Source organism: Elgaria multicarinata, chromosome 4, assembly GCF_023053635.1.
Source record: "Elgaria multicarinata webbii isolate HBS135686 ecotype San Diego chromosome 4, rElgMul1.1.pri, whole genome shotgun sequence".
NCBI classification, from domain to species: Eukaryota; Metazoa; Chordata; class Lepidosauria; order Squamata; family Anguidae; genus Elgaria; species Elgaria multicarinata.
This window is the reverse complement of record NC_086174.1, coordinates 61,525,971-61,661,513: the sequence shown is the minus strand read 5'-3', so window position 1 is coordinate 61,661,513 and position 135,543 is coordinate 61,525,971. Positions and strand designations below refer to the sequence as shown.

The 135,543-nt window shown below is 43.2% G+C and overlaps 1 protein-coding gene across 1 annotated transcript; it reads left to right on the top strand.

The window, feature by feature from the left end:
* The first annotated feature begins 49,932 nt into the window (after positions 1–49,932).
* Positions 49,933–117,356, top strand: PGBD5 (piggyBac transposable element derived 5). The gene is made up of 7 exons (XM_063125654.1): positions 49,933–50,504; positions 94,313–94,740; positions 102,458–102,592; positions 108,577–108,757; positions 109,665–109,862; positions 111,004–111,109; positions 116,860–117,356. The coding sequence occupies exons 1-7, from the start codon at positions 50,075–50,077 to the stop codon at positions 117,053–117,055; spliced, it is 1,674 nt and encodes a 557-aa protein (XP_062981724.1). The 5' UTR covers positions 49,933–50,074; the 3' UTR covers positions 117,056–117,356.
* Positions 117,357–135,543: the final 18,187 nt, after the last annotated feature.

Genomic DNA, 135,543 nt, shown 5'->3' with positions numbered 1-135,543 from the left:
ACCACAATGGCTATAAATTAAGCACAGGCAAGCAAGTTGTACACGTCCTAAACCCGGGGAAAGTTTCTGCCCACCACTACCACGATATGTGTGGTGAATGTGGGAGAAAGAAAGAAAAATGCATGAATGACAAGTCTCTGTTAATTTATTTGAATTTAATTTAAAATTAATTTTACACTACCATTAAGGACGGAAGCATCTTGAAGTTAAGGTTTACATTTTATTAGGCTGTTTGTTTTAGGAAGGGATAATATAGAAATCTAATGACTGTCTCACTCTGGGGATGTGGTGGGAAAAGAGCACCAGTCATGCTCTAAAGAGTCATAATGGCGATGGTGATAAATTAATTGTTACTATTGAATATTTCTTTGGAATTTTTAGTTAGCAAATTTGCAGCCAAATTTCTGTTGTAGGGCTCCATCACACAAGCGATTTATTGCACACTCCCCATGCCTAGTATGCAGTTTTGCATCCACGTCCTGCACTCATTTAGGCTCTTATCCTCCATGTTTCATTTCTTTTTGGAGCGCAGAAAGTCTGGATTATTTTCCCTCCCTGCGCAATAAATGCTCTCCTTCCTCCTGTGTATTTCTGTGGTTGCGTTCTATCGACCATCCTGTTCTTTGTTGGGGGCTGTCTCGCTAACAAAAGAGGAAGGTGGTGCGATTCTCCACTCAACTGTGAAGGGGGAGGGAGAGAGGTCCCATTTAACTCTGTGTTCTTACTCCTGAGTAGGCATGACCAGGGGTACATTTTCACCTTAAAAGAAATGTGGAAAATGCACCCTCCTTGCCCACAGCTCCCTCATTTTTTAAGATAAAGAGATCAAAATTGGCACAGTGATCTCTTAAGTAGAGTTTTCAGCATGCCAAGTTTGAATGAGATCGGACTATCCCTTGAATTTTTAGGATTTTTAAAATTTCACCCCCTTAAACCCTTTTCCTGGTAGTCTACAAGTGCAAAGGATCAATCCTTTGATCATACTAAACTGTGTATTTCCAAGTTTATAAAACAGATCTGCTGGTTCCCTTACTCAAGAGTAAATCCCATTGATTTCAACTGCATTTACATCCAATTCATAAAATCCCATGCATGCTTACCTTTGAGTAAACCCCATTTTAGTAAGTCTGTCTCTGTTCAATGGGGTTTACTCAAGGTAAGCATGCATGGGATTTTAGTATGAATTGGATGTAAATGCAGTTGAAATCAATGGGATTTACACAACCCTGCAACCCTCTCCAGTTCACGCGCCAAAGCCTCCAGGCAGGGTGAAGGGAACAGGCATAGCCTAGGCAACAGGGAATAACCAAAAGTACATAGGAGAGAGACAGAGTTTTCCTGAAGTGAGTGCAGTAACAAGATAAGCTACTTCCTTGGAAAAAGCAGTGCAAGACCAGGAGTGCCCCATGTCGATTTCTAGGGAGGGTGAGGTGTCCATCTACCACCAACCAATGAACTCTAGGAGAAGGTACAAACGAGATCTGAGAGTGCATCTCAACGGAACAACAGTGATACCCTGGTGCGTAGGAGAGGAGAGGTGTTTTTTTTTTTTTTTAATTTTTATTCATTTTCAACACTATATAAACATAGATAAACATTACCAAAATATAACTGAAACAAAACACAATAAGAAAAAAAAAACATCAAATATCTGCTGCATACATATTGAATGATTGTTGAGTACAAATATCAAAAACTATTACATATACCTTATCATACTACAACATCTTCGTTCTTAACATAAAAGTGCACCCCCCACCTCGGGATCATTCTTGAGTCCAAAATCTAATCGTTTCTTCTGCTGGTGGTTTCCCACTTCCCTTAGTAAACACAAACACTAGGAACTGTTTCCAAATTCCTTCGAACTCATTTATTTTAGTTACGCCTTTTCTCCACTTAATATTACATGTCAGTTTATCATTAATGGCTATGTCCCAGACTTCTTTATACCATTCCTCAATAGAGTATTCCCCTTGGATCTTCCAGTTCCTAGCTACCATCAGTAGGAGAGGAGAGGTGTAAAGATGAATGAAATGTAAAAGTGGAAAGGTGTAAGTGCTCAAGCTTTCATACTCTATGGAAATGAAGGTGGATAATTCGAGGGCAAACTAGGGCAAACGTGTAGGTGTGATGGAGCTTGTAGTCATGCTCATCTGCCCTACTGGAAACAGAGAGTACTTGAAAGAGAACAAAACATGTCACACAAGACAACACACATCAGGAAGTAGATTTAGGTGTACGATTAAAAGATAGCAAACTGTCAATAATTTAAGTTATATTTTCACCACCATGGGATGTGTGTGTGTGGAAACCAGGAAAAGAAGGACACAAAAGGCACTCAAGATTTTCTGCCTTAGGGCATCTCTCCCTACAAGGAATATTGCAGAGAAGCCAAATTAAGTTTATTACATCACACATTATTACATTGATAAGCTATCCACTCTATTATGTATATTTTATACAATTTGTAGACCTCTTATATATAATATAATTCCAATGATGTATCTTTTGTCATAGCTCTTTGTCTAACCAGTGCATAAATGCAAATAAATGTCCAGGCATCTCACGTGTCATCCATTAAAAATATTAATAAAACTCAACATCTCATCAAGGTTCCTTGTCACCTTCCTGGTGGCCAACTCACTCTGTCTGCCCTGGTCAGACTCTACCATGCCTCCCTAACTCTAAACTGAGTCTAACCACCAACTACCACTGAGACATATCTCCCGCCACTCAAAGTCAGTAGGGAAACTGTCCTGGTGGCCCAACTCACTCGGTCTGGCCCGGCTAGACTCTACCGAGGCCCTGGTTCCTGCCTGGGGAGCCATGCCTCCCCAACCCTAACCATAACCTGAGGCACAGCTCCGCAGGTAGGAACCAGGCCTCGGTAGAGTCTAGCTGGGCCAGACAATGGGTCACCAGGATGGCTTCCTACTGACTTTGAGTGGATATTACTATTTCTTCTTTTATAAACTACTAGCTGTACCCTGCCACGCGTTGCTGTGGCTCAGTCTGGTTAAATTGAAAAGAAAGAAAAGACAAAGCGGATGTTTCTAATATGTTTAATTTCACAATGCTTGTGGATATACAATATTTTTAGTTGTTCCATTGTCTGTGTAGATATAGAGATTGTCTGGTTTGCCGACTCTAGAACACACAACATATAATTGTCCATGTGAGAACCAATCTGTGTCTAGATCTAAACCGCACAATTCTAAAGATTGGCCCTGAGCTTTGTTGATGGTGATTGCAAACGCCAATCGAATTGGGAATTGCAATCTCTTAAATTGAAATGGCATATCTGTTGGAATCATAGGAATGCGAGGAATGAGGACATCTTCACCTTTGAAAGGTCTTGTCAAGATTGTTCCTTCTATGACGTTGCTCAGTAATTTTTTTACTCCAAGCCGCATGCCGTTGCAAAGTTTTGGCTGGTTGATATTTTGCAACATGATAATTGGCAGGCCGATTTTCAATTGCAGTACGTGCGGTGGCATCCCTGGCAGATCGAGTGAATTCAAAAATTCTGTTGGATAATTAACCACTTCATCTGCTTCCACAACAGTGTCGATGGACTTGTATGTGACTGCCTCGCTTTGAATGTTAGATTGAATAATATTGTTAAGTTCGTAGACGTTTTTGTTCTTGGCCGCAAAAATAGCTCGTTCACTCAGCCAATCGTGATTCTTATAATTGGTTTGAATATTTGGAAATACTTTTTCAACCAATTCTTCTTTTGATGTCACTAAATTACAGAAGTTATGAGGTAATAAAATTCGTCCTGAGGTCAGATCAACCGGCACCTTTCCGTTCCCAATTTCCAGCAATTGACGTGAGAATATCTCAGCTGATCGATCGTTTTGCAGCTGGACATGCATATTTGTAGTTAATTTTAACGTCTTGACGTGTCACCATAAAGTAGAGTATTTCAGGCAAGCATTTATTTCATCTGCTGGTGTTGATCTAGGAATTATAGGTAATGTTTGCCTGAAATCTCCTGCAAGCAATATTAATGCGTTCCCAAATGGTCTGATGTTTCCATGCAAATCTTGCAATGATCTATCAAGAGCCTTGAGTGGTTTTTGTGTGCCATTGTGCATTCATCCCAAATAATAAGTTTGCATTTTTGTAATATTTTTCCCATGCCGGATGCTTTGGAAATGTTGCACGTGGGAGTTTCAATGAATTGTATGTTTAATGGCAATTTCAAAGCGGAATGAGCAGTTCTTCCACCAGGTAGCAATGTCGCAGCTATTCCGGACGATGCAAGAGCTAAGGCTATGTCATTTTAGGATCGAATTGCTGCCAGAATCAATCTAATTAGGAACGTTTTACCAGTTCCTCCTGGCGCATTAAGAAGATTTCTCCAATCCCGTTATTGATGGTTTTCATTATTTGATCGTAAATGCGTTTTTGCTCAAGCGATAGCTTAGGAATATTTGATTGCACATACGACAAAAGATCATCCGTGTTGTAATTTTGTTCATGACGCAATTCTACATCGAACAAAGCAGCAACAGTTCGATTCGGTGATGGCATTCCCAATTGATTGAGAACTTTGTTTGCGATTTCTAAGCACAAATCTTCAATCATTATCAACGCTTCGTTGTAGATTTCTGGTGTGAAATCCATGTTCATATTTGAATTTTCTTTGTGTATTCGACGGAGAATATCTTCAGCCATGTCCGATTTATATTTCTCCCATAACTCTGTTGGAGATGAAGGAGAGCAGGCGGTCAATATGATTGCAAACAATGCACGAATTTGATTTGGATGTGACGTGTTGCACGCATCATTAATGCATACATCCCAGTGTCGGTCGTTCTCCAATAAATTCAGAGCTTGACATGCACTGCGGAAAGTGGCATGTGTAACGCCGTTGACAATTCTCAATTGATGGAAAGACGTTGGACCGGACACATTTACCAACAGCATGCGAAGAAAGAAGCATTCATCTTGATTGGGATGCACGGTGTACAGTCTGCATATCGTTGTTTCTTTGAATATGCCAGGTTGTCCGTCGACTCGCTGTCCTCGTTTGCGTCGTTGAAATGATTTTCTACTTGCATTCCATGTGTAATACGTAGGCACTTCCGAATACAGCAGTGTTTTTGCAAATGCATCATTTTGACATAACGTGAAGAAACCAGTTAACGTTGTAGCCGGTGGATTCAGGGCTATTTTTTCCACATTTGCAGCTGTGAAATAAGATAAGATAAAAATAAGATAAGCTGTCCTTATCTGGACAGTGATAGCCTAGCTACAGTTATCCATGCTCTGATAACCTCTCGTTTGGATTACTGCAATGCGTTATACGTGGGGCTGCCTTTGAAAACGGTCCGGAAGCTTCAGCTGGTACAAAACAGGGCAGCCCGTTTACTAACAGGGACTGGCTGGCGAGATCACATTACGCCAGTCCTTTTACAACTTCATTGGCTGCCAGTCCAGGTCTGGGCCTGATTCAAAGTGCTGGTATTGACATTTAAAGCCCTAAACGGTTTGGGGCCAGGTTATCTGAAGGAACGCCTCCTCCCATATGTACCTACCCGGACCTTATGATCATCTACAGGGGCCCTTCTCCATGAGCCCCTGCCAAAGGAAGTGAGGCGGGTGGCTACTAGGAGGAGGGCTTTCTCCGCTGTGGCACCCCGGTTGTGGAATGAGCTCCCCAGAGAGGTCCGCCTGGCGCCTACACTGTACTCCTTTCGTTGCCAGCTGAAGACCTTTTTATTCACTCAGTATTTTAACACTTAATTTTAACTTAAATTTAAATTTTACTGTTTTAACTCTGTATTTTAAGCTTATATCAATTTTGCTGCGTGGTTTTATCCTGGTTGTGCTTTTTATACTGTATTTTGTATTTGTGTTTTTAATCTGTTGGTTGTTTTATGATGGTTTTAATTTTTGTGAACCGCCCAGAGAGCTTCAGCTATTGGGCGGTATAAAAATGTAATAAATAAAAATAAATAAATAAATGAAATAAACGTGTTGTCCATTTTCTAGATGTACTGCTAAGTGAACAACAGCTGGACTTCGTTCATGTATGGGAAATGATAGAATTCGCCATACAGCTTCATTGCTGCTTATGTATCTTCCAGCCTGATACTGTGCTATTTCATCGATATGTATGACCGCATTCCTATCACTTATTTCTGGTTGCACGCCAAAAACTGCCATGTCGCTGCCTTTATTCACGTAGTTACAAATTATTTTATTGATTTTACGGAGTTACAGTATTCCACGTTTATGTGCGCTTTGTATGTTTTTGATAGCTAAGGCGAATATGGAACAACCCACCGGTTATCTACTTCGATGTCACCGTTTCGCATTTTTATGGTTGCTAATTTTTCACCACCTTCTGCTGATCTTCGTCTGTATAAAGGATATCCATCGTTTCCTGTAACTGTGTTGGATACTAATGCTCGAGGATATCGCTTAGAACATTTTCCGTCTATCATGCATGGTGAATTTGGATTCAGTGTACCGCAAGGTCCATGTATCATATTTTTCGTCACAACTTCATGCAAATCCTTATCGACGTCGGCATCTGGTATTTCAGCGCATATTACATTGTCAATTTCATGTGAAGTGATTTTGTTTTTGAGCCAGATTAGCTTGATTGATAACTGGCAAATAGAGGGAGAAAACGTGGAGGCAGTGACAAACTTTGTATTTCTGGGCGCAAAGATTACTGCAGACGCTGACTGCAGCCAGGAAATCAGAAGACGTTTACTTCTTGGGAGGAGAGCAATGACAAATCTTGATAAAATAGTTAAGAGCAGAGACACCACACTGACAACAAAGGTCCGTATAGTTAAAGCAATGGTATTCCATGCAGTAACTTATGGCTGCGAGAGCTGGACCATAAGGAAAGCTGAGCGAAGGAAGATAGATGCTTTTGAACTGTGGTGTTGGAGGAAAATCCTGAGAGTGCCTTGGACTGCAAGAAGATCAAACCAGTCCATACTCCAGGAAATAAAGCCAGACTGCTCACTTGAGGGAATGGTATTAAAGGCAAAACTGAAGTACTTTGGCCACATAATGAGAAGACAGGATACCCTGAAGAAGAGGCTGATGCTAGGGAAAGTGGAAGGCAAAAGGAAAAGGGGCCGACCAAGGGCAAGATGGATGGATGATATTCTGGAGGTGACAGGCTTGACCTTGGGGGAGCTGGGGGTGGCGACAGCCGACAGAAAGCTCTGGTGTGGGCTGGTCCATGAAGTCACGAAGAGTTGGAAGTGACTGAACGAATAAACAACAAAAAGTATATGTGCGTGTGGCAATCCTCTCTTTTGCCATTCCACTGAGTACATCCAGCAGCGCACAGACCCAAACACTTCATGTTTTACCATGAAATCCATCAGCGATTTCAGCTTCTGTCTGAAAACACGTGCTGTGATGTCATGCCTATCCACCGGCGATTGGCCAGGAAGTAAGAGCTGTTGTATATCGTCCCAAGCTGGATTGCATGTGAATGTAATGAATAGGTCTGGACGGCCGTAGTGACGAACATACACAATTGCATCTTGAGCGTACTCATGCATATGACGTGGACTGCCTGTATATGAAGATGGCAAAATCGTTAGTCTTCCAACGTTAGTTGTATTACCGTCATTTACAACTGCATCTCGCAAATGAACGTATTCTTCTGAGCGAAGCTTGGTCTGATTTAAACGGATGAATATCAAACGTTCTGTTTCTATTTTTGCATACATATCTACGATGTATTGGTGAAACAATTGACGTCATTTCAAAATGTGATTGTCTTCATTTTCTCAAATCATTAATCGGTATGAATAATAGTTCATTGCGCTGCATTTCATATCTGTTTCTTTGCCACTGACTGGATTTATCATCTTAATGTTGAAGTGATATCCATCGGCACCATCCCAAAAAATGATTGGATATTGCAGGGCATCGTAGCATCGATAAGTTTCTGCAATTTTTTTCAATTGATTGTTTTTCCGATGAATAACAATATCTCTAGGTTGAAATTGATCGACTATAACAATTGCCGCTTCGTCTATAGTTGGAGCATTGAATCTTCGCACATGTTCTCCAGCAGGCGTTTTGTCAGCATGAATAACAATCTTGTGTGTATCAGATGGCATCATGTCAATTGCTGTTTTGAACAAATGTACTAAATTGTTTTTTTCGTGAAGTAGCTGTTGCAGTTTTGAAACGACGGACCTTTTTATGCCGGTATAAATTCCACAGCGTGCATTCAATTCATCATTGCCATCACCAATGAAATACATTTGTAGGAATTTATGTTGACTATCTTGAAACGGAAGGAAGGAGCCGGCTTTATGATAAATTTGTCCTTTGACTTTGAAAGTTGGCATAAATGGAGCTGTGATGATTTCTTCGCCGAACGACGTCATTTGGAAGCATGAGTTGTATTTCCTGATGTTAGATAGGAAATACTTTGATTCTGCGGTATATCCAGCAAGCAAAGTTTGTAATGGCTCTAGTGGTTCTCCAAGTTGAGGCAGTTTAATTTTTCCAGCAGCGCAACACATTCCTTTTGTTTCTCCATTAAATTTAAGAGCCTTGCAATAAGGACACACTTCAGTCATAGTGCCAATGAGAACATGCCGCCTCAAACTATAATCATCAGCTGGGTTGTACCAAAATGCAAGGCGGTTGTAATCGTGTGATTGTTTACCACGGAGTCGTGTTTGACGCTGATGTGCTGTTTCTCGTTGACGTCTTTCAGCCACTCTCAGCCTGTCGCGTTCATTCTGTTGAGAACAAAGCAGATCTGAAGCTGTAGAACGCGATTGCCGTGCTCACAACCGTGCATCCTCAAGTCTGGTTGAACGTTGCTTGGCTGGTTCCTTGGCACGTATTTGAGGCATTCTTTTTCTTTTTTTCTCATTTGCTGATGCCCGTTCTTCCTCAGTCTGATTTGCAATTTCTCATCGCAGTGCTTCCGCTCTGCGAGTACGACGACCTAAGTGTGATCTTCTGTGAGGCATTATTTGGATGAAGTAAAGCAGATTGTTTGGTTTTTTAAAAAGGATGTTTTTACGGTGAGGAGGTTAGTGGAAACTCCTGGCAGTTACCTTTCTTCAGAACGTGTAACTGTCACAGGTGTGACATCTATATTCACTCAGCCAATTGTGAGAGAACATGCAAATAGGAGAGGAGGCAGAGGCAGTGGATTGGCCTACTGTTTGGTTTTTTTTAAAAAATGATGTTTTTACGGTGAGGAGGTTAATGGAAACTCCTGGCAGTTACCTTTCTTCAGAACATGTAACTGTCACAGGTGTGACATCGATATTCACTCAGCCAATTGTGAGAGAACATGCAAATAGGAGAGGAGGCAGAGGCAGTGGATTGGCCTACTGTTTGGTTTTTTAAAAATGATGTTTTTATGGTGAGGAGGTTAGTGGAAACTCCTGGCAGTTACCTTTCTTCAGAATGTGTAACTGTCACAGGTGTGACATCTATATTCACTCAGCCAATTGTGAGAGAACATGCAAATAGGAGAGGAGGCAGAGGCAGTGGATTGGCCTACTGGTTGGCGATGTCACAATGACCTATAAGAGCAAATAGGAGAGAACATGCAAATAGGAGAGAAGGCAGAGGCAGTGGATTGGCCTACTGGTTGGCGATGTCACAATGACCTATAAGAGCAAATAGGAGAGAACATGCAAATAGGAGAGGAGGCAGAGGCAGTGGATTGGCCTACTGGTTGGCGATGTCACAATGATCAGCAGGACTGGTTTTGAGGAGGCCTATTTCTTCGATTTTAAGACAAACTTTTGTCCCTATATAGAACATAGTTACATAACAACGCTCGTGTATTCGAATGCAACGTTGTGTCAAAATTTCAAAGCAATTGGTGAAGAACCTTCGGAGATATAACGTCTGTTTCGAACGAACATTTACATTTTTATTTATATAGATAGTTTCTTTGTAAGTGAAAGGAGATATCCAAAAGTACATTTTTCTTTTGAGATAAGAAATCTGAAAAATGATCAGAAATTAAACTGTCAGCTGAATGATATATAACCAACCATTTCATATATAACTTTCCCATCTGCTCTGTCTCTTTACCTAAGCCCTTTGCCAGATACTTCTGCCCTTTACTTAGGGATCAGAACAAGTTCACACATACATACCTATCACTTGTCACTGAGGCCTTAGCTAGTTGTACCTGTTGTTCCGGGGGGGGGGGAAAGGAGGGGAGACCTCATGTTATGAATAACGTGAAACCTCACCCTCATTTATATGTAAGGCGTGATGACCTCAAGAAGAGAGGCGTTGCGCCCGCCATGTTTTTATTTTTGAAGAGGCAGGAGCAGTCCACCGATCCTGCGCAAAGGTAAGTTTTTTTTAATTTTACCAACTTCCCCCGCTTCCCCCACCCTAGCCCCGATAGGCACAGTGCTCCTGGCAAGTAATAGCGCGGAGCCAGGAAAAGCCGCGGAAATGGGCCACATGCTCGCAGTCTCGGGCCTGAGACCGCATGAAAAAACGGGCCCAAAGTGTAGGGCTACATCCCGGGGGCCAGGGAGGGGTGATCCCTGGATACCCTGTGCGTCATCTGGATGCACAGGGGTGATCCTGGGTATCAGCCCGGGATAATCACTGGTCTAGCTAAGGCCTGAGGCTACCATCCTAAATATATCAGGGAGTAAACCCCACTGAAAACAGTATGACTTACTTCTGAGTAAAGATGGATAGGGTGGCAGTGTTGATGCACAGTCATTGAAAACGACTTTGACAGTTCTAAGCATGTCTGCTCAGAAGGAAGTCCAACTGAATTCAATTGGACTTATCCCAGGTAAATGAATGTAAGTTTACAGCCTTAATTACTCATTTCAGACATCATATTCCAATCCTCCAAACCAATGTTTGATGGATTAGAAATATGCTGCGAGCTCAAATTCTTCTTTCCCAGATTTCTGCCTCTAATATACCAATTCCTCTTTTAGTTCCTAGTTTCCTTTAACCATAGTTTGTAGTGACATCCAAAATGGATAAACTATACTTAGGACTAACCTTAAACCAGGATTTAAAACCAGGATTTGAAATGAGTTTGCAAACCATGTTTTGGAGATGAGTGCTAACTATAGTTGGCTGATTCAGACATCACAGCATACTATGTTGTGAGAGGAAACCAGAAGAATCCGTGTAAGAATGGAGCCAGTGGCACATTCCCATGGTTTGTAGGATTGACTGAATTGATCCAGTGACTTTGCTGAACAGTATAAGTAAGGGCAAGTCCTATACATGTTTAGACAGAAAAGTCTCCTACAACTTCTAGCATTCCACAGCCAACCTGATTTTTTCTGTATAAACATGCGTAAGATTGCACCTTAAATAAAATTAGAGGATGGAGATAATGACATATTAAAATATCCTACTATAAAAATAGGTTGCATCAACCTTTTTCTCTCAAGTTGTATTCTGCCCAACCATGACAGATGATCTGCCTCCTGACTCTGCATTGTCACAATTTATCACATTTGTCAATGTCCTTTCAACCAAGTTTGTGGTGCCACAAGAGGATTGGCAAATGGAATATCCAAGCTATACCCACCGAATCTATATCCATTCTTTCATGTCCCACTACTACCTAGCCTGTCTACCCCAGCATCCCCTTTGTTAACTGTGAATTATATATTTCATTCAGTAATTTTACATTCTGACTGGACATTTCTTTGTCACCGTATATTTCTGATTTTCCTTTATGGACAAGCCCTGCGTACATTGATCATTACTGTTGTTTATGTTCTCATCTGCAGGCTCAGCTGCATTCTGTAGAGAGAGATCTCTTTCACACAATCCTTTCAAATCTGTGGGAAAATTTGTGTTTTAATTGCCTCTTAAGGGACCTTCCAAATATTTAATCTGCAGTCCTTGGGTGACACTGGATTAATAGGTACCCGTCCTTCAGGAAGCCCTTGGGAAGACCACAGGTGGAGTTCCTAGAAAGTCATTAAAAATGATTTTCTTCTAGCAGAACTGTTACCAAATTTAGGTGAAAGCCAGGCATGATTGGCAAACAATCTGCAGAATACTAGTTTGTAAAGACTGAAATTGTTCTCCTACCTGAACGGAATATCTAAATACATCTACCTTGATGTAATAAAGTCACTCTTATGGTAATCAGAGAGTCATTTTTCTCCCCCTGACTAATCTGCTATCTTGGAAAAGCTTTAATTCCAAAAGACATTAGTTAAATCAGACTACAAATAACCATTTTTACCTCTTGCCTCATAAACCTTCTTTTGACATGTCTGCTTTCCTCAAGAGCATTTTGAGATTTAAACGGCAGGCCAACAATACACCACCACCTTCATCAAGACGGCAGGCACCATTCCTTCACACAAAAGCAGTCAAAAGAGTGTTGTTAGTATCTGCAAATTCAAATTCAGATGGAAATAGTGATGCTTTCTAATTTATCTGGAATAAGAGAAAATAATTTTAGTATACTTCTCTAGGTTCTAATTCCAATTCAGTTAAGATAACTTGTGGGTGGGGGGGGGGAGTAACTTATCATTATCGGTGCAATGAACTGTACTATAATAAACTTTATGTTTGTCATTATCTTTCATAGTGTTAATGATTCTTTTCCTTTTTTTATGCTTAAACCAAGCCAAGTTCCCCTCTTAACAGGGAGCAGTTAAATGCTGGAAGTGCACTATCCAGCAGTGAAGGGAGAAAGGCTGTTGAAGAGCGGTTACAGCTGCTGCTGCAGCATCTCCTTCCCAGGAAGGGGCTGTCGAGTCAACTGGTGCTTTGATGGGATGGGGCCAAAAAGGCAGACCCAGAAGAGTGAGGTCTCTGCTTTGTTCTGCCTCCAGTTCAACCTGAGGCTCCCGAAGGCAGACCCTCACATGTGGCTCTAGTATTGTACTTGCTTTCCCCAGAAGAAAATCCATGGGGTGGGGGGAAGAGGTCACTGGCTTACAAAAGAGTTCCAAGATGGGCTTGACAAGGAGCAAGCCTCCCTGCCTGCCCACAAAGCAGGAGAAGGCAAAAGACCGCAAAAAACCAAGCAGGGAAGAGCAGCAATGCCTCCACTGCCATCAAAACAGGGAGCATGCCTCCTTGAGCCCGTCTACACTTGTCTAGATGAAACGTAACAAGTTGGCAGAGATGACGTCAGCAGTCACGTGATGCTGTTGTTGTTACGTTTCTTCTGACTTTTAAAACCGTTCCACTTTCTGTTAAAATCGTTTTAAAACTAACAATGTGTCCCAACCTTTCGTTGTTTTCAATGCCGTCTTTCAAAGTCATGTCTCGTGACCATGGTCTTTGCTTCCTGATTAGGACAAGTGAGGGCTTTTCTAGACGAGGGGAGGGAGAGCTGGCACAACGCGACGAGGGGGAGGGGGAGGGGGAGGGAGGGCGGTGAAAGAGGGGACAGAGGCTTAATTTTTTTTAAAAACCGCTTATCTTTCGGGGCGCACGTGGCCCCTTTAAGACGCTGCAGGGCTTCCCTCGTCCCTACGCGTCGCCCCGCCTCCCTGCCGGCTTATCCCGGCAGGTCTAGCTCAGAGTCACCGGAAGAAGGAGGTTTGCTTCAGAGCCGGTATGAGCATAATGAAGAACGTTCTAAAGAAGAGTGTGCCCGGGTAAAACGATAGAAGAAAAGGTATTTCGATTGACTGGGCTCAAGTTGCATTTTGTAACGTAGCAAGGGAGGACGCAACAATGCACTTAAACAACGGTGTAATGAATAGTGTAGATCCTGCCCTTGAAGGAAGAGGAGCAAACTCGCCTGTTTGCTGGGAGGTTTGGAGATCAAGGAGCAGAGCGGGGGGGGGGGGGGAGGTGGTCCTGGGGCAGGGGGAAGCAAAAGCCAGGGGAAGGAAGGAAGCCATTTTGTCCAAAATTATCTTTAAACTGAGATAAGTAAATGAAGTTACTACTGAGATTAGAGTTTTTTCTGATCATGGAGAGGGAAAGTAATAATAAACACCAGCTGGTGAAAATGGTGTTGCTTTCTTAGAAACTGGAGATAAAAATGTTGTCCTTCCTGTTTCCCAGACTGGCAGTTTAGTCCAGATAACACAGTTAATGTAAGTGTCTGAAAGTGAAACAGAAGTCAGAAACACATTTAGAACAATATCTAATAAAAGATTATTAAAGACACAAAGTCTAGACTACTCAGGCAGTAGTAGAACTGCTATGGGTTTGAAAACATAAAAGATACAGGCTCTATGTACCGTTTAAATTTATGGGAAACAAAAGGGTACTTTTAAACGCACCAACTTTGCTATTATATCCCTGTGGAGGGAAGAAGTCAGAGAGGACGGAAGCAGTAATGCAATACCTGCAGTTACATTTGTCACAGCAACACCAGGCTAAGAGGAACAACCAGCTGGTGTGAAACTAGGTCAGATCAGCCAGGCAAAATGAGCTAGAGTTTCTGATCCAACTCAGAAAGACTGATTAGATAAATGAATATAAACAGTCAGTTGTGTTGAAGCAATATGTGGTGGTAGCCACTGCTGCCTCAAAAATGGTTGGCCCTTGTTTTACTGATGAGGGCAGTAGGGTTCCCCCCCACACACACACCTCATGTGTAGTGCTACTTTTATTACTCTCTTAGTCCCTACTTTGCAGTCTGGTCATGATGTTCACAGCATTGCAACTAACGAGGACTTAATGAAGAATAAGGCGTTAATGTTCAACATGCTTTCTTGCAGAGTTTCTAGATTTGGGCACCTAGTCTGCTGAACATTGATCACACATACATGGAACCTTGTTTCATATTCGTAATATTTCCTCTGCCATTGAGCCCCAGAGGTGGAGTATTTACTCAAGTTTCCATGCCCCAATAGATTCTGCTCTCAAGTCTCAGCAATCACAGGTAAGATGATAAACAGTGTCCTCATTTTGTATTTTGTTATTAAGACAACACATTGAAACATAACTTTCTGGTGGTAAAGCAAGGGCGGTCTATATACGGGGAAAGCCGCACAGCCACTGTGGACCTGCACGGTGTCAGTTAGACGCTGCAATTGGTCGCCTTCCACCAGGAAGATTGTGGGGGTGGCTCTGGGACCCAAATGGCCACCCAGAAACCCTGCGTTCCTTCCTCAGCATCGGGATTAGTGCCACCCCAGGAGAGGGAAAGCACAGGAATTCCAGTAGCAGGGAAGTTCAAGCCCCCACACCAGGAGCCTTCCTAAACACAACACATTTATTGTGCACCTGTGATTCCTCATGGTAGTTTGCAGGTCTTTTATATGACTTTATTTATTTATTTATTTATTACATTTTTATACCACCCAATAGCTGAAGCTCTCTGGGCAGTTCATCTTCCAGGGCCTCTCCCGTGTTTTGCAACCCTTTTATCGGGGGTGGGGGTTTCCTAACAAAGATAAAGCCTAGTATAGTTACGCAATTCCTCTATACTACAGCCCCACCTAGTACTTATGTAATGGAACATAAAGAAAGGAAGAGAAAGAACCACCCCACCCAGAAAAAAACACGTGTAAAAGAGCCAATCTTAATCTTGCAGAGAATCTGGAAACAGAAGCCTCAGTAAAGTGGCGGATTAAGGCTGTAGTAGAGATATACCCAAGGTGTGTGTTTACAGGCTGTGAGTTCACAGGAAGCAGAAACCAAGAAGCTGAAGGAGGCTTGGAAATTACACTTTTGTGATCAGAAGAGCTTCCTACTGACTGGGAATCCTGCTTTAATTATATCATAAGCAATCAATCCTAGTTGATTCCAGTTATGCTAGAGTGACCAACTGTCAGGATTTTCCCGGATTTGTCCTGGTTTTTGTTCTTTCCATGATGTCAGGGGGGATTTTCTATAATTTTCAATAATGTCCTGGAATGACACACCTTCCTCTTTAAGGCTGCCATTAGCATGGCAGGAGGGAATGACATGCTTTCTTGAGGCACATCATTCCCCCACCCCGAGCTCCAATTGAGGTCTTAAAGGGGAAAGTGGGTCATTCATGGACATTATAGAAAAGGCCCCAATTGGAGTGGATGGTGGTGGTGCAGAATGAAATCCTTTCCCCCTCCTCCACTCCAATCGGGTTCTTTAAGGTGGCGGAGGAATAACGTACTTTCTGCAGGACTCAGAAAGCTGCTTCCCCCCACACACACTAGGTGTCCTCTTTTTTGGTTTCCCAGATATGGTCATCCTAAGTTATGCAGACTGTGCATTCTTGACTACCCTGTTTAATCCTCTTGCCTCAATACAAGAAGGCTCTGGCTAGATGCCGTTCTAACACCTGTATGACAAGGGGACCTCATTCAATGGCAGTGGAATTACTAGGCACTAAAAGAGTCAGGGCCCAGATAGTAATATATATATATATATATATATATATATATATATATATATATATACATACACACACACAAATTAAGAAATAATTACTAGGATTAGATTAGATTTCAAGATAAGGCACTTCATGCAATTAAATTGACCCCACCTCATGCAATTAAGTTTAGAACAAAAATGTCCATAAACATGAAAAGATGTTCTTTTCTCTAAGTTTAATTGCCATGTTGGGGGCCGTAGTGGGGGATATTCCATCATGTGGGGAGGGGGTGGTTAACCCTCCTGTCCCCCACTGCATTCCTCCTTGAAAATTGCCCCTTGTATTGCATTAAGCTGAGAGGAAAACTTTCCATTGGCAGCAAGGGACACTCAAGGCTTTGTGGAATAGATTTGGGGCCCTAGGAAATAAATTTGGGGCTGGGGACCCAAGTGGCAAGGCCTAGCAACGTCCCCGTTTGATGGCCTGTTTTCCCCTTCTCCTCCTCCTTTTTCTTCTTCAGAATGCCTTTAACTTTCCCACTGATCACCTGCTGAGTTTCAATTTGCTCTCACCAATTAAAAATGGCTTTCAACAATTAATCAACAAAAGCTTTAGTTGATTAATTTCCCACTTAGCAGCCTCAGTGGAAACACACGCAGCAATATTGCTCCTTTTGGAGGAGAAGATGATCAAAAGAACATTGGCAAAGGCAGGGAAAGACAGAATATTTCTTGTTCCAGCTGACAGAACAGATCTGTCTTGATGTGTGAGCTGGCACTCTTTTAAAGAAAGAAAAAGCATTGTACTCTAGAAATCTTATCTGAAACCCATTTGGTTTCAGCTCCTGATGATAAGAGAGGTAGCAGCTCTTTTTCTTCCATTCTTTTAATATTTGTGATTTTGACAAAGAAGTATGTAATGCGGAAAGGTTAGGAGCATCATGTTCTACCGATATTGATTAGAAACTAGAATGTCAAGTATTACATACTGCATGGAGAATTTCTTCTATCTCCTCTCTTCTATGGGCGTAATTGACAAAAGCAGTAGTGAGTGACTCATTTTGACCAGTGTGTTTTCTTATCAGCCTCTTAATCTGGTGACTGATAACCTATTAATTTGGGGCGCCACTGGGAAAAAATGTAAAAACGGCAAGTCTTGCAGGACCTAAAAGACATAGAGTAATTGTGGCATGAGCTTTTGTGGAATAGTCTTTGAGGATCATCAGATGGGATTGGGGGATATCACGTTTCCCTACAAACGCTTTGCCTCCTGCTTCTTTCCACAATAGGGAAACGTGGAAGGAAGAGGAAGCAAGCAACAACCGTGCAGCCAATTCAGTGGGCATTTTTTTTTATCATGCAGCCTCTCCTGCACACAGCAGGAAATGGCACAAGTTTTGTTACAGCAAAAAAAAAATAATAATAAAAAAAAATGGATTTGATGAGGCTCATTTTGTGACGGAAAAAAGAGCAGAAGGAGCGGGAGACATGCAGGAGGAACTCTGCATCATCAAAATGCCCCGTGAAGAACCGTGAGTGGCCAGTTGCAAGCATGCAATAAAACGATAAAATGCCCGTCTGAAGAAGCTCTTCTTCATCAGATCCTTATGAAAGTGTATACTACACAAAACGTATACTACACAAAAAGTATCACAACACTCATTGTGATATTTGCTAGGACAGACTAACATAACCCTCTGGAATTTGACAATACTGTGAGAGTGAGATTCCAGGCCCTGCTCTCCTGCTGCTCCACATAATTATTTATCACCTGAATTAAATGCCCACAAAGGGCTAGAGAAGAGATAGGGGTTGGTACATGCTTACAATGATCAGATAATCAAAGAGCTTCTCTAAATGAGCAATTTATAGCATGCTCATGATTGGCCACCCATGGAAGTTTGTGGGTGCATTACATGATGTTGTTAACAGCCAGGATGCCTCCCACACTATTCCCTGGAAATCACACATCTGGAGAAATCACGAATGGTAATATCCAGAAAAAGTGGGAACTCTGCCACTAGATGGCACTGTCTCATTAAAACACAATGGGGCCTTTCTGAGAAGGAAAAAAATCACATAGTCACATGTGAAGGAGCGCATCACAGTGATGGGATTATGGCGAGGAAAGACACAATAAGGCATGGGATTTTTCCTATGTGTAGAGAAACTCAATGGATCCAAGCCACAACATATTAATTAATTAAATAGTTTAATTAAAACATTTCTATACCACTTATCCCCCCAAAGGAGTTATACAGCCAAAACAACAGCAGCAGCCCAAAAGAAAAATAATGTTTCAGACCACAACATTACCCAACAATTAAATGGAAGCAGCCCAGAAAATATAGTCTACTCCAGGCTTCTCCAACCTGGTGCTCTCCAGATGTGTTGGACTGCAACTCTTATAATTCCCATCCAACTCTTATGCAACCTTTCTGATAGGACAATAGAGAGAATGCTTTCCTTTCTTCTGAAAAGTGGTTCCAAAGCTTTGGAGCTACTGCTGAAAAAGCTTGACCCCTTATAACCACTACTCTGAGCCAGATGTTTGGATGCCTCCGAAAGCAGAGCTGATTGCCACAAAGAGTGGATTCCTATGGGCAAAACCAGGTTAACTTCTTCCATTTGCTTCTCTCCAAGCCGCCAGTTAAAATCCATGAAAAAAACTATTTTGTTTTGAACTGGATTAAGCCACTCAAATGGAATTTGTTCAGTTCATAAAAGCTGAACTGGCTTCTCATGCTTTGTAACCTTCTTATTTGCCTGGCAAAAGCAGAATACATTCACATATCTTCCCCTCTGGACCTGATAACCCATCCCCTAGAATGTGTTGATGATTTAGGGCCCAATTCTACTCAAGTTTAGACAGAAAAAGTCTTGCAACTTTTTTTCTTTCTAAACATGCATAGGATTGCACCCTCAGACAGTCATTCCCAACAGCAGAGTTTTTGCAATTCTGTTCACCCTATGAGATGATGATGATGATTATCCCGCCCTTCCCTTTGGATCGAGGTGGGGAACAACATTAGTACAATAAGACAATATAAATCAAATACATAAAATTAATTAAAAGAGTATATAAAACCAATACAATATTAAAATAACAAACAGGACAACTTAAAATTCTTAGGTTTAAAATTCATCTGAGTAGGCTTGCTGGAAGAGACTAGTTTTTATAGCTGTCTTAAACTTGGAGAGAGAGTTAAGTCGATGAATCTCCTCCTGTAGGCCATTCCACAGTCTGGGGCGGGAGAAGAAATGGTCCTCTGAGTAACAGTTGTCAGCCTAGTTTTGGATGACTGAAATAAGTTCTCCCCAGAGGACCTGAATATGTGGGACATATTGTATGGGAGAAGGCAATCCCGCAGGTAACCTGGACCCAAACTATGTAGGGCTTTAAAGCTAATGACCAACATTTTGTACTTCGCCTGGAAACTAATTGATGCTTCAGTTTCCATCGTGTTCTCCAGCGGTCATGCAGAAGAGGTGCAGTAGTACATGTGCAACAAAGCTGAGGCCCTGCTGTCCTGCTGACAGAGACTGGTGACAGGGTAAGAACAGAAGGGATGCCTCTTTAGCAGCAAGGCTGTATCTTGGCATCTCTCTGCCAAATTGCCCCTGGTTGTCAAAAACCCCAGTTGCATTTGCATTCCCATCAGCATTGAAAAACACACACATAACTCAAAGTAGCTTACAGTTACCAGGGATTAATAAAATGTATTTATTGGGAGTTGACATGGCTGTTTGGTATACAAGCGCCATAAGCGTGACTGATTAAAATGATTCATTACTGTTTTCTCACTCCTTAATTTTTAATAAAGCAGTTGGGAAAAGTTCTTGCAATTAACTAGTATTCTATCCCCCCCCCTTCATGATGGCTTAACTATTATTTCCCCCTATAGTATCCTTACATTAAAGATGAACATAAATCACCAGTGATGTAGTACTGCATTGAAAACCCATCCTTCAAAGCATTAAAGGGCGGCCAATTATAGGAAAGTTTATGGCGACTCATGGAAAGCCATCCCTGCATGCCAATGTTAGGTTTCCTGACAAGTGATTAATATTGTGACAGCAACAATCACAGCCTTTCCCCCCCTTTTAATTTCCTTTCAGAAATAAATTAGAGTGTTTATTGGTTTTTGCAAAATGTTTCCTCCTTCTAGGACAGCCGTGCATCCTAATTTACAGAGGACAGTCCTCTATTTGAAAGGCTGCCCAGTACAAGTCCAGTTTAAAAATCAATGAACCTTAAGAAGGAGAAGCAGGAAGCAGAGAGGAAGCTGGGGGCAGGGGTTGAATTTGCCCATCAAGAGTTTACACTCGGACAACAGATTGAGCACCCACACAGGTCATGTGATCAGTGTCTTCCCCACCTTGGAGAGATGCACTGTATTTCTATTTGAATTATAGTCAGCATTTTCCTATTTGACACTAATGCTAATGCCAACTAAATTGCATGAGCAAAATCAACCTCTAGTACAACACCAAATCCATTCTATATTTTTTTTTCATGGATCATAGAATCATAGAATAGTAGAGTTGGAAGGGGCCAATAAGGCCATCGAGTCCAACCCCCTGTTCAGTGCAGGAATCCAGGTGTCAGGTGTCTTTTGTTCTGTCATCCATTCATCGACAGAATCGGAATTTTTAGACTAGAATTGTTCTGCTTGCGTGAATTTGCATTAGCCCAAGTATTATTATTATTATTATTATTATTATTATTATTATTATTTATTTATTTATATAGCACCATCAATGTACATGGTGCTGTACAGAGTAAAACAGTAAATAGTTGATGTAACACTAGTGTGTGTTAGCTGTAATGTGATTTAGCACAAATTACCCCCCCGAAAGTGAAAAACCAGTCCACAAGTGTGTAGAATCTGCTGTGACTTGGAAAAACCAGTCCACTGTGGAAACGGCAGGTTAGATTCATAGAAAACTGGGCTCATTTTAATTTGTCGCACACTTCGCTGAGATCCCAAGGTGGTGCAATGGGTTTTCCATGGAAATTGCAAAAATTCCATGAAGACATGTGAATTAGCATGTAAACATTGTTTGCAAATCAGTGCCCACTTTTGTACTCTTTTGGGGGGTGTATGTGATGCATTTTCTTCCTCTTTATGTAGAGCTTCAGAAGCAGGAGCATGAGGAACATAAAGTCTAAAATAGTACAAACAGAAAATAGTAAAAAAAAGAAGTATAAATAGAAATGTAAAGCACAAACGTGTGAGTATTCAGCATAAAAACCAGCCCAAAATGTTTTCTCCTCTTGTTGCTTCAAAGGGGAGATTAAATGCAGTAACAACAAAACAAAAGTGGTCCTTAACAGGATATGGTCTAATGAAATGGAAAATGGTGGATGATTTGGGTGGAAATTTGGAAGCTCTATTATCTTTCAATTTGAGCAGAGTTCTCCTTTAGACCAGCATCTACTTGGTTCTTCATATTTCTCTAGCTCAGTTGATGCCAGCAATCCTTCTCCCAACATATTAGCCAGCCTCAGAAACAAACCATGTGATGCTGTGTATTTAAAGTGCTTCGATTTTATTTATAGCTCCTCTGAAATCAGCATCAGCTCATCATTTCAGCACGGAATAGAATATTTGATCACTGAAGCTAGTTTAAAAATTTCCACTGTGTTTCTATCTTACTCAAGAATATGCAGAAATACATATTAGGCATATATATATATATGTGTGTGTGTGTGTGTGTGTGTGTCCGCACACACGCGCGCACACACACACACACACACTCGGCCTTATTGGATGGATATATTTGAGATTTGCTATTTTAAAAATAAATTATAAGAACATAAGAAGGGTCATGCTGGATCAGACCAAGAGTCCATCTAGTCCAGCACTCTGTTCACACAGTGGCCAACCAGGTATCAACGAGGGAGCTATAAGCAGGACACGGTGCAACAGCATCCTCCCAACCATGTTCCCCAGCAACTTGTATATACAGCTTTACTGCCTTTGATCCTGGGTAGCACATGGCCACCAGGACTAGTAGCCATAGATAGCCTTCCCTTCCAGGAATTAATTCAACCCCGTTTCAAAACCATCCAAATTGATGGTGCCAATTATTCACAGTGGCCATCACTACATTTTGTGGGAGAGAATTCCATAATTTAATTATGTGCAGCATGAAGAAGTACTTCCTTTTATCTGTCCTGAATCTCCCATCAATCAACTTCTTTCGGTTTCATCGCAGAATTGAGATCCGAGCACTACATGGGGAGAGTTTGCTTTCCTGCTTTTCCACTATATAACTGTGATACAGTGTCACTGTGGTACAGTGGAGTAGCGCAAATACATAAGAGGAAATCACACTTTCTTTTGCTTTCACAGTTAAATATAGGCAGGGCTGAGATTTGGTGAAACAGGGTGCTTTGAGGATGCTGGGCCTGTCTTGCGGGATCTGATATGAGCAGCCTTCTAAAACCTAGTGCACTCCAGATTTATTGGATTCCCATCCTCCCCAACCAGCATTGACCACTGTTGTTGGGAGTTGTAGTCCAACACATCTGGAAGTTTGGTAGTGGAAATGCTGCCTGGTAACAGTGAATGCTGTTTGACTTCACTTGCATACTACTAAGCCAAGCCTTCCATGACAGCAACATGTCTGGGTGAGGCGAATCACACGAGTGTTTCACATAAAATTATTGATGATTTCATGTGAAAGATCCATGCAACTGCCCGGCCTACATGGTTGAAGATCTTTCCATGTTGCAGCCACGCCATGGAATAAGCTCACAGAGAAGCGGCTCCTATGATGTGGGTGTAAAGTTTAAAAGATATCAATCTCTTCTTAAACTGAAGGGATTTGCAAGATAGCATTTGGAGGGCAGTGACGTGTAGAGGAAAATGTGATTGGGGGCATATTTTGGGGAAACAGGTTAAATCCTAGCATTAACGTATTACACATGGAAAAAATGACATTTTGCTAGTTCAAGGAACTGCATCGGGTCACTTAGATAGAATTTATACTGCTCATAAAAGCAGATCCTCATGTTTTTGATAGAAAAGAGCCTGTCTGTTCTTACTTGTTTGGCATAAAATTGCAATGCAAAATTTCCCCTCTCCCTTTAGTCTGACCCCTGGGTGTGTTGATGATCCAGTCAGTCAACCCAGGCAGCAGATTTCATGTTATTGTCTTCATACTGTGATATGATACATCTCATGTCATGCTTCATTTTGTATCATGTTTTCCTACCATCAAGCAAAAAGAGTGTGGTTGATTTGAGATGCAGCAGAATAATATATTGTCACTGAATGAACTCTCTAGATATGTGTACAAATGTACACATATTCTGAAACATGTATTTATTAAGGCATCTTTTAAATTTGGCAATAGCGTGTCTTGCCAGGGATAAACCAATGAATTTAAAATGTATAACATGGGAAATTTTGTACTTCGGGGAATGTCAGAGAACTCCTTGCAACATGCCAAAATGGTGCTTATTAATTCATATAATATAAAAATGAGCATGCCACTGAACACAATGAAGGAAGAGATAATGTGAAGATATGTGCTTTGAGTTCAAATGTTGAGGAAATTTGCTCAACGATCTTCTCTGTGGCTAAACTAAGGGTGGCGTTGCATGGACTAGGCTGCAGACATGTGCGAATAGTGTCATGTGTTACCTTATTATTATTATTATTATTATTTATTTATATAGCACCATCAATGTACATGGTGCTGTACAGAGTAAAACAGTAAATAGCAAGACCCTGCCGCATAGGCTTACAATCTAATAAAATCATAGTAAAACAATAAGGAGGGGAAGAGAATGCAAACAGGTACAGGGAAGGGTAAGCAGGCACAGGGTAGGGAAAAACTAACAGTAGAAAGTAACAGTAGAAGTCTGCACAACATCAAGTTTTAAAAGCTTTAGGAAAAAGAAAAGTTTTTAGCTGAGCTTTAAAAGCTGCGGTTGAACTTGTAGTTCTCAAATGTTCTGGAAGAGCGTTCCAGGCGTAAGGGGCAGCAGACGAAAATGGACGAAGCCGAGCAAGGGAAGTAGAGGCCCTTGGGCAGGCGAGAAACATGGCATCAGAGGAGCGAAGAGCACGAGCAGGGCAATAGTGTGAGATGAGAGAGGAGAGATAGGAAGGAGCTAGACCGTGAAAAGCTTTGAAGGTTAACAGGAGAAGTTTATAATGGATTCTGAAGTGAATTGGAAGCCAATGAAGAGATTTCAGAAGCGGAGTAACATGGTCGGAGCGGCGAGCCAAGAAGATGATCTTTGCGGCAGAGTGGTGAACAGAAACCAACGGACTGATGTGAGAAGAAGGAAGGCCAGAGAGAAGAAGGTTGCAGTAGTCCAACCGTGAAATAACCAGTGCATGAACAAGCGTCTTGGCAGAAGAGACAGACAAAAATGATCGAATCCTGGCAATATTATACAGGAAAAATCGACAAGATTTAGCTACTGCCTCAATATGAGGAATAAAGGAGAGCGAGGAGTCGAAGATAAAGCCAAGGCTACGAGCTTCCTTGACCGGAGTAAGCGTAACATCATTGACAGTAAGAGAGAATGAGAGATGAGGAGAAGGTTTAGGAGGAAAAACAAGCAATTCAGTCTTTGCCATGTTAAGCTTCAAGCGACGATGAAGCAGCCAAGCTGAGATATCTGAAAGACATGCCGAGATACGATCGTGAACATCAGGAGAAAGTTCCGGAGATGACAGATATAGTTGTGTATCATCGGCGTACAGATGATATTGGAGGCCATGAGATTGAATAAGCTTGCCCAAGGGCAACATGTATAAGGAAAACAACAACGGGCCAAGCACCGAGCCTTGCGGAACCCCTACTGAAAGGGGAAAGGAGGGAGACGAGCTGCCATTAGTCAACACGCTGAAAGAGCGACCCGCTAGATAGGAGGCAAACCAGTTATACCTGGAGGAAGATTCGTCAGATGAGGAAGAGGAGGGGAAGAGCCAGCACGGCAAGCCCCAACCAGAGCCAGGCAGAGAACTGGAGGCTCCAGCTGACAGCACTCCCCTGGAACCATTAGAAGAGCAGCCTGGCCCCTCCAGTGTCATTCATGGACTCCTCCCCAAATGCAGAAGGCAGAGCTGGAGATGATTCATCCCTCCAAATGATGTAGGCTTAGACACGAGCAGCAGAGAAGCAAGAAGAGACCACCCTATGGGGCCTTCCTTAAAAGCAACACACTGACCTAATTAGCCAGCTGTGCTGTTTAACAACCAGCTATAAATCAGCACATCTGGAGCCAGATATTGGCTGTAGTGAACCTCAGTGTGTTACCTTGCTGATTCCTGGACCCTCAATGACCCACCTGGACACCTCCTGACTAGCTTTGATGCTTGGTACAACTAACTTCTGTGGATCAACCTCTGGACTGCTTTTGACCTCGCCCCATCCTGGACAGCTTCAGAACTCTTATGCTCTGGGAAGCAAGTATGGAATCCTGCCAGGGGTGTGAAGGCCAGAAGTCAAAGTGATATCAGAGGAGTTGAGGTAGTGTGGGGGTCTTGGAACCGACAGTAACGCAGGCAAAATTGAAACCAATTGGGAAAACCAAAACCAAGTGATCTGCCTCGGGTGGCCAGGTTTTTAACGATTTCAACAGCAGAGTGGGACAAGCTGGAAGTTATATCGGAACACAGATGGCTTTAAGCCTAGAGTTCTTATAGAGTAAAAACGAAGGCTTCACAGGGACCATAAGTCTGAGACTGGACATAACGAAAGAGCGAGGGGAAACTTCTGCAAGCCGAGTCCATAGTAGTTTTGGGTTGTCACAAGAGGTGAGGATGATTCACTGCAAGGGCCTTCCTGAATGTGAAAATGGGAAACTGAGGTGATGTTTGTGCCCAAAATTGTTCAAACTGTGGACACTTCCAAAGATTGAGAAGCTCCCAGTTTGTCACAGGACCTGCGATTTGATCCTACCTGGGGAGACCATTTCAGAGCTGAAATGTGCATGCAAATCTGGTAATCCAATTATAGCCCACTCTACTTGGAACTCCTGATTGCCTGCCGTTCTGATTTGAGTGGTGTCACTAAATATAGCCTTGCCTATGGTTGTTTGTTTTGATCTGTTTTTCCTGCCTTTGCCTTGCTTGTTTCTGTCTGCATTTCTTAAAGTGACATACCAAAAGGTTGCCAAGTACCACAGGAAATGACCGTGCCTCCAGCTAGCCAACAACACTCATATTTAAATCATACAAGTGAACTTGACTTTGCAGCAGGAATTAGTGGAAACGATAACCCCGATTACCCAGTTCCATGTAGCAAGTACAACACAAAGGCTGTCCTAAGTGTAAATTAAATCCAGTGAACTGGAGCCTCACCCCCATATCTCTGTTGAAATGGGTGACCATGAGCCCTACTTCCAGAGACCATTTGAAAGGCTGTCTAGTCCCAAGTCCAATTTAAAGATCAAGACCCATCAGGAGGGAGAGCAGGTGGACCTTGAAGTTGCCCATCAAAGGTTAGCATTAGGACAGCAGACTCAGCAGTCACATGGGCCACCTCATCACATTGGTGCAGCTGCTGTAAAACAAGGCAAACTTCATATTAGGCATAGGAACTGAAAATAAAACTGCCAATGTCATAATGTCCTGATACAAATCTGTGGTGCCATCACACATTGAATACTGTGTACTTTGGTCCTTGCACTTAAAAACAACAACAAGATATTGCAGAGCTGGAGAAAGTGCAGAAAAGGACTACTAAAATGATAAAGGGCCTGGAGTATACTTTCCTAGGAAGGAAGGTTACAACAGCTGGGATTATTTAGCTTGGAAAAAAGGTGAGTAAGGGAAGACGTGATGGAGGTGTACAAAATTATGCATGGTGTGGAGAAAGTGGATAGGGAGACATTTTTCTCAAAATACTTGAACTGGGTTCATCCCGTGAAGCTGATTCATGGGTGATTCAGGGCAGATAAAAGGAAGTACTTTTTCACATAGTGCATAGTTAAACTATGGCATTCACTACCATAAGAGAGCCAGTGTGGTGTAGTGGCTAAAGTGTTGGATTGGGAGTTGGGTGATCTGGGTTCTAGTCCCCACTCAGCTGTGGAAACCCACTGGATGACTTTGGGCCAGTCACAGACTCTGAGCCCAACCTACCTCACAGGTTTGTTGTTGTGAGGATAAAATGGAGAGAAGGAGGATTATGTATGCCGCCTTGGGTTCCTTAAGAGGAAAAAAGGCGGGATATAAATGCAATAATAAAAATAAATGAATAAAATAAGAGGAGTGATGGCCCCCAAATTAGATGGCTTTAAAAGGGGGTTGGATAAATTGATACCTTCAATATCAGAGGCAGGATGCCTGTGTACACCAGTTCCTGGGGAACATGGGTGGGAGGGTGCTGTTGCCCTCATGTCCTACTTGTGGGATTCCCATGGGTAGCTGGTTGGCCACTGTGTGAATAGAATGTGGACTAGATGGACTAGATGAGCAGTACGACAATGGAACCAGTTTCCTAGGGAGGTTGTGGGCTCTCCCACACTAGAGGCCTTCAAGAGGCAGCTGGACAACCATCTGTCAGGGATGCTTTAGGGTGGATTCCTGCATTGAGCAGGGGGTTGGACTCGATGGCCTTGTAGGCCCCTTCCTACTCTGCTATTCTATGATTTTATTACTCTTGGGCTGATCTAGCATGGCTCTTCTTACGTTCTTATCTATGGTGAGATGTGTTGTATTTTTGGCCCTGTCTACACGCTGTGCTGAAGGTACATGTATGCGCCCCCAGTACGACCCCAAAACGATGGTGTAGACGGTAGCCCAGAAGAGACGGAGGAGGAGGCAGCTGGGGAACCGGCCGCGTCCTTGCTGCCGCCGCCGCCTCCCCGCCGGCCTCCTGCTGCAGCGACCCGGGTAGGAGAGCTTGGCGGAAGCGGAAGCCGAGCTCTCAGACCCGGGTCGCTCTTACTCCGGCAGCAGGAGGCCGGCGGGGAGGCGGCGGCGGCAGCAAAGACACGGCCGGTTCCCCAGCCTCCTCCTCCTCCGTCTCGTCTGGGCTACCGTCTACACCATCGCTTTGGGGTCATACTGGGGGCGCATGCATGCGCCTTCAGTATGGCGTGTAGACAGGGCCTTGCTCACCAATGCAAATACATGTTTTTTGGTCTTTCTGGTCCTTCTTCTTTGTTTCCTACAGGCAGCCACTAGGTAAATGATGACACTGAAGACCAAGGACCTCCATTTCCCTGAAAACTTTTTGTCCAATCCATCTCAATATCCTCTTAACTATGACTATATTGATTCTCCTTCTGCTTTCATGTATTTAATTTCCACCAGATTGAAGAATGCCGCATACCTATTTCTTAAAAGGATGATCTATACATCTTCAACGTTTATCTACACTCTCCCCAGCTAGATGGAGGATCAATGATAGAAGTCCTTCTTCCCTCCTTCTCTTTTCCTTAGTATAATTTGCTTCTGTCCTTTGCTACTTAGTAGTGAATTTTGTAGCTAAAGCTGCTTCGTTCCAGTTTTAATAATGCAGCCAAGCTGCTTTCCGGCATAATCTCAATATAATCACCATAATACCTTCAGCTTCCTATGTAGGTCATGTTATGCCTGATTCAATAAAATATCGCTCAGAAGCCTTTATTAATCTGATAGTACATTAGGCAGTTTCATTTTGATAGTGGGCTCCTGTTATATTGTTGGCTTTTATACACTGGTTGCTTCCAGTATTGAATTCTAGTAAAAGCCAAATTCTCATGTCATGAAAATCACTTCATAAAAGATGTTGCCTAGTGACAACATTCTTTGCATGGATTCTTTTGGCATACGATTCTCATATAGGTATTTCCATTTAAAGAAAGACACATTTCCTCACTAGGCCAGAGGAATGGCCCATTTTAGCTCTCTCATATTAGGTGGCTCCCTTGGAAGGGAGCCACCTAATGCTTGGAAGCATTGGAAGCTATAGAGGAAGTGCAAAAGAGAAAATGCTAATGAGGCATTACTTCATTTCCTGTCACTCCACCCAGCTTCTAGAACTCTGAAGTTTGGAGCCACCCTCATAAGGTGGCCATGTGTCCTACTTTACAGAGTAAAGAGCCCTCAGAAGGCAGTCCTCTATTTGGAGGTATCCTTTATTTACCTGGTCCAGGCCTGACATAAGATCAAGAACCATCAGAAGGGAATGCTGGGAACTTGAAGTTGCCCATTTAGCATCTGGGGAACGGGGGGGGAGGCAGAACAAGGATCCCAGGATGATATTCATATAGGCTGCTGGGACTCTGCCCAAACCACTGGAAAATAAAGCAGAGTAGAGTGCAGTGTGACTCCGGTAACCACCTGGTTTGGGAGAGGCATAGTCCATTTTTTTCAGCTCCATCGGACCCTGTTGGATCAGAGCTGAAATCAGAATTAAGCAGAGAAAAGGTGGAAGTGACTGTCACAGTCTTCCCCGTTATAAGATGTATTTCTATAGGAATGATCATCATTATTTCTAAATTTGCATCTCTACATTATAAATTAGCATATGCATATCCATATTCCCTGTTGTCCTTTTTGGGCATTTCCTCTTTCTTTGCCAGTGCCCCAGTGGCCACCTGACACAATAAACCAGCGACAGCCTTAGCTTGCAATCTGAAGCACAGTTAGGCCTGGTTCACTGATGCGTGTATAACACTAGATCATTCTACACTTGAGTAGACATGAGCCCTGTTCAGAACTGCTTCCAATGAACAGAAGGAAGGTGGTAGGATCGCACGTGTTATCCCTGCCGCCTCTGCTTGTTTATTTGAAGGTCAGAACACAGTGTACATGTGTAGAGTTGAATACATGGAGGGCTCTTTCTGTGCAGACAGGAACCGTGCTTTTTCAGGATTTGGGGTCAGGTGGAGAGAGCCTTACACATGCACAGTTGTACTCATGCAGGCCTGCTTCCTTGGTCCCCCCCCCCTTTAACTTGCTCTCCTGGGAGGACGGGGCTGATCTTGGCTCTCCTGGGAGGAAGAGGCCCAGTGGCCAAGAGAGAGTGAGGAGTTTGCCACAGGAGGGGAGGGAGGAGCCACCTCTCCCTTGTCCTGTCTATTACCCCATCCATTATTATTTTTTACATTTTTGTGCAAAGGCACAGAGGCAGCCCAGTGGTCAGTCAACTTGCTTGGCCATTCCCTCCCACCTGTCCGCACCTGCTGTGCTTGGCTCTACTTTGTGTTTTTGGTGGGTTTTTTTCTTTAACTGCGCTGCTCCATGGGCCTGTGGAGGTACTGGCTTGCTGCACCGCCCCCTTCCCCATTGCTGCCGATGGTGACCCAATCAGGGTTCTCCAGTGGCTGGGGATATGCCTCCGGCACAAAGCCAGAGGAGGGGGATAGATGGGAGATGCTGGGTCTGCTCCTCCCTTTCCTGAAAAAGTCGTGTTAAGTCCCCGACTTTTTATAAGCGTAGCTTCAGGGGTTGCCCCTGGATGGCTTCGAGATGGTGGCTGTGTCATAGAGCTGACCTGCCGCCTCTCCGAATCCACTCCGGGGCAAACCTCTCGTCTAGACAGGCCCTGTGTGCAGGAAAAGCCGCATGATAAAAATGCCCATGCGGTCTTTGTTTACTTCCTCTTCAGCGTGTGAAAGACAGAGGAAGCTGCCATCCCAGAAGCATGATTTGCTTTGCAGCTGGATGTGGGGGATGAACCAGGAGGCTGCACTGCTCCCTTGGGAAGGTCCTTGCTTGTTGAAGGTAGCTGAGGAGAGGGGGAGGAACTCGTGCGAGAGAAGGTGGAAAGGAAATGCCTTTCCCTTCCTCTAGTTTCCCACCCCACCCCCATACTGTCCTTTTCCATTGCCAACGGTGACCCAGGAATGAATATTATATTCAGCTCATTTCTTGCCCACTGATACTGCCCCTGCCATTCTTTCCCCCCTTTTGCTATGAGTGGGGCCAGCTTTGGTAGCTTTGACAGTGGAGCACATTTTTTCCTCTTTCTTCTCCATGATCATCATCCGTATGAAGGAAGAGGAAGTATTGTGGAACAGCAGTGGGGGGCAGGGGGGGAGGAAGCGTCTGTAGGGAAACATACATTCGTCCCATCTGATGATCCCCAGAGTCGGGTACCAGTTCTCAAAATCACAAAGTTCTTATAACAACCAGCTTGAATGGAAAACAGTTGAGGGAGAGGAGGAAACACATCTCTTGCCATGATTTACCAGAGCCAGAAACAAAAATGAAAATATAGGGTGGTTGTTATTTTTCTATTTTTTATTATTTAAAAAGAAGTATAATTGCTAGTATAATTGCATATGTTGAAAGTTTCATTCCGAAAGAACAGAAAGTACTCTGCAGCAGGAATGTTTTCAAAAATTCCTAATTTTTAGAGGGTCTTCTTTTGTCTCACATGGCCTGAATGTCTGGGACCAGTTTCTACCAGTTTCTGACCTTTAAGTAACTCTTGGCTACTGTGGATTGTATAATTCCAAATTCAACCAGAAGGTGGGGCGTGGAGGAATATAATCATGATGTTGCTGATGCTCTAACCTCCACTATTGAAAAGATGTATTGAGAAGAGAAGACTGAGGGAGACATGATAGCACTCTTCAAGTACTTGAAAGGTTGCCACACAGAAGAGGGACAGGATCTCTTCTCAGTCATCCCAGACTGCAGGACACGGAATAATAGGCTCAAGTTACAGGAAGCCAGATTCCAGCTGGGCATCAGGAAAAACTTCCTGACTGTTAGAACAGTATGACAATGAAACCAATTACCCAGGGAGGTTGTGGGCTCTCCCAGACTAGAGGCCTTCAAAAGGCAGCTGGACAGCCATCTGTCCTGCACTGAGCAGGGGGTTGGACTCGATAGCCTTATAGGCCCCTTCCAGCTCAACTATTCTATGATTGATTCTGTTTTTAGTATCCAACACATGCCAGAAATTAAAGTAAGTTTTTTCCATCCATCCAGTCCCAAGAAACCTGTTTAGAAATTGGAGGTATAAGTCATTGCCTGCTCCCATTTATTTATTTATTTATTTATTTGTGGATCATAAAAACAGCATCCTAGCTTAATACAGTTTTCAAACTTTATGGAGGAATTCTTTGCTTGCCTCTTTGATTAAAAAATTGCTCCTGTATACTAATATTATTTTGGGACCACATAAAGGATTCGGGGTGGTGGTGTAAGAGGAATCACCAGCTTTGTAGAGGAATCCTTCTACCATGCAACATTATAGTCAGCCCTTTCTTAAGCAAAGCATTTGTATGTTCAAAGAAAATAGTGTATTTTGGGGCTTTCAAAAAGTTACTCTGTCACTCTCTATTCAGGGCTTTTCTACATTATGCTTGAAAGATAGCATAGAAATACACTGTCACTGCAGGGGCATAGCCAGTGGGTTACCAGAGGGATTGGGCTTTTTCTTCAATTTTCCATAATCATTTAAAAAAGAAAAAAAGCACACACACACACCCTCTTGTCCTTTTACTTCCCAGAATATAAAGGAAAGCATACAGGTAGCATACTGTTCAGTAAGAAAAACTGCTCTTTTCATTGTTCTAACAAAATAATAGTAGTTTAGGGTGCCATGTTTAGACAGAAAAAAGTCCTACAACTCTGGATGGGGAATTCTAGGAGTTGTGGAATTTTTTATTTATTTTTTGTCTCAACATGCATAGGATTGCACCCTAAAACATTTTACTCTGCTCTTCAGCCAAAAGTCTCCCAGAGTGGCTTACATAAGAGCAATCAAATAAGGCAATCCTTGCTTGCAGACCCAACACAAAAGGAAAAAAGGGATGAGAGGGGAAGACTAAAATGAGCAAACCCAGGAACCAATTCTTAAAGTTAAACGGCACTTTATTTATTTATTTATTTATTTATAACATTTGTGATAATTTTTGTGAACTGCCCAGAGAGCTTCGGCTATTGGGCAGTATAAAAATGTAATAAACAAACAAACAAACATTTGTATCCTGCTCCTATCTATACAGATACTAGAGCTGTGAACATAAAAGGTACAATAGTACAAAGGTAAAAAGGTTAAAACACCACATTAGGATGATTAAAAACAGAATGGTCATTTAAGGAATGCTTCCTGGAACAGAAATGTTTTTAGGAGGTGATGGAAGCAATACAACATTGCTGCCTGCCTGGTTTCCAAAGGCAGGAAATCCTTAGGAAGGGGGCCACCACACTGAAGGCTCTTCTCTTGGTGGACTCCAGTCGGGCCATAGGTCCATATAGAACCACCAGGAGCATGCCCTCTGATGATCTCAGTGACTGGGCAGGTTGTTAAGGGAGACGGCGTTCTCTTGGCCATCTTATAACATCCAGCTGAAAGGGGAAAAGTTCATGGAGAGGAGGAACTAAATGTCTCTCAGCAGAGCTGATGGAAGGGCCCTACTTCCCATTTTTCCTTTTGCTGCAGCCAGGTGGAATGGCTGATGACAGTTGAAAGGGTGGAAGAGCCAAAGGGAGTTAGCTGGTCTTCAAGCAAGATAAAATAGGATTTATGAAATGAGATGAAAAACAATCCCTCTTTTTCTATTTCTTAAATGTAACCAACTAGCTAATTTTTGTAACAGAACTCTAGTTAGATTTTACTTGTTTTGCATTGCTGTTACATAGCCCCTCCCTGCCTCCCTGCATGCCATTAAGCCTCCAGTGAATGAAATTTCTGGCTACAGGCCCCTTAGCTTTCCATCTGGTTCTACTTGGCCCATGTTGGGTTTTGGAGTAAAAGAAAATGATGTGCTCTGAAGCTGCCAGAGCTTACTGACTGCCAAGGGAAATTAATAGAACCACTGTCTGATAGGATATTTCTATTTTAGTTGGCCATGATGGGTTTATGTCACTGTGGAACAAAGAAACAAGTTGATGCCATTTCTTATGCAGGTGCATCTTTGGGCTTGATTTATTCAGTGACCTGTTAAGAAGGTAATAACTCCATGGTATTCATGGGCTGCTGTTTCAAAGTTCATCCATGAGAAAAGACGTTTCCAAAACAGTACTAGTAGACACTACATTTGAGGCACCTCCAAATTCCAATCAAAGCAAACGATTTAAATGAATTGGTCAGGACTGCAGTTCTAGCAGCCAGCGAAGCAGAAACGAAGTTGAATCACATGTTTTGGAGGAGTTTGGTTCTGATCTCTTTGCTTCGGGAGCCGAATCGCTGTCAGCTAAAATGTCTGCAAGGAGTGAAGAATCCTTGTCATCCTAATACAATCTCTGATCACAGGGGATTTGGAGTGGCAAACAGCAAAGATGTGCTGCAGATGTCCGCCCAGCTGAGCAGCTAGTGGTGTAGAAAATAGAAGCTCTTTCAGGCAGACATTTTGAAAGAAATAAAAGCCAGTGTGGGGGTGTATGTAGAAGTACATAGAGCAGCCTTCCCCAACCTGGTGCCCTCCAGATGTGTGGGCTACAACAATTCCCATCAGCCAGCTTGGTCAAGGATGGTGACGGTGGGAGTTGTAGTCTAAAGGGTGTCAGGATGGGAAAGTTGGCATAGGGCATTGGATATGGAAAGGTGAAAGGGGCTAATCTAAACAAGTCCCCCCCACATCGTTGTAATGTCTGGCTCACTAGTGTGGCACGAGATTCAATCCATTTTTCTCATGTAATTCCAGTCCTTATATCTTGGCATTACCAATACTGCTTTATATTTATTGATTTGATTTGTAGCCTGCCTTTCTACCAAGAAAAATGGCACTCCAGGCTGCTTACAATCATAAATAATGATTAAAACAATGACAAAACATCCTCCAATAAAGGCATGATACCCTGAACCATTGACATTAGGAAGGCATTTTCAGTCTTGGTCTTTAGAGGTCTGCTTAAGACTGACCTCTTCCTGCAGTGTTTCCCTGAGTGGTGACTCAGCTAGTATAGCTATAGTTGACCAGTGAGTGTTTTATTGTACTTCTATGGTTATATTTATGGTTTTATCATTTTTGCTAAGTGCTTTGATAGCTCACTGGAAACTGGTATATCAATCTGTGTAGTAAATCAAAGAAATAAAAGGAAAGGGGCAATTCCAGTGGACAAGTCCAGTGCAACTTCAAAGGATTGTGCCTTCTTTTTGTGTCAAGTGATGCTGCTGGTTGCGCATGAGTACCTGGCCTGCTTCTGATTGATGCCTACATGCAGGGATGTATGAGGATTTCAAGTTTGCTTGCAAAATATCCAAATGAGCCCTGTTTGAAGCTCTGAATGCCAGTATGAACAACAACATGTGTCCACTGAAAATGTTTGTAAATTGCCAGACATGTGCTCACATTTGAGTTGCGCAACTTTCCCAGTTCGATTTTGCGCACATTTCCTAATTGGCACAAATTTCCCTGTTGACTGACTCAGCCTCACTTTATGGGGGAAGTTGGGCCAATTAGGAAATTTGCGCAAATTTCATGTTTGGTTGCTGCTTGATTTGCACAACTTTTCCGTTCATGCAGAGCGAGCAGTGATCCCAAACGCAAACAGCAATCGGGCACAAGACGAGCAGTGAGACAATGTTTAAAGAATCCTGGCAATCTCAAACATTGCTTCTTTGTCCATCCTTACCTAATGGGCTAATTTATTACTTTCAGAAATTCTGTCTGAAAGGCATTTCACCTGGCCGCTTTGAGGAGCCGAAAGTGCAAAGATGCCCACATCGTCTGCGCTCAAGTCATTATTCACTTCCATGGCTCTTTTCAGACAGAGATGGGAAACGGGTTGCCCTCTAGATATTTATTTATTTATGTATTTATTTATTTAATTACTTTTTTATTACCTCTCAATAGCCGAAGCTCTCTGGGCAGTTCACAAAAATTGTTGGACTGATAGTTATGTGCTACCTCCAGCCCTGATGGTTATGTACTGCGGAACATGGGTGGGAGGGTGCTGTTGCACTGTGTCCTGCTTTGTTGGCCCCTGGCCTACAGCTGGTTGGCCACTATGTGAACAGAGTGCTGGATGAGATGGACCCTCAGTCTGATCCAGCATGGCATTTCTTATGTTCTTAGAACTCCCAACTCCCATCAGCCCTAGCCAGCATGGCCAATGGTCAGGGATAATGGGCATTATAGTCCAGCAACTCTGGAGGGCTGCATGTCCCCCACTCCTTGGTTTGCACTGTAACACTAAAGGTCCCCGTTGATATATATTTTATTTTTCTGGTTTTGTTGTGGATGGAGGGGGAATCACCTAGAATGTTTCCCATTTAGCCTAGGATCTTGATGGTGTATCAGTCTATTTCTCAGACACTGATATAGTATCCGACTTGTTTTTTTCATTCAGTATGTATTCAAGTTCAACAGTTATATAAGTTGTGGGTTTTTTCCTCAAGCGATCCTTATTTACAGATAGGCTCTGGCACAAGCTCTTTTAATTTATTTGCTGCCTTTAGCTGTTCTTCTCCACAGTGGAATCAATGACTCTTTATTTAAACTCCACAGATGTGAGGTTCTCTGTGCTGGGCAGAACAGTTTAAGAAGCTTTGCCACATAAATCTTGCAAGAAATATATTTGGAAAGACATTTCAGAGACAGATAAACATTCAGGATTTTTCTCTCTCATTTAACTTTCACTCTACCTTTGTGTGGATTTCAAGATCAGAAAGATTTATGGGATTTGAGTTCACTCAACTGACAAAGGAAAAAAAGGGGGGGAAGGAAGGCATTATTAAAGTCAGCAGAAAGGATTTGAACTCTGTTCACTCTCACATCATAACAGTCTAGAAAATTGAGTTGAAATGTTCGAAGTCTTACTTTAGAATATATCACTGATAATAATGCATTGCAATTGGTAGCTGGAAAATGATTGGAAATCTAACCCGAAAACGGTCGTCATCATCATCATCATCATCATCATCATCATTCCCAAAGAACATTAACGTCAAATTATTAATCTATAGAAAAGAAATTGGTTTGCTGTTGATGTGGTTAATTGCTTATTTTGCCAGGACATTAACCATTCCAGAGAAATGTAATTGACAAATTGATCTTTAAATAGAGGTAGGTGTGAATCTATTTGGAAGAGAAATATGCAGGGAGCTGCCTAGGTTTCCTTGCAAAAATCCATTTATTTTTTTAAAAAAAGCAGGTTTTGCAAAAAGCTACATGCTAAATATACATGTTGCTGTTGCTGTTGTCCCTAATCCTTAAAACACACACTCGCTCACACACTCATAGAAGAAATAGGAAGTGTAGCAGACAATGGAGGAAATAGTCCTTTGAGTAATATCTTTAACTAGGGTACAGCCCATGTCGCCATGGGCACTAGTAGTCCTGCTCCTTTCCCTCTTTTTTGCCCCACAGTCCCCTCACCACAAAGGGGCTCATGAACACTGCAAATGTGGCGTATGCATAGTGAATCCCCCCTCCTTCGTGCACCCCAATCGACCACCTCAGTCCCCTTCTTCCTCTGCTGGCAGTGACAGCCTAATTGCACAGGTGCACCTGGGGCCCACCTTCACACCACAATGATTGGCCAAGCAGGGCTGTCCATCATCCTGATGGCAGAGGGGCTGCCCTGCCTGTTTGTCATGGAGGAAATTAATTGCTATTAAAGCTTGAGCTTTGAACTTTTTCAAACTTTCAAAAAAACTTGCATGCCAACACTCCTCAAGTTTCTGTTTAAAACAAAAATGAACAAAATCAATCTGACAGATCTCTAGTAATAAGTCTTACACTACCGTATTCTTATATAAGAAGATTACAGTTTGGCTATTAAACTTGAATGATTTGATGGACACTTGCTCTTATTTATTTAATCATAAAAAATGGCCCTACTGGTTTAAAGGCCATCTCATGTTGGGTCAAGCTCCACACAGCCAGGAAATTGGAAGCTAAGGCTGATGTCTTAACAGATGTGCCCCATGATGTTGAACAGCATGGGGGACAAAACTGACCCCTGCGGAACCCCATACCGGAGACTCCACAGTCTCCGGAGCAATGTTCCCCCCGCACCACCTTCTGGAGCTGACCCACCAAGTAGGAGCGGAACCACTGCAATGCAGTGCCTCCCACTTCCAACTCAGCCAGACGTTCCAGAAGGATACCATTGTTGATGGTATTGAAAGCCGCTGCGAGATCAAGGAGAATCAACAGAGTCACACTCCCCCTGTCTTCCTCCTGACATAAGTCATCATGCAGGGTAACCAAGGCTGTCTCCGTGCTAAAATCAGGCCTGAAACCCGACTGAAATGGATCCAGATAATCAGTCTCATCCAAGAGTGTCTGGAGCTGGCCCACAACCACCCACTCAAGGACCTTGCCCAGGAATGTTCAAATGCAGAGAGAGCAGTACAATCCTCAGCCCAAAAAAGGATTGCTGGTGGATGTTTATCCTTCTAGGCTTGCAGTATAGGTCTCTTTGCAACCATAAGGACTCTCAAAATCCCTGGGGTTAGTCCCCAAGTCACAGGAATATAATTTAAAAGTGCACGGGCATTTGTAATTATCAAAGATTTTTCTAAAACAATAATAATAATAATAATAATAATAATAATAATAATAATAATAATAATAATAATAATAATAATCCATCCTGGGGCACACCCACATCAACGAACCGGGGCTGCTTTGGGGCTCCGAGCCGGCCTCCGAGCCAGATCACGGGGTGGGTGCACAGCCCTACTTTTCACCAACATTCCCCTTTCAATTAAATCACAAGGTTGCTGTTCGGTGGTGTCTGAAGTAGCCCATTTTGAATGCAAAATGATCTGAGACCTAGTAAGAATGTGAAAAAAAAAATTCCCCCTAATGTAGAGAACCTCTGGGATGCAGGAGATCTGGGTTTTCGTCCCCACTCTGCCATGAAACTCATTGGGTGATTTTGGGCCAGTCCCTAACTGAACCTAACCTACCTTAGAGGGCTGTTGTGAGGAGAACCATGTAAGCCACCTTAGGTTCCTTGAAAGCCAAATTTAAAGGTGGGATATAAATGCAATGATAACGATGATGTACACACACTCAGCTTGCAGTTTGTAAATAAAACAAATATTACAAGGAAAGCAGACTTCTCCAGTTCTCTAGAGCCTTCCCCCTGGAACTTCTTGCTGCTCAGACCCATGGGCAGAATCTAAAAATATGTAGCCAAAGATATATTGGATCAAATCCTTTCTCACTCAAGTGAAACTCAGCCCTGGAGCCTAGCCCTTGGAATGTCTCACTGCTCAGAAAAGTGGTGGAAATGTAAAACTATGTAGCCAAAGATATATCGGATAGCAATGGAGAACTGGACAGAAATGTGCAGTGTAATGGAATTAGATTAATGTAATTTATTACACTGTTACTGTGTTAACTTAAAACAGAATATTAGCTTATGCTCTAATTCAGTGAGAAAATGGAAAAGATGCACCCAGCAGATTCCCACACCCATTTCCCCTGTTTCCCCCTCCTTCACCAAAAGGATAAAAAAGTAACTAGGGGAAAATGTTCCCCCCCACCACCACATTTTTCTGGTCCACCTCTAACCACCACCTCCCAATACACATTTTTGTTTCTTTTCCAAGGCCTTTACATCTCTGGACACTCCTGCACTAGGTGCACACAACTCAAGCGGTGACTGGTGCTGTCAACTCTGACTGATAATGATGATGATGATGATGATGATGATGATGATGATGATGATGATGATTTATTACATTTATATACCGTCTCATAGCCAAATCTCTCTAGGTGGTTTATAAAAGTAAACATGATCACATGTTATGTCGGAAAAGGTGATGGAGAAAAGTAAATCTCCATGTGCTCTGCCAAGTTCGCCCCTTTCTGTCCGAGGCTGATCTTACCATTGCAGTCCAGGCCCTGGTTCTTTCCAGACTGGACTATTGCAACCTGTTGTATACAAGGCTTCCCTTGAAGCAAATCCAACGCCTACAGGCTGTACAAAATGCATCAGCCAGGTTGGTCAAGGGGCTCCCAAAGTGGTCTTCTATCACTTTGGTGCTTCAAGAGCTCCATTGGCTGCCGGTGGCTGCTAGGGCGCGCTACAAGGTCTTGTTGACTATGTATAAAGCCCTGCATTGCTTGGGTCCTGGATACCTGAGCACTCGCCTTTCTCCTGTGTCTCACCATTGGCAGACTCGCTCTCAGGAGCAGGGTGCCCTGATGGTCCCCCACTACAAATTGGAATGTGCGGGGGCCAGGGCTTTTTCAGTGGCTGGCCCCCGGTTATGGAATAATGTGCCCCTGGAGATTAGACAGGCTCCCACTCTCAATTGCTTCAAATGCTTTTGTAAGGCGTTTTTATTTTCACAAGAGTTTGGGGAGGGGGTGGTTTAAATTGGGGTTGAGGGCTTTTAATGGTTTGAGGGTGAGGGTTTTAATGGAATTGTCTTAATGTGGGTTGAGAGTTTTAATGGAATTGTTTTATATGTTATTGTAAAGTGCCTCAATGCCATAAATGGTGAGGCGCGCTATAAAAATGCTTTAAATAAATAAAAAAATAAAAAACGTTCCTCCTTAATTCAATCAGTAATATAAGCCTTTAGGAAGTGTTTCATTATTAAGTAATTAAAATATTTAAGAGTGGGTAAATTTAAATATAATTTCCAAACTTAGAAAGAATCCATTGCCTTCATTTTCTCAGCAGTTTTCTCATTTCCTTTCTGAAATTATGCATATTGGCAAATAAATCACGATGTCAGCTTTACAGTGATAGTGAGGCATTAGTTTTTCCTCTATACATTCCTATTCTCAAAGGACATCCCAGACAGATAACCAAATATATTTTTAAAGAAGTAAATCCCCCTTTCTCTTTTTAAAAAAAGGGAAAGGAAAGCAGAGGTACGGAAGAGCAATGAGATATTCATTATTGCAAAGAGTTGAGAGTGAATAATTTAGAGAGCTGGTTACATTCATACTTAGGTTATGTTCATATCTTATTCCAGCCTTCCCCAACCTGGTGCCCTCCAGATGTGTTAGGTAACAACTCCCAGCATCCCCAGCCAGAATCACTTTTGAGGATGCTGGAACTTGTAGTCCAACCTGTCTGGAGGGCACCATGTTGGGGAAGGCTGTTTATTCAGTTATAATATGATGACATGATGGATGTGCGAAACTTCTGTAATTATCTCTTTCCAAGCATATCATCAGTTAGCCACTAACCAGAGACAAACCAGGAGGTGGCAAACTGTAAAGCAAAAATGTAATGGGTGCTAGTCATCGTCAGCCAAGCTCTGGGGTTGGCAAGGCAGGCCAAAATGTAAGACATGCCAAACTTGGCATCAACCTCTGAGAAAAGCAGACAATGGGAATGAAGTTCTTTTGCCTTCTGGGCAGATGTTCAGACAGACATACCCCAAAACCTCCTGTTCCCCAGCACCTCTTCAACAAACAGCCATTTTGCAGGAGGCTGCCTTCAAAAAAACCCATGGTCCTGTTGATGGTTGTTGGGACCAGCTATGTATGTGGTGAATCCTTGGTAGGATCTACACTACTACTGCTTTAAAATGGTTTATAACAGTTTTGACAACTGTTTGGGCCCAGGACACATTCCATATACCGTTTTCAAACCGCTTTCAAAGTGTTATGTCCTGCTTGGTGTAGATGTGGCTGTTGTCACTTCATGAGAATATATATATATATATATATATATATATATATATATATTGAATATCAACAAACAAAATAGAAATACATAATGAAAACAGGAGGAAAAAACCCACCATAGATTTATCATCATTTCCATCATATAAACTGGAGGAGAAAAAAAAGGGGGGAGAGAGTTATACAAAGGTTTCAAGAAAAGCAGACCAAATATCCGTATATTTATCCTCTTGCAAATTGCATCTATATAACACTCGTTCAAAAGTTGATAATGTTATTAAGTCCTTGATCCATTGCATTATAGGAGGTGTGAATTTGTCCTTCCAATGTAATAGTACAAGTCTTTTGGCTGTCACAAGGGCTCGGAAGATCCATCTGTGCTGACCATGGGTTAATTTCCAAGAAACTGGTAGGTAACTTAGAAGGACATGCACGTTCTTCCATATTATAGATTGTTTCAGTACAAAATTCATCCTTATTATAACCTCCTCCCAAAAGGGGGCAACTACTAGGCATTGCCAAAGCATATGACTTAAAGAAGCATTAGATGTATTACATCTCCAGCAATTATGCAAGTTAGACAAACCCTTATTGAAAAGACGTTGTGGAGTCCAATAAACCCAAAATATTAATATTCATGAGAATATTAACAAATGTTAACAATAAAAGCAGTCAACTAATACATGAAGCAAAATTTAAAATTCTTCACTATGAATTTAAAATGGATGAAACTTAGTTTCCTTCTGAATCAACTGCGACTTGTATGTGCTTCTCTACAAACAAACATTTAAAATCATTAAAATTAATTATACATTTACCTATGATAATTTACCCTCAAAACGTGTTATATTCTCCATCTTAATTTTAGCTCCTAGCTTAGCAAAGATAGCAACCATCTTAATTACTTGTGGCTTTTTGGTATTTAAAAAAACCTATTTTTTGTACAAGGTAAACAGCTTCTGTTTCAAACACACACACACACACTTGTGTGCGCGCGTGCACACACACCTACCTCCTGAATGTTTATTTGTTACAACACCAACCCTGTGAGGTAGGTTAGGTTGAGAGACAGTGACTGGCCAAGGTCACCAAATGAGTTTCTTGGCTGTGGGGCAAGGGATTTGAACCCAGGACTCCCCAGCTCAAGACTGACATTTTAATCACTGTATCAAACTGGCTCTCCACAATGCTGATTAAAGCTGCAATTCTACGCAAACTCACTTCAGAGTATGTCTTTTGAGTGCATGTGCATAGGATGTCTGTGGGTTATGATGGAGTTTTTTTTAAAAGGTATCCAAACATTTAAGATGAAGTTTTATTTAATTTAAGATACTGCTTAGCTGTAAACATTAAAAAATAATAATACATATCATCATATACCTATACATATACAATATGTCTGTATATGTATTACATATACCTATATTATACATTATATATACAATACATGTGTGACAATAAATTAACCAAAGTGTAGGCTTCTTTGCGTATAAATAAATAAAAGCAGGATCTATCTATCTATCTATCTATCTATCTATCTATCTATCTATCTATCTATCTATCTATCTATCTATCTATCTAATCTAATCTAATCTAATCTAATCTATCCATCCATCCATCCACCCACCTACCCACCCATCCATCCATCTGTCCGTCTATCCACCAATCATGGGTGTGTGGCTATGGATCATGCTTGCAGATGTGGCTATGGGGTGCTCCTTCACTTCAACATTTATCACTACCCCACACCCAGTAGCTCCTGCAGCATGCTTGATCTCCCTCTGCCTTGCCCCTCCCTTTGAAATGGCAAGCATTTTAGCCGGTCTAAGATAAAGCATGAAAAATGCCCTGTGCAGGCATCATAAGGAATGGGGAAGGGTTGTTACACCGTAAACAGACTATAAATTACTGACCGCTTTGCTAACTTAACCAGAAACATGTGAGCAATGTGTAGTTTGGGGTTTCCCCCCTGCCCCTCCTGATCTTTCTGAATGTTATGCAAAGACACTTAATGTTTCCACAGATCTAATACACACACCCCACTGTGCATACAATGCATTATTTTTTTCAAAAGCTCTTGACTCAGACAAAAAAAAAAAGCAATTGTCTCTGAAAGGCTCAAAGATGGTGCCTTTTAAAAATTCTCACTTGTTTTCTCCTGCTGTTTCCCCACTAGAACTGTTAAAAAAAAATTCAAAACAATTTGCTTTTGAAGTAAGAGAGTACTTTTTAACATCTCTCGGATTGACAACTTCCTTCTTTATTCACCGCCTGTCTCTGAGGTGACCATTGTAATGAGTGCAGGGCTGACACATGTCTGAATATATATATATGGTGACTCTTGGAACCAGGCTACCTGAAAGACCACTTTCTCCCATACAAACCTGCCTGGTCATTAAGATCTTCTGGAGAGGCCCTTCTTTTGAGATGGCTGCCATCAGAGGTATGCTTGGTTGTAACCTGAGTTTTATTTAATTTAATAAATATTAAATAATTTGGTGGCTGTTCCCAGGTTGTGGAACTCCTTGTTGAGGGAGGCCGGGTTCGTTTCTTCTCCGCTGTCCTTCCACTGGCAAACGATGACCACTTTATTCAAGCAGGCCTTTGGCCTCTATGTGGCTCTGTTGGTTTGGATGCTGTTTTTATTCTGTAACTGTAATGTTTTTATTGCATTTTAATGTGTCTTATTGTTTAATGTGCCTTATCGAACCAAAGGGATAGGCAGGTAAGAGATTATTATTGTTGTTGTGGTTGTTTTGTAAACAACCTATATATTTTAAATGGTATTTGTAAGCCACCTTGACTGCCATTTTTGTGTAGGAAGATGAAGGTATAAATAAACAAACAGTCCAAGGTTACAGTGCACGTATTTACAGTGGGTGTCTCACCTGCACTTGTGATAGTGTTTGCTGGGACGCCACAATGGTCAATATCTGAGAGAGGCACCAGGCAAAAGGATGAGCAGAGACTCTGACCACAGTATCACCCCAGTAGAGGAGGACATGTGGAACCAGCTCATGCCATCCCATTCTTGGAAGATCATACCAAGTAATCACATTTTTGAGGGGAACTAATAAATGCAGGATCCTGATAGGTGGGCTAAACTGGAAGGTTTGGGATGTCTGGTTCAATCACACCCTATTTCTACTCTTTACAACTTCATCTACCTTGGTTGGATATTGATATTTGCAATGTGATCATTAGCTGTTTCTTGCCAAAATGAAAAGCTGTAGGCTAACACATCCCTTGATCCATAAAATCCATCTGGCATCCTATTTGATCTAAGGTGAAGAATAAATCCTAGTTGATCCAAGAGGAAGATGCTTTATGTTTGGGAAAGTTAACAGCTGTACTTCATGTTGCCATGGATACAATATTCTATTTACTGTTTCAGGTCTTGTCTCTCTGTTCAAACGTAATTATCATGAAGCAGGATGTGATCTGAAGTCATCTATTAGATTACGACAGATTTAGGCTTAGCTGGATTGCAGTAGTACGATTACTTGCCTTTCTAGTACTGGCCAGTAATTTTGCTCAGCAATATTTTGTATACGGCAGACTCCATTTTTTCTAGAGGCTCAAGATGCACCAAACTCAGCCAGGTGCAAAAGATATATGCTTAGAATTAAAGAATGGACCTCACAGACCTTCCACTCAATAATCCATTCCAGGCTAATCCAAGCTTTCTGCATTTCAGCACTGTTAGGATGGGAGTGTGGTTGGCATTGCTACTGTTAAACAGCTGGGACAAAGAAATCCTTGGCTATCTACTTCAGATCAGCCAGAGTTCTACCAGTACACCCCAAACTATCTCCTGTCCACACCTGGTATATGACAGTTTACCTCTACCTGGTGTCCTCCAAATGTTTGGACTACAATTCTCATCATACTCATCCAGTTGCCATGCTGGCTGGGTATGATGGGAACTGCAGTTCAACACATCCAGAGGGTACCAAGTTGAGGAAAGCTGGTATGTGATATTGCTTTGTAAACTCATAGATACCCACTTTTCCTTATAAAGAAACAAACACAAATAAGTTGTTTGAGGGCTACTAAGCTATCATTATGTTCACAGTTTTGAACAACAATCTCGAATATACTTATCATCCTTGTCCTAAAAGTAATTAGCTTTCTTTCAATGGAATTTATGTACAAATAATTCCCCCAAACCAGCCAAGAGATGCCAAATTGTCGGTCTTTCATTTGCACTGCTGATGTGAAGGCACATCTGCCTGCACTTTCTTATCTGCCTGCATCATTATTTGTTATTATTTATTTAAATATTTCATTTTAGGATACCAGAAGTAAATACTTAAAATAGACAGCTCACACCAACCAGCTTAGGATTGGTGGGTATGAGCTTAAAATGGTTGGGCAAACAAAAATGTTTTGACGTGGCAACGAAAAGGATATAAGGTTGCACTGGTTGCACCTCTGTGAGTAGCATGTTCCCCAACCAGGGTAGAAGACACTCTCCCTTGCTGCACATAACATATCAATGGTACTTGGAGAAGAGTCTCTCCGGATGATCTTAAAGTATGGGCAGGCTGATGTGAACCGGGACGTGCATCAATACCTCAAGTCATGAATTGTTACCTAAGAAGAGCCCTGCTGGATCAGACCAAGGATCCATCTAGTTCAGCATTCTGTTCACACAGTGGCCAACCAGCTGCCCAAGGGAAACCCACAAGTGCAACAACACACTCCTGCCCATGTTCCCCAACAACTGGTGTATGTAGGCATAATGGCTCTGATACTGGAGGTAGCATATAGTCATCAGGACTAATAGCCATTGATAGTAGGGCTGTGCACTGCCTCAGCCTGAATCCCCGGATCCACAGTGGTACTATGTCATCCAAGTGGCCTGAGGCCAAGGCAGACCAGCTCTAAAGCCTCGGGGTTGCCTTGGGGCAATTCAGAGCGGTGCTGGGCCCTCCCCGCAGTGCAAGGACAACCGTGAGCCCAGATGAGTGGTGTAGTGGTTAAAGTGTTGGACTGGGAGTCGGGAGATCCGGGCTTTAGTCCTCACTCAGCCATGGAAACCCACCAAGTGTCTTTGGGCCAGTCACAGACTCTCAGCCCAACCTACCTCACAGGGTTGGTGTTGTGAGGATAACATGGATTGGAGGATTAAGTACGCCACCTTGGGTTCCTTGGAGGAAAAAAGGCGGGATATAAATGCAAAAATAAATAAATAAATAAATAAATAAATAAATAAATAAATAGGACTCACTGGACTTGCTTCTCTCTCCCTCTCCAGCTTCCCGCTACCACCACCAGGACTTACCTGGAAATGCATTCCCCTCCTGAGAGCCAAGCCACAATTTAAAGTTATCATGGGGGCTCTCTATTTAAGTATATCTATGACCATGCAAACTACAGTGGTTGGAAAGGGGGAAAGGGGTAGTTTGCGGCCATAGGTATACTAAAAACAGAGAGCCCCCTCGATAACTTTAAATCTCAGCCTGGGTCTCAGAAGGAGGACGCATTTCCAGCTAAGTCTTGGTGGCGGTGGTGGCAGCGGCTCTAGGTTGGAGTGGCGAGGGGGCAGAGTGGGGGCGGTGAGGGGGGAGGGGGGAATTGGAAGTCAATGGACTCCCAGTTGGTCTTACTCCCAGCTTTCATGGGTGTCGGTCGCATGGCTGGCACCCAGGGACCTGCAAGGCCAACCCACTTGGGGGGACGGACCTCATTTTGGCTTCAGTGCTGAGGCAAGGCGGGCACCCATGAAGCCCTCTGAATTGTATCAGTGCCATTTTGGAGGCTCTGAAATGGCCTCCAAGGCAAAGTGGGGGGCTGTACATAGCCTTAATTGATATTTTTCACCTCCAGCGATTTATCCAACCCCCTTTTAAAGCCATCTGAATTAGTGGCCATGACTACATCTTGTGGCAGTGAATTCCCTAGTTTAACTGTGCACTGTGCGAAGAAGTGCTTCCTTTTTATCTGTCCTGAATGAGGCTGAATCTCCCACCAATCAGCTTCACTGGATGACCCTTGGTTCTAGTATTATGAGAGAGGGAGAAAAATGCCTCCCTATCCATTTTCTTCATGCCATGCATGATTTTGTACACTTCTGTCATGTCGTCCCTTACTCGCCTTTTCCCAAGCTAAACAATCCCAGCTGTTGTAACCTTTCCTCATATTGCTAATTGCATGTGATTGCAGCTGAATAAGAGATGGTGTAGGTCTGGGGAAAAGCTGGAGACAAGACTGCAGTAAGTTTTTAAAAAAAATCAGTTCGATCACTCAATTCTCTAAAAAATACACCAGTTAAAGAAACCCTTCTCAGTGGCCTGGCCTAGGGCCTGTGATTTTCATAATATGGAACTGGTTTTGATGATGATGACAGCACTGAAGAACATATGAGCTTTAATTTATAGAACAACAAATAGTTTGTTGAGTTGTCCGTGGAGGTCTATTGAAAAAGAAGAAGAAAGTTTGAGAACTACGGCCCATAGCAGTGTCAAGGCAACGTTGGACAGGGCCCCCTCTGAAACGCAGTTTAAAGAACATGTGCACTTTTAGTGTAACTTTTCTTGCATGGAATTATTTAATTATGTGTTAATACAGGCAAGCATTTTGAGATCATTGGGCACTGTGCACATTTGCATCGATCTGAACTGGCCACTGGTTGGCCACTGTGTGAACAGAGTGCTGGACTAGATGGACCCTTGGTCTGATCCAGCATGGCTCTTCTTATGTTCTTAATAATATCTGAAATTGAAGGGCATCAAGTCTGTAGAAAAATTCAGAGAAATTTGAAATGGAAGTGATGGAATTTGTTTTAGACAGGTAATTGTGCCATTAATTTTAGTTAAATATTTTATTCTTCTATTTTTATTTATTTTTTATTTATTTAAGGATTTTTATGCCGCCATTCAGCCAAAAAAGGCTCTCATGGTGGCTTACAAAAGTAGATGTTATTCTAGATGTTATTGAGTACTACTGGTATTGTGTATATCGGATATAGGCTGTTATATGACATGACCATTTATTTCAAAAACGGTGTTGACTTTTTCATACTTTGGTACCCATAACCTCAGCAACTTCCAGAGTTGGAGAGAAATAGCAACACTGCCTCTCTTTGCAGCCTTTCCCAGTTGATGTGAAGTGCCCTCTCTCTTTCTCTCTCTCAGTGATGCATTAGTGCAACTCCAATTTACTCCAACATGAAAGTGACTTGAAGGCCTTAATCACCGCTGAGTGCAACACGCGTGGCTGCAGATGCTATTTTCGATGAAGCGGATGTGACAGGATGGTTATTATTGCCAGGAGGTTGTCATACACCACCGTTTGTGCAGAAAGGCGTGCAGGTTTTTCGAGTGTGTTGCGGCTCCTCCTGGCACTGGTCCTGCTGGGTCCTGCTGCCGGTCTTCTTCCTGTGCCGACCATGTGCCAAATAATCAGGAGTGACTCAGCCTCTTGTCATGATAAAAAAAATTCACATGCCTTGCTCCTTGAACACTCAAGGCATTTGGGAGTTGGTGGGTTTCAGCACCTGAGCTGGCGGACAGCTCCACCCGAGCAGAGCCAAAGGCAAGAAAAGAAAACCGGATTAACTCAGCCTTCCCCAAGGGTAAGGGGATGCTGGGACCTGTCGTCCAACACATCCAGAGGGTCCCCAGTTGGGGAAGGCTGGAATAACTCGGTCCTCTAGGGGAAGGCTGGGAGTTGTAGTCCAACACATCCGGAGTCGAGGAAAGGTGGGATAACGCTATTCCCTTAGGGGATTCTGGGAGTTGTAGTCCAACACATCCGGCGGGCTCCCGGTTGCTGAAGGCTGGGATAACTCTATCTTGCCAGATATCTCCCCCCATGAAACTGTGAAAGGCGCCTGGGCGTGTCTGCGCCCCACATGCAGGTACTCAGCCGCTGCCGGACACTTTCTCTCGCCGGGCGCCGCCGCAATTTCGCCCTTTCTCCAAGCGGGGCCTGTGCTTTTAAAGGGCGGAGACCCTCCCACTTGGAGTGGGGGTGGGGTGGGCGGTGGGGTGGGCGGGCTCAGGGCGTCGGGAGCGCCCATAAAACCCCACCTCCCGCTTTCAGGACTGCAGCTATAATTGGCTCGATGAGGCATCGGGAGCGATGTTGAGCTGGCTGCTTCCACCCATGGCTCTGCACACACACAGGGGCGGGTTGTGCCGGGGAGAGCGGGAGGCTGGGCTCCGAGGCGGCGGAGGCGGCGGCGGCGGCGGCGGCGGAGGAGGGGAAAGAGAAAGGGAAAGCGGTGGCGCTTCCCCAGCCTGCTTGCCTCCCTCGGTGACCGAGCCGCTGCTGCTGCTGGGCTGCTGCCTGCGCCCGGAGGACCCGGCCGAGCGTGGACTCTTGCTGACGCCGCCGTCGCCGGGCGAGATGATGGCGGAGGGCGGCGGCCAGCGGCTCAAGGCGCTGTCCCTGCTGGAGGCGGCCCGCTGCCGCTACGAGAGCCTGCAGATCTCCGACGACGTCTTCGGCGAGTCGGGCCAGGACAGTAGCGGCGGCAACCCCTTTTACAGCACCACGGCCGAGTCCCGCTCGGCCTCGGAGGAGGAGGACGACGACGGCGAGGCGGCGGCGGCGGCGCGCCGGACTCCGGCCGAGGGGGGACGCAACCACCGGAGCAGGACCGGGGGACGCGGCGGCTCCAAGGCGGAGCAGCAGGAGCAAGTGCAGGGCGGCTCGGAGGCGACTTGTCCCGGCCCCCTCGAGCCCCTGCAGAAGGAGGAGGAGGAGGAGGAGGACAAGAGGGGCTGGAGCCCCAGTCTGAGGAACACGCCGACTCCTTCTTTCCAGGATAGCAGCGGTAAATGAGCTCGGTGTGTGTGTGTGTGTCTCAAAATGTGTGGGTCTCCATGTTGGGCGAGGAAGTGGGGATTAGTGAGCGGGGGGGCACAGCCCTCTTGCCTTTCCTCCCCCCACCCCCGCACCTAAGCAGTGGAGGCTGCTAGCTCCGATGTCAGCGGGGCTATGAATCCACTCTGGGGTTCAGTCCGAACTCTTAAGGGGCTCTCCGAGGTGCTGCACCCAATCCAAGCGCTGGTGGGTTCATCACCTTGGAGAGCTCCTTTAGAGTTCGGACTGAAACCCAGACCGGATTCACGGCCCGACTGACAGCAGAGCCGCCAGCCTCCACTGCACCTGAGGCTTAGGAGGACTTCCAGAACTCCCGCTTAGGGGAGCGGGGGGAGCCACGAGGTTATGAAGGATGTCCTGAGTGGCTACTGGCCAGGTGGCTTCCTCTAGGTCGGCTTGTTGGACGTAGCAGCTTCTTGCCTCAAGGGCTGCCTCTTCCTCCTCTTGATTCCAAACGACTGAGGGAGCAAGGGCCAGTGCGGGGTAGTCGGGCGGCCCCCTGTTGCATTAGGGATGAGGAGGGTTGCTGTTGTTTCCCCAGAAAAGGCGCCTCAACTCTGGAGTTCTGGGGGGGTGAAGGTGGCCCTCCCTGCCAGAGCAGAGTCATCTGCTGAAGAAGAGACGCTGATCTTGCCAGCGCCAGAGTGGAGGCTGCAGTCCTCACTGCTTCCTAAACTGGAAGGCAAACCTAGCACGAAGTAGAAGAGGAGAGGGGGGAAAGGGGGGGGTCACCCTTGCTCTATTTCTCTCCTCCCCCACACCACCCAAAATCGGTTTGGTTGGTGGGCAGATCCTCAGAGGTCTCTGCCAATCTTGCTTGGGTGGCCTAGATGATCATTCCCCAAATCAAGGGTTCCCCCTATTTCACTGTGGTCTCGAGAGTGTGAGGGAGCTGCAGAGCGTTCTGGCGCTTGGGCAGTGTGGTGCTGTTCTCAAAAAGCCAGTGGGGGAGGGGGGAGACATACACGTCTGTGCAATAAAATTAGTGATACATTAACATTGCTCAGGCTGATCCCGCCTGGGGCTTCCTGGTTTCAAGCCCTTGAGTGTTCCACTGCTGAGCCAAGCTAGCTCAGTGTGTCTTGTAAAAAACCTGGGAGCAGCAGCCCATAAAAATGACCCCAGCGGCATCTCTCAGGTGTCTGCCAGCAATGCTGGTTCCCTAGAGCTAGTGCGACAGCCCAGCCCTGAATGTCTGACTGCATCCTGGCCTCATTAACAGACTGGCTTATAGAGTAGGCTCCATCATGCCTGTTAGTCATTAGGGAAAGGAGCCCTCCTTAGGAGTGGGAAATTGGCAGCACAATAGCAGTACAGGTGTGATGGCTGTTTGGCCCTTGCCTCCTTTCAGGATTGGGCAGAGCTTAAGTTTTCTTTGATTTCCCTTGAATTGAATCTCGATTCACACACCGGACAGGAATCTTGAAAGCTTAGTCATGGGGATGGCAGGGCAGGGCAGGGCTAGTTTGGAAAGCTGACATGTGAGTTGACTTTGCTTGGTGTAACCAGCCGGCAGGAGGGGCAGGGATGAGCTTGGTTCACAGGCGTTTGTTGTTTCCCTTTGCCTTTGACAATTTTAAGGGGAGTTCACAAATGAATGCTCATCGTTCATCGACTGCAACATTGAGAGATGACTTGCGGGTACAGCACGGTCACGTATCACACACAGTGGAGTCAGCTTATATATCACTCTAATGCAATATTTTCCTCCCCTTCGAGACAGTCCGTATGTTCAGCTGAGAGTCACTGAGTGATGAGGCATCAGTGATGGTAGATGCATGTGTGAATTGACCCTAAGGTGGCTTCCAAACAGCAGAGTTCATGATGCAGAGCATTATGCAGCTTTGCATGAGCTACAGATTCTGCTCGTTTGCATCTGGGCTGTATCTGACAATCAATGTCTAAGCAGACAGTTAGCAGGCGATAGATTGTGATGCTGGCTAGGAAATTTAAAGTTGGACAAAAAGCTTTTTGATTAGCAAAGTGTGCTAGCAGAGGTGTGTCTCATAAAAATGGGCAATATTTTATACATACACAGATTTTATACATACACAGCAGTGGAACCTGCAGGTTTTAGTTGGTGACATTTTATTTTAGCATTTTGACATTTTCGTAACACAAACCCCACAGCTATGCTGGATACATTCACTGTGCTAAGTTATAAGTGGTGGATGGTATGAGCAAGAGATGTGTTAGAAATGGTTGCCAGTAGTGATGGGTGAGTCAGTTTGGAATTGGTTTGATATTTATTAGAATTCCCGAGGGAGGGGGACGTTCCTCTGATTTCTGAGAGTTGTCTTCTGGATCGTAATGCTTTCACACTGTGAAATTTATTTTTAAAATGCAGGAAACTGGCTCTCAACATTGTATGTAATTTGTGGCTATGCCCAGAACATTAATGACAGCTTAGACAGAGCTGTGCAGAAAAGAAAGAAAGAGGGAGAAAGGGTGGTTTGATTATTTATTTAGGCTCCAAGGAATTGTCTGGGTTTGCACAACATGAGTGTGGGTTGTTGAACCATAGGTTAGCATTTTACCTGAGCCCAAGACATTTTCTGCAGGTTGCATTGTTAACCATGCAGTGTGGCTTATTTTTCTCAAACAAGCCACCTTGAGAATCCATGGCTTGTTGGGTTGTTCAGGGTGGTTAACAAGCCACACTGCATGGTTACCAAGCTGTGGAAAATGTCCTGGGTTCAGACAACACGCTAACCCATGCTTCAACAAACAACCGATTTAACAATAACCCACACTCAACCACTGAATGTGGGTTAGTGTGTTGTGTGAACAGCCCCATTGTGTAGTTGCTGAGCTCTGTTGGCACCAGACATAGCTCTGAGGAGGTCACTGTCCCCGAGTTTGTTTGACCAAGCTTGGGGAAACTTCTTGACCCAAATGAACTGATCCCTGACCAGATTGCTTTTACGTACATCCTGTAAGTTTTTCCTCTTTCCCTCGAACTGGGCTAGGCCTGCCTCCAGCTTTAGTTGGATGGGCTGGTGGGAGGACTTATAGAAGAGGTATAAAGGGAGCCTGCTTAAGTTTCAGCTCACTCCAGCAGAGAAGCTTCTCTGAACCTGCTCAAGAAAGCACAGAGGTTACACAGCTCTCTTCTTCCCAAGATTATGGACCAATAGCTCAGAGATTGCACAGTTCTGTGGAGCTTTAAAATGCAGTCTTTAGGACAGGGGTGGGTAACTTGTGGCCATCCAGATGTTTTGGCCTACAACTTCCATCATTCCCTTCTATTGGCTATGCTGGCTAGGGCTGATGGGAATTGTAGATCAACAACATCTGGAGGGCCACAAGTTGCCCACTGTTGCTTTGCTGGCTCCTCAGAGCTGTTTGTACTATGATTTAGTGTCCTAGACATGCAATAAAAAAAGAAGCATTTTCCATTTTTATACTCTGGCTGTAATTCATGTCAATACAGAGAGCTTCAGCTATGGGGCAGTATATAAATGTAATAAATATAATAAATAAAATACTGAAATTTGCCTTCTGACCCTAAGCACACTTGATCAAAATTACATTGTGTTGAACTTTATTTTCAAGCGAGTGTACTCTGAATCTCAGCCTAGATAAGACATAACCATTCACAAAGTTGATTTCTTGGACACAATTCTGTGGACATTAGAAGGGGTTAAATCCCCCCCCCTAAATGATCTCACTATAATAAAAAAAGCTAAACGTATCTTTGCAGTTTGCTGAAATGTCCCTCCACCAAAAGAAAGTTCCCAAGGAAGACAGTTCCACAGGTTGGATGCTGCATCCAAAAAGGCCTCATCCTAATTCCCAGCCAATTGAACTTCCAAAGGAAACGTGACATGGAGCAAATATAGTCCTACTTTGGCTAAATTATCTCCCTGACCAAAACTCAGTAGGTGACCTTAAGAAGGACAAAGAAATCAGAAAGGGAGCTAAACGAAAACATGTTGAAATTATGGGTGCCTTCAACTACTTTCATGTTGACTGTTTTGTTTTGTTTTACAGCATTTGTACATCACCCAGTAACTAAGATTCTCTGAGTGGTTAACACAAACCTCTTAAAACCATAAAAATAGACCTATAAAATAGAACTATGATAAATAAACCCTGCAAAAGGTTAAGGCAGATTAAGCGAATGTTCATTGAGATTACAGCAAAGAGACAAGATGCATTTCCTTGGAACAGTTAGCCGTGGAGCCATTCTCTCCATGATAATGGCATTAGTCATTCTCTTCCTAGAGAAGTGCTTAAAATAAACCAATAATTTTGTCTTACAGCAAAACGTCAGGTGGGTTATAAGCCTGGGCAGTCAGTTGTGCTCAATGAATAGCTTGATCCTTCTGCACTGTTGTGACCCTACAACTTCTTTCTATTAAAGCAGAGTGGCTGTGTGAGTAAGCATGCAGATATTGCATTCAAGAGATATATAAGCTCAACAATGTTATATAATGGGTTAAATCCAGTTGTGACCCTCCACTAACAGAAGGCTCTTTGATTCAGTGGAAGCTTCCAGCAGTGGAACATGGGGTGGGAGACCCTTTTTGTTGAGTCCTCTCCTCCCTGACGCTCTGCCCCATGCTCCCATCCATTAACAAAGGGCAGAGGCTGTGGTTTAGTAGTAGAGTCCATGCTTTGCATGAAGAAGTTCTCAGGTTCAATCCCCAGCATCTCCAGATAGGGTTAGGAAAGAATCCTGCCTGAAGCCCTGGAAAGTTGTTGCCAGTAAGTGTCCACAGTCCTGACGTAGATGGACCAATGGTCTGACTCTATATAAGGCAGCTTGCTATGGTCCTAACAATACTTCTTGACCCCATATGCCCAGTTAGGTCACTTAAGTCCTCAGAACCAAACTGGGATGTGCAACAATTGTTTCCAATTGCCACTGAACATAGCCAGAGCTGTTTACGATGTTTATTCCCTCTTTGCCTCTGTGACAGTATTTGTATATCACTGTGTTCAAGCATGGGTCATCTGAGTGATGTACTTCCCTAGTTTAATCCAGGAAGGGTCTGAATGAGCACTCTCTCTCTTACAGATAATCCATTCAATCGTTTCCACTTCTAGAATGGCTCTTCATGAGTAAAGAACTCTGCAGCACAATTGACAGATCCAGGACTTAAAATATTAGCAGTGCAGTGATTGTTGCTGATGTTATCCTGGAATTTCTGGGTATGGGAGCGATTAAGGAGTGCTAGGAAAGACTGACTTTACACGACCGCGTCCCATTGCGCTTTGTAACTAGGGCTCTAAGCTTTTGTTGATTTAGTGGATTAATCTACTAAAGCTTTGGTTGATTAATCACTGGAGGCCAGTTTTAATGAGTGGAGATTCAAGTCGATAAGGTTGCAAACTAAGAGCACGTGTGTTTATTTTTGCAGCAATTTTGGTTTGAGTGTATTTCTGAAATAGCGAATGAAAAATTACAAGAGCCGTTTACAATGTTTATTCCCTCTTTGCCTCTGTGACAGTATTGTAAGTTTTTAATTGTAACTTTATGCTCTGAAAATCCCCTCTGCCAAGCCTTTTTGGCAATATTTGGGAGGGATGGTCCTATTGTAGCAGTTGCCCCAAGTTGTGCCACATCAGTGTTGCATCAGCATAACTTAATAGCAGTTCTATCTTTGTACTCAAGTTTATGCATGGATAAGACTGAGAATCAGTAGATGAATCCATTAGAGGACAGATGATTATTCAATGGAATTGCTTAATTTTTTTATATTTCTATGCCATCCAATAGCTGAAACTCTTTGGGCACTACAGTTCAAACCACAAAATTCAGCAAAGTGAGAAAACATAATGTTTATGCCTTTTAAACGTTTAAAACAATAGTATAAAACCAGAGTAAAAATCAGCAGCAGTGTCTAAAAATACAATAATAGATTTCAAACACTACAAACTGAAAACATAAAATGCCTGGGAGAATGAAGCGGGTGTCGCGGGTGCATTTTCTTTCTATTACACATCTCTCCATTGCTCTGCAGCCTCCTAGGCTGGCTGCACTTCCTGATCTGAAAAAGCGCTATGGGAGGAATGATCTCATGATGTCTTCCCCTGGGCAATAGTCAAAGTGTGGGAAGCCGAGGAGGCTGCAGGCTGCTGGAACAAAAAGCAGGACAGCCGGGCACACTGCTTGGCTACCTTCTATGTATGGTAAGCACAAGACTGGACTGTACCCAAGCCATGAGAATTTCTCTGAAATTTTCTTCACCATTCAATTTCTTTTTGAAAGTAAATTGTTTCCTATCCAGCTAAATGAGGAAAACTGAATGTGGGAGAATTTTTCAGCACAGCACTAGTTTTTGATACCACTGACCATGGTGTCTTGTTAGACTACCTCTGTGGCTTGTGGTCAAAGTGATGCAACCCTTGCAAGTGCATGGTAGGTTTCGGAAAGTTGTGTTAGGGGCTTATTGTGTGTCCCTGGCATTTGAGCTGTGGAGCCCCGCAAGGTTCCACCTTCTCCCTCATGTTCTTATGACATCTAATAGCTGCTAGATGAGATCATTTGGGGATTTGGGATCAGGTGCTCTCTTTCTCTGTAGTCAGGTGAGGCTGATCCATTGTCTGCAGTCAATAATGGGCTGCATGAGGGCCAATACATTGAAACTGAATCCTGACAAGATGGAGGTACTGTGGGGAGGTTGCAGCAAGAGCTACCTATTCATTACTGAGCCCAATTCAAAGTGCTGGTACTTACCTATAAAGCCCTAAACACAGCATGGCCCCCAAATATCTGGAGGAGTGTCCCATATCAATCTGCCCATGCGTTAAGATTATTTATTTAATTACAACATTTATATACCTCTCTACATCTAGACAGCAGTGAGCTGTGAAACCCTGGCTGGGCAGTCAAGTAAACTCTTTTCAGTAGGCACTGGAAACAACGTAGTGTTGGCATCTACCTGACCTCCAGAGGAAGTCCTTCTCCACATTTTTTTTTATATGAGAAGTATATTTATTTTTTTATTTTATTTAAGGATTTTTTTATGCCGCCATTCAGCCAAAAGGCTCTCACGACGGCTTACAAAAGTATTTCTTGACAGTCCCTGCCCACAGGCTTACAATCTAAAAGACATGACACAAAAAGAAAGGGGATTGGGAGGGAGGAGGAGGAGGAGGAGGAGGGGGAAAAGGAAAGCAAATTCAGGCACTACAATCTTAGTTGCAAAGTTCAGCAGTTACAGTTGGTAGCAGGAGGGAGGGGGCTCTCAGCTGAAGCTGGACCCAGGCACGGTGGAGAGGTGCCTGGCTGCTGCTTCCTCCCTCACTGGTGGCCTCTGCAGAGACAGTTGACAGCAGGAGGGAGGGGGCTCTCAGCTGGAGCTGGACTCAGGCACAGTGGAGAGGTGCCTGGCTGCTGCTTCCTCCCTCACTGGTGGCCTCTGCAGAGACTGTAAAAGAGAGGGCCTTCTTTGTGGTGGCACGCCAACTTTGCAGTGCCCTCCTGCTGGAAGTAGGCCTGGAACCAAGATTGTCATCTTAAAACCTTGTTTGCCCAGGCATTTTAAACTTCTACATATTTATGTTTGACTTTTAGCTGGTTGAAATAATGTTATGCCTCTTGATTTTATTGGGCTAATATTTAAATCTTATGTCATTTTATGGTATCAACTGTCTAATCTTTATGTACACTGCCCTGAAATCCTCTTTGGGATGATGGTGCAGTTTAGAAATGTTTTAAAAATAAAATAAACAGATTGATTACTGGAAACCTTTGGTGCTCAATCCACTGGGACAGTTCTCCTGTCCAATGTGTAAACAGTGGAAAAAGTTCAAGAGAATAATGTTGCCCCCTTTGCTATGAAAACGTCACTGGGCCCTCATATGCAGAAAACCACCTCTGCTAGAGAGATGGTAATCAGGCCCGCATACCCTGCTATAGCACAAGCTAGATATCCATGCCAGGAAACAGAGGAGATAACTTGATTAATGCGGAGACCTGGCCCTGTCTTTTGGGACCTAGCCAGTGCTGTATTCGCTGGATCTGCAGTGCAATGCTGACCAAACGGAGTGGAGAACAAGCGTGAAAGGTTTTACTTTAAAGAGCTGTTCTTCTCCATGATGGATAAACGGGAAGGAAAAAGAGCACATGTTCATAAAGGATTCTTTCCTAGTGTGCAGCACACTGACTTTACTCACAATATCCATTGGGGCATTGTTCTTTTTCTCTGTTAAAATATTCTGAATGGTGGTAGAAACACTGAGCTAGCATTTTGGACGTGTGCTCCGTGTCCTTGATTATGCCCAGGACTTTGGCTTTCATTCATCAAATGCTTCCCTGGAGGAATGTTCAGAAGTTGTGATCGGCTGGAAGTAAGAAAGAAGAACTTCAGTGCAATGTTACTCAATGGGCCTGTTCACACGATCGCGTGCCGGAGAGAATAGCATAATTACCCTCAGCAGCGTGGTTTCCCATGTCATGTGAACCTGGCGAGGGTGGCTTTTTGATGTGGTGAGCAAGTCACCCCACAACCCTAAAATAGCCCATGGGTTCTGGGTAAACTATTAGCCACAGCCACAAGCCACCCTTGCCAGAATTACATGACATAAGAAGCCGCTCTGTGGAAGGTAATTACTCTCATCCCTCCCACAGCATGTGTCCGGCACTTTCAGGATGGTTAACAAGCCATGGTGGGTTATTACCCATACTGTGATCATGTGAACCAGGTCATTCAAATGGTTTAGGAGTAAGCCTGTTTCCCCTTGACCTGCCTGCCTATCCACACATCCGCAGTGCATAGCGTAAAGGTACAGGATGGTGGCTGGGATCGGAGCAGCTGTAACTGATCTGAGCAGCATAGAAAAGTACAGTGGCAATAGGTAGGGATGTGATGTTTTGTTGACTAATCAGTCAGATAGCGAGTGCAATCCTAGGGTGCATCAACAGAAGAATGGTGTTCAGGTCTGGAGAAGTAATGGTATTGCTATGTTCTGCTTTGGAATGCTGAGTCCAGATCTTTGAGAAGGATGTTGACAAACGAACATGTCCAGAGGAGGGCAGTCAAGATGGTGCAGGACTGGGAAACCAAACCTTATAAAGAGACGCTGAAAACAGTTGAGCAGGTGTTCCTATGAGTGCATCTCATTTGGGTGTTCCTATGAGTGCATCTGATTGCCCCTAAGACACTGTCAGGGTTTGGATAATCATGGGGGCAAAAGAAGCTGTTCTGGCTTCTCCCCCACCCCCGTGTGCCACATGTGCAACTGCCATTTGCATAATTCCCTGCGCTGCAGCATCGGTTGATGTGACATCAGAACCCAGTGCGCAGCACAGCGGTGGTGGCTTTGTACCCACCCTACAACCCATGACTTGCTGTAAGGGTTGTAGGATGGTTATGAAGCCAGTTGTGTCGCACGCTGGGTTCACACAACATAACAACCTGCATTGCATTGAGGGGAATTATGCAAATGACGGTCGCACATGCAGGGGTGGGGGAGATGCCACAATGGCTTCTTTTGCCATTCTATGATTTTTTTTATCCATGAAATTTGGATTATTCAACCTCTTACCCATTAATCCAGTGGTGGTGTCTTCTTCCTCCTTCATTGTAGTTGGTGGAATGGCTTTTCTTTTTTTAAAAAAAATCCTTTTGGTTGATTTTTAATTAATATTTATTCATCCTATTAGAGTGAATACAGAGGCCTTCTTCAGGGATACCGCAACACTTGCTCAGTAGTGTTGCTCTCCCTCTCCCTCCTGCCTCAGATAGATCAGAACATTGAAAATAAAACGGCCACCTGCTTCCTCTAGCACAGACATTTCCTTAGTGGAATAAGCAATGTCTTCTCAGAAGTAAGTTCCATTGAGTGTAATGGTCTTACTCCAAAGTAAGTGTGTAGGGGATTGTAGCCTTTTTAAAACTGCCTGGAACCTTGGAAGGGGAAGAGTGAGAGATGTTACTGAGAATTTCCTCTCCTTTCCAGTAAAATAATCCTACAAGTAACCACTTGCTTACTGTGTGTGTGTCATGCTCCTGCTAGAGGAATCCTTCTCAGAGGAGGAAGCAGAGCCCCCAGAAACCAGGGAGCCACATCAGGTACTGACTAGGGTGACCATCTGAAAAGGAGGACAGGGCGCCTGTATCTTTAACAGTTGTATTGAAAAGGGAATTTCAGCAGGTGTCATTTGTATATATGGAGAACCTGGTGAAATTTCTTCTTCATCACAGCAGTTAAAGCTGCAGGTGCCCTACCCTCTTTTAAATCTGTTCACTCTAGTATAGCTCCTGCAGCTTTAACTGTTATGATAAAGAGGGAATTTCACCAGGTTTTCCATATATACAAATGACACCTGCTGAAATTCCTTTTTCTATGCAACTGTTAAAGTTACAGGAGCCCTGTCCTCCTTTTCAGATGGTCACCCTAGTACTGACACCAGACCAGGAAGAGCCTGGGCCTTTGGGGGAGATGACTGCAGGTCCTTCCCTGACTCCGATGCAGAGGCTGAGCAACCACCTGACCCTCAAGAGCACCATTGCCTCAAGCAACAAGCCAGTAGGCCTCCTGTAAGAAAGAGTGCTCGGTTGCAAAAATGGTCTCTTCAGGAGAACACAACTCCTTCTGAGTAGGGCTCTGGCCAGAGAGCTCTGATGGACAGCACCTGAGACTGGGTGGGGCTCGGCAGCCTTTGTGAATAAAAGCCAGCAGTCAGAACTTGTTGGTTTCTGAAAATAATGTCTCACCAGCTTCTCTTGCCTGGTCTCCTGACCCTGCCTTGTTCCTGAACCTCTGTGCTATGACCTTGGACCTCTGCCTGATCCTACTACTGGATTATGTATGTAATGGACTGCCTCACTGTGTTTGACCCTTTGCCTGTTTGACTATTTCTGCATTTGCGTGAACTTGTCTGCTAGAACATTGGTCTGGGGTATTACTTGCCTGGTATAACCAAGAATGCTAGAGCCAGTGCAGGAGAGTGTGTGTGTGTTCTTTTATTCTTCATTTCATCATTGCTGCTGCTTGATCCAGCTTCCTCCCTCACCCACCTGCATTTTTTAAAAATTCCATGTATTTGATTTTTAAAGAATTTTTATTCCTTCTTATCGCCACTTATGGAGGCATAGATGGATCTGTTTCAAACTTAGCATACCTATCCCTACTTAACAGCTACCATGGTGCCAGGTTTCATCTCTTTATCTTTAATTTCTACCCAGAGTAATTCCTGGCTTTCCTGGGCGCTGTGATGAAACAGTACAGCAGATGTCCCCTCCCATGATTTACACCCGCCAGGGAAGGAGGGAGGCACTTAGAGACACTCTATGTCTCTTGAAATTGATAGGACTTGTTTCTGAGTAAGCAGGCATTATTAGCCCAACACTAAAACGTTAGCATTGCATTCTACACCATCAGAAATGTCCTATTGTGGTGTAGTGGCTGAAGTGTTGGACTGGGAGTTGGGAGATCCAGGTTCTAGTCCCCACTTGGCCATGGAGGCTCACTGGGTGACTTTGGGCCAGTCACAGACTCTCAGCCCAACCCACCTCACAGGACTGTTGTTGTGAGGATAACATGGACAGGAGGAGGATTATGTATGCCGCCTTGGGTTCCTTAAGAAGAAAAATGGGGGATATACATGCAATAATAAATAAATTCTTAATGAGGAGGATTTGGATTACAGACTTTTACAAAAGAAAGAGTGTGGGTGGAAACTTTTATTTCTATGGGATGGAAATGATGCAGGGGATGAATTAGATTTCCTTTTGCTTTCAGCACTTGGCTGGGGGGCGGGGGGATCTTACTTAATTGCAACCATCCCCAGGCAATCAAAAAACAAGTGGCTACCTCCTATATCTTGACAAAACTACACGTGCTAGCTATGGCAAAATAGAAGAGCACTGTTTGGAGCTCAAGAGCTTTCCGAAATTTGAAAGATTTTTTTTAATTGGTAATACTTTTCTTTCAAGGTAAGACTCCCCAGCCCCAAACCACTCCCTACACTACATCTTCCTCCCCAGTTATGAACATTAAAACCCATCATATCTAATAAGAGCCTGAGCAATCCATTTTGCGATTCCCAGTCAGACTGGATTGCCAGAGTAGGGAGGGCAAAGGAGGGAAGAACTTTCCTCGAAATATTCCTTCTTCCCACTTGCTTTCCCAGTGCAATGGGGCTCTTCTCCTGTGCCCCTCCCCCTTCCTTCTGGTCAGCTCTAAGGCTCCATAGGTGGCTCCTTTGCTCTATTAAGTCAGATAGGGACTCCAGGAATAAAAATCCCTTAAAAATCAAATACATGATTTTTTAAAAAATAATAATATTGGGGTGGGGGGAGGAAGCTTAAATCCTTCACTCACAAAAAGCCATGATCCCTAAATACACAGCACGTCCAGAGACAGCTGCAACAAAATCCTCACACCCCTTCAAATTAGTGCATGGAAGTGAGACTCATTGCATGCAACTGAATTTCCTTCTGAGTAGATTTGGATTGAATTGAAAATCAAGCAGCAGCATCAAAGATCAAATGAAGAAGAAAAGAACATGCACACACACAGCACATTGTTAATTGTTGGATTATTGTGCTGGAAAGAGAGGAAATTCCCAGTAACATCTCTCACCAGGAGCTTTATTATATAATGAGGGCCCAATGACCTGTCCTAAATCTATTCAGCTGGCCTGGATTCAGTGTATGGTAATTCACTAACTGGTAATTTTCTTTTCTCAGAATTAGGATAGAAAAAAATAGTTATTTTGGACTGCTTATGGGCCTTAACAAGGGATGCTACATAATTGGTCACTGGTACCAATCGGTCACTGGTACCAATCCCAACTGTTTATATCCCCCTCTGGTAATCAGTGCTAGCAGCTCTGCATTTGATAAGGATATAGAACAGAGTTCCCCATCCTGCTGCCATCAAGATGTTTGAGATTACAAGTCCCAGCATTCCTGACCATGGGACATACTGACTTGCAGTGATGGGAGTTGTAGTCCAACACCTTTGAAGGGCACTGCTCTAAACAAAAAAAGAGAAGTAGGTGGCCCTAAGTTGTTCGTCATCAGTTTTCCACAACCCCACAGTCACCTCTGCATACCATATTCTCTATCCTGTCCTCATGGTTTATCTGCTTTGGGAGAATGAGAATTTCACTTGCACTTCCTGCCTCCTTAGGGAGGATTTGGCATTAAGGCTTGTGAGCCTTAACTCCCAATTTCCCTGGTTTTTGGTGCTTGGTTAAAAACTGTAAAACCTTAATGTTGTTTTTTGTTTAATGAATACAATAGAATAATATATATGTATTTGTGAAGTTTGTTATGTAGTTTTCAGCTCTTTGTGAGGAAGTACTAAATATAAACACAATAAATAATGAAAATGATTATCATCATCCTATCATCACATGCTTTTCAGAATTTTTAAATTAATTATTGTTTTGCTAGGCTCAATGCACACATTATCTGTAGTCCTTGATCATTTCTTTTAAAATGACTGTGCAGTGGCTTTCAAAAAGAAGAAGAAAAGCTATGTTTATTTAACAATTCAGTTCTTCCCTGCAAACACAGCATTATTCATTGAGCACAAACTTGATGACAAGAGGCAGGGCTGGGAAACTAAGCTGGCATGGAAACCAGTTTTTCTACTTTGAGAGTGATTGTCAGTGCTACTTTGGATGGTGCACCAAAGTCAACAAATGCTGCAGTTTAGTCTCTCCAAACAGACGCGTTGCTTTATGCCGAACAGAGTCTTAGTTGTAGAGCAGCTTAGCATCAAAACCATGTACATTGTGGTACAAGGGTGAAGTTTGGTATGGTGGTATTTATTTCCATGTAAAGTAAAATTAGATATAGGAGCATCTCAGGAAGTCATCATGATGGCCGCCATCTTGGAAAATGGCACCCAAAATTCAGCAAGAACTTTAAGCTACAATATGCTGGGTATATTTTTGTAATTTTGGCTGTGCCCCCTTTTGCCTTTGTTCCCACCCACCACTGGAATTTGGCCCCTGAGAACTTCTGAGAACCTGAAACTGGCCCTCTACTCAGGCTGAAGGAGGTTCCCACCCCTCGATTAGATAGATGGGCAGATAGATATCGACTAGACCCGTGCAGACATTACAACCATGTAGGGCAGCTTTCCCCAACCTAGTGCCCTCCACATGGGTTGCACTACACACCCCACATCCTGTCATTTCAAACATAAATACAGTTCACAGGACAGGAAAACTTCATCAGTGATGTACTGGAGAGATGTAGTGTCAAAGGTTATTGTACATTTCCACTTTGGGGGGAAATAGAGGTTTGTTCGACAGCAAGATTGCTGATGCAAAGCAAGGCTGCCTTTTGGGTCAGAGCCCTTTTGGGAAGCCTGCTAAGAGGCACCCTGTCTAAGTGGGGAAAATATATTATATTGGCTGCTATCCTATACATATTTAGACAGAAAAAGGTCCTACAGTTTGCAGCATGCATAAATACTTTCTGAGTTCCGTTGTAACTTATTTATGGACATAAAGAAGTTGTCATGTTCCTTATTTACTGCAAGCATCACCTTTGAGGGCAAACAGCAGCTAGTGGGGGGTAATTTTTGGCAGAAACCTGGGGACCAAAAACAGACATTACTGTAAAATCTGTGTCTAGCACCTATGATTTCTTTTCTTTTCTACTCTGGAGTAGGTGCAGGGTGCCCAGTCAACATCTTAAAAGCCCTCCTACCATCCATGCTAGAGTCCCAACCCAAATTCTAATTTATACTGGTCTTCTCCAGATTATGTTTTAATGAACTGGGTTTGTGGCAGCAGCTGTTTAGACTGTTTGCTGCTGTTTTTATGGTGTTTTTAATGCCGCATTGTTTTTTGTTATGTGTTCTGTCACTGTATGCCACCTTGGCAGGGCTCCTGCACTGAAAGGCGGCCAAGAAATATTTTGATGAATGAATGGTGGCTGCATGCAAGATGTCGTTTGGCCCAGAGATAAGTGAATCAAGATAATTTTTTCAATAGTCGTGGTTTGGCCAATTAGGATTCTGATTCGACCTGCTCCTTAAGAAGGCAGTAGAATGTTGACTCCAGCATTCCATGAGTTGCCATGGCATTCAGTTCATTTCAAGACACAATGGAAAGTGCTGGTTATCATCTCTAACGTTCTCAATGGCTTTGGACTAGGCAGGGTATATTAATGACCATCTTCCCTCTCTGAGTCTGTGTATATATTGTTGGAGGGCCTTCTTGTTATCATTCTACAACTCCCTCTGGGAGCTGAGTTCTCTCCCTCTCTCTCTCTCTCTCTCTCTCTCTCTCTCTCTCTCTCTCTCTCTCTCTCTCTCTCTCTCGTGGCCTTGAAGTGAACAGTGAAGATATTCCTGATTCCGCAGGCATTTGGCTTGTATTAATTATTAGCCTGTTTTTGTGGCTTGTTTTATTGTTGCTTTTTTCATTTGGCTCTTCATTATTTATTGTGATTTTATTGTTAAGCCATCCTGGGGGCCTTTATTATTTTGATAGATAGATAGATCATGTTATTAAAAGGGCAGTCCTATGGCAGGAGGAAACCTTTCCCAATATGGTGCCCTCCAGATGTGTTGGACTGCAATAATTCCCAGCCAGCATAGTCAATGGCCATGATGCAATCCAACACATCTGGGAACATTCCACACAAGGGGGGTTGTCCCTTCAGGTATAACCTGTATCCAATGATAAACACTTCAAGTAACGCTTCAGGATCAACACTATAAGTAAGTTCCACTAAATACAATGGACTTATTCCCAAGTAAGTGTCCATAGGTTTGCAGCCAAAGATGTATCACAGTTCTCAAAGGGCTACTATACAAGTGGCCAGGGCCGGATCAATACTACTGCTTTAAAGCACTTTATAACAGTTATAAAGCACTTTAACTGCTTTAAAGCGCTATAAAACTGTTATAAAGCGCTTTAAAGCAGTAGTGTAGATCTGGCCCAGGTTGCCCCCATCTTATGGCTTTCAGAAGTACTGAAGAGAATCGCATCTTCTCAACTCCAGAAGCCTACAGTCCTTCTCATAGCAAGAGACAATACAGTCAGGATAGCAAAAGCAGAAAAGTAGGTTTATCGTACATCTTTTAGTCCCACTGGCCAAGCAGAACCATAAATGGGACAAGCGGTGAAAGACGTGTTGAATCCCAGTTCTCAAAGGGCTACTATACAATTGCCTCTATTCTCAAAATCAGGCAGAAGCTTTTTAATAAAGAGGTATTTGGAGGGCAGGCTGTCGCCCTCATCAAGATGCAAACGTTCTCAAAACAAGAACATAATTATGTTAGAGCAAAGCTAATTTCAGTGGAAAACAGCATGGTTCATTAGGCATATATGCTGGAATGATGCCAACCTGGCCTACCTCTTCCTGCACAGAGTGCTATTCTGACAAAAACCAACCAAACAAATCCCAAACAAAACTCACACATGAACACGAATCCTAAATTGGTGAAATTAACTGCCATTGTATGTGTTCATTCCCCATCACCCTTGCTTCTCACTTTTCACCATTCCCTTCACTCCCCTGATGTCCTCCACTGTCAATATTTCAACAATAAACTCCTCAGACAGGGCCAGCTCTACCATTCAGCAGAATGAGACAGCTGCCTCAGGCAGCAGGTGCTGGTGGGGGCAGTGGGCCATAAAAAAAGAAGAGTGAGCTGGCTTGCTGTCCCTAAGTGTGATAGAGGATGCTTCCCCATCCACTGTTGGCTCCAGGTTTTTGAGGACTCTTGGGCAAGAAGCCCTCAATGCCCCCCTCCCATGGTGATTCTATTGTCACCAGCTGCTATTGCTCCTCACACTCCTTATCATTGCTACTGCTTGCTTGACAAGCAGAGAGCCAATCAGCAAGTAGGCAGTGGCATTAGCCATGCCTCCTTGCCATCACTGTTGTCTGGGCCAGAGCGAGAGGCAGGTGAACAAGCAGGTTGCAATAGTGAAGAGCAAGAACAACTCTGGAGGGCGATTGTCACTGGGCCCCTGCTGGGACATGGACTCTCGGCAAAGTGCCCAGTCATGTCTACCTTTGACACCGGCCCTGTCACCAGTGAGCTTCTGTAGGTGTAATGGGGAAAGGGCACTGTTTTGTTGTTTGCCTCACTCAGCAAAATGCCTTAGGCCAGCCCTTGTATACATACAGGACTTGTATGTAACCATATACATTGATGGCACACAGCTTAATCAACCTTCCAACTCAGTTTCTGTACTTTGCCTTGTTTGCTTGATATCCTTGGACTGTCGATTAGGGCTGTGCACGGACACCCCCCCCCCGATCCCCTTCGCGGTCCGATCCGCCCTGCCCCGATCCGCCTTTGGCCCAGACCGCTTCGTTACGGAGCTCCGGATCCGAATTGGAGCTCCGTTTCCCCCCACCAACCCATAGATTTACCTGGTTGTGCCACCATCACCACACGAACTGAGGCAGCAGCGGGGCCAGGTAAGCTCCCCCTCATGCACACCACTTACCTGGTCCGCCGCGGCCCGTCGCCAGCTTCACTTCAGCCCACGTCTCAACCTGGAACTGTAGGCCCTGTTTGGGGCCTACACTTCCGGGTTGAGCCGTGAGCTCAAGTGAAGCCGGCGACAGGCCGTGACGGAGCAGGTAAGACCCCCCTGCCCCCTTACCTGGCTCTGCTGCCGTTGCCAACCCTAACTCTTACCTTTTTTTCGGAGCTCCGTATCGAGGCGAAGGATCTGCCTTCATCTCGATCTGCTCCGTGACGCCCCTCTGCCCCCCGATCCTCTTCGCCTCAAGGGATCACCCGGATCTGCTTCTGCTTCTCCAACCCGAAGAGAAGCGGAGCACAGCCCTACTATTGATATGCAGGCACACACTTTGCTGTTCTTTGTTTGTGTCATATCACTGTTGGCTGGATTAGATAGCTGGTTTATACAAATCTTTGGATTGGTTGGTCTTGCCTTTTTGGACAGGAGAACTGTTTAGTTCCTTCTAGTCTTTCTGAAATTCTTTGGACCTGTTGATACTTAGGATACAACACTGAGATTGAAGGTAACTCTGGGGACATCTGCAATGTAATGTCGCTTCAGTGACTTAAAAGGCCAACCTAGACACAACACCATCCATACAGCTGGCAATTTTGTGAATGGCTTTTTAAAAGTAAATTGCAGGCACAGGGGAACCTTTCTAGACTGGCATGGGGATAATTATTGGGGAAGTTTACAAAGTGGCCCCCAGTCGATGGGATTTTTCTCCCCCCCCCCCGGAATAATAGTGTAGCAGTTCCCACATTTTAAAAAGGTGACCCTTGTAAATCTGCCAATTACTGCCCCTTTAGTTTGCTGGATATTTCATCAAAGTTATATTAAATATTGATTAAAGAAATTAAACCATTGGCTTGAGTCTAGTGAGCTGTTTGCAGAAGAACAGGCGGGCTTTCATTGCACTCGCTCAACAATTGATCACTGTTTTGTTCTTCCTCATCTCATCCACAAATATGTAAAACTGAAGTGCAGATGTTTATTTGTGGCATGGGGATAGGGCAAGCTTTAACCCTTTGCACCCCCTTCTGCTCTTTGCTTTGTGGAGGTGTGCATTGAGTTGGGTTCTGGTTCTGCCAGGCCAAGAAATCATCAGATTGATGACTTGGACCTGGCAGAACCAGAACTGAACTCAACACAAGGTGGAAGGTGGGCAGATCCAAAGGGAGCTTCCCACCTCCAAAATGCAAATAATAGGTGTGGAGGGATGATCTGGATTGGGACCACGGTGGAAGGCAAAGGGTCCCCTACCCCACACTACATCACAATCTGGATTGGATTCCCTGAACCTGCAATTTACTTTTAAAAAGCTATTCCTATGATTTCTAGCTGCGTGGCGACCAACGTCTAGTTCTAGCATGTCAACCACCCAAGGTGGCTACTTGTGCACCAACAAAAAGAATAGCAGAGAACACAGATTTGCATGGAATTCACATGTGCTAGTTAAGAAATTATGGGCCTGTTCAGATGACACTGAGGGCTCTGTGGTTAGCTTAACCATGCTTCTCTGTGGTTAGCACTAACCACAAACTGAATCCTTGCACACAACACCATTAACCCTGTCCGATTCCCAGTTTGTTTAACCATATGCTAACCACAAAGCAAAGCAGGTAGATGAGTGCCTGAGTCCTCCAAATGCTCTGCCCCATATCCCATCAGCCCTTGTGCTAAGAGAGCCAGCAGTTGCATGATTTAGACTGCTCTATACTGCTAGCTTTATGATTTCAGTTCCTTAACCACAGGTTCGTGTCAGACGAACACCTTAATCCAAACTTAGTGCTGCTAACCCTGCTGCAGACCAAGGTTAGTGAAACTGACCACAATGTAGTTAGCGGAGGCACCTGGTTAAGGAAAATGCATCCCAGATGACACCATTAACCCTTCTGCTTAACCAAAATCCCTTAACCAGCATGGTTAACTTTGTCATCTGAACAGGGCCAATGTCTATAATTTAAATAGAAAATACTATGCAGCTTCCATAGCGGGGAACATTGACCAGGTAGCTGCTCCAGTGTGAACTTCCAGGCCCCTCTTCTCCTTTTCCTATGGTTCTTGATCTTTAAACCAGACTTAGACTGGACACCCATTCAAATTGAGGACACCTTCAAATAGAGGACTGCCCTCTGCGAAGTAGGACACGTGGCCACCCTACCCCTCCCTAACAGGCTAGTTTGCTTGTGTTGTCACTTGGCAGTACAACAGCAATAATTTATTGCACTTGGCAGTATTTTATGAAGGGAAGGCTACGGCCCTAGCAACAGATACATCACGTGGGGCTTATTTGATTGATGCAGTAATAAATCAATATAATTGCTTCTGAATAAAACCTTTCTATTTGTCTTAGCTCTTATTTAACACTCAGGGTAGAAAGCCATCCACTGGAAAACATTCTCTTCACCTTTTACATCTGTGCTGACATTTTTTTTTTAAGTTGCCCTTTGGCTGGTGCCCTGACTATTACGGGGGCAGTAATAGTCATCGACGTGTCGCTCTCGCCAAGGATGAAAATGGGAGTAGTCATAGCAGCCATATTGACCCTCTTCACTCAAAAGGCCACTGAGATAAAGTGCTTTAATATCTCCTAATGCAAAAATGCTCTAATCAAACACGGCGGTTGTTACTCTCGCCGGCCTTTGTGTGCTCCACGTCTCCCATCTCAGGTCAAGCTGCGGAAAGAGATGGTGAACACGTTCGAAGCAAGTTTGTCCTTGATTTGAAAGCCAGTTGCCCGAAAGCCGCTTGGAGGTTGAGCTTTATGAGTGCAAGTCATCGTTGTTGCTGCCCGGACAGAGCACATGTTTGGCATAGGTGAAGCCCTAGGATGGACTCCTAGATGCTTCCTCTTGAGGGATATCCTCCAGGTGTGATGGACTATGACTCCCATCATGCCCAGCCAGCATGGCTTTCTTGGACACACAGGTTGAGATGTTGGTAGCTGTTGTAGTTGTAGCCCAGCACATCTGGAGGGCAGCAGCATGTGGAAGTATGATGTAGAAGGACTGGGGAACTTCCCTAATTGAGTTCTCTGCTCCTGGAGAACCGGTCTTCAGGTCTCCTGCTCATCGAGGTGAGTATTATTGGGCGAGATGGAGCATCGATCTGATTTGATTGAAGATAATTTCTTATGCCCCCAAGATGGGTCTTTGGTTGGTTAGTTGCTTTTTCTTTAGATTAATTTCAACCTTATTTTGCAACTGCATCAGCCAAAGCCTGCAGCAGAAAGCAGAAGCACAGAATGCATAATAGAAATAATGCAATGAGAAAAAATAAATCACATAACCAACTGAGATTGCATTTGAAGGACAGTAGTTAGGGCAGATAGCTATAATTCTTTCTGCTTCAGTTCCCATTAGTTTAAGCTCTTTGAATAGTTAAAATGTTGGTGAACCTAAATATAGTACATTTATGGTCCTTATCTCTCCTAGATGTATGATTGTCAGTATTTGTTCATTTTATTAATTTTTTCTCTTTTTGCTGTTTCGTAATTCTATGGGTTTTTACTATATCATATTTTACTGTAAGCCACCTTGGGAGAGCTCTTGTTCTGAAAGGCGCCCTAGAAAAATAAAATGCTGTTGTTGTTGTTTGCTATTGAACATGTTGCTTGGGGTGCATTGTTCTCCCCCAAAACCCCAATCCACAGCTCTGTGAGTGCCCCAGTGTGTATACATATCCATACCTGCCCAGATTTGAAAATGCCAAAGAGGGCAAGTTAGGTATAGCTCTGAATTTGACATCCCTGCCCTAGGTGCAGGGATTTTTGGCAATTCTCAAGGTGTCCACTTGAGAATTGCCAAAAAAAGAAAGAATAGAGGACATGCATCACCAGAAAAAAGGAACAAAAAAGGTTTGCATAAAATTTGCACATGCTAATTCATCTGTATAGATAGAAATGTATTCATCTCACCATAGTGTGACGACATGGCTCTGTGCCTGTCCTGGTGCTGCTGATGGGGCAACGTCAAGGCCTAGCTCTTTCTTCTGATGGTTCTTTATCTTTATACCGGACTGGGACTGGGCAGCCCTTCAAACAGAGGACTGATCTCTACAAAAGGGGGCACCTGTCCATCCCTACTCTTTATTCTATTGGGAGACTAAAGCTAAGAAAGCCAGAGTGCATCTAATTGTAACGTTTCCATTCATTCAAGGCCACACTCGAAGTGAGTGTTGCAGATCATTGTGTTGAAACATAGGACTGTCCCAGTGATGCAGGGAGATGAGGCTGTGAGTTGGATTGTTTTAGCAAAAGAACCTACCTTTTGCCCGCTGCTTTACGTTACTGTAGCCCTTCTCACAAAGCATCTTCTTCCTTGACGAACTTGCATCCAACATTAAAGTTCAGATGAGGAGAAAAGAATCTAATGTGGGTCTGTGTGTGTATCAGACTGGGGGAAATTAAGACATGGCTGCGGAGAGAGATTTACACCCCCTATGGGGCCAAGACCTCCCTTAGCTATTGAAATGGGACCTTCTTTTTATGTGATTCCGGCAGATCTGGCTGAAAACACACCCATCTGCCACAACCATGTCAGGTGCTGGGGAACACGAGCAGCGGGTGTTACTGCATTCCTATTCTGCTTGTGGGCTTCCCATCTGGTTGGCCGCTCTGAGAATAGACCAGACAGGCCTTTGGTTTGGCCCAGCATGGCTCTCCTTCTGTTCTTATGGCAGATCCCAAGTGTGTTCAGCTGATCATGCTTAGCATCCCCCTTTTCAAGCATTCCTGCTCAACTTAGGAGGGCCAGTGGTGGGGTGGGCAGGGCTGGGGCTGGGGGTGGGGGGCTAGTGTGTCCACCCCTGCACCATCCCCTCTCCATGCCCACACACATATTCTTTGTAAACCTGCATAGGGCTTAAGTGAGATGATTATTAACAATAAGATATTTTACTTTGAAATTTGGCATCTAAAAAGAGAAATCGATTACTCGGGCAGGGGGAAAATGATAAGGTGCTGCTGCTTCGCTGAATCACCGCTTCCTCATAATTATTGGGTTCATGAGCACTAACACTGATGAATGGGAAAAGAATACTGGCTTAGTCAGAGTACGTTCTTTCATTTACCACCCTTGCAATTGCACTGTGTTTTTTAGATTAGGGCTTCTCCGTGTCTATCTTTTTTAGAATTGCTCCATGGAAGAGAGCGACTGTAATTCCATTTATCGTTCTAGTATTTATCATTGCAGTAGTGAACATTTAAAATTTGAGAAAAACATGCATTTAAAGTGTTGCTGCACCATCACAGTTGTCATTAGCAATCATTTATTTCATTCAGTGTAAAACAAGCTGTGCTAGAGGCTTTTACATTAGCCACAAATTCCCTTGAACAAACCCCTGCATTTTGCACACCTAAACCCACTTGGAAGTAAGCCTCGTTGATGTCCATTGAATTGTGTTCCAGATATGCATGTTCATAATTGGAACAGCAAATAGTAAGCAAGGCTCACATTAAAAAAAATACCCAAAGGGCACGTAGATGATTGCAGAACACATTTGGATGTTTTCAGAACACATGTGGATGATCACATAACACATCCGTTGTATAAAGTGAAAAGGAAGATCTTACGCAGCATTTCCCAAGCTGTTGCCCTCCAGATGTTTTGCATGACAACTTCTGTCAGCCCCAGCCAGCATGATCAATCATCAGGGATGCTGAAATTGTCATTCAAAACATTTGGAAGTTACCAGGTTATGGAAAGCTGTTCTTATGTACTTCTTCTTCTTCTTCTTTTTTTTAGGGCAGAGTGAAAACACTGTTCCAAAATTTGCCGCTATTTGTGAGCAGTAAATTTAAGAGAGGGGCTTTCACTTAAATTTCTTGGGAAGGGGAAGCTCTCTGATCATTTGGGTGGCGGCCTTAAAAGAACATTCATATATATATATATATATATATATATATATATATATATATATATCTGGGGAAACTTCAGCTCAGTGTGGAATGAAACTGTTGTTAGTTCCTTAAAAAATTGCTCAAAAAAGTTCCTGGAGTTCGGGGAACAGTCCGCAGCTTGGCTGGCAGACTCAAGGTGAGTTGTAGATGCGGCAGACTCTGTCAAGCCAAAATCAAACTGGATTAACCAGCAACATTTACTTGTCCAGCAGACAATGAATAGGGAGCAAGATGGCAAAGTAGAAAATGGTGATATTTTGCTATCTCCATAGTGTTGTCAGCCTGAGAACTAAACTACATGCCATCATATAGTATGTAGTCGAGGGCTAACTTTTTCCCCACCAGAGGGCATCTTTCTTCTAATCCCATTAGTTGATGTATGGACGAGGGAATTTTACTTATTTAGTATGTTTTTCATCCATCTAATAACATTCTTTGGGCAGATTCTGAACAGTTAAAAGAACAGCAAACAATACAATTTAAATAAAAAGACAGTGCAGCTCACCATAGTGACCTGGTACTATGCTCGGTCTGCTGTCCTGGTACTAACAGTTCAAGGGCTCTGATACTACTCCTTCTTATGTATGTAATCTTTAAACTAGTCTTGGACTGGACGGCTCTTCAAACAGAGGACATCTTCAAATAGAGGGCTGTCCTTTGTAAAGAAGGACATGTACCCCCACACTAGCTCATACCTACAAAGATCTGAAAAGTCTTTTCCCCACTGAAAGTCTATCAAAGTTGTGGACTTGAAATACCTTGCACATCCTTAAAAGGGGGAAACCTCTGTAGTCATTTTTCTGTTTGAAAGAACCAGTAGCTGGGTTTGGACCATCACAGGTTGGGGAAAAGCTACCATGACTTCTTTTCTTCACCCCGTGCATATTGCTCTCATAACTGCGGCACAAGTGATCATGTCCTCCGGACCCAGAGACGTGCACAGCGGAGGTGGCTTCTAAACCACCCCGTAACTCCTACAATAACCCATGGTTTGTGAGATGGTTTAGAAGCCACCCCACCCTGTACACCTTGCCAACTCTGAAAGACACAATAACCTGTCACAGGAAATTAGGGAAGTGGCTGTCATGCGAGCAGCACGGGTGGGGTGGGGTGGGGTGGGGTGGCCAAGGTGACTTCCTCCCCTCCTGTGACCATCCAAATCCAGCCAGTGTTATTTATTTAGGCCACTGCCTGATAATTATTATTATTATTTATTTATATAGCACCATCAATGTACATGGTGCTGTACAGAGTAAAACAGTAAATAGCAAGACCCTGCCGCATAGGCTTACATTCTAATAAAATCATAATAAAACAATAAGGAGGGGAAGAGAATGCACCAAACAGGCACAGGGTAGAGGAAAACTAGCAGTATAAAGTCAGAACAAAATCAAGTTTTAAAAGCAAGATCAAAACTGCATCAAAGCTGAGGATATTGAAGTAAGACAGCAGGCAGCTGCTTGATAGTTTTTGGGGGGAGATAATGGTCATGAGAAAATTTCTGCTTGACTAAGAAATTTCTTTGAGTATCACATGGAAAAGCTCAAGGAAAAAAGGAATTCACAAAGCATTAAAAAAAACACCCCACCTTTCAGTAATAATAAAAAAGAGGTTCCTAAGAGAAGGCCCTGTGGAGCTTTGCCTTTTTCTTTTCTTTACCTACCTTAATTTCTCTGCTCTGCTGTTCCTAGAAAGGTTGCCTTGGGCAGGGGAAAGACTAGCAGACGCATTCTTGGATCTTTACTGATTTCTAACCGTATGGTTCCTTTGTTGAAGGGAAGAAAGTTCAAAAGAAAAGATGCTCTAACGGAGCAGCAACGCACACATGGGGAAAATCTCACTACAGCTTCAATCGCTTAGCATGGATTTTGGGCTGATCGAGATACATTGCCGGTTTGTCTTTGCATCGTATTTTCCTTTTCTTTTTGGCTAGTCTCGTGCGGCTCCGGGTGCAGGTTGGATTTTTCTAATGTTCACAACAAGCTTTTAAAAATGTACAGACTGAGGTGATTTAGTATCTTCCTGTCTGTTCTTCATTTTGGCTCTCTGATTTTGAGCAGTAGTTAACCTTTCCCCTCTCCACTTTTCTACCAACTTTTATTGTTGGTGATTTTAACATCCATATCAATAAATCTTCTCTCTTTCCTAGATTGTTTTGCTCTAACCCTGGCTTCCTATACTTCTACCTATTCTGCTGGTCTGTCATAGCAGCCTTCCCTGGCCTGGTGCCCTCCTAATATTTTAGACTACAACCCACATCAGCCAAAGTCAGCATGGCCAATGGTCAGGGCTGCTGGGAGTTGTAGTCCAAACCATCTGGGGGACACCAAGTTGGGAAAGACTGCATTATAGGATCATAGAGCTGGAGGGAGCTTGATAGGCCATCTAGTCCATAATAGTCTTGAATTATGGAAGATGTGGTGAGAGCCATGAATGAAATCCACAAATCCCACCCACAAGTCTCGCCCACTGATCTTCCTCTAATTTTAGTCAGTGCTTGCTCTCCCTGGAGCCTTCTAAATGCAGTCACTAAGGCAGGCACCACAAAAGATAAGAGTCCCAGGTCCCATCTGGTTCCCTTTAATCCAAGCGCCACAGTGGCCTGGTCAACACACATCACAGAATGAGATGGTAGAATCCTGAAGTGGTGGAGGTAGAATTTAGACTGCAGATGGGAGGTGGCAGTTTTGAAAGTTCTCCCATGTAAAGCTAAAACACAATACAACTCCCAGTAATACATTAGCATGACTATAGGGCCATTTCTACACCTGCCTTCCCCCTCACCCCCGGGATCATCCCTGTGCATCCAAATGACACACAGGGGATCCAGGGAGCAGGGAGGGACGATCCCTCCATTTTCCTGGAATAATCCTTAGGTGTAGAAAGGGCCTAGGTCTGTTTCAATTGTAATAATACTGACCCATCTTACTTCTCAAAGGCATTTAAATATTACCAGGCCGCTAACCCACAACATCCTAAAGACGTCCACTGGCAATGTAGGAGATGGTGTCTTCCCAGATATATTTAAGCAGTTGTAAAATAGCAAGATCAGAGATAGCATTTTTCTCCTCTTTGAATCAGAAGCAATATTGACCTTACTGGCAGACATTACCATTCACTTAAATTCTGGCTGACAGGACACTTTATTTAATAGTAAAGTTCTGACTCAGCATAAAATATACATGGAATTGGGCCTCTGCTCACTCTAAATGCTTCATTCCGCTCTCTCTCACTCTCCTGCTAAGACACCATTTAAAGAGGTCCAAATCTTTTAATTGATGGGAATGGGAAGTCCTGAATAGGAGTGGCATCACACATTGGATCTTCCTCCTCCCCCCTCCCCACTGCAGCTCCCCATATCTCCTGAAGAGTGTCTCCAGAGGGCTGCAGGGACTGATTGAATGTTACGTATGGTGTCTTACTAGGCTACAGTAGGAGGGGAGAATTGTCCTAAATCAGGCAGAGGAAACTTGCACCACTTGCGCAAGATTCCTAATTTTGGGCAATTCCCCTCTCCCACTATAGCCCCATAAAAAAAACTGTCCACAGTGTTTTCTTGGTCCCCACCACCAACTAGGGTGGCTAGTTGGGGGGAGAAAGATATGTTGTGCAAGCTGGCCATCCGTTTGCCCGCCGTTTCAATAAATAGGGCAAGCATGGAGAAGATGACAGATGGGCAAGAAAGATGAGGAAGGAAGGCAATAAAAATAGAATCCAATAAAATGCAGACTGAAATGAGAATCAGAATAGAAGGTAAGAGAACAGAGACATAAGGAATGTGGGTGGCTAAAAGAAGACTATATGCTGAATGGGATAAATTCATGAGCTCCCCTATCCCTGCCATTCCATTTATTTATTTGATCTCACAGGCCCTGGAAGGTGGGGAATGCACAGGGTTATCCTCTTGCCTCAGCCATTTTATCTTCACAGCAACTCTGTGAGACAGGTTTGATGGAAGGTGGGTGACTAGCCCAAGGTTAATAGGCCTGCAGTCCTCTGCACACTTTACTCAACACCATTGAACTCCTGCATAGGATTGCACTGCCAGTTTGCTTCATGGACAAGTGGGGATTTGAACCTGGGTGTCCTTGATCCAAGTCTGGCACTCTAACCACTACACCATACTGGCTCTTTTTGCCATAGCTCTATATTCCCTTTATCATACCTGGCAGGATCTTGCTAGTCACACAGCCTTCCATGCTGTGTTCTGTTGAAGGTGTCACTTGGCTTGTTATATGCTGGAGTGCTGGCTACTAGTATCAGGTAGACGTAAGCCCTATTCAGGTGTTTTCTTCCGAACATGTGAAGGAGTCAGTGGGAATGAGCTGAGCTCACTCCAGGTACTCCACGCTACCCTGTGCTGGCCACATACCTCAAATGACAAGTGATCAGCTTCAGGCTGGGGTTGTGGGGTGTTTTTATGCACATTCATCATCATCATCAAGGGATGGGAACCCTGATCAAGCAGGCTTCCTGCTCACATGCAGGAAACCCTGTGTGCACTGAAGCACCCCCTCCAGAGCATGTGTCATTATCGAGGGGGAAGGGGCTAGCCCCTTCTGTACCCGTCAGTACCAAACAGGGCTAGAGCAGCCTTCCATTCAAAATCCAGATGTTTTGGACTTCAAATCAGGTTGGGTTGTCTCATGGCCTAGAAGAAAACAGCTTCCCCCAAACAAGTGTCCCCCAATTGCATTGGACTACAACTGCCATCAAATGGAAAAGTCACTGAATAAGAGATGGTTGGTGTTTAGGATTCCGTACAAACATAGAGTGACCTGCTAGGAATCTAAGGCCAGGATTTAAAAGTTCTGGATGAAACACTGTCAGTTTCCCTGCTGGAATAAACACAGGTTGTATTCTTCTAGATACTAACCTCAAGGCAATAAATTCAAGGAGCCCTAATAGTGTAACTAACATTCTGTACAAAAGAGGTTGGGTATTGTCTGTCTATCTATCTCTACATTTATATAGTAATTTTTTCTCCTCTTACAAGAAACCCAAGGCAGATTACATGGTCCGCTTTTCCATTTTATCCTCATGACAACCCTATGAAGTAGGTTAGGCTGAGAGCCAGTGACTGGCCCAAAGTCACCCATTGAGCTTCCATGGCCAAGTGGGGACTGCAACCTGGACCTCCTGGATCCCACTCCAACACTCTAACCACTACACTACACAGGCTTTCTTTATGATTGTAACAGTGGAATCTTTCAGTGGCATTGAATTAGTCTGAAATTAATTATATGCCCAGTGTGTTTTGCGTTGTAACTTCTCCACTCCTTTGTTATGTCATTCATGTTGCTACTCTCAGGATCCTAGAATGATGTCAACATCAGAGATGGGAGGGAGCCAACTTGGGTTGTAAAATGTGCTTCAATATTGCATGAAGGGAGAGAGATCCGTCTGCATTGAGTGTCGGCTCTAGGTTGGTGGAGGTTGGTAGGGGTGTGTGTGTGTGTCGGTCTGGCTCAGCCAAGATGCCCTAACTGGGTTCCCCTCCTGCTCCTTGCCACTCCCCTCTTGATCTCTCTCTCTGCCGCTTAGAAGGAAAGGGAAAGCGAGTTGCCAGGAGTGGCATCTGCTGCTCCTTCTCCTTGCTCCCAGTGCTTGGTCCTGCTTGCTCTCCAGACTGGTGGGAAAGAATGGCCCAGCAGGTGGCAATTGCAAGAGGAGCAGCAGCAGCATAGACAGCATAGACAGATGCCCATCGATGCCGAGCCCTTGCCCACACACGATAGTGACGTTCCTATGGTTTTTTGAAGCTGGCCTATCTCCAGCTCTGGCACGTGCACTTTATTCCTGTGACAAGCTGGATTCTGAAGTATCAAGTTCCTGCCAGTGAGTTCTTCTTAGGTGCTGTTCAATTAGGCCTCCTGCATGCAGTTTCCGGAGAGGGATTTGCAGAGGTGGTGTTCTGTCACTGAGGGACTCTAGTGCTATTTCTAGACACTGCTCTGGCTTCCTCAGATTGTTGGCCGCTGATGGTGTTGCCGCCCTCTTTTGCAGATGTCTCAAAAATCACCCCCCCTAGAAACCCAGCTATTCAGTGTTCTGCAGCCTGCCGTTTTAAACATTGCTGCATTGACGTAAATGCTTTTAAGCAATCTATTTGCACTTCTATACATCACTATTTCAAGTGGAAGAAGGACTTCTTACTGACCAAACCAAACATTTTAAATAATACTTCCCCCCCCCCACTCCCCATTACATTTTCTTCTTCGGTACTAACAGCCAGCACAAATAAAAACTTATATATCTTCTTTAAAATACTTTGTGGGCCGAGAATCCCATAACGGTGCACATAAGATGATCGCTAAAATCTTGAATAGGTGGCATTCAGATTACAGTCATTCTCAGCAGATATAAATAAGGAACACAGGTTTCTCAGATTATAGACTTTATTATGATCAATGCTTTATAATATAAAAGTAGCACTTCAAGGGTCAGTTCAGACACTTGATAAAAGGTTGTCTTGCTATGCAGATCCAGCAGCGATTCTGACAAGTGCTGTGGCTGTAAGATGTTTTGTTCTGCTCATACAAAATTGAACCTTCAGAATTGATAGCTCAGATGATCCAAGTTTAGTCGATCAAGTGTTTGGTTTAGTGGGCACCCAGAGATGAAATCCCTACTCAAGCCATAAAGCTCACTTGGTGGTCTTGAGCCAGTCACTTGGAGCCAGTCAAGGTTGAATGTGGGTTGTCATTGAACCATGGATAGTTGTGCTGTGTGAACCCAGCTATATGGTTTGTTAACCGCAAGCAACTCACAGTTCACAACCCAACAACCAACCATGGGTTCTCTTCATAGGTTGCTTGTGGTTAACAAACCATGTGGCTGGGTTCACACAACAAAACAACCCAAGGTTCAACAGCAACCCACATTTGCTCCAGCCCTGGGAATTCAGGAAATTATGAGAGTTGACAGAAGCACATCATCTTTTAATATTTATATTTCCTCTGAAGAGATTGTCAAGGGCTTGAAGTGCCTTGGATCTACTGGGGAGGATGCGTTCAAGATATTATGTTGTGCTTTAAGCTACCCCTTTCCATTTTCTTAGAAAGTGTATTTATTTGTTTGTTTATCTATTATGTTTTTATACCACCCAATAACCGAGGCTCTCTGAGCAGTTCACAATTAAAACTATAAAATACAGCATAATAAACATAATAAAACTTTATTTTTTTAAAAAAAATACCATGTAAAACCAAAATAAACCCAGCAGCAGTTACAGCCCAGGGAAAGCCTGAGTAAAAAGATGAAGAGAAGGCTACTCAAATGAGAGAGCCCGGTCTAAATGGAAAGTCAGGTTGGGAATCTTGACTTGTAATGAGCATGTTCCTGAACGTTTTGAGTTCCTCCTTTTCCACTCAAAGCTTTATTTAACATTAAAAGAACCTTTAGCTTGTTTGCACTGAGTTAAAAATCAGTTGATGAACAAAGCAGTAGGTCTCTCTTGGGATTCACGAACAAAGACAAAGTCCCATTTTCCCGTGGCCTGTCCTTTTTGCATATAAAGTAGGCCTTTATCTCAATGCTTTCAGCAGTGTTATATGGGTCACTCAGATGCTGGCTTCTATTTAATGAATTACTTTTATATCAGCAACCTGACCCTTGGAACAGGATCAGATTATTGTTGTTGTGTCTTTGTATAATAATAACTGGAAAGGGTTGAAGGAGTAATTAAAAAAAACCCCAATACTTATGGAAAATAAGACGTTATACCTGCAAATGTCTTGTGAATTTCAACATACTGACTCATATTTCCTCCTTGTACCTTCACTGTGAGTAAAGTCTTCACTGTGATAAGATTATTGCTACTAGGACCGCCCTGTCTAAATGTAATGTATTTTGACAAAATATTTGTACAGTTTACTTTTACTTTTAGGAAAGGGTCATTAGTCACTTCAGCCAAAGGTCAGCCATGGTATTTAAACAAATTGAAACAGAACATGTAATTGATTGTTTCTATATTAGGATTTATTGAATTATAAATTCATTTGATATTTATGTTTGGTGGCCAAAATTGTGGACACTTTTTGAAATTTTCATGTTTTGCAACTTTGCATGCTTATAGAAAATGTTCTGTTTCATGAAATTCAAATGTTTATATATCAATTGAAAGACCTGATTCACGTAATACAACAATCCTGCTTCTTTTCCTGGGTGTCCGATCAACTCTTTTCTTTGGTGCCATTGCTCTATTTATTTATTACACTTATATACCGCTCCCATAGCCAGGGCTGTCTGAGCGGTTTACAGAAATTCTAAAATTGAGGTAAAAACAAGTATACAAAATTTAAAACTCTAAAACACAGAACATACACACATAAAGCATTTAAAAACCGATTAAAAACTAAACATGTGGGTAATTAGGATGTACATACATACACTTTTAATTTGAGAAATACTTCAAATATTCACACAATCTCCAATTGCACTTCAGTTACAGAACAAACAGCAAAACTGACTTTCCCCAACTTGAAATGTGATGTATCGCAGCTACTATCATGTGATTAGTCCCCAGAACAAGGACTGTGATTGGCCAGTAGGGTTTGCAATTCCAATCCACTTCTTCACTCAATCACACCTGTGTTTGTTTTTAGACTAAAGTAAGCATATATATTTTTGTTCTGCAGATATTTGCGTTCTGCTTTTTGTATTGAATTCAGCATTAAATTCTCTTTCAATTGATATACAAACATTTGAATTTCATGAAACAGAACATTTTCTATAAGCATGCAAAGTTGCAAAATATGAAAATTTCAAAAAGTGTCCATAATTTTGGCCACCGCTGTATGGCCTTGACAAAGAAATAACTTGACTGTCATAGCTTGTCATGGCAGCATAGATAGTTTACCAGTTCTATGCTGAGACTTTATTGTAAATTCTGAATTTAGAAATGAATGAGCAGAAAACATAGGAACGCAGACATTTGTGATTTAAAGGGAAAGATGAATCTGTCATTCTTATTTTCTTCCACTTTGATATATTTTTTTTTAAAAAAATTCAAATTCTTTCCATTCTGTTTATGAAGACATTTGTGAATTTTGATACCTTCTTATCAAACATCGAACTGGACAAAGTTTTCTCCCATCTGCCCCACCCAAATGCAGTAGGTAAAATAATTCCCAGCAGGGAGAGGACCATGTTGTATCTGGCTGCCATGTAGCTGTTAAAGACGAGGAGTCAGAAAAAAAGCACCATAAACATGGGTGAATAAGCATGGACTCAAATCCAGATCCTTCCCCCCCCCCCCCCATGAAATTTTATTTTGAAATAAAGTTAACAAAATAAAGGCAAGAAGAAGAAGATACGTAATAATTAATCACGATCAGTAAAGAAACAGGGGCATTTACTAATTAATATTATTAGTCTACAGAGAACCCTTCAAGCAAATTTACACAGCTGCCAGAGTTGGACACATTGTGCCTGCCCCGCCTGAGTGAAGGTGTTCCTGTTGCCACCTCTAGGCATGGCTCCTGCCCGTGGGCCTCTGAGGGAGGGGTCTCTCAATTCCATCCCCTTAGATGGAACCGCTCTACAGGAGAAGGGAGAGAACAAACCAATACCTCAGCCTACTAGTCTTCCCTGGTTTCAAACTGTGCTTGTTCTCTCCCCCCATACTTTAGCTTCCCCCTCCCCAATATTTGAGGCTTTAAAAATGTCTTAAAAACTTGGAAAGCATGAATGTTGTAGAGTTAAAATATGCTCACTTCAGTGTTGACTCATGATGCAAAGATTGGATAAATCGATCATGTTGTATTGAAGCAGTAAACTTTTTAAAAAATAATAATTTGCTGCCTTTATGGTTCAAGATAGTGGTTGACATTTTCACTATGCCTAAACCCATCCCAGATAAAGGTAGAACAAATTCTAAGAGTTTCATAACAATTGGATGTACAGTTTTTGAGTCCATCGAAGACATGCAAACAAACATTTCCTTTTATTTATATTGATGATAGCCTATTTGCTTTTGGAACATCTGCAGTAAATCAGCCTAATTAGGAGCTCAATACACAATGAAAGAGTAAAAGTACAGTGTATACAACATATAAAAGGATGAATCTGTCGATTTCTTTCTCCTACATTTAAATGCTTAAATCCCAGATTCTTTCCATCCTGTTTACAAAGATTTTTTTTGTTTTTATTAAGTCCTTATTTAAAAAAAGAAAGAACCAAACAAATTTCTCACACATTCCTTAGTTGAGAAACAGCACTGAAGCTATCCAACAGCTCCCCTAAATGAGCTATATATAGCACACTTGTGACTGGCTACTCATGGAAGCTTCCTGGTCGATTGCATGATGCGGTAAACCCCCAGTGCCTGTCTTATTCTTTCTGTGGTTGAAAATGGGTAAAAGATAGTTACAAAAAGACCCCTTTTCCATTTCACCATGAAAAGAGGAAACACACTATAAAAAGATACAGAAGACACTCCTCCCATCTTGTGGCTGTATACATAAAGCCTATAGAGCTCCTGGTTAAAGGCGGGAAAGGGGAGGGGAAGGGAAGTGTGTGTAAAGAGAACACATCATGATTGTGGGATGAAAATGGAAGCCGTAAAGTTGTGGGATTTTTCCTGGCGTAGCAATATTAAAAATATGAGCCTCATTTTTCCATTCTCCCAACCATGTCATAATTGCAATTTGTGGTCATGTAATCTCTAAACCTGACATTTAGAGAAAGTTGGTATGCAATCTTAATCCATGGTTTAGTGTGAAAAGCAAGTCTCGAACTCATGTGTTCCCCCACCCCTCTCCTGTTCCAAAACAGCCCCATGGAGATCAGAAGCTTCTGTTTCAGATTAAATGCAATTTAGTATGTCTTCTGAACCTTAAACGGTGCATTGTTAGTGGAAAGAAGCTAGCTTCTTAAGCTATGGTTTGAAGTTGGCTTGTTTCAGCAAATCATAGTTAAGATTAACCACAGTTTGTCAGGTTTGGATGGCACAGCAAACTGTGCTTAATCTAAACTGGAAGTGAAAGCTTTCATCCTCCTTATGGTTGCACCTTCAGAGGAGGAGGGAGTGTGCGAAGCTGAGACTTGCCTAGCTCATAGTTTATGCTAAATTACAGTTTAGCATAATGTCTGAACCAGCATTGTATGTTATTGTTTTGTTCTGTTGTGTTATTTCTAGCTTCACACCACATATAGAATGCTATCCAAAAGGCGCAAGCACAAAATGTGGGAGGGTAACATTTGTTTGGGTGCCAAGAATAGTGATTGGCACAACTCACAATAGAAGCCAGGTACACTTATATTTGATACTTTTGATTGTGGTGTTTTGTGTGAGTGAGGTGTCATTCCCCCCCCCCCCCCGAATTCACTGTTCACAACATGAATTTTTAGTCTCTTGCAAATAGAAACCTGGGGAAATGCATCTAATTAACAGTTCAGGTTCTGCCTAAAATCCAAGAGAGGAAATATTATGGAAGGCTGTCATATATGAGGAAAAGATAAGCTTAGCAGGCTTATCCTTTCTATATCCTCATATCTCACTCTGCAATGCTGTTTTTATGACATCATGGAGATAAGAACTGGAATGTTTAGCCTGCAGAACAGAACTCCCAGTAATGATACAGAGATGAGGTATCGGATTCAGAGCATGCATTTTTGCAACCAGCCTTTGCATGTGCAAGTTGGCTGTACATTTCCATTAATGGTGCCTTATGTGGTTCACTTTACTGCCAGCACTGCAACAGATATGATCAGAGTTGGTGTTAGCAGGAAAAATAGAACATGTCTGCTGAACATTCTTTTTGATGGTATTTACATGAGCAACAACTTGTGTGTGTTTTTTAACAAATCTGTAGCAGGTTCAGACAGTCAAGTCACAAGATCCTCGATAGAAACTTGAAAACAAACTTTAAACCATGGCATGTTTGCATTTGCACTAATATTTTTATATTTACTGAAGGTATGGTTTTATGTAAAAGGTGAAGACCATTCTATTCTCTCAGCATTTATATAAACTTATATAAATATAATTTTAACTGGTGTTTTAAAATTATATTTTAAATTTGTATTTTTGTACTGCTGCTGGTTTTATCCTGGTTGTGCTTTTATATTGTATTTTATATCATGTTTTTATACTGTGTGTTTGATATTTCGAATGGTTTTAATTTTTGTGAACTGCCCAGGAAGCTTTGGCTATTGGGCAGTATAAAAATAAATAAATAATATTGTATTGCAGTTGTAAATCATTGGATGCTGCTCTGAGGGTTGCATGGATTCAGATGATGCAACAACCCACAAGCGGGGCTTAGGTTACAGAATGGATGCCCACAGGTAGGCTGAGCATATGAAAATGAGGACAGGGCTTCTGTATCTTTAACATTTGTATAGAAAATGGAATTTCAGCAGGTGTCCTCTTTTGTATCTGGTCATGCTAGGCAGGGCTCCTGCAGCTTTAACTGTTGTGATGAAAAAAGAATTTCACCAGGTGCTGCATGCATAACAGTGGCACCTGCTAAAATTCCCTTTTTAATACTACTGTTAAAAATATAGGAACCCTGTCCTCCTTTTCATATGATCACCCTACCCACAGGGGCCTGGCAAGTGCCACAAACCATAGTGGCTTTATATTATTCTGATGATGATGATGACGACGACATTCCTGTCAACTCAACCATCTTTTGCAGAGAGGAGAAAGAATTGGCAGCAGCAAGATGGATGTAAGGACAGAGGAAGCAGACCCTTGGTCTAACTCATAGGCAATGCCCCCCAGATGTCTTGGACTACAAATCGCATAAGGCCTACACAACATAGCTAAAAAGGAAGGGAGTTGCAGTACAAAATATTAGGGATGTGCTCCGCTTCTAATCGGACCGGCGAATTAGAAGCGGAGCGGGGGGCTTCGCCTGCCCTTAAGGCGGAGGCGAAGAGGATTGGGGGGCCGGCGGAGCGTGGCGAAGAGGATCGAGGTGAAGGCAGATCCTTCACCTCGATCCGGAGCTCCGCCGGAAAGGTAAGTGGGGTTTACCGGGCCCTGCCGCTGTCGCCCATGTGGCGACAGCGGCAGGGCCCGGTAACCCCCCCCTCCTCTCCCTTACCTGCGTTCATCCATGGTCCGTTGGCTTCTTCAATTGAGCCCGCAAGCGGCCCAGACTTCCTGGTTGAACCACGGGCTCAATTGAAGAAGCCGACGGACCGCGGACGGAGGCAGGTAAGGCCCCCCTCCCCCTTGGTCCCTTACCGGGCTCTGCCGCCGTCGCCGCACGGGCGGTGACGGCGGCAGGGCCAGGTAACCCTCCCGCCCTCCTCTCCCTTACCTGCCTCCGTCCGCGGTCCGTCGGCTTCTTCAATTGAGCCCGCGGTTCAACCAGGAAGTCTGGGCCGCTTGTGGGCTCAATTGAAGAAGCCGACGGACCGCGGACGGAGGCAGGTAAGGCCCCCCCTCCCCCTTGGTCCCTTACCGGGCTCTGCCGCCGTCGCCGCACGGGCGGCGACGGCGGCAGGGCCCGGTAACACCCCCCCGCCCTCCTCTCCCGGCCTTACCTGGCGCCACTCCCCTCCACTGCAGTGCTCCGATTCGGAGCTGGAGCTCCGCAACGAAGAGGAGTGGAGTATGGGCGGAGCGGTGCGGAGCGGAGCGGGCCGATCCGAAATTTTCGGATAGGCCCACGGGGTGGAGCGGGGGGTCCGTGCACACCCCTACAAAATATCTGGAGGGCATCAGTTTGCCTACCACCCTGCTCTGAAGGGCAGTAGCTTTCCAGGGTTTCAAAGAAGAGTGCTTGTCCAGCCCTTCCTGGACATACTTTGAGAAAACAGTGAGAGGCCCAATTTGCATATAATGCAAAGCCACTATGGATGAATTTATGGCTCAAAATGATTGTGCAAACCCAGCCTCTGTCTGGCCCAGTTAACATGCAACAAGAAGCTACCATGGGTGCATTTCCCTGTGGCGCTTCTCATTTTGAAAGCGGCTGTCATTTTGAATACTTGAGCTGCGGGGGGGGGGGTGCTGTAGCTTGCTGTTACATGTGAACCCAGCAAGGTGGGTTGTTGGAGTGGTTTACAGCCCGAGGGTTGTGTGTGGCTTGTCATCCACCCCAACAGCCTTCTGTCACTGGGTTTTCATGTAACAACAAGCTACAGTGCACCCTCACCTCACCCTGAATTTTCAAAATGGCAGCTGCTATAGCAAGAAGCCTTGTGGTGAAATTCATCCATGGTGGCTTCGCATTATGTGCAAATTGGGCCTCTCTCTGTTATCCCCAAGTATCTCTAGGAAGGGCTGGACAAGCACTCTTGTTTGAAACCCTGAAAAGCTACTGCCCTTCAGAGCAGGGTGGTAGGCAAACTGATGCCTTCCAGATATTTTGTACTGCAACTCCCATCCTTTTTAGCCATGTTGTCTAACCTTATGCGATTTGTAGTCCAAGACATCTGGGGGGCATTGCCTATGAGTTAGACCAAGGGTCTGCTTCCTCTGTCCTTTCATCCATCTTGCTGCTGCGAATTCCTTCCCCTTTCTGCAAAAGATGGTTGAGTTGACAGCAATGTCATAAAAATAATATATGCATACTGCTGCTACATCTGACTGGCTGAAGACCCATGTAAAATCCTGCATTTGTTCGGTGTCCTTTCTTATAAATTGAATGTGGGAATTGCTCACTATGCCTGCATAAGCAGAAATGTTGGCTAGAGGTGGCATTTATTGTTGCTCTTTCCTATCACCTGCCAAGTCCCCTGCCTCTGGGATTCTGAATTCATGCTAGACTGCTGGTGAATCACAGCTATTGAGCCGTGTTCTTTTGCTTGGATGCCTTGGATTCTCTGTTGCAAGAATGCATACATTCGAGGGGTGGGGGGAAGCACTTGAGAATCAATGATGTTTAAGTATATTCTAGTACCTACTTTATTCTATGCTAAATCCATAGCAAAACATCAATTAAAGAACATTAGTTTGGTCCCACTTTGCATTGGATGGCTCATTCGGCAGCCATTGAGGGTCCTGAGTAGCTCTTAACCCATCATCTACAGTTATAAACACATTATCCAACATTTTCTGTGCTTCGTTGTTGTATTAAACCATCCTGAAGTTCAGTGAAGTACATTGTGTAAGGGTTGTTTTAATTACTAATTGGTAGAGCTACTATTGAAGAATACAGTATAATAGACCATCAAATAAGAGTCAATCACAGTTAGGCTTTTAAATGGAAGAAGTAAAGAATACTTTGTAGTTCTAATGGGACAAAGACTACAGTCACTGCAGGAAGATTAGACTATCATAGAATAGTAATGTTGGAAGGGGCCTATAGAGCCATCGAGTCCAACCCCGTGCTCAATGCAGGAATCCACCTTAGAGCATCCCTGACGGCTGTCCAGCTGCCTTTTGAATGCCTCTAGTGTGGGAGAGCCCACAACCTCCCTAGGTAACTGGTTCCATTATCATACTGCTCTAACAGGAAGTTTTTCTAGATATCCAGCCAGAATCTGGCTTCCTGTAACTTCAAGTCCATTATTCTGTGTCCTGCACTCTGGGAGGATCGAGAAGAGATCCTGTCCCTCCTCTGTGTGATAACTTTTAAGTATTTGAAGAGTGCTATCATGTCTCCCCTCAATCTTCTCTTCTCCAGACTAAACATGTCCAGTTCTTTCAGTCTCTCCTCATAGGGCTTTGTTTCCAGACCCCTGATCATCCTCACTGCCCTCCTCTGAACCCTCTCCAGCTCATCGGCATCCTTCTTGAAGTGTGTTGCCCAGAACTGGATGCAATTCTCTAGATGAGGCCTAACCAGTGCTGAATAGAGGGGAGCCAATACCTTGTGCAATTTGGAAGCCCCACCAAAATTGGAGCCACCACCCTCCACTGGGTTTTCATAGTGTTTGGAAAAAAACCTGTTTGACTAGAGATCACAGTGGGGTGGGGTGAGGGACGTATGAGTGCACCATAGGCTTCTTCCATATTATTTTCAACTCTCTCTTAACATTGGTCTTCATCTTCAAAGAAAGTGAGCAATAGAGACAGAAATGGGAAAAAGTTGCAGAGCGAATATACAAAGTGGGTTGCATCCAATAGTAGCTTTGTCTTAGTGGAAAGCACTTGGGCTCATGCAAGTTGGAATACGTAATTTCAAGCCCCCATACCTTCACAACCCTGCATGTCATATTCTATACTGGTCTCCCAACCCTCTGGAGCAGCTTTTCTGATGGCATGGGGGAAGGGTTAAATGGATAGCGGGACCAATTGCACAGCCTGACTTATGTGAGCAGAAGCACATTTCCTTAAGTCAGTGCCGCCACTGGATACAATCCAGTGAGTGTGGTATGGCGCCCTTGTGGAGATGAAATTTAAAAACTGATTTCTGTATTATTAGGGGAAATGGCCTAGGAATTTACAATATTGTGTTTTTGAGTATAATCCAGAAATTTTCAGGTGTTTAACATGCCCACCCTTTAAATTCTTTGATGGAAACTAAGCAGGGCTGATTCTGGCTTTCTCTGGAGAGGACACACTCTGCTAAAGAAGAAGTTTGCCACATTGCACATGCATTTTTATTTTTCCGAAATTGTATCAGTCTGATCGGAGAAATCAGGCCATGGGTTCTGACAAGGCTCTGCAATGTAACCTGGGTCTGCTACAGGTCAGATCTTTAGTAGAGGTCAAGATGGGTCAGGTCAGTTTTTTCAGGAAAGCCAAGACTGGGAGGAATCAGCATCACAGAAAGCTCCAAGTGGCACTAGGGCTTGAAGCCAGAGAAATGTGTATGTTGCTCCAACAAGGAGCAGGTCAAGCCTGAGCCTTAAATAAGAGTTTGGGTTCCTTTAGGATGATTGGTTCTGCCTCTATAATGACTGGGTTTTTGTCTCTTAAAGGGGCCTGGCCTGTTTTAGCAGCTTCAAGCTGTGATAGTTCTGGAGTATGTGAGTGTCCTCATGGTCTGAGTCCTCAGAGTCTGAAGACGGCAAGACAACCTCCTCTGACAGGGAAGCTGACTCCCAGAAACTTTTGGGGAACTAGGTCATGGGGAGATGGAAGCTTTGTGATGACTTTCCATGATTGAATCCTCTTCCTGTGCTGTTAACTCAGAGGGGTCAGGACCTTCTGATGGTGAGGGTTTGGAGTCCTGATCCATGACAGAAATATGACTTGCTCCTTATCCTCTAATTATTTTGTCAGGTATTTAGCATGTTGTCATTATATTTCCAAACTTTGAGGTCAAGATTTTTTTAAAAAATCTGGGGATTCTACATTAATGTGCATTTAGGAGTACCAGAACCTGGGAGCTGAGCAAAAGTATCTTGCCCCAGCCTTTATTTTAAGCACAGGTTGATTGACCAAATAAATCAGTGCAAGAATTCACTGCTTGCAGGCCCATCATTTCCAGAACTGAGCAGTTCTAGCATTTGATTGATTATTAAGATTTGTGAATGTGCACTCTTCTAAGCTGATTTTTTTTTGGGGGGGGATCCATAATGCTGGTTGACAGATTGGACGTGTGGTTTGTTCTCTCTGTGTGTGTTTCTCTCTCCTCCTCTTTCTCCCTGCTGCCTTTGTATGTTGCATCTAGCAAAACTAGTGCAGTAAGCAGCTGTGCTTATCATAGCCAGAACACAGTGTACAGAGTACAGGCATATTAGACTCCTGTCATGTCTACTTCTGAATTTGAATCACCAGAGACTTTAATAGCAAGTGATATTCTAATGCTGACTTCACAACTGTTGTTTTGTTTTGGAAAAGAGTTCAGGGCTCGGCACCATGTAGAATTGCTTGAAGAGGACCATAGCTTTACCCAGATGCTGAAAACGACTTTTTAAAAAATTGATCCATAACAAAGAGAGAAAACATCTCAAGATGCTGGAAAAATAAGTGCTTTATTCTGAAAAAGCAGTCATGACATAGTGTTCCAATGGCAGCATTATGGGAGGACATGACAGCCTAGCTGGTCATAGACTGCTGTTGCTCCCATCTTCTTTAAGCGGCCACAAAAATTACTGAAAAAACAAACTTTGTAAACAAAAGCAAACTGTCCCTGCCTGTGGGGGTATTAATGCCAATTGATACAAAAGATTGTGCTCAGGAAACACATCTGTTGAGTAAATGAGTACCACTTTAGCATCATTATTTCTCCTCAAAAAAAATCACACTTTCTAGAGTGCCAGCTGTTGAAAATATAATCTTGCCCAAAACAACCAAAGCATCAATGGAAGATTCTGTGATTCCCAGTGCCATCCTGGTTTTAGTAGTATACATTTTTAGGCACTGTGTCCTATGAACACAAATTCGCTGCCTTGAGAAACTTCATTCAGCCTGTTTCTTACACGGGAAAGAAATTTAGCTTACTTTCATGCATGTATATGCAGCTCAAAATGGTAAATGCTGCGGAGCTACTCATAGAGATCTGTCACCTTGTATCTCTGAATTATTCCGAAGTTATTTATTTGTATCCTGCCTTTTGGACAAAAATAGCAATGGATGAATGAGAATGCACTAATATGGTGGGTGAACTTGGTATAAATGTCTCCCCAAGTTGATGATAGAGTACTTGAATGCTTTAGCCTGGAGAGAAAATGTTGCTGTTTATTCATGGGTTATGTGAATCAATCCTTAGATCTGTTAAGCAAGACTGGATTGTAATCTCTGGTTCCATAGGTGTGCAGGAGGTATGCAGGGGTCTCCAACCTTTTTGAACCTATGGACACATTTAGATTTTGAGAATGTATTGCAAAATGACCACTATGGGACGGGAGTCACAAAATGGCTGCCATGGATGTGAACAATTACAAAATTTGCTACTGAATCAAAACACCCATTTCATAGAAAGGCAAACTGGTGAGACTAGAACATAAACACTCCTTTGAACCCATAGTTTTTCCCCCCTCCAACAAAACACATTGCAGAAGGGCAAGCCAATTTCCTCAAATCAACTCTATAATAATTCTTCTAAAATTAATTCTCTCAAAGAAAGTGAAAAGAGCTTAGTGGAAGTACTTATTCACGCTAGCTTCGCTAATATTTTATGGGTAATATGACAAGATGAACACATTGTTCATCTTCAGAGCAGTTCTGGGGGGAGATGAGGAAAAAAAGGAAATTCAAATATGACCTAGAGTCAAATATTTTGTTTTGATTGAAAATGCATTGTTTAGGGATGCTGATACGTAAATGCTAAGCATTATTTTCAAGTTATAAACATAACTTTAGAGATATTTTTCTCATTAGAGATTTTCTATAAGCTAAGGAGATTTTACAGTATAAATATAGAGGAAATTCAAGGAGCAAGAAGCTTCTTCCCACAGAACTTTCCTGGCTTACCTGAGTCAGGAAAGCTCCTTACCACCTTTCTTGATCCCTTCTCTTTTGAGACAGCTCAAAAAGATAAATTGGTAAGAAATGGAGATCTTTTGTACAAAGGCACGCTCCTAAAGAATTCTTAGAATGCTTTAGAAATATGTTTTGTTTGTGACCTTTAACACTGTTAGCACTTTTTTTGTATGTGTAGTATTTTCTCATACCAGTAAATACCATTTTGTTTTTATAGAAGTAAATTAAATGCCTTCCTTGGTATTATTTTAATTTGTATTTACTGACAATACAATACTTTTTGGACCCACAGAGCAGATATATTCCTTTGCAGGAGATTTTGCATTGCCTAGTTAACTAATCAGCTTGGTATTGATCGAGCAATCAGGAATGGGGAACTTCCTCCTAAAAGAAGCAGAAATGTGACAGTATTAGGGATAAAATAAATAAACTTGCATAGATTTGTGCTGTATGATTTCTAGTCATTGGAAGAGGGGCTTCTGTGACCTGTGTAGTTTCTCTTACCCCCTTACCAATATCTAGCAAAATTGGAACAGACTATGCAAAATATGACAAAGACAATCTACACTAGTGGTTTTCATCAGTATTGAAGTGCACTGAATGGTTGGAGAGCGTTAGGCATTCCGTATACCGCTCTTCTAGTGTTATTTCCCAATTTTATACTGTATTATCCAAAATAACACGACTGATGTCATTGTGTGTGCTACATGTTATAAGTGCACAAGGGGGGTATAGCATCACTGTGATGGGATTGTATCGATATGACCCAAGGTGTAGATCTAGGATGCAATCCTACACCCATTTACCTGGAGTAAGCCCCGATGAACTCAATTGGGCTTACGTCTGCATAGACATGCATAGGATTGCATTGTCAATTAGGGCAACTATGCGAATGGGCTGAAACTGCATAATTTATACAAGCCACAGAATTTGGCTTCCCTTGGCACTGAATTTGGATTAGCCTGGTAGAGAGGGTTTTTACTATTTTTTTAAGCAACGGATACAACGTAGCCCTGACTACATATTACAATACATACCGTAGCAAACAGCCCTGCATTTAAATGAGATGGAGTGGAGGACCTATGTATAATTGTTCAGTTCTCAACCAAGTTGCTCATATTGTGAACAGTTAGAGAACTGAGCTTAACCTTTTTTATTTTTGCCTTCTAGGCCCTACTCGCAAAATGCCTCCAACTGCCAGTGCCATGGACTTCTTCCAACTCTTTGTCCCCGACAACATACTAAAGAACATGGTGGTGCAAACAAATATGTATGCCAAGAAGTACCAAGAGCGGTTTGGGAGTGATGATGCCTGGATTGATGTCACCCTGACAGAAATTAAGGCTTTCCTCGCATACATGATATCCACAAGCACTCACCACTGCGAGTCTGTCCTTAGCATCTGGAGTAGTGGTTTCTATAGCAACAAGAGCATAGCACTGATCATGACCCAGCCAAGATTTGAGAAGATTCTCAAGTACTTCCATATTGTGGCCTTCCGTTCCAGTCAGACTACACACGGCCTCTACAAAATCCAGCCTTTTCTGGACTCTCTGCAGCAGAGCTTCAACACGGCTTTTAAGCCTTCCCAAACCCAGGTGAGAGTTGATTTCTTGATTGTGGACAATCTTAACGTCCTCCATTTTGGACAAAAACAACAGGACACGTGCCTACCAGTGCCTGGAATGAAAAGCTGAGTAATACAGTAGGAACTCTTAGAACAAAATAAAAGGGGATCACATGAGAGCACATTCACACATAACGTCCCCCCCCCACAAATTCACACAGAAGATGTTTTACATGAGAACAAATGCATGTTTGTGAATACATGTACAGTTGCACTAGAAGTTTGGGGGTGGCAGCAATCTCTTGGCCTTCACACCCAGAGGCATGATGAAACCAGTTAGTTTACCTTCTGCATTTAGCAGATTCATAGTGTGACCCTCATACCTCAATTTCAATCTGTTCCCCTTCCACAGCTTCATAAGTGTGTGTGTGTGTGTGTGTGTGTGTGTGTGTGTGTGTGTGAGATGTGTGGGTGGAGATGTGGCAGAAGTATTTGAAGTGAGGCATAGAAAGACATCTCTAGTTCAATTCAGTCTTTCTTTCCCCCACCATATTAACTTGTGTGAGCAGGAAAGCAGGGAGAAGCCCATTTACCCCACCTGCAGGGGTAATTTCTGAAGCCGGGAGCCTGCTCTCCTCATGTAGGTTTCCCATGCCACTTCGAAATTATGCATGGGGCCGATACGAGTAGAGGGCTATGAGAGATGCAAGAGGAGGCGCACCGGAGAGGGCAGGGCCAACAACAGACTCATCCTCATACTCCCTTTAGTGCAGTGGTAGTTACATATATGGCTGCGGTGTTGAGCCTCAGGTGGTCCATGGGCCAAGTCTGCCCTAATCGGGGGTCTCAATCCAGCCCTCCGGAATTTCCGAAACGGTCATGCCCCTTCCCCACCTCATTTCCCACAACTTTTGTACAATCCTAAGTGTGTTAATCCTTCCTCCTGTGTCATTTTCAAATTAAATTCCACCCACTACTTGCTCTGTTGGGTGAAAACATACAAAGCCCAAACCAGTCACGCCCACATTTTTAAGTATCACAGATATTTCATTGAGAGTTTGCAAAATTTGGTCTGCCTTTGTAAATGTGTCGGTCCCATAGGCTAAGACACAAGAATAAGGAAAGCAACCTCTGTTATTCTGACTGGCTGGTGTTAAAAATGATCGAAGTTACCTCAGACCTCTTAGGTGGCATGTTGAGACAGAAAGAGATGCTATGATGGGCTAGCTAGAATGTAATATTTGCCTACTGGTATCTGGTGAGAATCGTTGCTTGCATGCTTGAAATTGGTTTGACTTGTGGGTGCTGTGTCAGAGATAGAGACGTCGCAGGCTCCCGACTAAGTTTGGGAGTCCGACGGACTCCCCCCCCCCCCACGACCCAGTCGGGCACCCAGTGAGCACTCAGAACCCATCTGCCCTCACTCTGGAAATGACTGATTTCCCTCCGTTGCGTAAATGGGGCCTTTATGGCTGCCATTTATGGAAATGGGGGAAATCAGTAATTTCCGGAGTGAAGGCCTCCTCGAGCCTCAAAGGAAGCTTGCATGGGCCGATGAGCAGAGCCGGATGGCAATGGATCAGATGCAATGAGTCCACCCATTTTCCATCTATCAGAAGTTGTTTCTCATGCAGAACATTATCCAAGCAGTCGGCCTTCTTGGTTTCAACCACCAGTGTAATTTATGACTCGGGCCATCTGTTGCAAGATGGAAGAAATGACGACGTACTGGGATGCGCCTTTTAAAACGCCAACATCTGCAGTATTTTCCGTAGCTGGCTTTAAGTGGTGGATTATCTTTAATATGTGACACTGGAAATGCTTCCATCAGATATTTTATTTATTTATTTATTTATTTAGAATATTTATATACCGCTCCCCATTGAAAATTTTTGGAGTGGTATACAAGGTAAAATGAAAATAAAAACAGAATAAAACAGTTAAAACAAAATTTAAAAAGAAGCAAAAACAGAAATCCAAGGCTGCATGTTAAAGAAAGGCTTCTTGGAATAAAGATGTTTTCAGGAGGTGCTGAAAGGAGTACAAGGTTAGATATACACCTCAATGCAGGTGTGGAAATCCGCCCGGAGGTCTTAAAGTGCAGTCCTATGCATGTTTAGACAGGAAAAAAAGTCCTACAACTCCCAGCATGCCCCAGGCAACCATGCTGGCCAGAAGATGCTGGGAGTTTTAAGACTTTTTTCCTGCCTAAACGTGCATAGGATTATGCCTTTAAAGTTCTTATATGACATTTCTTTTCAATATGGTTGACTAATCCATATAATGTAATTAAGATGAAGCCAGACACCAATAAATGAAATAACTGAGTACTAAAATCATTAGATGGCAAGAGCTACAGATTTTAATTTTGATAGCTATGCATCACAGGAATAATTTAATTTCAACTTGTGTCTTCTAATTATATTATTTCTTTTTATCACTAATTGTTAAATTAAATTGAATGCATGAGAATTTAATGAGATGCTTTTTCCAGGACGAAGATGCAATGTCCTTATTAAATGAAGAATATGCTCCTGAAAGAGACAGAAAAGTTACAGTAAATGCTTAAAATAAACAAACAAACAAACATGTAAAGCATTGTGCGGCATGTTCTAATGGTTGAAGGAGGGTGCCCGAGTGTGCTTTGATGGCTACTAGTAAGATCTAGCGGGATTTTTTGTTGACTTCGAAGTGGTTCATGCATGGATTTGTTTCACTTGATGACTGCAACATCAAAGGATGACTTCACTTTATCTCTGTATGACCCATTGATAACTCCTGGACACAGCATGGTAGTAACTTCTTTATTAGGCAGACATGTTGCTTGTCTGGCTGCTTGCTATGGGCAGTATCCTACTGTGTCAATCCATGAATGCAAATTGTGTTGCGCTAGCGTAAGGACCTCTAGCACAATGCCAATTGTTTTTAGCTGTGTATATTTATTGTTTTATACTGTTTGTATGATTTTATTTGTATGCAGCCCTGAGATCCCAGTGATATAGGGTGGGATACAAATGTTTTAATAAATAAATAAAATAAATAAAAATAATTAATAAATTGTGTTTGCTGGCACAAGAGGAGTTCTGAGGAATTCTGTCACTTCGGCTAACACAATTGGTGTTGCACTAGAGGTCCCTCACACTAGGGCAATATAATTTGTATTAGCTGATTGATGCTGCAGGATACTGCCTTTTGTTCTAGAGATGGGAGAACCAGGAATCTGAACTTCACTTTGAAGCCCTTTAGATTAAAGGGAAATCACGTTTGCTTACCATTGCTTTGCTTCCTGCTTTGCTTCCGCATTTGAAATGAGCTGAATTACATGGGAGGAGAGCAGTGACCACATGGCCTGTAAATTAAAACTTCTGTGTTCAGACAAATTCTATGTTAAGTTTCTGTTGGAAGATAAGTCCTTAAAAGTAACTTTGGCTGTTGCTAAATTTCTTACAGTGGCGGCCAGGATTAGAGCTCTCTGAGTATTAGACGAAAGTTGACAATAGCTCTAACTGTCTGATGTTTCATGTTTGATTCTTGTTTTCTCATGGATCTATGGATCGCAATAAAGATGTATGGTATGGTATGGTCTGTGCTTATATAGATGAATGGGATAGTGCCCCTAGTGGGTGTTTTGTAGCGCAACTTCGACTGCACAAAGCAGGAAATCCTGATATATTTCAGAAGAATCGGGTTTTCCAGGGTTTATTTTTTAGCGGAATTACCAGGAAAAGGAGTGGGAGACATGTAGGAGGGTCATGACATTGTCAAAATAACCCGCGAATTTCTGTGAGTGGCTGGTCATGAGCATGCTATAAATCGCTCATTTAAAGAAACTGTTTGAAGCCAAGTTTGGTTTGCTCACATTTTTGTTTGTGACCCATTTTTGGTTCATTTGAACGGGGAAACTACACACTTTCCCTCCATTGACTAAAGTGTGAAAATCAGTATTTTTTTTAATGTGCAAAATATGCACTTCAAACTGCACACTTTTAAAAAAACAACAACCAATTTTCCATCTGCAATTGCAAGTTTGGGAACATGCAAACATTTTTTGAAAAAAATGTGCTCCCACTGGCATTCATGTTCAGGGTTGCGAATGGGCCAATTTGGGGTGATTTGCAAACTGAAGTGAAATTCTTGTACATCCCTCCTTTGTTCCGCATTGACATACACAGAGATAGCAGAAGCCCTCTAGAGGCTGAACACAGCAACTTCCATGTGAGAATTAGTCACCACAGATATAATAATACCAACAGGTATTTCTTATCTTTCTTCATCTAAAAACCAATGAGCACAATCGTTAAGTATGAGTAAGGGTAAAACTGAATGTGATATAATTTATACAACTGGCAATTGTGTGAATGTGTTTTTTTTTTAAAAAAAATAAAGTTCAGCTGTTGTGTGGAGCGGGATTAGCAGAAAAGGAAGAGTAGCCTTCACCCCTCCCTCCTCATGGCCCAAATCTGGATCAACATCTCTCTCTTCCCCAGCTGCTATTTGGAACAAGAAAAAAAGTTATTTATTTATTACATTTCTGTAATGTCCATTAGCCAAACATTACAATATGCACCTTTCTCCTGATGCAAAGAGTTGCCCTAGGAAAGAGTGATGCTGATCAGGAATGTTGTGGTGGCACAGGATTAAAGCCACCTGCCCACCCCCCTCCCCTGGTCCCAATCTGGATTGCAGTTTCCTGCAGTAGCTACTTACTTAGACATAATGGCATGTCTGGTTTTGCCCTGAGATTAATTGCAATCAATGGATTTAAATTAGTCATGACTTGGGTCATCCCAGTGGGATTTCTTCTCAACTGAGCTGCTGAATTAAGATGAATGCTTTTTCAGTAGCTCCAGTTAACATATTCTGATACCATTTCAGTTGGTGGCAGTTGCCAGGCACCATTCCCCTAATTACAATGTTTTATAAGGGTTGTTATGAGGGTTGTTTCCCCCTCAAAACAAGCCATGCCGCCCAGGTTCAGATGACAAGACAAGCTGCACCCAGGTGGATAATTAGGGAAACGGCGGCTGGCATGCGCCGACTTAATTTGATTGTGTGGACCGAATCACAGACTGCTCTAATTCCAAATTCTGTTGAATCTGTCTGTATATGTCCCAGTTATAAGTCCTTTTGCCTTTGTTTAGAACCCTTGCACAGTTTGGATAAGACTTAAATGGTCTTAGAAGTTCTGCTGAACTCCTGGCCCTTCCTATATACCTGTATTTGGTCCTACTAGGGCAGGATCTACACTACTGCTTATAATGGTTTATAATGGTTATAACAACTGTTCAGGCCCAGGACACATTACATATACCGTTTTATACCATTTTTAAAGTGTTATATCCTGCTTGGTGTAGATCGGGCCCTGGAAGATTGCTACAGCTTTTAAATTGCCTTTGTCTCTTGGCCAACTTCTCTCCCATACTGACTGACAGATGCTGAAATGGCAGCTTTTGCTGTGGTTTAACACAGATCTCAAATGAATTATTCAAAGGCCTTTGAGTTTGGCACCGTGTCCTCTTAACAGTGTTTTAGTTATTGAATTTATTTTCTAATATGCCAAGGTTAACAATGGTACATATGGTGGTGCATAAAATAGTAAAGAACCAAATTAAATAGGAAGGTACCTAAGGTTGTTCCTTATTTTAGGAAGGCTATTACTGGAATGAATGTGATATAGCATATTGGAATGTGGGGATTAAAGTGTTCAGCAATATTGAAGGACTGTGTCTCATTTTATTATGCAGCTTGTGAGGGAGACCCAAATTGAGGGAAGTGAGGGCATTGCAAAGGTAGAATTTCTGTCTTCAGTTTGAGGTCGCTTCCACGCCTAGGAACTGTTAACTGTTAACTGTTCTCAAGCGTGAATCCTCGATCCGGGCTGGCTCACAGCCAACGCGCGTGAGTGCTGCGCTGTGCCCGGCACCCCTCTTAGCTTGGCGCTCTAGGCGGCTGCCTGAGTGGCCTCTATGGTAGCACCGGCCCTGCCTAGACCTTTACGTATTGCTCAGTTTTTTTAAAAAAATACTAGCCACCCCACCCCCCGCCAATTGTCCCAGTTTTGTGGATTCAGAATATGGCAACCCTAGCCCAAGTGCCATCAAAAACCTGGAGCTGGCCCTGGTAGGCATGGTGGAGATGCTGAACCCATCCTCCAATGGCCACTATTGCCTGCAACCCCCTTCCACCACTGCACCTGTGGCAGTGTTTTTATTTCTGAGGTTCCTAGAATCTCTGCATGCTGCCATGCATGTCCATGACAGCGGCTGGAGCCTAATGGAGGCCTTATAGTGGTGCTCACTGAGTGCTAATCATCTTGGTGTTGTGTACTAGTATGTAGGAGAAAACAGGTGGCAGCGTGAGCTCCCACTGAGGGGACTACTGCGGGGGCCATGTACAAGCCAGACCTGGTTCAAGCCCTTTATTATTTTGCCTCATGCCTAGATAAAATGGAGAGGAGGATTATGTATGCTGCCTTGGCCTTTTTGTAGGAAGGTGGGATATTGTATTTAATCTGTTTATACGCTTTTTATGGGTTTAAATTTTGTTTATTTGTTTTTAATGTTCCATGTTTTAATCTTTGTAAACTGCCTAGAGAACTTCGGCTATGGGGCGGTATATAAAAGCAATAATAATAATAATAATAATAATAATAATAATAATAATAATAATATAAAGAAAAGAAACAAAATAGTTCAGATGCCCCAAATAATTTCCATGTGGACTATAAGGACTCTCCCATCACCACCTTTAGATGTTGTTGTTATCAGCCTCAATTCAACATAAATAAAATGTTTTTAAAGAAATCTGTATCCATTTGTGCCTAGACGTTTTTCTCTGTGAATGCCATTCACATTATTATGACATTTGCAAAGTTGAGCCCTGTGGTGATGCATTGAAGAGGTTAGTTACCATGAAGATACTTTCCAAAACAAATCTGTGTTTTGAATAAGTAACCTTTTGTTTTTTGAAAGCTCAGTTGATGGTTTCATGCTATTGGGTAGCTGGAGAAGCAGAATATGGCTGGCAAGAACCAACATGAACTCGGCCAAAGATTAACATTCTGGAGGGAATTAAAATTACAAAGCTGGTGCTCTCAAGAGGGAATGGGTTCATTATTAGCAAGCTATTCCTTGCCTCACTTTGAAGTCGCATTCATCAGTGCAAAAGAAAACATTTCAACATATGATGATGAATCGGAGCAGGAAGGCAAAATCAGAAGCCATCTCCACATATTTGGGAAATTGTAATGGGTACACTGGAGACAATGTGGACCATTTAGATAGGACTACTGCACCCAATATGTATGGGTATATATGTGTGGGTGTTAGGGATGACAGAAAAATATGCAATGCATCCAAATGATTCCACAGTGGACCAACTTTTTCCCTGCCACATGGAATCTGCAGGTTTGTGGACCATTTTCCTAACACAGGTTGGAGGAGTGGAGAGTTGGAAACTGAGAGAAATCATTTATCCATTTATTTACATCTGGGGACTGCCTTTCTCCAGAAGAGCTCAGAGTTATCAGAGCTATAGTGGAGTAACCCATGTTGTCTTCACGACAACTCAGTGAGGTATGTTAGGCTGAAAGACAGCAAGTTAACCAATGCCACGTGGTAAGTTTCATGGCTCTATGAAAATTAGTCCCAAGTCCAATAGTCAGTCCATACTGCCATGTTTGCTTCAGAAGAATTCCAAAAACAGTTTTCTCCAAGGACCAAATAATCATTACCTTATTATGATTGCAGGTGCTCCATGAACCTCTGATCGATGAAGATCCGGTATTCATTGCCACCTGCACAGAGCGGGAGTTACGCAAGAGGAAAAAGAGGAAATTTAGTCTCTGGGTTCGACAGTGCTCATCTACTGGTTTTATATGCCAGGTAAGAGCCCATGGAATTGGTCTAAACCCAGTTTCAAACAGCTGGATAGAGCATTTGTGCTTTGGGGCAGTTTTCCAACGGAGTACAACATGATATTTTGACAAAGTGCCCCATGATATTCTGATTAACAAACTAGCTAAAAGTGGGCTAGATGGAACAACTATTAGGTGGATTCACAGTTGGCTACAGAATAGGACTCAAAGAGTACTTATCAATGGAACCTTCTCAAACTGGGGAGAGGCAATGAGTGGGGTACCGCAGGGCTCAGTCCTGGGCCCAGTGCTCTTCAACATTTTTATTCATGTTCAGTTTAAACTTCCCCAAGACCTTCAGTAAGAAGAGAAATGTTTAGTGTATCTTCCCTAGCAAAAAATCCTTGCAAGAACCAATAAGGTGAAGTGAGAAATCACAAAAATTACAAGAACAGCCAATCTAAGGGAGTTCATCTCCAGCTCTTCCTGCCAGTCAAGCAGATGTTCTCTTATACAAGCGAAGTTGGAATATCTTATGACTCCTGATTCAGTGAATTAGGCCGGGAGGCATAGGAAACTACGAACTCCAGCAGGAAATGTCATTTCTGAGCACGAGTATCCAGAGCTTAAGGATGAGGCCTACAAGGCCTCCGCTGTCTCTAGTAAGCCCAGTTCCTCCCATTCACAGAGATATCTTTGTTTAGGAAGGGGAAAGGAATTGGTAGGAAGGGCTGGATGACAGTGATGGTAAAGAATCAATTACAAACTGGGTTCAAATTTCAGAGGGGGTTGGTCTTGGCTTTTAATGGGTCATGGGGTTCTGAACTAGCGGAGTTCATATCTTGCCTTCTTCACCAGTTTTTAAGCTAGCATTGCTCCACTTCCCAGTAACTACATCTTCAACTCCTTCATCACAGTCTCTGGTTTCTTCCATTAATGGATCATTTGACTGAGGTATTATAAGTGCCGGCTTTTCAATTGACCTGCATGGACCTTGGCATTGAAGGGGAATAGGTATAGAGAAATGTCAACAGGTTAGACAGCAGATCTGTTCAGAATATAGACATGCTGGAAGAAATCCAAATATACTGGGCTTTAAATATAATTCATTTTCTGCCCTTAGGCCATCTCCATTAACATACATCTTCAAACTGTCAAAGTCAATGAAAATGGATGACACTTGGCACATCGCAGGATCAAACTCAACAGCTTGAGTCAAATAGTGAAATTGAAACTTGTATTTGGCTTGCATCCAAATAATTTCCAAAATAATCTCAAGAGCCTTTGTCTGTACGCATCTCGACAGCTCTGTCTCCTTATTCGAAAGGGTCTGGTGAGAAAGGGTTTTAGAAAAGTTGTGAAAATGAACACTTCAGAGTGCAAAACCATCAATATCATGGCTGCAAGAACAGATGTGAGATCACCATCAGCCCAGTGTTTGTAGACTTAAATACTGCCTTCAGCTTTTAAGTTGACGACCTCCCCAGTGCATTTATACAAAAGCCGTGTGGAAGTCAACCATTTATTTGGAGAATGCCTGCTGATCTGTGCAGGAGGAAAACAATAATTTGCTTGATGTACCCAAAAGGAGCTTTGGTTAAGTCTAAATGATGGGTTCCTAAAAGGAGATAATTGAGCTAAATGAGAAGAAAGGTAGTCTCTCTGCCACTATCCCTAGGAGTGTATAATCCGAACAAAACGATTTATACAAATGTAGGTGAGGATCCAGAGAACTGCTTCTAGTTCGCCCAAAGGCTTGAAGATCCCCAGCATATTAGTTTCACTTCTTGTCTTTGAATAGCAGACCCTCAATGGCATGTCTGGTATGTAGAAGAGGAGCCCTGGCCTTCAAGAAGTCAACTGTCCCCTTGGGAGCATGGAACTTGCACTAGGGTTGGATCCAGATTTAGTCATGCTTAGAATAGATCCATTTAAATCAATGGGACTTAAGTTAGTCGGAACTAACTAAAATCCCATTAATTTCAGGGGGTCTACTCTAAGTATGTTTATATCTGGATCCAAACCCAAGTATTGGACTGAGTTGAACAGCCGAAATCTTGATTATAAATTAACTTCAATAAGGGCCCTTTTCTCCTGTACACTGTTAGTAGTAGAATTTGCAAAGGATTTATTATGCTGTGTCGATGAGATTTATTTATTTATTTATTTATTTATTTATTTATTTATTTATTTCATTTTTATACCCCCCAATAGCCGAAGCTCCCTGGGCCCCTCCTTCAGCACTCTCCTAGTTCCTGGCTTCACAAGGTGTCCCATGGGGTAGTGTATACTGCACACACAAGGACTTGTCCAGAACTGGGAAGATCAGCCACATCTCCCAGTACCAGCCAATTGCTCCCCATCTCCCCACCATTATCCCCAGCTTGAGAACACCGACTGTGTGCTGTTTCCCTTCCCATTTGGGAGAGGGAGCAGTGTGCAGGGGAATCCGCATTGTTATCAACCGATCCCTGGTTGGAGATCACAGTGGGGATTCCTCCAGGAAAGCCCTGCCTCCTGGAGGTACCCAAGGAGGCTCTGTGGGCCAGAAGGTCCACATCCCTGATCTAGAGGAATCCTAAGTGTATTGCAGCAATTAATATTTGACCTGTCTGCAGCCATGACTTTCCTCACCAAATCAGTTCAGTAGGTGACAAGGGGAAGACTCATTGATGACAACCTTGAATGTGAGTGGAGATCTCCATTCCTTTGCATAGTTTAGTGAGAGCAGGTAGCTGAACACACAGAATGCTGATAGTTGGGAAGGACAAAGCGCACAGGAGGGCCAAGGCAGAACTTGGGTCAGCCTAGAGGCAGCGTCAGCCACAGGCCAGAATTCCAAGAGGACCATGTGAAGAAGGATGGAGCAGGAATGCAAAGGAGCAAGTAGTCAAGAGGGGAAGGGAGAGGAAAGAAGCCAGGTAGGGAGACCCCAAAATGGATGAAGAGGCAGGCAGAGTTAGAAGCTGAAAGCCAAACAGACAAGCCAGAATCAGGCTGTTGCCCAGGCAAGGACCCACTCCAATTACAAGGCTTCGAAGCACCCAGTGTACATCTTCTAGCCAAGCACACACTCCCGACTGAAGCATCTTTGGGTCCAACCTTCCTTGTGAATGAAAGAGGAGCTATAGTTACTTAAAACAACATGTTCCATCATTGCATTGCTATTATAGTCAGGAAACTTTCTTCCTTGGCATTTAAAATGGTTGTTTCCTATCATGTCCTTGACAGGCAAGGGTGAAGAATGGTTTATTTGTTTTCTAGCTTGATACCTTTCTAAATATTAGGTAACTGCCTTCCCTCAACCTTACTCTACCTAAGCTAAATATATTCCATTTTCTTCATAGGATTAACCTTGATCAACTTTGCAGCTCTTCTTTGAATCTCTTCCAACTTATCAATAACTGCAGGACTGAGGAATTAAATTCCAAATGAGACACTAGAATAATAATTGTCCAAGTGGGTGCAGTCCCAAATGCCATTTAATGGGCACTTCATGTTTCCAATTTAATTAAGCCACGTAGGGACTACTCTGGCGGCTGCTGCACAGGCCTGCCACTCAAATGGCAGCTTCCAAATGGGAAAAGGAAGTGAGAGCTATGAGCCATTCTGGTCTTTTCTTTATGATGTCAGGAGTGCTGAGTACTGCTAACTTCTCAAGTCTTCCCAGAGTCTTGCTTCTGGAGTCTTGAGACTGATTTATATTGATACTATCTAAAATGGCATTGAGTTGGCGTGTGTGTGTGTGTGTGAGAGAGAGAGAGAGAGAGAGAGGGTGGGTGGGTGTCAAATTTCCCATTTTTCTTTCCTTTCTCTTCTCCCTGTTACCCCTTTTACATGAAATTGGAATTCTTTATGATCCTGGGGTAAGCTAATGTCAGAGAATGTCAGAATTGCACAGAATTGAAACGGTGATATATTAAAACTGGGATGACTTTGAATGTCCTCATGTTATGAATAAGCTTGTTGGGTCTCTCATTAAGTCCTAATTGATTTACTTGTTCTGCTTTGAGAGAGCAAAAATATAAGCCTGGGGTGAATTTCCTTTTCAAGGGCAGAGTTACAGGATGGTTAGCCATCTGTCTCTATCCATGTTGCATCAGAGAACCATTTGTTCCCTACATATAGATGGAGGTCCCTGTATCTAAGAAATGCATCTCCCTAAAGTAGAGCTCCATGAAAATATAAATCTTGTAAAAATGAAACCAGAGCAGTTGCATTGTCCGTGTTTCATTGCATCATCCACGTTTCATGAGTGGAGAAGGCTCCAACAGCTTCCTTCCACCACAGCCCATTTCCAGTTGGTGTCACTCTTCTAAATCACACTTGCAGCTTTACTGATCTCTCTCCTTGAATGTCAGAGAAATTTGTTCCAAGTGTTAATTAAAGCATGGCTTAAAAAATATCCACTCATGAGAGTCATGTGGGAAACCTTCCCTGCCAAGCATGAGGCCAACTCATCAAGTTTGGGCACAGATTATTACTGCTATTATCCAGACAGCTTTAATGTCTGTGAAAATTGGCTTTAAAAATATGACTGAGGACAGTGCTGTTTCCCTGGCAGCTGTTTATGCCCGGGAAGTGACGCATGAATCAGTCTAAAAAGAAGTACAAGCATCATGGCTGCACTGACATCAGGATTTGTGGCCCTCCAGATGTTTTGGCCTGCAACTCTCATAACCCCTCACCATTGGCCTTGCTGGCTAGGGCTGATGGGAGTTGCAGTCCAACAACGCCTAGAAGGGCCACATGTTCTCCACCACTGAGCTAGAGCATAACGAACATTAATGCCAAACAACAATGTAGTGGCATAGAACAGCCCCCGGTCAAATAAAACTGAATCAGTGAAATACAGAGCAGATTCCTTAATTTAAACCCTGTCTACTGCATTCCTTCTTAAAACATAAGTTTCTATATGAAAGCAATATATTGCTACTGGCTCATCAGCTTATATTTTAAGATTATGTCACTTTAACAAGAATCATAAAACCAAGTTCAATCAAGTAAGCCACAGGAAAGCCCTGCATATAAGGGCCATTGGGGAGCTGCTGGATCTAGTTATAGAGGGACCTGCGTGTGCGAGAGAGAGAGAGAGGAGGAGGAGGAGGAGGAGGAGGAGATGCTTTGGTTTGGTTTGGGGAGATGATGCATCCTTAAAACACAAGGATAAAATAAGGGATGTGCCTCAACTGAAGCAGCACCTTGCAATCCTAAATATGTATTTATTTATTACACTGTTATCCTGCCTTTCCTCTTAAAAAATCATGCTGAAGGTGGCTAAAAATAATAAAACACAGATAAAATAAACAATTATAATTAAAACCTAAAAAAAACCCCAAACCAATTAAAAACAGAATTAAGAACACATCCATTAAAAAAAGGAAAGAAATAAAGAGCACTCATCAGTAAAAACCTACTTCAGCAAACAAGCCAGCTTAAAAGTCAAAATCTTGACTGTATAAAAACGTATTTTCCTGAAGACAGAAGGTCGACAGAGATGAAGCTAGTCTGAGCTCCCTCAGCAGGGATTTCTAGAGCCTGGGGTCAGCCACCGAGAATATGGCCGTCCAACGTCTAAGATGTATTAGTGAAATACAGATGTATTTTCAAGCTCCATAGCAAGATGAAGCATTTCTGATGTGTTTCCTAACACAGGCCAAAAGCAATAGCAGAGAACTGCAAAGGGTGCATTGTTATCTAGACAACCAGAAACAAACTCCTTCACATTTCAAACTCAGTAGCTCTTTCCACAGATAAAATTCTAATGATTTCTGAAAACAGACCAGTTCAAAAGAGGGCATTTTCTTCAAATAATACTTGTTTGCTCAGGTATGGAATGGCATTCCTTGTTGCTATTCCAGCAGAAGGATTAAAGGACCAAGAGGCCACTTGGTAATTATTAGTTCATCTCCTAATAAGAGGGCAAGAAGGTGACCATGAGCCTTTCTTAAACATTGACTTTTCTCCCTGCTGTTCCTCCCCTCCCCACTCCCTCCTGGCTTGGTTCTTAAGATCTATGTCCACCTGAAAGAAGGAAGTGGGACTGAAGGTCTGGAAGCTTTGAAGAACAAGACCCAACTCCACAGCATGGTGGCCAAGAGCCTTTGCCAGAATGCTGCAGGGAAAAACTACATCATCTTCACAGGCCCCAGCATCACCAGTCTGAATCTCTTTGAGGAGTTTGAGAAGCAAGGTTTGTGCCGGGCTACACATTCACTTTGATCAACAAAGGACCTCTGAGGGGCGGGGGAGATCCAGTTCACAAAATCCAATGCCACGTTAATATTGCCAGTCTTTTAAGGTGCCACAAGGGCTCTTTGGGGTTTTTTCCTGCAACCGCTAAATCTGGCTGGCCCCTTGTGCAATGTTGACCATAGAGGCATTTCCATTTTATGAAGTTTAGAATGAGAAAATAATGTGAATGAAATCAGTGAATTAGGGGAGAGTGGCCAAACTGTAGTGAGATAGCATCTCTGAGCACTTGAAATGCACCTGAAATGGAGGAATTATTATTATTATTATTATTGATATAACACTAAATATAATAAAATCCCTAAGTGGTTCACATATAAATATTAAAATCACATTTAAAATACAACATTAAAAACAATTCCAATCTCTCTATATAAAACACTAAGGCAATGGGTGGCATAGAGGTTCTGAGCTATGACACACTGGAGGTTCTGAGCTTTGAGAACAACTTTGTACGCTGGAAGTTCAAGATATGAGAAGAACTTTATGTGGCTAAGCAACAAGATATATAATCACAGCTGGGAGTGAGGGAGAGCAGCTGGCAGGGAGCAGGGAACATCTAAGGAGACCGCCTTCTTTGGTGTTCACATTTCCAATCAGTATTCTCCATTGAAAGTATCTCCATCACTGTAGACAATTAATCAGACAATTCTTCTGGGCTTCAGTATTGTCTGGAATGTTTTATTGAGATAAGAAGAATTTCCTTCTGAAAATTGTACATCATTGGATGACCAACAGCTTGCTAGCTTCTTCCAGTCTGGTAGGTCAACAGATGACTCTGTTCTTTTCCACTCTGGAACCGCAAGGTAGTTTGCTAATAGAAATGTTTTGTCATCCTCCGTTTGCAGAGATTTATTGCTGTGGGTTGCTAAGTGCAAGAAAAAGTGACTGCACGGGCCTGCCTCCATCTATGCTAAACAACTCAGATGCTCCTCAATCTCGAGGACAATACAGGATAAAGATGAAAGGAAACATGTCCTTGATCTGCTGGTACAATAAAGGCTATTTTCGGTTTTTGACCAATGCTTATTCTCCAGTTCAACAAGGTGAGTGGCCTGTGCACCTATGTGACTTGGTCTTGTGCTAGAAGGAGTTGGACCCCAACTCCAAATGATGGAGTATAATGCAGGTTACAGTCCTTGGAGTCACCTTTTTCTCCATTTCTCTCTCTTTCTGTTGCCTGCTTTTTTTCCTCTCGATCTCTTTCTTCTCACCCAGTGGGTTGCCAAGAAAGGGACAGATCACTCTCGCCCAAGGACTGAAAGAGGGCTTTTGAAATGAGTCCGAGGGCCGCTAGAAATGAGGCTGAGGGCTGCATGTAGTCCTAGAGCTGCCGGTTGCCCCTCCCTGTTGTAAGAGGAAAATTAGGATGCAATGGTGTACACATATACCTGGTGGAGGTTGGCGGCTCCGATGTCAGTGGGGCAGTGAATCCGGTCCACATTTCAGTCACTGACATCAAAGCCACCAGCCTCCACTGCATATACCTGGAGTTAAGTCCCATTGAACTCAATTGGGTTAGCTAGTTAATGCACATATGTGGATAATAGCAAATTCACAGCAGTTATTCCTATGTTAAAAAGTAACATATTCTTTAAATCTCTGTGGCATTTTAATAATATGGGCCTATCTACAAGTATTTAACCATTTCTTTGGAGACTGAGAAGGACTCTAGGAAAACCTTGAATCCAATACTATAGCTTCTATGTATTTATGTAGTACCTTTGGTGTACAGAGAGGCATAACAAAAAATGCAAGCCTCCATCCTATGGAGGTTACTTTCTAAATGTATGGCTGTTTGATTCATCAAACTTAAAAAATATATCTAATGGAGCAGTCTCCACTGACTGAACTGCTGACATAGGCAGTTATTTGCATTTTTTTTATCTTTGGCTAGTAACTAGACACTTGTTTGATTGCATATGGCTTGTTCTTGGGTTATTTGAAGTTGTCTAACCCTCAGACAACCCCTGCTTCCTGGGTTTGCACAACACAACAAGTCAGCTACCTGCAGGAACCATGCAAACCTGGTACCCACAGGTGCAATGCAACAGCCCCCTTGGGTAAATTAAGCCACCGTGGGCTGTTGTATCATGCAAACCAGCTCACTGTGTTTTAACCAAGTTAATGATGGCTAGCTACAAGTGGCAACAAATTGTGTTTTTCCTTTTATTTTTATTGAAATAGGTGTTATAATTAAGAGGAAAAGTGGAGAGATCCCCTGCCCGCTGGCAGTAGAAGCTTTCGCTGCTCATCTTAGTTATATTTGCAAATATGATGACAAATACAGCAAGTAAGTAAGCAGTGAGCATGAACCTTATAGTACTGTTAGCATAATGGAACTTCTCTCAGATTTTCAGGGGGGGGGAATAGATACCTGATTTTGTCTTCACTGAATCTGGCACTGACAGCAGAATCAAACACAGAGCAGTAGTGCTGACTCTCTAGAGACTGTCTAGAAGAAATGGACTGAAAAAACAGAGTTAAAAATGTATCTTCAGCTAATCTGAGGCTCCCCGGGGGTAACTCTGAGGTAAAGTGGCTATATGTGGATTTGTTTTAGTTTGTGGCCAAGGGTTAAATCCATACCACTTCACTCTGCATGTACGTCTGTGACAAATGAGAGGAAATGCATCACCAAAAAAGAGGACACACATGTGTATGTGTTAATTTATCTGTCTAGGTGCAAATTTAGAAATAATGATTTTAATTTAAATAGCAATGCAACACATCTCAGCATAATGGGGAAGACTATGATCAGGTGACCTGTGTGTGCCTACTCAATTTGCAGTCCAGGTGTGAACTGTTGATAGACAACTTCACATCCTAACTCTCCCTTCTTAATATGGTTCTTGGACTTTAAATTGAACTTTGACTGGCCAGCCCATGACTTCAAAAGGAGGACTGTCCTCAGTTAGGTATAATATGCCTTGCCTAATGTTCTCCTCATGTGAAAAACCCCATTGTGTTTGAAGCTGTCATGGTGACATAATTTCCTCTTGTGTATTTGTGCTATTTCGTTATCCACAGTGCCACCTAGAGGTTATGTAGCAGAAAAGCAAACACTCTTCGCGTAGTGCTCAGATCTCAATTCTGTGACGAAACCAAAAGTGGATATAGCTAGTAACAGCGTCATGTAGAAAAGCTCTAAGATCTAGCTACCAAGCAGAGCTGTAGATTACATATATCTTCCAAAAGTTCTTTCAGGCCATTCCAAGATGGCTTCAGCCACATGTTGTCTATGTTCTGGAATAGCTTCAGCCCAAGTGTGACACCTGAAGAAGGTATTATCAGGGAGAACGCACAAAGGGGAAAGAGAGAGAGCAAGCCCCTTCTCCCTTTTAGTAAACAAACTAAACCCTTTACAATTGAGCAAAGGGTGTCTGTCACTACCCCTTGCAACATGGAGCAATCGATATCCCTATAAGGCAGAGCCAGGACTTGCGAGAAGCCAATTAGAGTTGTGCAAGACATTAATCACGTCAGGCTCCAGAGCTGGGCAAAGGACACACCTCTGCCTGGCAACGCATCGATTAGCATTTCAATTGGGAATGCCAGGAAGGGAAAGGCTGGCCAGAATCTACAAACATGTTCCCTTGGCTGTGACAGAGAGGATGCAACCAAGGAAATGCCTCGTACAGATTCTAGTAGAACTGGCTGTTTTGCAAGGTTCGCTGGCTCCCAAAATGGAGTTTAGGCACTGCAAAATGGCAGCAGCCACATCAAACAAGCAAGTGCTTCCGGATGGAGGGTTCCTAGCACTGTCAATGAGAAGGCATTATGCAGCTATTCCGTGTTTTCTTATTTAATGGAAGTTTTTTCTGCTAAGAAATAGGTGGAAGCCACAGTAAGAAAACAGAGGAAGGCCACAAACAGAAGATAGCAATGTCTGGATGCCCCCTCCCCAGTGAAATTCTGTGAATGAGGCAATTCTTGTGCAATTTCTGGCTTCGTAGCAAAGAGATAGATAATTGGGTTTAGATAAATGTGTTTAACTTTCCACCCCATCTCCTAGAAATGTCTTTGTGGTTTTGCATTTAAAGGATGTAGATCATTTTTATTTTGTACTAATCTAGTTTTGCGTGTTCTATTTTCACATTATAAAATGTGATTTCTTTGCCTGGATTCTGAAGTGGTATGGACCAGAGCAAGCTGTACACTGCCTGCTTTTCATAGAGCTTTATCACATGGGGGGAAATCGCGTTTGCTTACCGTCATTTCTCCACCTGCGCGTTTGTCCCTCATTACTTCCTCTTTCGAAAGAGGAAGTAAACAAGGCCCTCAAGGCCCATTCAGTGGACCTTTTTTGATTGCGCTGCTTCTCCTGCACACAGTAGGAAATAGCAGCAACTTCCATCTCAAAAAATAAGTTGGACTTACTGGGGTGGGGTTTTTTTTGTTTTGTTTTTGTGCCACAAAGAAGGCTAGAAGGGGCGGGAGGCACACGGGAGGCAGATATCATCGTCCCCAGTAACAAGCATGCAATAAAATGCTCGTCTGATGGAGCTCATAGAGTTGAATTGGCTCTTGGTGTACAAAAGACTGTATTCAACAGGTCATAGCTACCTCCGAGGCTGTTCACCTATTTTGAATCTTGCAAATTGTAGTGGCGATCGGCTACCAAATAAAGAAGCTGATACATGCAGAAACTTCCCTGCATTATGAAGAAATCTCCCTCTTAAAAGAACAAGGGAAGTGTCCCCGATCCTCTTTGACAATAGCAGCAATGTTGATGTATGTGTAACAAGCAAGGACAACAACTTCTTTCATGGAAAGAGCTTAGCTGTAAAAAGTGCACAAATGGCACCGACACAAAGCGGAAAGAAGCTTTGTGAGCCAAGTGTCTTGCTGGCTGGGAAGTGGGGCAGAGGATGGAGCTGGCATTGGGTCAGAGCCTCTACAGCAAGGGGAGAGGACTTGGCAAAAACACGTTTAGACATCGCTTCCTTAGACCATGTTTCAAGGGGCATTTGAAATCCTTTATGCAACTCTCTTAGGAACCATACTGAAAACAATGATATGGTACACTAGAGCCATTTGGTTTGGCCAGCTCAGCAGGTGTGCTCCTTTCGCAACACCAGTCTGGAATATGCACACTGTAGTAAGTTGGTACAGAGTCCATCATTTTATTTACACTAATTATCTTAGGGTGGCCATGTGTCCTTTTATGGAGGATGGTCCTTTGTATCAAAGGTTGCCAGAGGACTGTCCTCCATTGAAAGGGCTGCCTTATCCGGTTTAAAGACTGTTGCCCATCAACAGTTAGCATATGAACAGCAGACTGAGCAATCAGGCCTACCCAGTAGCCTTTCAAAGAGAGGACGATTGTCTGGCAGCCCTTCAAACAGAGGACTGCTCTCTGTAAAAGAGGACAAATGGCCAGTAGCTGGAACAATGCTGCTCTCAGCACCTCCGCCTCTCCCTGTCCACTCATGATAAGCTTTGCGGGGGGAGCACTGGGAGTGGCACTCAGGAGGGGGGTGCCAGAACCCCCTGCCAAGGACCCATCCAACCTGGCCCTTGGATAAAGGTGCTTAAATGAAGACTATGTCATTGGGGTTTTTTAAACAGCACAGTGAAGGAACCTCTACTGCAAATGAAGAATACATTTGTGAGTCTTTCTAAAGCATTTCATAAAACCTTCTCCCCAGCCAACACCACTTCCAGGAACAACTTTATTACGTTTCTCAGAGGAAGAGCAGAGTATAAGCAATTCAAAGCAGACCTTTAAAACAGCTTAGCGGTATGCCCAGTGCACTTAGGCTAAAAAGCAAGCAGTAAAGTTGCACAGATTAGAAAACAAGGGGTAGATCTCCATCTGAGCCATCCTTGAAAGGTCAGGTGTGTTGGGTCCTCATACGCCTGGTGCTGACGCTCCATATGATCCTTCATTTTAAATAATACAGTCTTGAGAAAAATGGTCTTACAAAGCAACACCTGGGGATTCCGTTCACTCCATCTTACTGAATTAAAACTGGAAAGTATAGTGAAGAATCAAACTTCCAGCAGGAGAGGGAGGGAGGGAGGGAGGGAGGGATATTGCTTTTAGATGAACTTTTGAGACATGGCTAACTTTATCGAGCTGGAACTTCAGTGTTCGTTAGGTCATTCACATAACCTAATTTCACGTGGAGTGTGTTTTGAGCTGCTTGGAAAACATCATTTTGTGGAAAGAGAGAGAGAGAGAGAGAGAGAGAGAGAGAGAGAGAGAGAGATTGTCATGTGAAATCACCTAGAGAGACAGAGGCCTTAGCTAGACAGGGTGATCCCCAGGATCGTCCCTGTGTATCCAATGTGACGCATAGGAGATCCCAGGATGAGGGAGGGATGATCCCTCCCTTGCCCGGAGACCTCACCCTACACTTTAGGCCCAGTTTTTCCATGGTCTCGGGCTGAGCCCAAGATCACGGAATGTGTGGCTGGGTGCTGCAGTTTGTCCCGGCCCTTTGTAGTTCCTCGCCATGCACAGGGCTGGGGTGGGGTGAGTGGGGAAAATAATTATTTTTTAAGAAGTACTTACATTTTGCACACGAATGCTCATGTGCGCCGGTCTCTTTAAAAATTAAAAATGGCGGGCGCAACACCTCTCCCTCGGGGGAGATCTCATGATAAAAAAATTGCGAGACCTTCACCCCTCCATCCCACTAGACAGCTAGGTCTAGCTAAGGCCAGAGAGAGCATACTGGCCAAGTGCTCTGATTTAAAAGAAGATCTGGTATTTTGATGATTGGCAGAAATACTGATTCCTTTTCGCTACCCCCAGTGGAAGCACAAAATTAAGATTACTATGCTGGCCACTGAGAGCAGGAATTTAGTAATTTGCATTGCCTTTCTTTGGAGCATTTAAAATTGTCCTAATCTCCCACTGGCGCCTTTCACGGTGCTTTTGCCATTGATGCTTTGCAGGAAGCACAAATGTGCCAGGTCTGTACTGGCTTTCTGTAGTACTCTGATGCATGGCTCAAAGGGCTGCTGTTGAACAGCAGTTCCCTTGCATAACTATACCCCAAGGATGGGCAACCTTTTCTTCTGGGATTCAGTCAGGGCTGGCAGCAACAGTGGGCAGAGGCAGAGATAACATCACCTTTGCTTTGCGACATAGCAGAATTGCTGTGCTTCAGCTGTGTGAAAGAAGGGGGTGACTTTTTTGTGGATGGGGAGGGGGCAGTGTTTTGGAAGTGCTCTGGCTCCAATGTCAGTGGGGCGGTGAATCCACTCCATGTTTTAGTCAGAACTCTGGCTTCAAACCTTGGATCGCACTTTTAGAGTTCTGACTGGCTCTGACTAAAACCCGGACCAGATTCACTGCCCCACTGACATTGGAGCCATCAGCCTCCACTGCTCTCTCTGCTACTTTAAGAATAGACAATTTCCCAGGAAATGTTGCCTCACCTCACACTGCTACAAACAGTCACAAGGGTTTTCATTTTTACGTTACAAAGGCAAGCTGGCAAGTGGGGGGGGGGGGCGGAATTCTGAGCAACTTCATAAAGGCTGAAGGGTGGCGTGGAAACAGGAGAAAGGATGCAAGATGCTGCAGTATGCTAGATGCCGCTGGATGAAATTAGGCTACAGACTGGCCCACAGGACTTAAGTTCCCCATCCGAGCTATACAACACAAGAAAATGTTACAAAGTTAACCATCTTGTTTCTAGATCGCTGTCAACCTCCGTTTTAGCTGAATGTTGGTCTAAAAAGCATTAGGAACACCCAGGGCACTCAGTATTTGAAAACAAACACCATGTCAAACTTACCTGTTAGTGGCTGCTTTATTCCTACTTTGCAAGCTCTAGTTGCTTATGGAAAAATTAGCCGGGAAATAAATAAAATTAATTTTACTTTATTAATTTTAAATTAAAAGTAAACGAAATAAATTCAAAAATGTACACTATTATGTACCATTCTTTTATGTAAGATGTAGGGAAAGAACATTCTGTCACGCTTCTGGATTCTGTGCTTTTTAGGACCTTCTTGTCTTAGAAACGTTTTACTGGCAATTCAAATTCTCTTTCCGCCCGCCCTCCTCTCTCTGTGTTTTTCTAGGTATTTCATTTCTCATAAACCCAACAAGACCTGGCAGCAAGTGTTCTGGTTCGCCATCAGCATTGCCATCAACAATGCCTACATCCTGTACAAAATGTCCGACGCCTATCACGTGAAAAAGTACAGCCGAGTGCAGTTCGGTGAGAGGCTTGTCAAGGAGCTGCTGGGCTTGGAGGAGACGTCGCCTTGTCATTGATGCATTGTGCCGTGTGGCTTCGGTCAGGAGTGGAGAGCGGAAGAGGGCCAGGAGAAGGAGGAGGAGGAGACGACTCTGGAATGCCAAAATGGGGGGACTTGCACATCGCACCAACTGTGCGTGGTCCCATGTGACAAAATGACCCGGGAAGTCACTTGAGTGTTGGGGGCTTTGTCAACAGCCCTGATGATGGGCCCTAACGAGAGCACCATATGACAGCTGCGCATGTGGATGCGCTTAGGGCACTTGTGCATCAGAAGTGAATTTACGTTAGTAGCTCTTTCTTAATTCTATTTCTCAAACAGGGTGTTAGTTGTCACGGGGGGGGGGATTTCCCTTCCCTCCCACCCCCCAATCCCCCGCTAAAGCGTCTCAACCGTTCAGAGTGGGCATTGTAGTCAAACATATTCCTCTCTGAGGCTGTGTGTGATTGGCAAACAGTGTAAACGCTATGCACCACCGCGTGGCTGAGCATGCTCAGTGCCTGGTGAGGGGGTCGTGATGAAGAGGTCGCTAGAAGAGAAATATTTAAAGATGTACAGATCTATTTTGCAAGCTTATTCTTAGGCAATGGCAATGGAGACATAGTGGACTGATGAAGATTTTATTTTCTTGCAATGTTTTGGATTGGAGAAGGGAATATAATTTAGGGGGAAATAAACACTTTTTTAATATAAAGGAACTGGAGGCTTTACCAATCAAAGCTAAAGTCACTTTTTGCACCTCAGGACTCTGCATGAGCTTTGAGGTTGACTTCAGTGACGCTGCAACAAAAGTATAAGAGATTTAATTTAATTGTAACCATGACACATTCTGTTCCCAGCATCAAATCCCACAACATAGTGTGAGAAATGTAACAAGACAATCATCCAAAGAACCCGTTCCACCTTTACTTTAGATGGATATTCATTTTCTCCTGAGACTTGCATAAACATATATGGCTCCATCTCAGGACCATCTTACATATGCAGTAGGGGACTTGCGTGCTGTGCCGTGTGTGCAAAAGAGGGCATGATCCCACTGCACATGGAAAAGAAAGCAGACCCAGAGTCCTGTTCTCTGCATTGCAGACTGTAACTGTGTGCGAGCAAACCAGGTCCCCCATAACCTGGGCACACAACTGAGAAAACAAGGCTTCCTGTTGATCTCTCTCATTGCAGATGCAAACATACATCCCTTATATCTGAATTGTACATGCACATCATACTAGAAGCACTAACACCTTGTTGTGTGAGAACATCTTTTGTTTGAGACCAAAATATAATGTGCTGCTTTCCCCCACTCTGTCCAACGTGTCGAGATTGATTTACCATACATGTTGATGTCATATTTACACCAACGTGGCAGGAAAGCATAGACCCCCATAGAAACATGTTTTGCTGTAGCACACTTGGGATAATCAGTCGGACTTACTAGAACTGGAGACTTCTGGTAATAGTCATACATTTACAAAATTACCCATCTAGAGAAATAAAAAGACCAAGCTGACACCATCGGCCATCACAAGAGCAACAAGCTTGTGCAAAGCCGTGTGCAACAGGGAGATTGCGTTGAGCTTATGGCACCAGTGAGCAATACAGTAGGTGCAAGATTCCAATGGTAGAAGGTTAAAAGTTGGAGGAAACAGGAGAAAGAAGCATGGTGTGTGTACTTTTTCATTACCACATCATTAATTACAACTTGAATCCATAGCTCAGTAAATCAAACAACTTCAATAGGGGGCTGCCAGTCTTCTCCCCCCCCCCCCCAAATCAATGCAGCTATCAATTGGAGGTGTGAAGCTGCTATCCGGCACTATTGCCTCTTATGACATCAAGACGTGAGAAATCTTGCTCTCTTTTAACTGTACATTTGAACTGGCCTCTAGAACACTAAAGGAAAATAGAAAGGGTTGATTTGACGAAGCATGTTATGCAAATTATCTTGGTAATGGGTGGCATCTTGTAAAAGGAATGAAATCTAATCTATCTGGATCTATAGCCATGGACACATATTGACATGGACAGACAAATGTAGTTGTCTCCCAAACCCAGAGCACATACAGAAATTAAAAGGGGCCATTGTGACAGAATTGGGGGTTTGATGGGCCATTTCCGGAAAAAATGGATGAGGCACATTTATGTTCTGAAGCATATAGTTTCTGTTTACTCTAAAAAGCAAAAAAAGTTGCCCAAAGAGCATTTCTAGATTTCCTTGAGAAATATCCAAATACATCTATTTTTAAGTTTGACCAGCACCAAGTTTCTTATTATTTAGCTAGGTTTGGTAATAGTGAATTTAACACTGGTGGTGAAACTGTAGTTAAAGCTACAGATTTTCCAAGGGAAGCCTACAAGTCTATTGTGGCAAAGACCACAGAGAGCCCGATGGCATCTTAAAGACCATCAGATTTATTGCACCATAAGGTTTGGTGAGCTAAAGGCAACTTCCTCTGCTATTTCCCCAAAGTGTTTTCTTCATTATGATGCCATCGTTTTGGGCACTCTGCTGCAGAAAAAAGTTCGTGGTATGGGCCGTTTGCAGGGGGGGGAAAGCACTGCTAATCATAATCAGTTCACATCTTCATACTTGATGAAGGCATCCTAAAATCTGTCAGGTCACACCTCACACTCAGAATAGAACAAGGAGTGCAGTGTTGCCACATGACCATATCCTGACATGAAAAAAAAAGTGCAAACAAAAATATGCAACTTTGCTAGAACCTCCTATCCCATGATACACTTCTCCCTTTGGTGCTGGAGACAATGGCCACTTGTAGATCAAATTGTCACACAAAGCCATAAAGCACCCTTCCCTAATCTGGTGTCCTTCAGTTGTTTGGGACTACAACTCCCAGCACCCCCAGCCAGCATAGAGGATGATCTCAATGCAAACATTTTCCACTTACGATGCTTCCAGATGAGGCTTTTTATTGAACAGTCGCCCTGCCTCAAACACATAATTTTAAAAGGAGCCCAGACAATGATGTCTTCCATACGTAACCCTCCTGTGTTTTCCCACCTTTTCTTCCATCTCTTTCCTTAGCGCACACATAAAAATCTGTAAGGCGGGAAAGGCGGAATGGCTGCACAGTATCTTTAGATTGTTAGCACTAGGAGCTGTCTGTCTAGATCCACCCAAAGATCTCCTTTGAGAACGCACCATTGTGGGCTTTCTGTTGAGTCCCCAAGTTCTTTCATGGCCACTCACATTATACACTTGCTATAGGCAGAAATTCCCACAAACACCTCTCTTGGCAACAACAAAACAAACAAACAAACAAACAATAAACAAAATAACTGACCGATTGCTGTGCCTTTGTGATATCTAAATTTACTGCCTGAGGTGGCCGCTTCACTCTGCCTAACAGTAGGGTTGGCCCTGACAAGAGTCAAAACTCACTCAAACTGCACTCTGTTGCTCTTTCCAAACACAGGCACCTTGTCCCCTCCTCCAGGTTAGAGGAAAAGGAATCCTCTTGAGCCCTCTCTTCAGACCATCACCTAGCCTTCTTAGCTTCTGTGCAGGCCCATCAGGGAACAGAACAGGCTATCATCAGTCTTTTGCCAAGTTCAGGTATTGCCTCAGGGCAACCCATGCTGATCTAGCTTGCGATCCATGAAGACATAAATACAGAGTGGGTGATCACCGCTCTTCACACCTTGCTCTGGTACACATTTCCTATTCAATGTGTAGCCAGATTCGAGAGGGAACCAACCATGTTCTCTCGCTCTCTTTCTCAGATAATAGTTCATAGGATATGGGAACATTGCTTTTCCTTGTATAGAAACCATCTTGTTTTCTATTTCAGCATTATGAATCACATACATCATACTTCCCTAACCTGGAAATCTCCATATGTGGGATTACAGCTCTCAATGCCGTACTGGCTGGGTTGCAGTACCCACACATTTGGAGGGCATCAGTTTGTGGAAGGCTGAAGTGCATTAACTGCTTTCCTTATTTAAAACAATGTAGGCTTCCTGTGGTAGTTTTTCTTTTGCACATTTCCCTTCTTGCAGAATAGTATTTTAGTTGTTGTTCCACATGTTTCTCTGGCTCAAAAGCCACTACATCTGGAGTGAATTGGTTAAAGCACCCTTCTCCAACCCAGAGTCTGGCAGATGTGGTTGTTTGCCACTCCCATCATCCCCAGCCATCATGGTCAATGACCTACTTGCTGGGGATGATGGGGCTGTTGTCCAACACACCTGGAAGGCACCAGGTTGGGGAAGGGTAGATTAAAGGTTCAAGAGTATATGTGCTGGCCTTCCATAAGCGCTGAATATTGATAACGGCTGTGTGAACACAGCCTGCATGTTGTAAGATGAGTACCAATGTATACACTAAGCTGGATGAAAACTCCACACTGTCCACCTTAATTTGCTTTGGTGGTGTGGGGAGAAAACCCATACATATATCATTTGCTTAAATTGTATCAGGGGTTTTCTAATGTGTATTTAAATTCCATCCACTTCAGTCTATTGTAACAAAACCAACAAAGAGCTTATTAAAGTCTAAGGCTGTGCTCCTATCCATGCATACCTGGAAGTAAGCTCCACTGAACATGGTTAGATTTAGTTCTGAGTAACATCCGTAGGACTGAGCTGTAAGGCATTGGGTAAAATCCAACCTAAGCCCTACTTAGAATAGACCCATTGGAATACTCAGAGTAGTCCCAAACAGCCTGGCATCCTCCAGATGGGTTGGACTATCTGTCTGGAGAGTTCAGGTTGAGGAAGGCTGGAGTAGATCATGACAACCTTAGTCTATAAAGATACCCCCAGACTCAACATGTTTAGTCCAGATTAACTGATTTTCAGTGTTTGCAAAATGCAACAAAAAGACAGATGCTTTGAAGGCCAACATCAGTTCAAAACTCTGACCAGTTGGGATAGTCAGGTTAATAGTAATGGTTTGATCTGATAACATAAGAAGCACGTGATCTATCATTGTCATATCTGGGAGACAGGATTGGAGGTGACAAGGGTTTGGATCCAACAGATGTGTGAGAAGTCTACTTGTGCAACTGCACTTCTGTTTGCACAACAAGACTTCTCTATTCTTTCCTCCCTCTTATAATCCCTTATGTTCACCCCAAATCTGCTCTGGAGGGTCTCCCAATTGGGGGGTATATGGCTGGCTGCAGGGGGAAAGAGGAAATCTGTTCTGCCAATGGTTTCCCTTCTGCTTGTGGAATGACACCATTGGGTACCACCCATACTTCTCTCTTGTGTCTTGAGGGCTGCTAAAAGTATCTTCATCACAACAGTTAAAAGCTGCAGGAGCCCCTCCCTCTTTTATAGTGACCAGTGTTGTACTACAGTTCGCTTTGTTTTAGACAACAACTATAAATGTTCCCTAGGACACTGACTCCTGTTGCTTTTTAGCTTTCCCTATTTATGTGTTTGATAGTCAAGGGGAACGATGAACAGAAATCTCTTGGGTTCCTGTTTGTTGGTTTGTTGCTGTTGCTCTGCTTTTGGTTGACACATGTCTTTTTAGAAATTCCCATTCCTAAATGCAGCTGTGTCACTTATGGCACAATCCTATGATTGTTTAGACAGAAAAAAGTCCTACAACTAGTACTCCTCGGCTAGAATTGTGGACTTTTTTCAGCATCACTGCCTGGGGCATGCTGGGAATTTTAGGCCTTCTTTTTTCTGTCTAAACATGCATAAGATTGCACCTTTAATTGATTCTGGGCTATCATTATTTTACTTCCTACTATGTTTAACCTGTGCAGCCACACATTTCCAAAATGATGCAGAAGGACAGCAACTCAAAGCGTGGCACCATTAAAGCCTTTGACTGGATGTCCCCATGCTACAGAGCTTTGTACTCCTTACAACTGCCTAATGGGAACGTCCTGACCTGGCAGCTAATGAGACCTCTTCTAGTTTATTCCTTTGCTTCCTCCAGGTAGAGACTGCCAACACAGATTTCAAGAGTAAATGAGGATGAGAAAACACCATCTCAGCATTTTGCACTTCTAGAGTACCTTCCAACTATAGAGTTTAAGAAAGAGCTTTTAAAGATGCACTAATGAATTACCCATTGCAGCCCATGTAGAAAGGAAGTGGGTTTCTGTAGTCCCTATTTTTAGGATAAGAGAAAGAAAGACAATGATTAAGGAAGTTCCTTTAAGGATTCACCGCTTGGATTCACAAATCGTACATCCCCACTTGAATCCTGGAGCGGTCATTACAGCTACAGTGAGCCACTGCTCCAGGGTCCATGAGGCAGCTTACAGTTTGCTAGTGGGGTTTTTCCCCCCATCAGAGCTCTGAAGAGATCATTGACTTTCATGACAATTCATTTTGTAGAAGACCATGGTGCCTGTTGTCATAAGACCTGAGAACAATGTGCCATAGTTACCATGTAGACATTTGCCTTGCTGCCTGCTGCACCCTACTGCTGATAGCTTAGCAGCAGGAAAGGGGGCTTCTTGGGCAAGTGGCTATGTATTATGTTGCCATTCACATTGGCATCTCGCGAGCTTCCACAGTTAAGAATGTAGGGAGAGCCCTGCTGGATCAGACTAAAGTCCTATCTGGTCCAGCATTGTGTTCACACAGTGGCCAACCAGATGTCTATGGAACATTTACAAGCAAGATATGAGGGCATGAGTTGTAAAATCCACATGGTGCTTCTCTCTCACGCACATACACACAATGGTTCACAAAATCCTTAAATCATCCCTCCCCGATCTGACACTCTTCCAAATGTTTTGGACATCATCATCCCCAGCTGGCAGGGGTTAATAAATGGAAGGGGGCTCCAGGCTGGGGAGGGCTGGAGAATCTGGCCAAGTCACCACGTGCTGCTGTTGTGGGCCTCTTTCTTGGCTTCAGCAACAAAGCAGTTGAATAGTCTGATGTGCTGATAATCCAAAGCAAGAATGAAGCTCACCACATTTAGGAAACAAAAAGGGACCTACCTGTAAGACACAAACGTACTGTGGCATGTGTGACGTGCCTTGAACATGAAAGCTACCAACACCACCATGCACACAAATATCTAGTGGCAAATGGCAGCTTCCCAGAAGCAAGAAAGCAATAATTCTCCAGCGCCAAAAAGAAAAAGCTCTCCGTAGATGCTCTCTGAAAAATGTTCCTCCTCTTACCATATTGGTGTAAGTCTTCCTTTGAAGGGAGTTTACTTAGTTTAGAAGTCTCTCACTCCATTCCTGTGTGGAGCTGGGCTTAGCTAAACCCATGGATTACAAGGGGTTTAATATTATACCCAGCACTGTATAATATCTGGTTGCGTAAGCCTGCTAAAACACACTTTTGTTCCCACACTGCTTCTTAACGCTTGCAGCTCAATCCTAACCCTTGTTGACTCAGAACTGAGTTTAATGGGACTTACTTCCAAACAAGAGTGCATGGATTGCAGCTATGATCTTGTGGTAGCATTAACCGCAACCCAACCCCAAATACACTTTTCTTAATTCATTTCAACACAAGGGCTACTCTTTTAACAAGTAATTCCACTCCGTTCCACACTTAATGGAACATACTTTGCAGCTGCTAGAACTTACTTCATTAAGATCTTTAAGGTCTTTAAGTCAATCAAGGGTAACTGATCCTTTACCTGGGCAGTTCACTCTTTCTCTTAGGTTGTTAGGTCTTGGTCAATTTGGACATCATGAAATGCTCCATTATAATCAAATGCTTCTTACCAACAATACTTACACTGCATTCACCCAATTAACCTGTCCGTAGCATAGGCCAACGGTACTCAATAAATGGCTTTGAGCCCCAATTGTAGCCTGTTCACATAGGATGGTATTTATTGTGGGTATCCCTACTAGAAAGAGATGAGAGTACATGCTTTCTTCCCCCCCCTTTTTTTTTTTTACAATTTCTGTGTGAAAATTCAGAATTAACATATGCCTGTCAAGTCTTCTTTTCAAAGTATTTGCTCTTTAAAAGCTGGCTCTTAAAAAGTGCTTTTCATCTTTGAGAATCCTATAAGCACTTAATAGGGGGGATGAACCAGCCCCAACACATGGTGTCTCAGCAGTGCAAGTGTTCAGGATGAAAGTGCAAATCATTTTCGGACATTGAACTGGTGGCTTTTGCTTATGTAGGCATGTGTGTAAATGTCATCTAAATCAAGACAGGGTATATTAATGGCAATCACTGTGACAGTGAGCCCTCCATAGGGCTACCCAATAGCTTTAGGCCCACAGGAAAGATATCAGAAACGGCACACATCACTGTGCTTTTTAGGGCAAGCTGCTTTTTTTCGGAACCCTTCCTGCTGCTGAATGGGATCTTGGTAGGCACTTTTTAGGGGCACTTGAGATCAGTTGCTCTACTGAACTACATAAGACATCAAAGTGTCTAAAACTGAGAATATTTCCATATTATTCTTTATAAGAAGAACAGCACTAGTTATTAAAGTGGTTCGTACAACATTTAGGTGTCAAAAACTATTCCTCAGCTGTTCACCTGTTAGTGCAAACATGCATTTTTTTATTTTAATTTTTTTGCTATCACATCTATACAGACTGGAACGCATTAACCTACTTTCAAAGGGAGAACAGTGCCTCCTTTCTTGAGTACCTGGTGATGTGGGGCATGTTGACAAGTGGAGCAAGCTAAAGAACTATCTGATTTGGTGGATTTAGGGAGCCTGTCTTGCTAGGCATCAGTGGTACAGTGGAGCCAGGGATGATGGGTGAAGCACCGGCACTTTTTTGTTAGCAGGGATGTTGAAATCATCTGCTCCCACCCCACCCCCTCGAATTCTCTGGTCCCTCTGAGCTTAGCTGCAGCCTTCATAGGAGCTGGAGGGAAATTATTCTTTCCTGGCAACAATATACTGTTCTCTGTTGTAATACCAAGTGTTTTAGGTAGCTTCTTGAATGGGCAATTAAGACCCATTCGGTGAAGGCTGGCGGCTCTGATTTCGGTGATTCTATTCTGGATTTTGGTCAGAACTCGAAAGGAGCTATCCAAGGTGCTGACCCCCCAGTTTGAGGATAGGGTTCTGCACCTTGGATATCTCCTTTAATTTATAGGTGGTTCTGTCCGAATCCCAGAATGAAATCAAAGCCCCACTGAAGTCAGAGTCACCAGCTTCCACTGGACCCAGCTGTCAGAATTTTTGGACTCTCCTTGGAGATGTGGCTGTGGGGACTGTCATGATGAGCATCTGCACTTTAAAATTTACCACTACACCACCACTAGGCATGGCTGCCAAGAGACACCAAACTTCACCTCTTCCTGGGCAGAAGACAAGCTGGGAATGGCAAGACTTGAGAAACAGCATGAGATTCCCCACCCCACTTCTCTCCAAAGCTTTCAAGCAGGGAAGGGTGAGGCTGCAGCCCTCTTGCACATGTCTCCAGGTGCAGGGGATTGCTAATAAACTTGCCTTTCCAAGCTCTAATCAGAGCACAAGGTTTATGCAATGTTACTCCTACTTAGAGTACCCCCATCGAAATGAATAACAAGTCCCATTCATTTCAATGGGCCTACGTGGGACAAAATTGGCTACAAGATGTTTAGTGCCATTCAGGTAAACTGATAAGGGGCCAGGGGGAACTAGGAAACACCAGATGCCAATCTTTCTGGGAACGGTCTAACTCAGACATGGGCATCTTGTGGCCTTCCAGATGTTTTAGCCTACAACTTCCAACTGGCCTCACCATTAACTATGCTGACTAGGGCCAATGGAAGCCATAGGTTAAAACATCTGGAGGGCTAAAAGTTGCACATCTTTGGTCTAACTCATCTCCACGGCATTTTCCCCCTCCAAATAATTCAGTAGCAGCATTTACAGACTCATCTTTGTCAAAGTGTACAATTATCAAAGACCTGACATTTCACCACAAAATGGAATGATACTGTTCATGTCATAGGTGTAGGGGCGAGTGGCGGAATGCAAGAAGTTTGGTTTACACATTACTTTATTGTTTCATGTGCTCTGGCTGTCTAGCCAATTTTTAATCTGGCAATGGACAGAAAGTATGCAAACTGGAAAGAAAGTGGAGTTTCGAGAAGACAAAAAGACTTAAATTGCCCAAAGTGAACTGACTTATGTTACTACCACTGGTCCATGTGGCTTAATGTATTGAGCAAAGCGGGAGTCCAAACTGATCTAGAACAGTTCAGAAATCTGAAAGGATGGTTTTAATTCTTATAAATCCCCCCACCTCTAATATGAAGGTTGCCTGGCATTCCAGTTGTTCTGACTTAGAAACTGCTCCAATATCCTGGTTATTGAGTCCTCAACATTTTGTTTTTTAAAATACCAGTTCAAGAGGCTTTTGACAGAGCAAACCTCTTGAATTGCTTACGACCATCTTGATCCATTGCATCTCTCTATATGCTGGAACATTACAGCTGCTGTACCACCCATCAATGTACTACAGCAAGAACTCAGGAGTCAATGTCATTAAAACAGAGGGGAAAGGAAGACCTATGAGCTACAATTATTATAATTTGTACTGTTTTTCTTTTCACTTTTGCAACTTACATTCCATCAAGTGAATTGACTGTACAGAACACTATTGTAGTGCTGTTGTTGTGAAAAGTTGCATTCTACTACCCATGTGTTACCAGGCTGTGCTCACCACACACACACACACACACACACACACACACACACACACACACACAGATTGCAGTTCCGTTGCAAGCTTCCATTTCCTTTCCAAAAGTGTGTTGAAAAAGACGTTCTGTTACACATTGTCAATGGTAGATTAAACGTGCAGTGCTGTTTTGTTTACCATTTGGTTTGAAACTTTTCAGATCAATTTTATACATACGTATTTGTTCAGGAAATGCACGTGTGGGAGCCCCTACACATGAGTAAGGTTTCCATCTGTATTTCTGGCTCCTTGACTCCAGTGAGGACCTAACTTTTGTGACTATGGTTTTTGTTCTACACAAAGGCACGCTTGCAATAAATTTTTACAAGTTTTTCTACACCATGAGCTGAATTCTGAGTTCCAAAATGTGAAGTGTGATAACAAAACCTGGTACTTTTCCTACGTGTTGGACTAGAATTCCCATCACACCTAGCCAGTAAGGCCGTGCTGGCTGGGGATGATTGGAGTTGCAGTTCAATGCATCTGGAGGGTGCCAAAGTTGGGGAAGGTTGATTTATAATATCACTCTGATATCTTGTCATGTGATTTTTTTTCTCCTTCAACAAAGTTTGTTTACAATCAACAACTTTGAAATACAGTCAATTACAGATTACGTCTCCTGGTCTCATTTTTAACGGAAGGAAGGAGGGTTTGTGGTCATGGGGTGGATGGGCCAAAAAACATCTTCTGAAAGAATCTCATTAGCTACAAAGATGATCAGGCCAGTGCATAGCAGAAAACGAAATATGACATCTGGCAATGTATTTGTAGTTTACTAGCAGATATACCCAGCATTGACCAGATACCAAAGAGGGCAGGGCTCCTCTTGTGATGAAGAAGTAATTTCATCAGGTGCTGCATACATACAAATGACACCTGCTGAAATTCCCTTTTCAATAGAACTGTTAAAGATACAGGAGCCCTGTCCTCCTTTCCATATGGTCATCCTAATTAAAAGACAAAAAAGGAAAGGATATTGGCGGGGCAGATCAAATTCAGGCACTAGATTCTTAGTTGTAAAATTCAGCAGGTGGTGAAGTTGGCTCTCAACCAGTGGAGACTGATAGCTCCGATGTCAGTGGGGTGGTGAATCCGCTCTGGGTTTCAGTCAGAACCCAAATGGAGCTTCACACCTTGGATAGATTTTAGTCAGAAGCAGGCAAAGCTTGATTGGAGCTTTGCACCTTGGATAGGTTCTGATTGAAACCCAGAGCAGATTCACTGCCCCACTGACATCGGGGCCACCAGCCTCCACTGATCTAAATGCAATGAAAGCGCTGTTGCTTTCTCTCCCTTTGAAGTCCTCAGCAGTGACAGTTGGAAAGAGCTGGGGCACTCAATGGGAGCTGTGTCCAGGCATGGGGTGGGTGGGGAGGGGCTGATGGCTGCTTCCTCCCACTCTGCTGGCCTCAGCAGTGACAGTAGGTAGCAGTTGAGGGCCAAATTTTGAATTCAAAGAAATTCTGCCTTCCCACTAGCAGGACCTCATGCCTGTCCAGTGGGAACCTAGTGGTTCTCGAAGCAATGAGAAATGAGCTGAAATCGTCATTTCCGAAAGGGCCCAGATCAGTGGAGTTCATAGTAGGGTGATCCACTGACCAGCCTAGTTGTGGAAACCAGTGATTCCACTCAGTTCTGGGCTTGCTTCAAGAACAGATATTTCCCCGTTGCAGAAGTGATGGTTCCCATCTGTGCAATACAACCAACAGAGGCGCAGCTGCCCTGTTGAGTAGTACCCAAAGATTCCAAATTTCATCAAATTATAAAAATGTCCAGACGTTTGCTTAACCTTTAAAATGTCTGCTTAAGTCATAAAATCAGGAATGTTCCATTCTCACCTGACGTGGAATATCAATTCAGTGTTGAATTTTCATGCTTGTCATTTCAATTTTTAAAAGTCACAGCGAAGTCGAGAATGTAGCCATGACTTCCCAACCACAACATGCAGCAAGATCAAGTTAACAGCCGTGCTAAATTATGGAACTTGAAACCAGGAACTGGTTGCTTGTACTGTTGTGATGGGAGGACAATTACAATTCCCTGATTCATGCCATCCAGCTAAAAATAGCTAAACACAAGGCTGAAGATCTACATGCGAAATGTGCCCCTCTCGTTGGCACAGGCAGTAGCAATCAAGCATCAGATCTGAGAATTCAGTACAGGAGCTTTTAATTTAATGGAGAGAAAAGCTGGTTTTGAAGGCACACACTCAGCTGCTTTGGAAGCGCTTTATTTGCATTGATTGCAAACACATTGGGTTGTTTTCTATGGTATCTTTGTGCGTGTGGAAAGCACGTGCTCATGCAACATGGGGAACCGGATTTTAGCTGATCCTTGTCTCTACGGAAGCATCCCCAGACATGCTGCTCCTCTGGAATGATGCTGGATGTTGCACAGAGAGCAGCAGTAGATGGCAGGGCGCTTCAGTGAAAACCAGGCCTTGCAGTGCTGGCTCCAGGCTTTTGAGGGCCCTTGGGCAGGACCCCTTCCTCAGTGAGCCTCCCTTCTCACAGCCATAGTCACCAGCTGCTCTTGCGCCTCCTCCTTTTTCTCATCATGGCTACCGCTTGCTTGATTGCCAGGCAGAGAGCCAATGAGAAAGTAGGCAGTGGCATCTTCTCTTCCTCCTCCCCCCCCCATTCTCTGGGCCAGAGCGAAAGACAGGTGAACAGGCTGCTTGCAAAGGTGAAGAGGAAGAGCAAAAGTCGATCGAATGGACTTTTGCTGCTCCAACCACACTCTTATTGCTGTATCATCCATCCGTTTCAACTTCCCTCTTTTTTTTTTTTTTTTTGCCTGCTGTACAAGGTGCCCAGCCGATGAAACACTACATTGCTAAACTTTAGAAAAAAAAATCAGAGCCGGGGGAGGGGGAGGAGGAGGGGAGGCGCGTGAGCCGGCGCAGGTGAAAAGGTAAACAAGGCGAAATAGCGCAACAACGCACGCACATGGAAGTGCCCAGCACTTGGCGTGCTAATGTAACGGAAATGGAAACTGTGGATGCATACCAGGAAAAAAAAAAGTGTGATGGATCTCATAGAGGGAGAGACATAAGCCACATTTGCCTTGTCAGAAGGCAATGATCCGGTGCTGGCAATCGCACTTTGCTCCTTTCCCATGCCTATGCTTACTTAATTCAGCTTGAAGAATTAAACACACACACGTACGTACATGCAAGCATCCCTAAAGAGAAACGTCCACATCTACTGGGGCCATTAGACGTAACTCAGGCCTGCCCATTGCATTCAACTGCATTACCCTTTCATTTCTCTTATACCTCTATGGTAGTGCACGTCCTGGTAACTTCAAGGCTCAACTTCTGCAATGCGCTCTACATAGGGCTACCTTTGTGCCTAGTCCGGAAACTTCAACTAGTTCAAAATATGGCAGCCAGGCTGGTCACCAGTGCACCTAGGGGTGACCACATTGCACCAGTTTTGAAATCTCTTCACTGTCTGCCAATTAGTTTCCAGGGGAAGGATAAAGTGTTGGTTATCACCTTTAAAGCCCTACATGGTTTGGGTCTAGGCTACCTGCAGGATCGCCTTCTCCCGTACAATCCACCCCACACACTCAGGTCCTCTGGGAAGAATCTACTTCAGTCAACAAAAACTAGATTGACAACTGTTACGCAGAGGACCTTCTCTTCTGCTGCTCCCAGACTGTGTAATGGCCTGCAGGAGGAGACTCATCAGCTTAACAGTCTATCAGCATTTAAGAAAGCTGTTAAGACTGATCTCTTCCGGCAGGCCTATCCATGTTTTTTTAGGATGTTTTAAAAATGATTTTAGGATGTTTTAACAATGTATATTATGTTTTAATTCAGTTTTATGGATTTTATGTTTACTGTTGTTGTTGTTGTTGTTGTTGTTGTTGTTGTTATTATTATTATTATTATTATTATTATTCCATAGCCATAGAAGTAGAAGAGGGGACAATAAAGAATCTTCCAGAGAAACGAACAGAGCTTGTAAAGGAACTAAAAGAGGGCATTTTAAGGAACAGAACTGCTGGACCTTCAGGAAGGGGATGTCCTTGAAGGGCTAAGTAGTTTATTTCAGAGAGGGCTACTAGGCTCCATACATGAGCAGGATCAATTCCTTTCATTAAATACCTTAAGTAGGTTACACTTCTTGCCAATAATTTCATTTAGTAGAGTTAAATACTATATTGCAAGTGGAAATCCTTCTGCTTTGGGAATGCAGAAAAAAGGGCAGGTAGGGTTCTATTCAAAGAGCATTGTGGGCGGGTGACAATGCTAACTTAGTGGTGCAGTTTTATAAACTGTTTACACTCATTCTTGGTTCATGTTTGTTCTGGATCTCAAGCAGCTATGGACTGCAGGGATTTCAAGACCAGAGAGAAGAATTCTGGCTGGCTCACACAGCAGCAAAACTGATTTGCATCTTCAATAGTAGTCCGAATCAAATCTTGGAGTGTGTTCTGCGTTCTTTCCTGAACATGAGATATAGAACATTTCAAAACAGGACTCTTTTAAAGAATATCTAATTTGTTTCATTTATATGGATGATTCCCTCCTTCTTACTGTGCTATTTGATAATACTGGATTTGATCAAAGAGTGAAGTTTTAGGAAGTCTGCAAATGATTGTTTTCTCTTTGTTGCAATACTGTCAGGTGAAGGTTTATATAACCCCCAATTCCCTTACCTTGCGCTCCAGTGAACTGATCTCCACATACAGAGTTAAAATGAAAGGCATGATAACAACTTCTGATTTAGTTACAGATAGGATGGGACAAATTAGGCATAAATAGCCCCCAACTCTGGATTACGTCAGTAAAAGTGCAATCATTCCCCACACAAAATGTAACCTCTAGAGAGAGAAACAAAGCTCTGTACTCCCTGTGCCTGCTATTTTAATTTCCAAGTTGTTGGGAAAGGAGATGCTACCAAGTTATTTAAGGATAATGGGCTTTCATACAGGCATTGATTGTCATGGGACACTGCACAACTACAAAAGCAGGGAGAGACTAGCAGGTAAAAATAGGAAAAAGGAATAGGTAGAGAAGCTGACTACTCTAGAAGGAGGCTTATAAACGGGGTGCACTTCCCCTGAAGAACCAAGTACACAGACTGTGACTTCTCCTGGACTCAGCCCTAACTTGGGAAACTCCAGTGGCAGCAGTGGGCAGGCATTAAAAAAAATATCAACGTAGGTTGATATGCCAACTGCAACTCTATCTGGGAGAAGATGGGGCTTTCCTTAGGTTACTCATGCTCTAGGGACATGCAGGCTGGATTATTGTAACACACTCTTCACGGGGCTGTCTTTAGACCATTTTGAAATGTCAACTGGTACAAAATGCATCAGCTTGAGTGCTAGTAGGTACTAGGTAGTCAGATCGTGTGACACCTACCCACTGCACCCACCCTGTCGATGTCCTCCACATTTCATTTCAGATCGTCAAGTGAGCTCTAAAGACTTACCTGCTTACTTGAGCCTAAAATTCAGTCAGGGTTTTATTGGGTGCTGTAGCATATAGTATTTCTGAAACTGAACAAAGTAATGGAACAAAGTAATGGAAACTTTCACAATTTCTGTTCTCATTGGCCCAAAGAGTAGCAGTTAACTTTCGTAGCAACAGAATAAATGGAACCAAGACCATAAACCTCCCAAAGGCCTACAGGTTTAGACAGCTGATGTTTGAAATAATTTCAACAAATTCAATCATTTCCCCCCCCCCCAGAGTAGAAGTTATTTGTTTAAATATTAATCATGCTCTGATTGGACCAAGGTGAAATTTGCTTTGCCCAGAGCAAGCTGAGCTTATTTGTCTTTTATACCCCAGCCAACCACTTGAGGGAGATAAACAGCCATATTAAATGTGCATAGACACAGGATTGTCTGTGCACGTTTGCAACAGAATTTTCCAAGTACAATTTGTCTAATTGCTGCCACTGAAATGGGAACAGATGTAAAATCTTTACTTTGAAAACTCAGGCTCGCCAATTCATTTTTTAAGTTGGAAATATTTAAACTAACTTATGTTAAATCTAATTGGAATAGGCAATTAATGGGTAAGTATATCACATTTCATTTAAGATATAAAAAAATGTATCTGACTATATTTCCATGCATGAGATTGGATTTAATTTTCATGCATATGATTTTACCTACCTTATTTCCTTAAACCATCCTGTTATCAGGCAGTTACCCCCATAACCCATTAAAGGTAAATTAATACAGGAACAGCTGCAGTGAGACTTGGGTTTGCAAACACCCTTTTAGATTCTGCCTACAAGTACAATGTACTGTTTGCGCTGGGCAATAGAACACTCACCTGCACAAAGGACCACCCCAACTCTGGCATGGAAAAAGGGAAACAGGTGGTGGCAGAAAACAGATCACAGGTGATCTCAAACTTGGTTGTCCCTCAGTCTGTCCCACCCCCTGCCCAGTAACACTATCTTGCTGAATCTTTATGAAACACATACAGAATGAAATCTACTTCAACATAATGGTTAATTCCGGCTGTTATTACAGATAGACTAAGAATGGAATTAGGCGTGAGCAGTGAAGTGGTCATGTTTGCCAATGACACCAAAATATTTTAGGTGATTAAAACAAAATGAGATTGTGAGGAGCTCCAAAAGGATCTCTCCAAGCTGGGAGTGGACACCCAAATGGCAGATGTGGTTCAACGAAAGCAAGTGTAAAGTGATGCACATTGGGACAAAAAATCCCAACTTCAAGTATAACCTGAGCTGGCAGTTATCGACCAAGAAGGAGATCTTGAAAATGTCAACCCAATGTGTGGCCACTGTAAAGAAGGCAAACTCCATGTTAGGCATTATAAGAAAAGGAATTGAGAAAAACTGCCAGTATCATTCTGCCCTTATACACATCTATGGTGTGACCACACTTAGAATACTGTGTGCAGTTTTGCTCACCACACCTAAAAAAAGATATTGTAGATCTGGAAAAAGTGCAGAAATGGGCAACTAAAATGATCAAGGCACTGGAGCACCTCCCCTATGAGGGAAGATTACAACAGCTGGGATTGTTCAGCTTGGAAAAAAGGAGGGTAAAGGGAGACATGATAGAGGTGTACAGGATTATGCATGGTGTGCAGAATATGGATAGGGAGACATATTTCTCCATCTCCCATAATACTAGAACCTGGGGTTATACCATGAAGCTGATTGGTGGGAAATTCAGGACAGATAAAAAGAAGTACTTCTTCACATAACGCATAGCTAAACTATGGAATTCACAACCACAAGATGTAGTGATGGCCACCAGTTTGGATGGCTTTAAAAGGGAGTTGGATAAATTCCTGGAGAGAAAGGCAATCAACGGCTATTAATCCTGAAGGCTATGTGCTACTTCCAGCATCTGAGGTAGTAAGCCTATATATACCAGTTGCTGGGGAACATGGGTTGTAGGCCCATATCCTGATCTAGCATCAGGATTGTTCTTATGTTCTTAATGGCAAGAAATTGGAGGTGGAGGAAATATAGTATTTCTGGTAAGGAAAACAGTAGGGGTGTGCACGGAACCCCCCCCCCACTCTGCCCCGCGAGCCGATCCGAAAATTTCAGGTCGGCCCGCTCCGCGCCGCTCCGCCCATACTCCGCTCCTCTTCACCGCGGAGCTCCGGCTCAGAATTGGAGCTCCGCAGTGGAGGGGAGTGGCGCCAGGTAAGGCCGGGAGAGGAGGGCGGGAGGTTTACTGGGCCCTGCCGCCATCACCGCCCGTGCGGCGATGGCGGCAGAGCCCAGTAAGAGACCAAGGGAGAGGGGGGCCTTACTTGCCTCCGTCCGCGGTCCGTCGGCGTCTTCAATTGAGCCCGCGGTTCAACCAGGAAGTCTGGGCCGCTTGCGGTTGAACCGCGGGCTCAATTGAAGATGCCGACGGACCGCGGACGGAGGCAGGTAAGGGA

Bases quoted from the DNA above. Each gene is read 5' to 3' on its own strand.
- PGBD5 (XM_063125654.1), top strand. From the start codon at position 50,075: ATGATGGCGGAGGGCGGCGGCCAGCGGCTCAAGGCGCTGTCCCTGCTG. The intron at 102,593-108,576 runs GTAAGAGCCCAT...TTGGTTCTTAAG, and splicing joins CTACTGGTTTTATATGCCAG to ATCTATGTCCACCTGAAAGA. The intron at 109,863-111,003 runs GTGAGTGGCCTG...TTATTGAAATAG, and splicing joins TTATTCTCCAGTTCAACAAG to GTGTTATAATTAAGAGGAAA.